This window comes from Hemiscyllium ocellatum, chromosome 36 (genome assembly GCF_020745735.1).
Source record: "Hemiscyllium ocellatum isolate sHemOce1 chromosome 36, sHemOce1.pat.X.cur, whole genome shotgun sequence".
Lineage (NCBI taxonomy): Eukaryota > Metazoa > Chordata > Chondrichthyes > Orectolobiformes > Hemiscylliidae > Hemiscyllium > Hemiscyllium ocellatum.
The window spans coordinates 44,505,314-44,629,988 of record NC_083436.1 but is presented as its reverse complement, the minus strand read 5'-3'; the positions used below and the strand labels follow the sequence as shown (position 1 = coordinate 44,629,988).

The window sequence follows — 124,675 nt, the reverse complement described above, 5'->3', positions numbered from 1 at the left end:
CTCTCCAGGGAAAACAGTCCCAACTTATTCAATCTATCCACAAAACTAAAGTTTCTCATTCCTGAATGTTAACTCAGTTTCTCTTTGTATGCTGCCAGACTTGCTGAGTATTTGTGGCATTTTCTGTTTTTCACTCAGGGTTCTGGTGTCTGCAGTTTTTTGCTTTTGTAGCTTGCTCAAGGACCTCAGAGAGAAAAGAGAGGCTGTGATCGTGAACAAGAGCAGAGAGGTTGAGGATCAACATTGATTCCTCACAGCCTCTCTTCAACCATTGATTCTCCCTGGCTTTTTGAGAGTGATGCACATTTTGACAACTTGACAGAGAAGAAGCAAATAGATTATTTCCCTTTGTGGGACCATCTAGGACCCAAGGATGTTTCATCTCAGAATTTAAGCCAGACAAACACAGGAACTTGAGTAAGCCATTCAGCCCTTTGAACCTGTTCCACCCTTTGAGTTTGATTCATTGTTGTCACATGTACTGAAATACAGTGAAAAGTGTTGTTTTGCATACTCTACAGGCAGATTGTACCATATGAAGTGCTTCAGGATATCAGAACAGTGTGCAAAATACAGCTGCAGAGACAGGAAGATCAAAATTAACATTTGAGTGGTTTATTGAAAAATCTAATGAGAGCAGAGAAGAAGCTGTTCTTGATTCTGTTAGTATGTGTTTTCAAACTTTTCTCTCTTCTACCCGACGGAAGAGGATGAAAGAGAGTATACCCGGGATGGGAGGGCTATTGATGATGTTGGTTGCTTTCCTGATGCAGTGGGGAGGGTAGGTGGAGTCAGTGGATGGGAGGCTGGTTTATGTGATGGACTGGGCTGTATTCACAGCTCTCTGTGGGTTCTTACAGTCTTGGGCAGAGTAGTTGCCAAACCAAGTTGTGACATATCCAGATAGCACGCTTTCTATGGTGTATCTATAAAAATTGATAAGAGACATTGAGGACATGTTGAATTTCCTTAGCCTCCAGAGGAAATAGAGATGTTGTTGTGCTTTCTTGACCGCCATGTTAATACAAATGGACCAGGACAGATTGATGGTGATCATCACTCCCAGGGAGTTGACGCTCTCAGTTATCGCCCCCTCAGCTCCATTGATCCAGACAGGGGTGTGTCCTCCACTCTGCTTCCGGGAGTCAATGAGCAGCTCCTTCCGTTTGCTGACATTGACACAGAGATTGCTGTCTTACACCACGCCACGAAGCACTCAGTCTCTTTCCTGTATTCTCTCTCGTCGTTGTTTGAGATCCGCCTGGATCAGTGGCCCTGTCAGCAAACATGTAAATGGAGCTGGAGTGGAGTTTGGTGACACAGTCGGGTGTGTATAAAGGGTACAGTCGGGGGCTGTGTGCACAGCCGAGCAGGGCACCAGTGTTGAGGATTATTGGGGAGGAGACATTGTTGCCTATTCTTACTGATTGTGGTCTATGGGTCAGGGAGTCGAGGATCCAGTCACAAAGGGGGGAGCAGGGAACTGGGTCATGGAGTTTAGAGATGCGTTTGTTTGGGATTATGGTGTTGAAGGTGGAGCTGTAGTCAATACGTAGGAGTCTGACCTAGGTATCCTTGTTATCCAGATGTTCCAGGGATGAGTGTAGGGCCCCCTTGTTCTGGACTCCCCCACTCTAGAGAAAATACCTTGTCTATTTACCCTATTCCTTTAGAGGGCTTGGGTTTAAGGTGAGAGGGGAAAGATTTAAAAGGGATCTAAGAGGCAATTATTTTCATGCAGAGAGTTTTGCACGTGTGGAATGAGCTGCCAGAGAAAGTGGTGGAGGCTGGTGCTCTGAAGTTGAAGGCGTGTACTGTACCTTTAAGAGAGAGTGAAAGCCCCTGTAATGATTAGACAGCAATCTCAGAGGTACTGGAAAATTCAAAATATGTAACATTTGGCTGTGAAGTGAATCCCTGAGTTTTGTTTGCTGTTTTGACAATTCAAATTTAACCAATCAATTTTAAATTATGCCCCAGGATACTAAAATGGAATCAACTTTGAACTTATTGTTTTGCCAACATTTAACCAATGAAACAATCCAATGTTGGGTATATAAGAAAGGCAGGTAATTTGAAAATCGGATAGAGCAATTGCCTTCAACACGGATCCAAGAAATTTGGAAAATTTCTCACTATCAAAAGTACCTTTTCACATGAAACATATTCGCAGGAAAAAGAGAGAAGACAACCCAGGGAGATCTTCAGCCAGAAGACAGACATCAAAGACAATAGCCACCTGTGAGGTTTTGAAATTCAGTTGATATAAGTTTAACAATTGTCTTATTGGAACAGCATATTGTTACAGAGTTGGAGGCAGGTAATACACTGTTAAGAGAAAGGGGGTCTTAGAGTTGTGAATAGTTGTTGTTTAATATTCACTTTTAGAGTTAAAGAATAAATTGATAATATTTTCTTTAAATAATGGAATTTTGGAGTTCTCTGTCACTCATACTTTAGCAGATTATGAGGCGAGGTGAGCTTTTCAGCATTTGACTTAATTAACAGAAGGGTTCACTGCCGTGTTGTAACACTGGTACAATTACAACATTTAAAAGGCATCTGGATAGGTGTATGATTAGAAAGAGTTTAGAAGGATATGTGCAAATCCCAGAACATCTTTCAGGTCACATTCCTGCCATAATTTTGGGAACATCTCAGCTCAGACAAAGGTGTGAGGTCAGAGTCTGTCTGGATCCCAATCTGGTTCTGTTTCCAAAGTAGGAGTTTATAAAAGGTTATATGGATTGACGGCCTACAGATTGTGTGCTTTTTGAACAAAATAGAATGTGTCTGCAAACGAATTCACACCATAGATCTATATGTTTGTGTGTGTGCGGGGAAGAGAGAGTGTGTGTGAGTGTGGAGGGTGTATGTGTCTGTGTCAGAGAGAGCATGTATATGAGAGAGGGGTCTGCGTGACTGTCTGTGCAAAATGCTGGCAAATGTGACTAAGTGAATTGAGGATATCTGGTTGGACGAGTTGGAGCAAAGGATCTGGAATTCTTTATCACTGGGTCATTAAGTATATTTGTGGTTGAGACAGACAGATTTTTAATCAGGAAAGTTATGGGGAAAAGCCAGAAAAGTGAATTTGAGGATTATTAGATCATGATCTCATTGAACGTAGGAGCAGGCCTGATGGGCTGACAGGCCTCTGTCAGCTCCTATAATTTTATTTGATGCAGAACTGCCTCTACCTTATAGGGTCAAACAGATTCTCCTGGCTCCAATTGAAACATTTTGTTCCCTCCCTACCTTAGACTAAAACTATCATAATCCTAAATGGTCTGCAGCTGGGAAATCTCTGGTTTAATCTTTTCCCAAAAAAACGCCCTGTCCAGACCCTGTCAACCACTGCAAGACCTGTCAGAGTTTTGACATTGATACCATCATTACATGTGGGAACACTACCCACCGGGTACGCGGCATGTACTCACATGACTTAGCCAACATTGTCTATCTCATACGCTGCAGGCAAGGATGCCCTGAGGCATGGTACATTGGCGAGACCAAACAGATGCTACCAAAATGGATGAATGGACACACAACAATCACCAGATCGGGGGTGTTCCCTCCCAATTGGGACATTTGGGTGACCATCCTCCAAGGCAAACTTCGGGATACACAACAACACAGAGTGGTTGTGCAGAGGCTGATAGCCAAGTTTGACACCAATGAGGATGGCCTCAACTGGGACCTTGGGTTCATTTCAGACTACAGGTGACCCCACTACACTGTACCCTCTCACAACATATACACCCCCAACAGGCACACATACAGAGACAGTCACGTAGACCCCTCTCTCATATACATGCTCTCTCTGACACAGACACATACACCCCCCACACTCACACACACTCTCTCTCCCCCGCACACACACACAAACATACAGATCTATGGTGTGAATTCGTTTGCAGATACATTCCATTTTGTTCAAAAAGCACACAATCTGTAGGCCGTCAATCCATATAACCTTTTATAAACTCCTACTTTGGAAACAGAACCAGATTGGGATCCAGACAGACTCTGACCTCACACCTTTGTCTGAGCTGAGATGTTCCCAAAATTATGGCAGGAATGTGACCTGAAAGATGTTCTGGGATTTGCATATTAATGAGGTGAAACCTGCAATCCCATTCTAAAAGATAAAAGATTTAGCAGCAATCCAGGTTTGTTCAATATATCACATTAGTTATAGATTCTGTGTTAGGATCGATCTCCCACAGCCACCTGGTGCAGGGGCAGCGCTCCGAGAGTTAGTGACTCCAGGGAAACCTGTTGGACTATAACCCGGTGTTGGAGATTTATAACTTTGTCCAACCCCGGCCCCTCCCCCACAGACACTTCCACACTGCCCTGACCCGGGAGGGGGACCGCATAGAGTGTGACACCCGGGAGGGACCGGATAGAGTGTGACACCCGGGAGGGACCGGATAGAGTGTGACACCCGGGAGGGGGACCGCATAGAGTGTGACACCCGGGAGGGACCGCACAGAGTGTGACACCCGGGAGGGGGACCGCATAGAGTGTGACACCCGGGAGGGGGACCGGATAGAGTGTGACACCCGGGAGGGGGACCGCATAGAGTGTGACACCCGGGAGGGACCGGATAGAGTGTGACACCCGGGAGGGGGACCGCATAGAGTGTGACACCCGGGAGGGACCGGATAGAGTGTGACACCCCGGAGGGACCGGATAGAGTGTGACACCCGGGAGGGACCGGATAGAGTGTGACACCCCGGAGGGACCGGATAGAGTGTGACACCCGGGAGGGGGACCGCACAGAGTGTGACACCCCGGAGGGACCGGATAGAGTGTGACACCCGGGAGGGGGACCGCATAGAGTGTGACACCCGGGAGGGGGACCGCATAGAGTGTGACACCCGGGAGGGGGACCGGATAGAGTGTGACACCCGGTGGGACGGGGGACCGGATAGAGTGTGACACCCGGTAGGACGGGGGACCGGATAGAGTGTGACACCCGGTGGGACGGGGGACCGGATAGAGTGTGACGCAGCGTGGCCGGACTCTTTCTCCTGACGCACACGCGGTAACGGCTGAGCTCGGAGCCGCCGCCTTTCTCCCGGAGCCAGAGCCGCAGGTACCGGAGGCCCGAGGGTGGGGGACCCGGCCCCTCCCCCCCCACCCCCCCGGGGCCCTTCCCCCTCCCCCGGGGCACGGCCGCCTTTGTCCCGGGGCCTCAGCGCGAATCCGGCCGCTCCGTGCATTTATGTAGCGCCCAGAGCCTGAGGGAAACTTTCCCCCAAACAATCCCTTCCCCAGAGGAGGCCCAGGTTAACCCCCACCCCCCCCCATCTCTTTACCCCACTCCCATCTCTCCCCCCCCCTCATCTCTCCCCTCCCCCCCCGCATCTCTCTCCCCCCCCCCGCATCTCTCTCTCCCCCCCCCGCATCTCTCCCCTCCTCCTCCCCGCATCTCTCCCCACCCCCCCCCGCATCTCTCCCCTCCCCCCCCCCCCCCGCATCTCTCCCCTCCCCCCCCCCCCCCCGCATCCGTCCCCTCCCCCTACATTATACACATTAGAAATTTGTAAAGTACTTACTCCTAGTGTCTTTTTGGGCTCGTGGTGAGGGGAGAATGTAGTGATGACTTATTTATGTCTGTTTGATGCTAGTGTTTGTCTGACATAGTAAGAAAATAACTAGTTAACATTTATGCCCATTCTCCTTCAGCAAGCAACATTGTGTACCAAAGAAATGGTGATGGAGAAGCCAAGCCCCCTGCTTGTAGGGCGGGAATTTGTGAGGCAGTACTACACTTTGCTGAACAAGGCGCCAGACTTCTTGCACAGGTAATTTTTGTACAGTTTTAGCCATTGTTCTTCAGTGGAATTCCTGCAAAATACTTCAATATCAAACTGTATTGAACTGGCTGCATCCTTAGTCTGACCTCAACCCTGACTGCAAACAACATTTCCCATTGGGTAGGGCAGAGACTTTAGTGCTCTTAGTGACTTCTCATTTATCACACTGGGGACTTTGATCGACATAGCCAGTGTTTGTTATTCCCCCCATCAACATATCTTTCTGTTTCCTCCTCTCCAATGTGGCTCCATAGCTTCCCTCTTGCGGTGTGCTGGTGCTGACATTTGAATTCAGTAAAATTAAAACCTAGAATTCAAAAAAAAATCCCGTCTGGTTCAGTCATTCCCTTAAGAAAGAAAGCTGCTGTCCCTATCCATTCTAACGTGGGCGGAACCAGGTTCAAATGCTCCATGCTGATTGGACAATATCTGTGCTTAGGCTGGTCACTCAGGCCTTGAGCTTCTCTTCCCAGTCACACACTGCCAGGTTTGCTCAGAGATCTCTGGGCTCCCAGATATCTTGAGGTTTCACGTGGCATGTAGCGTACAGATTCACCCTTAACCTCAGGTTTTGTTATGATTGTAGAGGACAGTCTCCAAGTTATAGGTCAAGAAAATGCCTTTAGAAAACAGTCAGTCCTCCACTGTCACAAAGCGACTGACCATCTTAAAAGTTCCACTCCATTCTAGCTTATGCGTTGCTGAAGATCACCATGTGCCCTGCACAGACTGAAACAAGAGTACGTTGACTCTGGAGTTGGCCCTTTCCAGGGAAGACCCCAGTTAACATTTATGTTCAATAGTATTGGTGTGATGGAGTCACCTTGCTTTATTGACCCTCTCTTTTTTTCAGGCTGGCCTTAGTTCTGTTCTCTTCCATCAGCATAGTGTTTTCTGAGAACAGACCTTTGACCAGTGCCATGAAGTTTATGGGGACTCACTCCGTGTAATGTTTTCCGAGGATGGTTTGTGTCCAGTGCAGGTCAAACTCTTGCAAGGTTGCCAAAGAGAATAGCAATGCCCGTTTGGTTGTGTTTTACTCCTTTTATGGTCTTTCAGTATGGTCAGACTTGCATTTCATCCGGGAATCGCTGCTGCTAGGAACCTTCTATCCTTGCGTTGCTCGTGATTGTCTTGCCTAGTTGTTGTGTTCTGAGATTTGTGAATAGACAGAGCAGGTGGGTGTGTAAGTGTCGGTGCCTCTCAGGCAGCTTGGGTCTTGGTGTTGATGATGAGGACAGTTAGACTCTGAGGGGCTCTGTGATGGTGTTCACTTCAGACAGAGACGTTGGGGAAGCTGCAGTGTCTCCATCGTGAATGTGCTAAACATCCTTGAGCCTGATTCCATATAGCCCTCATTTTGTTGATGCCCTTGACAGCTATACCTACCTCCCCTTCCTCTGTTGGCCTCATCAGCAGTGCATTGTCCCTTCAACCAAGTATTTTGGTGAATTTTCTGAGGTTCCCTTATCATTCAGAGCTGACAGTTTCATTTAAACACCTCCTCTAGTTCCTCTTTATTAAATGGGCATAAAGTTGTGGATGGCACCCCCTCAATCTCTCTGGCAAAATTGGTGCCTGTTGTTCTTAATAAGATAACTATGTTGCTCTGAACAGGACTTTCTGGGCTGCAGGTATTTTCCTTGCACTGTTGTTAGTCCTGCTTTTATCTTTCTGGGTGACTTTTTTTCCGCCCTCCTTGAAATTCTTTGGCAGTTTTGGGGGTCTTGCCTTGAATCCATGAGCCCTTCAGCCTGTGGGAGTTGGTTCTCAGTGTCTGAATGCTTTGGAGAGCTGTCTGAGGGGAGTGACTTCCCTGTTTGAACGAGGGGATCCTCCATTGGGGTTGCTGCAAAATTAATCCTGGAACTTCTTGTACAGGATTGTCCAATGTTTGGATGTTGCTGAGTATCTGTGCAACACTTTTCCCTTTGAGATTTGCTCTCTCAGATTGAAGGGCATCTGCTGTTTGTTTATCGTTGGTGAGGAATCTGCTAATTCTCAGTTCCAACTTTCAGAAGACTGTTTCTTCCTTGTTCCATTTGTACACTGTCTTCCCTGATATCGGTTTGGCTTTCTGGGGTGTCAGGCATTTCTCATTACACAATCATAGAGCCATCGACATGTACAGTCCAACTCGCCCAGGCCGACCAGATATCCTAACCCAATCTAGTCCTATTTGACAGCACTTGGCTCATATCCCTCTAAACCCTTCCTATTCATATACCCATCCAGATGTCAGTAAATGCTGTAATTGTACCAGCCTCCACCACTTCCTCTGGCAGCTCATTCCATAGACGCACCACCGTCTGCACCAAAACATTGCCCCTTAGGTCCCTTTTAAACCTTTCCCTTCTCAATGAAAATCTAAGGCCCCTAGTTTTGAACTCCCCTACAATGGGGAAAAGACCTTGACTATCCATGCCCCTCATGATTTTAGAGAGAAGATTACCTCAGAGTGCAATGGAATCTTGATCAGATGGATCAATGGACCGAGGAGTGGCAGATGGGGTGTAATTTAGATAAATGCGAGGTGCTGCATTTTGGAAAGGCAAATCAGGCCTGGACTTCTTCACTTAATAGTAAGGTCCTGGGGAATGTTCTCTAACAAAGAGACCTTGGAATGCAGATTCACAGTTTCTTGAAAGTGGAGTCGCAGGTAGACAGGATAGTGAAGAAGGCACTTGGTACACTTGCCTTTATTGGTCATTGCTTTGCGTATAGGAGTTGGGAAGTTACGTTGTGACTGTACCGGCATTGGCTCAGCCAGGCTTGGAATACTGCATTCAATTCTAGTCTCCCTGTTATAGTGTGGAAGGCTGGTGCTGTTGGACAGGGGTGGTCAAAGTCAGAAGTCAGAAGACAACAGGTTATAGTCCAACAGGTTTATTTGAAATCAGAAGCTTTTGAAGTGCTACTTCTTCATCAGATAAAGTAAAGGGAAGCACATAGGTACAGAATTTATTGGCTGAGAGATCAAAAAATAGCACAAGAGGCTGAATAACAAGTTTCTGCAGGTGATCAAAGGTGACAGATGGTGTGAGTAAAGTGTCAACAACTGAATAGCAAGTGAAGGGATGGCCTGTGAGCAAATTAATTGAGACAGAGAGATAATTACAAAAAAATTAAAAATAAGGTGGTGATGAGACAAAGCAATGGGTGGAATAACATAACAGCTATAAAGAGATACACGCCAAGGGTCTACTCAAAGTGACGACTACTCCAAAACTGTTCAAACTAATTAAGGTTGAAAGATTATAAGTTATCAATGTGACGGTGTTAAACCAGAACAGTAAGGAAGATTTTACAAATCCAAAACAGCATGGTGAGATATGAAACCAAGATTATGGGGTTCATGGGGAACTTGGCTATCAGTTCTGCTCAGCGATTCAGAGTTGTCGTGCACCTTGAACGACACCTTGGATTGGAAGCTGAATGTTCTTGACCACTGAAGTGTTTCCCGATGGGGAGGGAATATTCCTGTCTGGTGATTGATGCCCAGTGTTCGTTCATCCATTGCCATTACATCTGCATGGTCTTTCCAATATACCATGCCTTGGGGCATCCTTGTCTGCAAAGTACGAGGTAGACAGCACTAGCCTGTTGTGTATGTGATTGATGGATACTTCCGTTACATGTGGAAACACCATGTCAGTGATCTAGCACGGCTTGCAGAGATTACCATGGCAGGGTTGTGTGACGTTATTCTGAAGCCGGGGCAGTTTGCTCTGAATGATGGTCTGTTTAAGATTTGGCAGTTGTTTGAAGGGAAGAAGTGGAGACATAGTTGAACTTGCCGAGATTTCGTCATCATCATGTTAAAGGCTATGAAGAACATGATGTAGTTTCTCTGTTCCAGGGAAGTACTGGACGATGAAGGGTACTCTATAAGACCATAAGACGGTGGAGTGAAAGTAAGGCCATTTGGCCCATCGAGCCTATTCTGCCATTTAATCATGGCCGATGGGCATTTCAACTCCACTTACCCGCATCCTCTCCATAGCCCTTAATTCCTTGCGAGATCAAGAATTTATCAGTCTCTGCCTTGAAGATATTTAATGTCCCAGTCTCCACTGCACTCTGGCAATGAATTCCACAGGCCCACCACTCTCTGGCTGAAGGAATGTCTCCTGAATCATGTCCCGTGCCTGTCTTTTGTGGAGATCGGTGTGGTTTTTCACTGTGGCACGTCAGAACTGGAGATTGACGATTTGACCATCATACTCCGTTTTTAGGACGGCATTTCAGGATCTCTAGGTGTCCATTGCATTCCTCCTCTTCTGACCAGATTGTGTGGATACGCAGGACGTGTCTGTAAGAGATGGCTTCTTTAACATTTGTAGGGTGGAAGGTGGTGAAGTGCGGCATTGTGAAGTGATCTGTGGGCTCGTAGTAGAGTGAGGTGCTGAGGTGCCCATTCTTGATGGAGATGTTATCATTTAGCCTGACATTTAGTTTAGAATGTTATAGAATACAGTTCAGTATTACTGCCTGCCTATAGGCGAACAGCAAGTAATCAGAAATGCTGGGAGGATATTGAGTATTGCTGGAACAAACACATTTTGTCAATGCATTCCATTCTTGCACGTGACCATTCACACGAAATACCAATCCAGGCAAGAAACAATGACAAAATGTCATCGTTTTCCAGCAATGCTCAAGTTATTTACTGACAAACAACTATTCTTATTGGAATGTTCTTGTTTACTATGTGGGGAAATTTAATGCAAGGCTGACGAGGTTATGTTTTAGTTACACCTGACATTGGTGAGATCATATCTGCTGTACTATGCACTGTTGGTTTCTTGTTTTTAAAAAAATGGAAGTAGTTTGGAAGGAGTTCAGAAAATATTTACCAGATTAATCCTTGGAAAGGTTCAGCAGGATAGGCTTGTATCTGTTGGGAGTTAGGAGAAGCCACTTGACAAGGTGGATGTGGAGAGGATATTTCTTGCAGAGTGTAGAACTAGGGACCACTGTTTAAAAATCAGGGGTCACCCATTTAAGACAAATATTTTTCTCAGCACACCATGAGTCTTTGGAATGGGGGGGTGTTATTGAGGATAGGCTGAAACATGAAGTAATCACATCGGCTATGATGTTATTGAATGGCTAATTTGTTCATTTGATGAATGGCAAGTTTTACTGGTAGGAAAAGGTTCCATTTATCCAAGTATCCTATTTTCCACTGAAGGTGCTCTGTGGGGTGTATTGGCACTGATTGTAAATCAGTTTCTTTCTGATGTGCAGTACATGTGTAAAGTTCTGGTCCTACACACCAGTGAATTGCTCCTTTTGACCTTTCCTGCTTCCACACTGACCATTGTTTCAGTTTTGAGCATCTATCAGAACGCTGACATTTGGATAAGTTTGACTTGTAAAACTTCAGGAAGTGCCTGCAAGTTGATATGAGGTCATATATATCCTGTTCACGAGCTACCACTGTTCTGTTCATCCACTAGGATTTGTTCTGGAACTGGATTCTTGTGCAGAAATCAAGTAAAACAAGGCTGTGTCTGACAGGGCAAAAATTGAGGTTCAGGAAGAACTTGTTTGGATTTCCTGCCAAGAGTTTGTTAAGTTGGAGTTGAGCATTATAGATCAGCTATAATCTCATTAATGGCATAGCAGACTCAGTGGGCCAAATGGCTTACTCCTACTCCAATGGTTTAGTGACAATCGAATGGATATTGTATCTGCATTTTTTTAAAAGATACTTTTTCTGGAAGTTTCTCATCTTTCATTCATGAAACTTTGCAAGAATACAGCAAACAGTATAAGGTTAAGAGAACGACTTGCTAGACCCGAAGCATTAACTCTGATTTCTCTTCATGGATGCTGCCAGACGTGTTAAGCTTTTCCAGCAATTTCTGTTTTTGTTCCTGATTTACAGTATCTGCAGTTCTTTCAGTTTTTAAGCAGTATAACATGGTGTTATCCTGCATGCTGGTAACTCTTGTGAATATTCTGATAAGTGCAAGAAAAACGAACTTCAACAAAATGTTTGTTTTCGAGAAGACTTGGGTTCTGTGCTATCAATCAACAATGTATTCAATTAAAATCAAGCATGATAAGTTCGCTGTGTAAAGTTAAAAACTACACAACACCAGGTTATAGTCCGACAAGTTTATATGGAAGCACTAGCTTTCAGAGCAACAACCACCTGATGAAGGAGCGACGCTCTGAAAGCTAGTGCTTCCAAATAAACCTGTTGGATTATAACCTGGTGTTGTGTGATTTTTAACTTTGTACACCCCAGTCCAACACCGACATCTCTAAATCATCACTGGGTAAAGATTTGTTTTGGGAACTGAAATCCTGTCTTCTCTCCAAAATTCCTTAGACCTTTATGAAGTCCTGGAATTGGGCGTCTTTTTCTGTGCATCCTTTCTAGTGTGGCTGTCCTGTTGGAGACTGTTGATGGAACTTAATGGAACATTCAAAAAGTCATTCCTCCTTCGCAATTTAAAGTTGCACAACAATCCTCTTAAATCAAAAGTTAAATGAGTCAAGCATCTAAACCAGTATCTAGTTTTTATAAATCTGTAATATGTTTGAGTATGAGTGTGAATTTTAACTTTTCTGCTTGTTCTTAGTAGTTGCTGTCATGTAAATTGTTTATTCAGATTGACTTGAGAGGTTCTTCATTAAAGCAGGCTGTATCAAAACCTGGAGCTGCTCAGTTTCCAGTCTGTAATTGTTATGATCTCTTGGTAGACTGGTTACTGCTGAATAAAAATTTGAACTAACAGCTGAAAGAAAGACACATGACAAGTTTTTACTTCAAGCTTTTACCGTGACACATACAAACAGAACACTAACTAAACTGGTTAATTCCACCTTAAAGATTCAAACATAATTTGCCCCTTTCTTTAGTCCTGGGGTTGGGGAGGTGTGGCCACTGAACCTGAAACGCTAATTCTGTTTCTGTCCATAGGTGCTACTGGGCCTGTTGAGTTTCTCCAGCAATTTCTATTTTTGTTTCAGATTTTCAGCATCATCAGTTCTGTGTTATTTACCCATTTCTACTTTTATTGTCAACCAAAAACCGCAGTGTTATGTTAGACACTGAAACAGACAAGCCTTTTTCCTGGAAGCAATCCAAAATGTTTTGCAGCTCCTAAGAGTTTTACTTTTTGTTTCTCTTTCCCAATACTGGCTTTCACTCTGTTTTTCTGGGAGTGCTCCCTCGAGCTTCAGTCAGAGCTACCCTCCAATCTATCTTCAATTGTTTTATGAGCTCTGTCTTCAAACTGAGTGCAAACTCCCAACCTCATTCCACGTAGTGGGCAGTAGTGTCTGTAGTTTCTCTGTTTAATACGCAGGACTTCCTTCCCTTTATTGTGATACTGCTCCTGTTGGTCTGTTGCAGACCACCTGAGACTAAAACTGTAATTGCACTGTCTGTCATATTTCTTTGTTTTTAGAAAAACCTGCAACATAATCTCAGAACGGGCTCCTCTCACGTCTCCTTGCCAAGGGAAATCCTTTAGCTTCATTCCGGAGTAAAATTGCTAATCAGCTGATCTCAATAACTTTTCAACTAAGAAGTAAAGGGGCAGGTTCCTATACAGCGGTTTCAATCTCAACAACACCTTTCTACATCTCAGGAGATGAGGGTCGTCTTGTGAATCTAGAACCAGCAAGTGTGAACCCAGCACTTGCATCTATCTCAATGAAGCAGGCCGACCCAATCTTTGATACTTAATGACTAAACCACCCAAATCTATTGTCTGCAGATTCCACCATAGGATATATGACCCAATTCCATTTATCTGAAATTGAAATATATAATCCCAAACTACAGCACTATTAGAAACCAAAGTTCTAAAGCATAATAATTATTTAAACATTAAAATTGTAATCAAATTGATTGAACTGCTTTGGTTTCGCCCTCAGGGTAAATTGCTGTTTTGTCTTTGAGCCACATGAATGACTTTTTAGAGCGATTGTGGAGAAATGTTTCAATTTTTCACTTCTCATTTATTCAGCTCGGTATTTGGAGAGGCTTCTGTGTTTGTTTTTTAGGGAATGTCCAATGCTGGATCCCACAGTGTTCGAGTTATAATGGCACAGAAGGCACTACCCTTCAGCCTGTTGAGTCCACACCCACTCCATTGAGTCATAGAACATAGAAGGATACAGCGCAGTACAGGCCCTTCGGCCCTCGATGTTGCGCCGACCGAATCCTACCTAACCTATACTAGCCCAATAACTTCCAAATGCCCATCCAATGCCCGCTTAAATGACCATAAAGAAGGAGAGTTCACCACTGATACGGGCAGGGCATTCCATGAACTCACAACCCGCTGTGTGAAGAATCTACCCCTAACATCTGTCCTATACCTACCACCCCTTAATTTAAAGCTATGTCCCCTAGCTTTATCATCCTATCAGTCAAATCCCACTGCATTCATGTGGCCTCACAGCTTCATTTCCTTTAGCAGCCCATTCAATTTCCTTCTGAAGTCATTAATTGTCTCCATCCACCGCCATCAAAGGCAGTGAGTTCTAATGCATTCTATGTAACCGTTAGCATACATAGATTCTGTCACCAGAGCTTGGTCTGTTAGGCATATGCTAACTTCCCTTATAGAGGGTTATAAAATCATGAGGGGCATGGATAGGTTAAATAGACAAGGTCTTTTCCATGGGGTGGGGGAGTCCAGAAGTAGAGGGCATAGGTTTAGGGTGAGAGGGGAAAGTTATAAAAGAGATCTAAGGGGCAACTTTTTCACACAGAGAGTGGTATGGATATGGAATGAGCTGCCAGAGGATGTGGTGGAGGCTGGTGCAATTGCACATTTAAAAGACATCTGGATGGGTATATGAATAGGAAGGGTTTGGAGGGATATGGGCCGGGTGCTGGCAGGTGAGACTAGATTGGGTTAGGATATCTGGTCGGCATGGACGGGTTGGACCGAAGGGTGTATTTCCATGCTGTACATCTTCAAAGTTTGTGCGAAGATTTGTAGCTCAGGTGCTTGTTGTAGTGGTTCTGTTCGCCGAGCTGGAAGTTTTAGTTGCAAACGTTTCGTCCCCTGGCTAGGAGACATTATCAGTGCTGTGGAGCCTCCTGCGAAGCGCTTCTTTGATGTTTCTTCCGGTATTTATAGTGGTCTGTCCTTGCTGCTTCCGGGTGTCAGTTTCAGCTGTCCGCTGTAGTGGTTGGTATATTGGGTCCAGGTCGATGTGTTTGTTGATGGAGTTTGTGGATGAATGGACCCGGACCATAGAACAGGCTGTCACTATAGGACAGAACAGGACAACACATCGCAAAAAAACGGCACTAAAAGAAAAACTGGCCAAACTAACACACAAAAAAGAGGACACTACAACACACACCTGGGTTAAAAACCTCTCCCACAGACAGCTCACAGACACGGAAAGAACTATACTGACCAAGGGACTCAACTACAACCACAGGGACGCCAAGACAGCAGACTTCCTAGCAGCACTAGAATGCACACTCAGGAACAATGGACTGACTGAAGAGACACAACAAACAGTGAGACAAACGGTCGTATCTATGATGATAAGAAAAAGACAAACTCATAACCTCAACACCAAGGAGAGGGAAGCACTGAAAGCACTAAGAAATGATAAGAACATAATCATACTACCAGCAGATAAAGGCAGAATGACTGTCATCCTAGATAAATCAGATTACATCAAAAAAGCACAACACCTACTAGCAGACACCAACACCTACCAAATGAAGGATTCCGACCCCACACCACAACTCACCAATAGAATAAATAACACACTAAGGAATCTACAAAAAAACGGACAGATAACCAAAGCGGACCTACGAAGAATGAAACCGGAAAGCAACAACACCCCCAGATTCTATGGACTACCCAAAGTACACAAAACAGACATCCCACTCAGACCCATAGTATCACTTCCAGGGACACCATCATACAAACTGGCCAAAGAACTACAACAGAAACTGAAACATCTGGTCAGCGGATCCAAACACTCCATACAATCAACACAGGAATTCTTGGACGCCATCAAGAATACACACATAATCTCATTCGACGTGACGGCACTGTTCACTTCGATTGACAAAACCCTAGCCAGAGAAACAATAGCCAACCTACTGGACATACATAACAGAAAACAGGAGGCGGAACCTATCAACAAAGACGGCATACTTAAACTACTAGACTTGTGCCTCACTACACACTTTACATTCAACAATCAGATATACGAACAAATCAACGGAACACCCATGGGATCACCAATCTCGGGACTCATAGTAGAGGCAGTTATGCAAAGGTTAGAACAAACAGCCCTACCACAAATTCAACCCAAACTCTGGGTCAGATACGTCGATGACACGTTCGTAATCATCAAAAACACGGAAATAGAAAAAACACACCGGATCATCAACGCCACACTCACAGGAATCCGATTTACGAGAGAAGTAGAAAAGGATAGCCAACTCCCATTCCTAGACGTGATAGTACAGAGAACACTGAACGGAGAATTCACCACAAGGGTACACAGGAAAGCAGCACACACAGACCAAGTCCTAAACTATGAAAGTAACCACCCCAACACACACAAACGAAGCTGCATCAGGACACTATTCAAAAGAGCTACAACACACTGCAGTACACCAGAACTGCGACAAGAGGAGGAGGAACACCTATACAAGGTATTCGCCAAAAACGGATACCCACGCAACTTTATCAACAGATGCCTAAGAGATAGACCACGGAACGAGGACATGCCACAACCAAAAGGACTAGCCACACTACCATACATCAGGAGCGTTTCAGAACTGACAGCCAGACTACTGCGACCCTTAGCACTCATAACGGCACACAAACCAGCAGCCACGCTCAGACAACAACTTACTAGAACAAAGGAGCCAATACCCAACATGAGCAAAACTAATGTAGTTTATAAAATACCATGCAAGGACTGCACAAAACAGTATATAGGACAAACAGGAAGACAGCTAACAATCCACATACATGAACATCAACTAGCCACGAAACGACACGACCAGCTATCCCTAGTAGCCACACACTCAGACAACAAGCAACATGAATTTGACTGGGAAAACACCACTATCATAGGGCAAGCCAGACAGAGAACAGCCAGGGAATTCCTAGAAGCATGGCATTCATCCACAAACTCCATCAACAAACACATCGACCTGGACCCAATATACCAACCACTACAGCGGACAGCTGAAACTGACACCCGGAAGCGGCAAGGACAGACCACTATAAATACCGGAAGAAATATCAAAGAAGCGCTTCGCAGGAGGCTCCAGAGCACTGATGATGTCGCCTAGCCAGGGGACGAAACGTTTGCAACTAAAACTTCCAGCTCGGCGAACAGAACCACTACAATGCTGTACATCTCTGACTGTATGTTGTCTGAATATATTACATTACAAAGTGGACAGGATACATATTTCAAGTATGGCTTTTTTTTGGGTTTTTTTGATGTTGAAATGTCAAGTGCTGCTGGTAAACATTCAGAGAATGAGCCTTTCCAAGGTGGTTATTAATGGTTAGTTTTGCTTGTAACCCTTGTCTCCAGGTTTTATGGGAGGACCTCCTCTTATGTTCATGGTGGATTGGATGGCAATGGGAAGCCAGCAGAAGCAGTTTATGGCCAAGCTGTGAGTACCTCTGATTTTTGTCCAGCAAACAAGGTGGTTTAATATTAAAGCTAAACTTTTCACCACACACACTAACTCTGCCGTACATGTTCACTGTGTCCCTTCTAAGGGAAAACAGCTGGGTTCTGTGCTCGGTATGTCATTAGTTTAACTCCATCTCAGACTTTTGCTCCATTTCCCTCCAAGCATCCTTGGCCTTCCAGCAGCTGTTGCTGAACCATGATTAACACCTGGAACACAAGACCATTTCCATGCTCTTCCCCTAACCTGGGAATGCTCACGTCTACTGGATTTCTTCTTTCACCTTAAATTTATATCCTACTTCATTTCAAATAAAAGTTTTCAGCCCCATAATTTTTGCACAGTAGCAAGAGTTGGAATTTTCAGGTGCAGGATTACCTTGAATTGTCCATTCTCATAATCCATTGGGTCTTGGGATAGAGATGCCCAGTGTTCTAGATTAGAGTCACATTGAATTAGTACAGCTCAAAAGCTACTCACTAATAATCAACTGGAGGGAAATAGAGGTTGCACTCAGGAAGAAAGTTGATTGCTGTCTATGAATTTCCCCATTTCTGCCAAAATATGGTGACCTGGCCTTCCTGGATCCAGTTTATTTGAGCCACCACATTCTTGTCTGGTTTAGATGCTTTTGCTTTTCTGGGAGTAGGACCCTGATGGTCAGAAATCTCTTTGTCTAAAAATTACATCTCTTATCTGGACCGAATCTTAATGAAGATGGATGTTGTGGGCACACGACATCATCAAGGTGGGCTATGCATATTGTTTGTCCCAAAATCTCCACATTTACATTACTAATTCTCAATCTTCAAGACCTGCATTTTTAAAAACTTGTTTCAACATATTTGCTTTAGGCGACACATTAAATTCCTTTTAGATCGGAATTTATATCAAAGCAGTTATTAGATTTTTAAATGTTACAATATTTAAAGATATTGTCAATTCTAAATTGTGCTTGATGTGTAGGAGATCCACAAGAAGGTCATGTCCTTGCAGTTTAGTGATTGTCATACAAAGATTCGCCATGTCGATGCACATGCAACGCTAAGTGACGGGGTGGTTGTACAAGTGATGGGCGAGCTGTCGAACAATGGGCAGCCAATGAGGAAGTTCATGCAGACTTTTGTCCTGGCACCAGAGGTAGGTTTACAACTTTGCAAATGATTATATTTTTAGCGTTTGTTTCAGAGTGTAATGCAAATTGATTCAGTATCCTTTGCATTTGAATATGAAAGGAATTAGAGCTGCAATAAATCACATGGCCCTTTGAGCCTGCTGTTGATATTCAATGAGATTGGTTGATCTACCTCAGCCTCAATGTTCCCAACCCTAGCTCCACATCCTCTCGTTTTTGTCTTGTGCCATAAATCTAATGATTACACAGTCACAGCATCTTTGGTTTGAGAATTCCATGTTGTGAAACTTGAAAGGGTTCAGAAATGATTTACAAGGATGTTGCCAGGATCGGAGGGTTTGAGCTACAGGGAGAGGCTGAACAGGCTGGGGCTGTTTTCCTGAGCGTCAGAAGCTGAGGGGTGACCTTTCGGAGGTTTATAAAATCATGAGGGGCATGGATAGGGTAAATAAAGAAGGTCTTTTCCCTGGGGTGGGGGAGTCCAGAACTAGAGAGAATGGGTTTCATATGAGAGAGGAAAAATTTAAAAGGACCGAAGGGGCAACTTTTTCACACAGAGGGTGGTGCACGTATGGAATGAGCTGCCAGAGGAAGTGGTGGATGGTTGGTATTTTAAAGGCATCTGGATGGGTATATGAATAGGAAGAGTTTAGAGGGATATGGGCCGGGTGCTGGCAGATGGCACTAGATTAGGTTGGGATATCTGGTCAGCATGGATGGATGCATCAAGAGATGTGTTTCTGTGCTGTACATCTCTATGACTCTATAATAGGTACTAAGTATTCAAATGTTGTTTCCCTTGAGATCTGGTGTTTTATTATTATTGAATGTGGTTTCAATGTAAAATCAGAGTAGAGAAGTAACTTGCATTTAAGTAGCACCTTTCACATCATCAGAACATGCCATAGTGCTTGAAAGCCTGTAAAGAATTTTAATGATGCAGTGACTATTATAATGTAACACAGGCCCTACCACCTGCACAATGAACAGTCTTACGAGGCACTTGGATTTGATAGGTTGTTGGTTTCTAAGCTTTTATTAATTTTAATTGACACAAGCAAAGGTTTCTTTTCTCTCCCCAAGTGCAGGTAGGGGTATTTTAGGCAGAGTTTATGATTACAATTTTCAGTTTTTCTTGAAAAAATACATTGAGAAATTAAATAGGATGAAAATAAGAGAAGCTGAAGAGGCAGGAAATGGGAGTAGTAAAAGAGTAGGAAATCTTCTCCTAACCTTTGTTTGGCTTTACAATTATTATAATCCAGCACCTCCAAGCCCCAAGTTGGCAGTGTGTTGGGGAACTCCCTACTTGCATGGATGAGTGCAGGTCCGACAACACTCAAGATTCTCAATGCCCTCCAGCTCAAAGTAACCTCATTCAATTGACACTACATCTGCAAACATTCACACACTCCATTACCAACATGCTGTCGCAGCAGTGTGTACCATCCACAAGGTACACCCATGCTCCTCAGGCAGTACCTTCCAAACCTACTATCACTTTGATCTCAAAGGACAAGGGCAACAAATACAAGGGGACACCAAGTTCCTGTCCAAGCCACTCATCATTTTAACTTGGAAATATATCACTGTTCTGTCATTGTCACTGGGTCAAAATCCTGGAATTCCCCCCTAAATTTGGATCCTCCAAACCAGAGTGCCCAAAAACCCCACATTTTTTTAGATTAGATTGGATTACTTACAGTGGAAACAGGCCCTTCGGCCCAACAAGTCCACACCGACCCTCTGAAGAGCAACCTGCCCAGACCCATTCCCCTACATTTCCCTCTTCACCTAACGCTATGGAAAATTTAGCATAGCCAATTCACCTGACCCGCACATCTTTGGACTGTGGGAGGAAACCAGAGCACCTGGAGAAAACCCACGCAGTGAACTTTATCTGTCAATAATCAATGAGAAAAACTTACTGGAACAATTCAGCTTATTTTTGCATTGGCACAGTAATGTACTGGACTATTTAATCAGTTTTGAGGGCCAGTCATTCCGAACGCTGCAAATAGCTCTTGACTTCATCTGACTCAGCTTGACTTAATCCACTGAACAGTCATGGCTCATCAGCTTTAGTTTTTATTATTTCAAATTGTGTCAAACATTGCTTCTGACAAAGGGTCACTGGCCCCAGGTCATCTCTGCACAGAAACTCTTCAGCCACGTTCTCAAACAGACTCGTTACCACAGCCACATCTCCTTCCTCAGCACCTGCCTATGGAACCGACTGATCCCACACGGACTCCGGACTACATTCCAACCAACAAAATTTGGATCCAACCAGGACAACCTGTACCTACAACAAATCCGAAGCCTCCAGCAACAGATCTCTCTCCGGATCCTCCACTCCACCCTTGCAGCCATGCGTCGCTACCTACATTCCCTGCAATCAGCCCTACCCCAGCTCAGGGCAACACTCTCACAGACCTGCAAAGGACCTCTACTGTTCTTTATCTACAGAAGAATCCACACACTAAACAAACAGTTCTTCCTAGCCATATCAAAAATTAAAGACAGTAAGTACCGAAAACTTTCATGTACTTACCCCCACATTCGTGGTTCCTCAACTGTTCCAGAATCTTCTATCGGCCTGTCGGATGCCATTACACATGCGGCCGCTACAGCGCCCACGGCACCTACAGCCGACGACGACCGTGATGTCACTTCCACCCCCACCGACCTCGCAGCCTCCGCGATCGCCACGCAGACAACCGCTCCGACGATCACCGCACAGACAACCGCTTCCACGATCACCAGGAAGATCGCCGACGGACTCGCGACCCCCGCGGCTACTGGGAATGACAACGGCTCTTTCGTCGCCACAACCATTTCCGCCCCTTCGGTTGCTGTCGCCGCAGCCACTTCCGCCCCCACTGACATCACTAACCTGCACGACCACAACGCCTCAGGTGTCTCCGCCCCGACGCCGACTTTCGTCATCACGCGTAACCCCGCCCTCACGCCGAATTTCGTCACCACGCGTAACCCCGTCACCACGTCTAACCCCACCTCTACGTCGATCTCCATCCCCGCCCCTAACCCCGCCCCCACTCCCAGCTCCAGTCCCACACCAGGTCCTAGCTCCCAGCCTTGCCGGATCCTCACCATCCCTCCAAATCTCCCCCTCTCTGAGGATGAAAGATCAGTCCTCAGCAGAGGCCCCACCTTCATTCCCCTACGCCCTCGGATTAATGAGTTCAACACGCAGCGAGATATTGAAGAATTCTTCCGCCGCCTTCGCCTCCGTGACTACTTTCACAACCAAGACTCCCGCCCACCCTCTGACGACCCCTTCTCCCGCCTCCAACACACCCCATCCACCTGGACACCCCGTGCTGGCCTCTTACCCGCCCTCGATCTATTTATAGCCAACTGCCGCCACGACATTAACTGACTCGACCTCTCCACCCCTCTCACCCACTCCAACCTCTCACCCTCAGAATGTGCAGCCCTCCACTCCCTCCGCTCCAACCCCAACCTCACCATCAAACCGGCAGACAAGGGAGGCACGGTAGTAGTTTGGCGCACCGACCTTTATACCGCTGATGCCAAACGCCAGCTCGCGGACGCCTCCTCCTATTGCCCCCTTGACCATGACCCCACCTCCCACCACCAAACCATCATCTCCCGGACCATCCATAACCTCATCACCTCAGGGGATCTCCCATCCACCGCCTCCAACCTCATAGTCCCACAACCCCGCACCGCCCGTTTCTACCACCTGCCCAAAATCTACAAACCTGACTGCCCCGGCCGACCCATTGTCTCAGCCTGCTCCTGCCCCACCGAGCTCATCTCCGCGTACCTCGACACGGTTCTGTCCCCTTTAGTCCAAGAACTCCCCACCTACGTTCGGGACACCACCCATGCCCTCCACCTCCTCCATGATTTTCGCTTCCCCGGTCCCCAACGCCTTATCTTCACGATGGACATCCAGTCCCTGTACACCTCCATCCCCCATCACGAAGGACTCAAAGCCCTCCGCTTCTTCCTTTCCTGCCGCACCAACCAGTACCCTTCCACTGACACCCTCCTTCGACTGACTGAACTGGTCCTCACCCTGAATAACTTCTCTTTCCAATCCTCCCACTTCCTCCAAACTAAAGGAGTTGCCATTGGCACCCGCATGGGCCCCAGCTATGCCTGTCTCTTTGTAGGATATGTGGAACAGTCCATCTTCTGCAACTACACTGGCACCACCCCCACCTTTTCCTCCGCTACATCGATGACTGTATCGGTGCTGCCTCGTGCTCCCACGAGGAGGTTGAACAGTTCATCAACTTTACCAACACCTTCCATCCCGACCTCAAGTTCACCTGGACTGTCTCAGACTCCTCCCTCCCCTTCCTAGACCTTTCCATTTCTATCTTGGGCGACCGACTCAACACAGACATCTACTATAAACCGACTGACTCCCACAGCTACCTAGACTACACCTCCTCCCACCCTGCCCCCTGCAAAAACTCCATCCCATATTCCCAATTCCTTTGTCTCCACTGCATCTGCTCCCAGGAGGACCAGTTCCAACACCGCACAGCCCAGATGGCCTCCTTCTTCAAGGACCGCAGATTCCCCCCAGACGTGATCGACGATGCCCTCCACAGCATCTCCTCCACTTCCAGCTCCTCCGCCCTTGAGCCTTGCCCCCCAACCGCCACCAGGGCAGAACCCCACTGGTTCTCACCTACCACCCCACCAACCTGCATATACAGCGTATCATCTGCCGTCATTTCTGCCAACTCCAAACGGACCCCACCACCAGGGACATATTTCCCTCCCCTCCCCTATCAGCGTTCCACAAGGACCACTCCCTTCGTGACTCCCTCGTCAGGTCCACACCCCCCACCAACCCAACCTCCACTCCCGGCACCTTCCCCTGCAACCGCAGGAAATGCAAAACTTGTGCCCACACCTCCTCCCTCACTTCCCTCCAAGGCCCCAAGGGATCCTTCCATATCCGCCACAAATTCACCTGCACCTCCACACACATCATTTACTGCACTCGCTGCACCCGATGTGGCCTCCTCTATATTGGGGAGACAGGCCACCTACTTGCGGAACGTTTCAGAGAACACCTCTGGGACACCCGGACCAGCCAACCCAACCACCCCGTGGCTCAACACTTTAACTCCCTCCCACTCCACCGAAGACATGCAGGTCCTTGGACTCCTCCATCGCCAGAACATAACAACACAACGGTTGGAGGAAGAGCGCCTCATCTTCCCCCTGGGAACCCTCCAACCACAAGGGATGAACTCGGATTTCTCCAGTTTCCTCGTTTCCCCTCCCCCCACCTTGTCTCAGTTGATTCCCTTGAACTCAGCACCGCCCTCCTAACCTGCAATCCTCTTCCTGACCTCTCCGCCCCCACCCCACTCCGGCCTATCACCCTCCCCTTGACCTCCTTCCACCTATCACATCCCCATCGCCCCTCCCCCAAGTCCCTCCTCCCTACCTTTTATCTTAGCCTGCCTGGCACCCTCTCCTCATTCCTGATGAAGGGCTCTGGCCCGAAACGTCGAATTTCCTGTTCCTTGGATGCTGCCTGACCTGCTGCGCTTTAACCAGCAACACATTTTCAGGACTGGACTCTAAATGTTAACTCTGTTTTTCTCTCGACAGATGCTGCTAGACCAGTTGAGTTTCTCGGGCACTTTGTTTTGGTTTCATAGTTTCTTCACATGTGTGTATTTTTTATTCATGCTTATTCACCTGATCTCAGTCTCTGATTAACTCAATGAAGGTTCTATTTCTTTTTTATCTCTGAAACCTGGCAACAGCCAAATCTGGTGCAGAATTGTTTGTAGGATGGTGGTTTTGAAATGCTGTACCTGTTCATGACTTCTTCCTCAGTCCAGCAATGTCACTGACTCCTCTGTTCCAAATATTTTTAATCTTTGCATTGTTCATCAATAACTAGATTACGCCTGTGCAGATTTTTATTTGGTTGGAATAGATCTGCTGTGAATTTATTTGACCACTGAAGATCTTGAGTGTAATTTTCTTGCGTCATTTCAAGGTCTCTTTCATGCCAATAGGTAAAACCACATGTATTATTCCAGTTTGTGGGAAGAAATGCTTAATGAGAAAGTTAAGTTTGAATTCACCTAAGGATTGTTGTAATATGTGATGAGCTTTATGATTATTATTCAATACAAGATTATTATATTTGCTGAGATTAACATGTTCCCTTTTTTCCCCTAAAATTACCGCAGGGCTCTGTTCCAAACAAATTTTATGTCCATAATGATATATTCCGCTACCAGGATGAAGTCTTCGACTCAGATGCAGAATTGGAAGAAGGTAATGAGCCAGGAATGTGCGTTGCCCAATGGGGATTAAGTTGTAGGTTGAAAATGCATGGATTAATATCAAAAAAAAGGACAGTAATTCAATGTTATAGTGTTCCTGTGCGGAATATAAGTCAAGAAAATCCTGCAACTGATGTTTTAGAAGCATTTGAGATAGTTTAACTTGCCTGACACACACACGGTGGTTTGATCAAACATAAGTTACTGCCGTATTTACTTAGCTCCACCTTGACTTGAGAGTTACAGGCATTCTGTAAAAAAACAGATTGGAGTCCTATGTTATAGATAGTAGCTATCCCCCATAATGACACTGATATTCCCGACCCTCCGAGTATATGAGGAAGAGCATGCATTGCATACACATGGTATAGCGAACCCCACTGGTTCTCCCTGGGGTCCACTCCTAAGACAGCCAAGGAAACAGTAATTCCTTCTTATGAAAATGGATTCTCTGCATATAGCCCACACCTGGCAGGTAGCTGAGATCTTAGCCACTAACTGCCTCTGCACAATGCCATTCTCTCGCTCTCACTGGCTCTCACTGGCTCTCTCGCTCTCACTGGCACTCTCCTCCTCCTCCTGTCTCTCTCTCACACACACACACACCCCTGTCCCAAATTACAATCAGCACTGGTCCCTGAAGAATGAGGATATAAATTTTCCTGCTTCTGGCATTCATCAGTCAATGAAGAGAAGTAGAAGGGTGTGTGTCTGCTTTCTTGCCAATATATTTTGATTGCTGTGGCACATCATGTTTAACTTTCCAAGATTAACCTGATCCAGAGATCTGCTGAGTTCACTCCATCTTGCCAGTGGGACTTCTGGTATCTGGCTGTTGTGATGCTGGGGTGTCTCTAGCAACTTGTCCTAGACCCAAGCATGTTCCACCTATTCCTGTCTACTTTGTATCATTTCTGATATATTTCCTCCATATCCCTCCCATGTATAATTAAAACGTTCTTACTAGAATGTACTCGCTCCTCTCCTCTGACCTTCCTCGCCCTTCTCTTCCCTCTTGACGCAATGTTTTGGTTTGTTCTTGTTTTATTTTTAAAACAGTCGAACTTGAAGGCCCCCTATTTCTTGTCTCATGCTCATGGTCCTGTTCCTCTGCAGTGAGTAATTCAGCAGAACAGCAGTGGAACTGCAATGCATCTTGTGGTGCTGCACATGTGGGTCTTGGCAAGAAATCCAGGCTGTGGCAATTTTTTTTTAACGTAGGCAACCATGGAATGTCTGAAGGTTATTTGTGCTAAACCACTACTTAAGCTTTTGTGAAGTTTGAATGTATTCAAAGCGTAATTCAAAGCATTTAGATGTTTTACTACTATTGTCTGTGTTGAAATGAATGCCTCAATAAATTGATCTCCTCCTTAAGTTAGTTTGCATTTTTCAGAATCTGAAGAGGAGTTTGAGGAAGGAGCTGAGGAACGTCCGCTGTCTCCCGAGCCTGTGCAGGAAACTACCAACAATACGTATTATGAGTCTCACACTGTCAGGTAAACCCTAAATCAGTAAAAGGTAATGTCACCACAGTTCCATAGGGTTGCTCTGACATTAGAGAGAGGTTCAACCTGCAGATCACCATCCCTCAGTTCATTATAAGAATAGTGATTACAGTTGACAGCAACAGAAAATAGTAGATGCTGTGAACCTGACCTAAAAACAAAATGCTGCGGGAAAGCTGGTCCAGCAGTGAAGTGAAACTCTGTGTAACATTTCAGATCTGTGACCCTCTGTTACTTCTGCTGGAAATGTTATTTACCTGAAACAACCTCATGGAAACGAGATTGTTTGTTTTCTAAGCTTGCTGCTGGATTTGTGCACAGTCATTTTGGGTGTTTTAAAGCTCATCTCAACTGTGTGAGCCTTTTTGTATTAATTCGGGGAACAGGTCATGGGCACAACCTTATGGGTAAGGGGTCAATTGTTTACAGCGAAGGGTGTTTTTTTTTCACTGGGAGGCCAGTGAGTATCTGGATTTTTCGACCCCAGTTGGATGCTCAATCATTGAATATATTTAAGGCTGAAGGAGTTTTTCTGGTCCCTTAGGGAATTGATGATATGGGGAGTGGGCATGAAAGTGGAGTTGAGCAAGGTGTTTGGGCATGATAGAGTGACTATGTAGGGGTGAATGGTCTACTCTTAATTCTTAAACTTTTAGGATGATTTTTGCAGGAGTCTTTGAATTAATTGGCATCAATGGTCAGTGCCAACCATTTATATTCCAAATGGCAAATTGATCAGATGTTGAAAAGATTTCTTAAGTATTTGTGGCCCCCTGAATCATTCTAGTGTATAGCACTGCCACATTACACCATCCTATAGTTCCTCTATTATTTTATTCATTCAAACGATGTAGCTGAATATGACAAGGGCCAGCATTTCTCATCCACCTGCAATCTGTCAATCAGGCAGCATATGTTATTCTTAAATGTGATCTAACTAAAAGAAGTACCTTTGCATTATCATTCCATTTTGTTTGGATTGCAATTTGTTCGCAACTAGTACATTATATTTTCAATCTTCATGCTGACTTTGAATCACTTTCACAAAGTGAACTGATTTCTATTGAATGTTTCTGTGCATGGCGCCCCAATGAACAATATTTCAACATTTGATGTTAGATTAGATTAGATTATTTACAGTGTGGAAACAGGCCCTTCGGCCCAACAAGTCCACACCGACCCGCCGAAGCGCAACCCACCCATTCCCCTACATTTACCCCTTTGCCTGACACTACGGGCAATTTAGCATGGCCAATTCACCTAACCTGCACATCTTTGGACTGTGGGAGGAAACCGGAGCACCCGGAGGAAACCCACGTAGACACGGGAAGAATGTGCAAACTCCACACAGTCAATCGCCTGAGGCAGGAATTGAACCCGGGTCTCTGGCGCTGTGAGGCAGCAGTGCTAACCACTGTGCCACCGTGCCGCCCACCATTGCTCTGACTGAGGTGAGAGCACGCGTGCAGAACTATTTTGGGCTTTTTCTCTATAGAGTTTTGATATGCTACCTTGAGGTATGTCTGAATGTCACTGTTTTGTTTTTGTTTAAAGCAATGGTGTAGAGGAAACTGTGGAAGAGGCAGCTCCTGAACCTGAGCCTGAACCTGACTCAAACACTGAGGAGGTAAAACCAGATCCGGAGCTGCCCGAGAAGAATGTGGAACAGTTGGAAGAGAAGGCTCCCTCTCCAGCCCCAGTGGAACCAGTTTCTCAAGCACAAGAGACACCCAAGGTTAATGTCAATTATACTGGCTGTGTGGGTTACTCTTAGTGGCAGGTGTAACGTGTCCATTATTTTGTAAATCATTCCCTAATTTATAAACCAAAGTGTTTTTTGAGTAAAACGTAGACTTTGCGTACAGACAGGGCTTCAAAATGATGCAAGTTGTACGGAGTGGTTAGTTAACCGAGTATTTATATTAAATCATAGTTACTAAAGGTTAAAAGTGAATGGTAAGTTGTAGCAGTTTACGTTGACTGTAACACCATTGAAATAGATGTATTAAATGCAATTGCCCTATATAATTAGCACCAATAAGCTACCAGACTGCAATTGTACCCTATTTAAAGGCTCAGGAACTTTTTTATATTTGAGGGAATGCTTTATTTCTTGATAGTAGCATAGGTATGTGTTGCATTCTCTGCAGGCTTTCTCCTGGGCCTCAGTGACCAGTAAAAATCTGCCTCCTAGTGGTACAGTTTCTTCCTCTGGAATTCCTCCCCATGTTGTTAAAGCACCAACCTCACAGGTAATCTGTGAATGGACTTGCATATCTATATAAAAATAATTCAAATATGCTTTTCTTCAAAAGAAAAGCTTAGATATTCTGTCTGTTTTTCAATTTGGATTAGGTAACTATTAACTTTTTTAAAAACTGCAAGCATAGATATTTTTGTTAGCTAATGTTAGTACATACCCTTGATAAAGTAATGTCAGTCAATTACAAGGGGGAGACTGCTTTTGCTTTAGGCAGGAAGCTGCTAATACAAGGCGTTGTGAAAGAAGCATGTTGAATTAAGCCACTGTAGCAACTTCACTCCTCCTCTTTCCTGTCTCCCACTTTTAATTGCAGCCAAGAGCAGAAGCTAAAACCGAAGTGCAGGCTCAGCCCCCGCGGCCCCGTGACCAGCGTCCTCGTGAGAGGCTGGGCTTAGTGTCCAGAGGACCCAGAACAGGTCAGCAGTTATTGTACTCTTTGGATTTCCTTCAGAGCATTACAGCAGTAAAGGTTGGAAAGGCTTTCCACACCCAGCATGATGAGGTTTGCATGAATTACCAGGACAGGCAGGTACGTCCAATCAGGAAGTCAGAAGAATCTTCTTTCCCCAGAGAACAAGGAGAAGGGAGTGGTTGAAGTGAATAGTGCAGAGATATTTAATGGGAAACAGGATCAGCACAAGTGAGCAAAAGGAGCAGAAAACCATGATAGGGTTAGTAGAAAACATACGGTGGAAATTGTTTATAATGTGCAGAAGCAGCAGCATGGATCTTCAGTGCCAAATAGTCTGTTGGTGTTTGGTTCATTTGATGTTAGGGCAGGTACTGTAATGATTGGATCAGAAGCAACAGAAGCCGACACTTGATGGTGTCTGTGTGGCTGACTCCACTTTTTCATTTGGATTTGCTTTCGGCTCAGTCCATTGTTAGATAAGATAACTGGAAGTCCCATCTGTCTGCTGAGCTGCAGTGTAGTCTAAGCTTCACAATCTCAGGGCAGGGCATAGGACTCTGAGGCAATCCTGAGAATGCTTAGCGCTGAGACTAGGATGACCAAGAAATTGAAAATTAAGAATGGAATGTTCATGTAATCTGGCAAAAACATCAAAATGAAATGTGAAAGGTAGATACAGGTCAGATGATTTCCTTGATAGGGGAATTTAGCACAGTTTAAAACTAAGGGGATACCACTGAGGTCTGAGATGAGGAATATTTTTACGTAGATGGTTTTGAAACCCTTGGAATTCTGTCATAGAAGGCTGTGGAAACTCCATGTTTGAATATGTTGCAGTTAGAGATTTACAATCAGAATTCAGTGTTGTACAGGCTAATAGGGATAGTATGAGTTAAAAACTTTGGAGTCTTCGGTCAGCCATGATTGTAGCAAATAGCAGAGCAGGCTCGACAGGCCTGTTCCTGTGGTACATCAGCAAATGTCTGGAAGCTGAACCTGTGTTAGCGGTAGACTTGGGGAAAGGTGGGTCTCTGGCAGTATCAATACAGATTGAGAAGAGAAGATCCAGTTACAGTTAGATCAGAAAGACTGATACTCAGCTTTGAAATGTTATATAACCTTTTTAATTGTTCTTAAAGGAATCTGTTTGTAAGTTATGGATGATGATTGTTGTCAAATTTGAAATGGAAATATTGAGTTTTTAAGCTAATATGAAGCGGATTTAATTTGAGTTGCAGGTCGAGAAATGGAATCAAATGAGGTTGAGAGTCGTCGAATCATCCGATACCCAGATAGTCACCAGCTCTTTGTTGGCAACTTACCCCATGATATTGATGAAAACGAACTGAAAGACTTTTTTATGAGTGAGTAATTAGTGAAATAACTGAAGTCCAATTTGAAAAAAGCTAAAATCTTAACAGTGATTGATTCCTTACTGATTAGGGATAGGTTATCCTATTGTATTCTAACCTTGAAATCGATGTCTTCAATCTTTTACTGAGCAGTGGTTTACTGTAGCTTCATGTTTGTATATGTTTGATCTCCGGTGTTGTGTATGTAAAGTTCTTGAACTCTGCAGAAGTGTCATAGGTGACCTCTGTATCAGCTGGCCAAGGCAGATAGATGCAGTTGGTATATTGTTTATTCATTTTGGGTGAGGAGAGGAAAGAAGCCAATATTGCAACCACATTGATGAACCAAGTCATGTCGTATGGGTTCTGTGAAACCGGTTGATAGCAGGGTGATTAATAGGCTTGCTTGTAACTGGAGGAAAAAGAATATTCAACTTTAATAGCTTGTCTGAAGCCTGTTGGGTTCATACGCCATGTTACTCTAACTCCGGTTTTTCATAGTAATTAATGGCTGTTTCTTCAGCCTGCTGAAGTATTGACCAGCCATTGCGTTGTTGCTGTGTTTGCATTGTTCAAACCTGTTTCTTTGCATGCTGCGTAGGTTTTGGCAACGTGGTTGAACTCCGCATTAATACAAAAAGCAGTGGAGGAAAGCTGCCCAACTTTGGATTTGTGGTTTTTGATGATCCTGATCCTGTTCAGAGAATCTTGAGTGCCAAGGTAAGAAAAATGAAATAATTGTGCATTTCCGTAGTGCCTGTGATGGGGTCACCCAGCATGATTTAGAGCCACTGAAATACATTAGAAGTGCAGTTGCTGTTGAAATGTAGGAAATGTTGAAATGCAGCAAGTTACCACAAGCAGCAGTACTTGTAAACAGATGGGATTTCTTATCCTGTCATGCCTGCTAGAAAGAACAACGTGGAAGTGCACTTCTACTCAGGACAAGGCTTGCATTTCACTACAGAGCTGATAGTTCGATTAGAAGAAAGACATGCATTTCTATCACAGCTTCAGGACATCCCAAAAACTTAGGAGACAAGGCAGGCCCTTAGCACAGAGCCAGATCTCTCTCATAACAATGCAGTCGTAAATGCAAATTATTTGGCCAGTGCAGTGTTGGTTGAATGATGATTGTTCACCCCAGGAGACCTGGGGGCTGGAAGAGGTACTGCCCTTCCCTATCCCTCTCTCGTCAGGCAATCATGTGGGGAATTGAACCTGTCTGACTGAAATAGCTGCATCACTGCAAATATCAGGGTTTTTTTTGAAAACTTGAGTCGGATAAATGTTCAGCAAGCACGCTAACACTGACATCTGTGTTCACAGCCGGTCATGTTCCGAGGCGAGGTCCGCTTAAACGTGGAGGAGAAGAAAACCCGGGCTGTTCGTGAAGGAGAGCGTAGAGGCGGCGATGACCGTAGGGATAACCGCCGCAGCGACAGAGGCTCTGGTCTACGCGGCATGATCGGTGGTGGGATGATGCGAGACCGTGACTCCCGTGGACCTCCGCCCAGAGGTGGCATGGCACAGAAGCTGGGTCCTGGACCGGGCAGAGGGGGGCTCCCCAGTGAAGGTCGGTTTGCTGGACTCCGTCGCTAAGCACCACCACTCCCGATATCTCGCTGGTGACACCGCACTCTTCGTTTACTCTCTCTCTTTGTTTTTTGCGTTATTGTTAATTTTGGCTTTGGAATGTGACACAGCCTGTTTTTCATCTCTCTGTGAAAACAAGCCTTCTTTTTACCAGTTACATCAAAGTGATCATTTTCCCTATTTTTGGAACAGGATTTAAGCAAAAAAAAAACATTGTATAAGAACTTGGAAAAATAAACAAAAGGCTTTGATTTAATTGGAACCCATTTTAAAGGTCTGAAGATTCACCATTTAGAAACAAAAACCAATCTCAGGCCTTTGGTGCAACTTGGCTGCTTTATATCATAAATGTGTCAAGTTTCTGCCCAATAATATTGAGAAAAACAAATTGGTGCAATTGGAGAAGCTAGCCTTGATATTTTTCTTTTTAGAAAATACTTCGCTCAAGAGTTTGTGTTCATGCACTCATCAGAATGCACTAATGGGTACTCTTTAAAGCATCATTCGCCATGGCAACTGCAGGAGGAGACGGGTGAAAATCCAGCCACTGTCCTCTTCGGCAGGGAAGGAATGACTGACCAGATGTGGGCTTTGAATCTTATATACTTGCTGTGACCGACATGTTTTCCCACATCTGTAAACCTTAATGGACAACGTTTGAATCAGTTTCAGATGGAGGTGGATTTTTTTTTCTTCGAACTAAAAATTAAAATACAAAAGCAATTGTGAACAAGTTAACAGCCCTGAACTTGAGTTTGGTGGCATGTCCTCTAATTTTTCTATCTACCCCACTGCAATACAGGGATGCCTCGCTGCTCACTACCAATTTTCTTTCCCTCAATCTGTGCAGTTATGAATGTGCAGCGAAAATCATAGCTAAACTTTACTGTTTTAGTTCTTTCAATGTGTAAAGAGCATGATGGTGCCTTCTATTGATACGTCATTCCAGTCTCGCTGGCAACTCTTCTACGGATTGTACTCACCGCTGTTGTACAAAGCCAAACCGCTGTAGAACCTTACGGAATCACTAGTGTGTGACAAAATACAAAGATGCGGAAAGCTGCAGAATCCTGGCTTGTGGGTGGGGTAGGGCTGGGGGAGGCAAGAGCAAAACAAAGTATTGAAGAAAGAAGAAAATTGCACAATATCCATTCACCTGTTCCAAGCTGTTGTTTGTTTTATTTTTGTATCATTCCTGCAACTAAAGGTTGTTTCTGTTTGACTTCGGGAAATTAGGAATTTAAAATCAAAACCCATTGTTGCTACCGTTTTGAAAAATATGCAAAAAGTATGGTCGTGCACATGCATTCATCTGCACAAAGTGTTGTCTGACATGTGCTCATCTATAAGGTTTTGAACCAGTCTGTGTAAAGCAAAGCCCTGAGGGAGAGCTACATTATGCAAAGGTGAAAACTGCTGTGTTTTTGTTTCGAAACAAAGGAGAAACAGTTTGACCGACGTAAAGGATACTGCAGCTTTTAATCCAGACTCAGCAGCTGTCTGTGCTCCATCTACTAAACACCAGTTTAGGGGTGTGCGTTAAACTAACATTTGTGAGCTTGGTACAGGTGAAAGCTGCTGATCGGGATGAGGAATGTCATTAAGTCACAGCTTCTAGCAGCAATGCACATTTATCAGTAACGCAGTGATTTGTTTACATGCACAGCTTGAGGCTGTCACCTGTTGACTGTTCCACAAAACTGACAGATACACAGTAACGTCTACTTGTTCCAAATGTTGGTGGGAAGGATTATTGTGTCTGTTGGTTTTGACTTTTGTTTGAAAATTTCTGAGGTCTTCCTTGTTTTGATGGTAGTCTTGCACTATTTCTCAAATTCTGGGATACATTAGTAGTTTTTGTGTTTTCAATCTAATTGTTTAAACTTTTTGTTTTCCCCCTGACTGATTACTTCAGATCTATTAATGTGGCCTGGAAATATTGTACTTGAAGTTTCCATCGGGCAAGGAAGGGTTGCGTGTGTCTCTTTTTTTTCTCCCCCCTCCCTCACCTCAATCTTACTTGAAACCCTCGCCCTGGACACAGAACTTTGGTTTCAGTATGATTTGCACAAGTTCATTGCCAAGCAGTTTACCAGAGTTTGACAGATTTCTGCTGTGCTATTTGCTACACCTCACCAGCATTGAACTTCACTTTCTCTTCAAACCACTTCTGGGAATGAACACCGTCCACAGGAAGTGCTTGCGTATAAGTTTAGTTCACTTGAGAAAGATGAGCCATCCTTCAATCTGGCTTGCTTCTCACCATCTTTAAGTATTGATCAAACCAACAAAAAAGAAAATCAACAATCTGGAAACATCAGAATGTGGTGACTTCCTGGGGATTTGTTCACTGAATTTAATTGTGTGCTGTAGTCCTGTTTCCCCATTCCCTAGAGTCGTCAATAATACCCCTGAAGCAAAGTTAGGTGACTTCTTCCACTAAGAGTGTTATTACTGGGTGGCACTAGATGCTGGTTTATGTTACTGTAATGGAGCAATATCATTCCATTTTTGCCAATGGGTTGGGCTTTTACCACCTTGGCTTTTGTGGGTATTGTAGATAATGGTTTTCCATCTTAAAAAAGCTGATATGTTTGACCATCTTATGCTGTTAGAGCATAGTAATAGTTACACGTGTTGCAGGTGGCAAATCTTCGTTTTTGATTTTCATTTTGAATGTGTTGGACTAAACATACAATAAACTACTGATATCTGAAGCATTCAAATTAGTCTTCAGTTTCTGTAATTCTTGTGTCATGGTTTTAGAACTTGCACCTTTCATTCTTCAAGATATTCCACCAGCAAATGGAAAACTTTTCAAACTGTAAACACTTTGGCTCTATTGATGCAGATGACGTGTTCAATTTGATATTCAGCAAGATCCCACAGGCAGGTGGATGATGAATAGTGATAGTTGTTGAGAGATCTGTGTTCAACCATCAGAACATCAATAGCTCAAGAGCCTGCTCCACCGTTCAATACGTTCACAGCTGAGCTGATCTGATCTTCTCAACTCTACCTCCTTGTCTGTTCCCTGTGATCCTCAACCCCACCCCACCCCCAGTAGGTCAGCACAGGACAACTCCCTGTTCTTTGTGAAAGGCCACAAAGGCTTTTCTGTACAGCAGGACAGTCGAATGGAATCGTTTAGATGTAAACACTTTAAACTCCAATTATACTTGAGCTTCTGACTTGAATGCAAACATGACTAGTGAATTTGTGGCTTATGCTCATTTTAAGGACACCCAAATCTGTGTAGATATTGACAGGAAAATGCTGATATATGTTCCTTCCCAAACAATATTCATGAGTTGATGTATTTCCAAAAGGCCCATATCTTTGGAAGCTTAGTCTTTGTCCACTTTGGCAGTTACAGAATATGGATTGGTAATCTGGCTGTTAAATGCAGTGATTGGAGAAGAGGGTTTGTATTTCTGTGCATATATCATCTAAAAGCTTCCCCTTGTTAAATTTTCTGAAATATAGAACTGGCCTGGAAGATTAGAAGCATGTTTGTTTATACTTTGATCTAAATTTTAAACTCCAATTACAGAATTTAATCCAGATTTACCAAGTCAGTTTATCTTATGCATATTGTGGTTAAATGTTTGTTATAAATGTCTAGATTCATAAATTGTTGTATGCACACTTATTCTGGCTAAGAATTTGATCTTTTATCTTGAATATTTTTGCTCTGTCCTGCTCTTTCTCGTGTTTCCAATGGGTTAGTTTTCCTGACTTTTATATAAAAGGTTAAGCTTTAAATCTTTGTTTTAACTATTGTTTTTTGTTGGATTATGTTTTGATGGTAAAGTGTACCAATAATAAGGCACATACTGTAGATACTGGAAATGTGAAATATACCAGATCAGGCAGCATCTGTGGAAATAGAAACTGTTGACAGTTTGAATCCAATGTGACTCTGTCCCGCCCCATTATATCTAGAGGACAGAATGTCCTTTACCTTGTTCCAGTGTGTCCAGTCAATTCATTTCCAGATTAATGCTTAATATTCTCTTTACCCCTGCAGGTTAGTGGCTTTTTAAAAACATTTTTTAATCCAAGTACAAGAATAAGGTGGAAAATCTCTTGTTTACATTTTCTAGAGTATTTGCATTCTGCCTTGGATCCTGGGTGGACCAATTTGCATTTTGAGTACCATTCCATACTGTGGCCTTTGTCTCCTTCATGAGTAGAGATTAACCTGTTTACCTACTGGCAAACTCCCTGTAGAAAGCTGCTTCCTGCATTAGAACTAAGCCAAGCCACAGCTTAAACACCCTCTTCCTTTCTGTCTGTCTCTCTATCATTTTCTTGCACGCCCTCTCTATCTCACCAAGCTCCTCTTAATCTTCACAGCCACTTGGTTATGTCGCCTGGTGTTATATTCGATTAATCAGTCATTTGAATCTTTGTGAAGTTTTGCTACGCTACTGGTGCTACACAAATGCAAGTTGTTATGACAGGAGTTCTGTTCAAGTTTATTTAGCTACTCTCAAGTCCCCCAAACAGTGTTGTTGTCTAGCTGAGGACGTACTATTTTCACTGTAATTTTCCTCACTCCTTTCCAGGCATGATTTTATGGGGTCATGTTGACAGGAACAGATATGATTGCTGCACTTGACATTTCTCCAGCTTTGAGGTTTCAACTCAGTTTGATTTTCTTGATGCCAGTGTCCAGTTCCTGCAGCTGTTAAAAGTGGAACTTTGAATTGTTCTACAACTGAATTCTTCCTCTAGTCAAACTGGGTACATTACATGTACAACTCTGGATGTAGGTTTGCTCACTGAGCTGGAAGGTTCATTTCCAGGCATTTTGTTACCCTACTCGGTAACATCTTCAGTGGGCCTCGGGTGAAGCAATGCTGAAAATTCCTGCTTTCTGTTTATACGTTTGGGTTTATTTGGGTTGGTGATGTCATTTCCTGTGGTGAAGTCATTTCCGGTTCTTTTTCTCAGGGGGTGGTAGATGGGGTCTAACTCTCTGTTTGTTGATAGAGTTCCAGTTGGAATGCCAAGTCTCTAAGAATTCTCGTGCGTGATTTGTTTGGCTTGTCTGAGGATGGATGTGTTGTCCCAGTTTAAGTGGTGTCCTTCCTCATCCATATGTGAGGATACTAGTGAGAGAGGGTCATGTCTTTTTGTGGCTAGTTGGTGTTCATGTATCCTGGTGGCTAGCTTTCTGCCCACTGAAGATGTTACCTAGCAGGGTGATGAAATGTCTGGAAATGAACCTTCCAGCTCAGCCAGCAAACCTACATCCAGAACCTCAACCTGAGCTACAAATCTTCTCAAAACTAGCTATGTACAGCTCTACAGATAAGATGGAACATTGTAAAGATTTCAGTCCATTGATTCTTTACAACTTAGAATTCTGGTGTTCTAACGGTCCACATTTAAAATAATCCAAAGTCATCTTTTCGATATGCATCAGACTCAGGGACTTGTGGATTCAAGGGAAGTTTTGTGTTTTATAACAAGATAAAAATCTTGTCAGTATTATTGTAAAGGTTAATACTAGGATGACCATGTTTTGGGTATTCTTTGGGAAGGTTTTAATGGTCTCCTCCGGAGTGTTCCTCAGATAGTTGCCAAACATGGTTTATTTGGCCAAGGAAAGCAATTTTCGAAAAGCTATGAACCTCTTCAGTCAATTACATTCTGTGTTACTTTGGCCTCAATCCTGACTAAAGTCTAGCAACCTAAAGAGAGCGATTTGTTGTCTATAGTCATTTTAAATTCAGTGATAATTATCTTTGACACTTACTCCCTCTGAGTTCAGGCTGGTCCATGAAGTTTGTTGGGGGCCGTATAGAGATTTTGTTGAGTGGTTAGTTCAGCTTCAGAAGATGAAAGTGAGAGGCTGTTTAATGTAAACTGAACTATTTTTAAGGGGGTGCAGGAATAGGGAATCTGTGGTGCATATTTATAATTTTTTTAAAATGTTAGAACAGGTAGATGAGGTAATTCTGTCAGTGCATTTAGTTCTTGACTTTGAGAGTGGGGATGTTGAATAGAAAAGGAGTTATGACAATGGTGATGTGGAGCAGGGGGCAGGGGAAGGTTTGTGGGGGAGCCAGTGGCAACGTCACTGACCTCTGCAGTACATTAGGCTCTTTTTCTGATGACATGGGCTTTAATTCTACCATGGCAGATGGATTTATTTAGTGGCAGATTTCACTGTCTAAGGCCAGGCATTGTTGATTGTTTGCAAACCAGTCAGATCCATCAATGCCCTTTAGGGAAGGAAATCTGCCATCCTAACCTGGTCTGGCCTTCATGGAACTCTAGACCCACAGCAATGTGGTTGACATTTTACTGCCCTCTGAAATGACCTAGAGCTGATCAGTTCAAGGAAACTGGGTGTGAGCAACACACGGCAATCTTGCCAATGAAGCCCACGTCACGAGAGTAAAGAAAGAAATAAACGTTTTACAGGTTTTTGGTTCACTCTTAACTGAAGTATTGTGTCCAAATCTGGAGCAGCGTACCATAGGAAGGATGTCAAAGCCCTGCAGAGGTTTCTGGTGGAGATATACGGATAGTGCCAGAGCTAAGGGACCTCGCTGAGGTGGAGAGACTGGAGAAGCTGATGTTCTCTTCAAAGGCGTTAGTGCCCACACTAACATAATGGGTTTTGATGTTTACCTCTGATTAGAGCTGGCTAGAGACAGGCAGCTCATTGTCAAGCCCTTTATCTTAGCCTCAGCCGGAGTGTACACAATGCAGATGGGAAAGGGGTAGGTTCCAAAGTGTTTGGGAAGCCTACACCATGTTATGAATTCAACAACATTATCCATTTTTAAAAGTACAGAATTTCAAAATGCAAATACAAAGGATAATAATTTTCTTTGGGATTTACCTTCATTTATTCTGGCTTTGACATTATTTATTATTCCTCCTCAAAAATCGTTGCACTACTTTTAATTGTTTTCATCAAAACTTTACAAAATTTAATGAAAACCTGACAAAATATTGATGCCACTTTTGTTGCTGGCAAAATGTGTTGGAGAGAGGTTTGCTGAGCCTATCTCACAGCCTGAGTGTAGTTTGATGGTTACTTTTTCCAGTTGATGGTTGAACGATTACTGTTGACGGTTACTAGGAACTGTAACACAGCAACTCTGTAACTATGTCGTATTGTCCAAACTTCTAGAAAGCACTTACTGCTGTTTACAGGAATATGGAGTATGTCTGATTTCTTAGCAATGTGCAAAAAGTGTTTTCATGTTCTCATTCCAATTGCAGTGTATCCCTTGTTGAATTTGTTGGGCACTGCCATCCCTGCCTGGTTCAAGCATTACAAAGAGGTCACTCACAATTGGAACAGAAGTTGGCTATTCAACCCCTTAAGCCTGTCCTCCCATTCAACAAGAGCTTAGCTGATCTGTGGCCTATATCCCTTATACTTTTACTTAACAAAGATTTATCATCTCGGATTGAAAATTAACAACTGATCCAGCATCCACTGCTGTTTGTGGAAGAGAGTTCGAAACCTCTCCCACCCTTTGGGTGTAGACTCTTCTACAGAAAGAGGCCGTTCTGCTCATTATCCCACCCTATCAACACATGCAACTACTCCCCTTTCTCTCTCCTATATACTGCTTCCTCTCAAATGTATCCAGGTGAATCTCCATAGCCCACATCCTGTGGAGACATAAAGGTCCAAATTCTGATAGAAGGCCCTTGGCTTGAAAAAAATAATGTTGTCTTTCCGTCCACAAACCTTTCCAGATCTGCTGAATATTTCCAGCATCTTTCTGTTTTATTTCATGTGCTCTCCCCTCTGAATGAAGAGACGCCTCCTGGTGTCCATATGGGATTTGTTAGTGTCGGTTTTACAGTGATGGCCCCCTTCAACACAGACTCCCCAAAACAATGCCCTATCAGCTGCTTTCATCAATTTAAAGATCTCCATCAGGATACCACTCAGCCATCAGTCTGCTCGAGGAAAGAAATGTAGCCTCTACGTTTCTTTCTGACAATTAACATGTCTCAATCTTGGTATCGTTATAATGGTTTAGGTTATATCATTTACAATTAAGTCTTTGTTGGCTGTCATATGGCAGAACTAGCCAGACCCCTGGCCAAACTCTTCCAGTACAGTTACAACCTGGCATCTACCTGACAATGTGGAACATTTTCGAGGAGAAAGTGAGGTCTGCAGATGCTGGAGATCAGAGCTGAAAATGTGTTGCTGGATAAGCGCAGCAGGTCAGGCAGCATCCAAGGAACAGGAAATTTGACGTTTCGGGCATAAGCCCTTCATCAGGAATGATTCCTGATGAAGGGCTCATGCCTGAAATGTCAAATTTCCTGTTCCTTGGATGCTGCCTGACCTGCGCTTTTTCAGCAATGTGGAAAAATTCCCAGGCATGTCCTGCACACAAAAAGCAGGACAAATCCAACCTGGTCAATTACCGCCCATCATTCTCCATTACCAGTAAAGTGATCAAGCCATCAAGCAGCGCCTGCTCAGCAATAACCTGCTCAGTGACGCCCCATTTTGGTTCCAGTAGAAAGTGAGGACTGCAGATGCTGGGGATTAGAGTTGAGTGTGAGATGCTGGAAAGGCACAGCAGGTCAGGCAGCATCCGAGGAGCGGGAGAGTCAACATTTCGGGCAGGAAAACCCTGCTGAAGGGCTTGTGCCTGAAATGTCGATTCCCCTGCTCCTTAGGTGCTGCTCGACCTGCTGTGCTTCTCCAGCACCACACATTTTGGTTCTGCTAGGGCCACTCAGCTTGGTTCAAACATGGATAAAAGAGCTGAATTCCTGAGGAGAGGTGAGAGTAACATCAAGGATGCATTCAACCAAGTGTGGCATCAAGGAACCCTGGCAAAACTGCCCACATCCTGTGAAAGAACAAAATTGAGTAAATGAATACATAAAAGCAAAGTAAACCAGAAGTGAACTGAAGAAAGGTCATTCAAACCCAGCATTCTATTTTCATTGTTACAGGAATTGTTTATTGGAATTGTTCAATCTAACCAGAACAACCTGGAAGGACAAAGTTGGATTGAGAATCAGAGGGCATTTATCCCAAGTTCCAATGCCACCCCAAAAGTACAGAGTGTCTGTGGACTTGAAAATGCAGATGTGGAAGTTCCCAGCTGTTCTGTTGGATTGTACTTGTGCTTTAAGGTCAAACTGATTGGAGGATCACTTTTGATTGCTAGCTGCCTTGACTCAACATGAGTCAGAAGGTTTTTTTTAAATTAGATTACTTAGATTATTGGAAACAGGCCCTTTGGCCCAACAAGTCCACACCGACCCGCCGAAGCACAACTCACCCATACCTCTACATTTTACCCCTTACCTAATACTACGGGCAATTTAGCATGGCCAATTCACCTGACCCGCACATCTTTGGACTAGATACGTGCCCCACTTGAGGGATTTGAGGATGTGGTTTGAGGGAGTGCTACTCTGTTGAAGGTGCTGCCTTGTGGTTGAGATATTAAAGCAAAGTTCCAGGTGACTGTCCCCTCAGCTGGAACCCCGAACAGAGTTTTCCCGTCCGTCCTGGCTGATATACATCACAACATCGACAGATTATCATTTACATTACAACAGTGAGTTGTTCCGAAGGTTCTTTGCAATATTATGTGGCCACATAAGGAATATAGAAACACAGATTCAGTCACCCGCTTGTAACACTCTTTGGTGAACTTTACATTGGAGCTGGATGAGAAGGGGAATCTCTTAACCACAGCCAGTGATGGAGGTGAATGCTACAACAAGAAGCTGCAAACTTGAGATCCAATTCTGGATTTGTGTGTGCACACCTTGGGCTGAAATTTCACCGTAGCCATGAGAGGGGTGAATTGTCCAGTGATCGTGCCTTAAGGGTGTGTTGCTATGTGAATGAATTAGCTTTACTGTCACACGTATTCAAATGAATAGTGAGAGGTTTATATGTCACCACTTACAGCACCATCTTCGGTACAAAGGTACCCAGGTACAGCTTCATTTACAAGTTCTTAGAAAATAGAGAAGTACAAAGTCCAGAGTCACAGAAGTAAAGGAATATCAGCCTTCCAACCCAGACCACGCTGGCACCTACCCTCCAGTCTGCACCGGGCCCTGCCTCCAGCCTGCACCAAGATTCACCTTGAGGCCAGGTGATCACTATGATATTGCCCAAAGACCAAGAGACCACACTGTGCCCATGCCAAGCTGAAAGGACACCATGCCAGGTTGGGAGGACCCCTCATCGTGTCTGCGCTGAGGTCAAGATAGAAGAACAAAAATTGCTGAGGATAAAAAAGAACAAAAGGAGGAGTGGACAAGCTCTGGTTGAAGAGTCCTGTTCCACCAGCATCTTGGACTACGAACATGCCTGTTCAGATGGACATTATAGATCCCAAGGTGTAGGCCGGAGAGGAGCGGAACTTTTCTACAGCCGTCAATCCTCCATCTCGGACCGGACTGCCAAATGTACCTTAGCGTCTGGCTAGAGACCAGAACTCCAGAAATTTCTCAGCAGGTCAGACAGCCATTTGTGGGAGAGAGAAACAGAGTTAATGTTTTGGGTGCAGTGACCCTTCTTTCAGAACTGCAATTAGCTCGAGCTCCTGCGTCGCCGGACTCCAGCTCAGAATCGTTTTGGGATTTAGTGCCTCTTGTACATGACTGACAAACCCTGAAGGCAGTGATCTAACTAAACAGACTGTTCAGTAACCCGCTATAAACCTTGAACAAGCCCTGCCCTTGTTTCTGGACGGTATTGGATGTAAATAATATTTTGATACAGTCATATGTTAGCAATGCTTGTTCCCTGAATATTACAATGTTCAAAGATTGCTTGCTTGCACAGTATGAAATGAATCAAAAAGTGAATTTTATTAGGTCAGAAATTACAAATTAGGGCCTTATTCATCCCAGTTTCAGTTCAAGACATTTTCACATTTCCTATAGATCAGGAATCAGTGAAAGTTCCATGGCAAATGATGTGGAATTTAATAAACGTAAACTCTTTCCTTTCAATCCTATCAGAGAACTACAAGTGCTGTTATCACCAACTTGTGGGATCTGAAATTTCAGAGCAACTTGATTGATTTTGATTTATCATTGTGATTTTCTGTGCCCACCTGAATGGTCCCATGTCTGAAACTCACCTGGGTTGCCAGAGGTATCAGGCGATTGTCTAAATATTAGCGAGTTTTAAGAAGGTTTGTCGCTCCAGTTGAGGTTCTGGATGTCGGTTTGCTCACTGAGCTGGAAGGTTTGTTTTCAGACGTTTTGTCACCACACTAGGTAACATCATCAGTGAGCCTCCAGTGAAGCACTGGTGCCTTGGCCAGCTTTCTATTGATGTGTTTAGGTTTCCTTGTGTTGGTGATATAATTCCCTGTTCTTTTTCTCGGGGGTATTAACTGGGGTCGAAGTCGATGTGTTTGTTGATAGAGTTCCAATTGGAATGCCATGCTCCTAGGAATTCTCATGCGTGTCTTTGTTTGGCTTGTCCGAGGATGAATGTGTTGCCCCAGTCAAAGTGGTGTCCTTCCTCATCCATGTGTAAGCTTTGACTGGGACAACACATCCACTCTAGAACAAGCCAAACAGAGACATGCACGAGAATTCCTCGAAGCATGGCATTGCAACCAGAACTGTATCAACAAACACATTGACTTGGATCCCATTTACCACCCCCTGAGAAAAAGAACAGGAAATGACATCACAGGAAATGACATCGCCAACTCACAGAAACCTAAACACATAAATAGAAAGTGGGCTATACCACCAGTGCTTCATTTGAAGGCTCGTTGATGATGTGATCTAGTATGGTGACAAAACTTCTGAAAATGAATCTTTCAGCTCAGTGAGCCATCCTACATCCATTGTCTAAATGACCCTTATGTGCAGGACAAGCTCTGTATTCAATCTTTCTCAATGTGTGAAAGATCTAATTTTATTTACTAATGACAGCTTACATTTAGATAATGCCTTCCCATGTTCCCAGAGTATACTCAAGGGGCCATTATCAAACAGAGCCTCATGGGAGAACAGTAATGTTGTATGTTTATTGTAATCCAGGGACCCAAATATAAATCCCACAGGGCAGCTGGAAATTTATAGTGAGTTGTTAAATAAATTTGGAATAAAAGGTGTGTGTCAGACATAGTAACAGCTAGATTATTGTAAAAAAATCACCTCAGAATTTATGTCAGAAATCTGCTATCCTTAATTGGTCTGGTTTACATGTGACTCCAGACCCTAAGCAATATGACTGACTCTGAACTACCATATAAAACAGCTCAATGAAACACAACTTACATAATTAATAAGAATAAAATAGGCTAGATCATCCATTATTAATCTGGACATCTAATTTACAGACATGTTCAGGTGAATCCTCATCACCGACATGCAGGGTTTGATGTTGAAACTAGGAGAGTTCTCCCACACATAACTCAAACTAGACCCTGACAGAATCAGAACTCCCAGCTGTGAGAAACTAAGCTCGCTCACTTCAATAATTTCAATCCGAGACAAGATCTGAATCAGTCGTGTCATTTATTTGGCTCTTGCAAGAGGGGTGTGGTGTCCACTGTCCACAAGACAAGGATACACACACACTGAATTCAACTAGTACGTAACATTTATGTGATTTAGTTCCTATTCTTTCATCCCATTGCTCCTCCCCTGTTGACATCTCCCACCTCTCTAAGACCGGCACCCATTACTCCTGTTTACCTCTTGCCTTATCCGGCCTTGTCTGTGACAAAATGCTTATTTCTGGCCTCACAAGACCGTTTGACCTCATCCTGCTGTGGGTCATTGTTAGGTATATCCTCCCTCACTTGTCATGACCTTATGACCTCATGATTTCTTGATTGTGGTTTGTTCTTGTTTTTGTAGAAGTGAGAAACAGATGCTTATAACTACTGTTTGTACAGGCGTGCCTAGCTTAACCCCCTCCCGACACAATACCTTATCTATTTGTCTGTAACATCTACCCTTGTTTGCAGGCACATTTCAGCTAATACAAAAACAATCATGTATTTCCTCCACATAGTTTCCATTCTTGTTGACTCAGCTCTTGGCTGAACCAATTATACACTGCTGAGAGTTTGTTTACCTTGCATAAGTAATTATGATTGCAGAAGTAACACTACTTTACCTACATCCCACACAGCCAAATCTGTAGTCTCCTCAACCACTGTTTTTGGGTATGTTCCTACATCCCTCCCTATCTCTGTAACCTCCTCCAGCCCCTATACCCCCTCCTTATCTCTGTAACCTCCTACAGCTCCTATTCCCCACCCTACCTGTATAACCTCCTCTAGCCCCTTCACCTCTCCCTAATTCTGTAGCCTGCTTTAGCCCCGTATGCCTCTCTCTATCTCTGTAACATCCTCCAGCCCCCAACACCCCTCCCTATCTCTGTAACTTCCTCCAGTGGCTAAATCCCTGCCTATCTGCATTACAACCTCCAGCCTCTTCACCCCTCCCGATCTCTGTCACTCTCTCCAGCCTATTCCCCAACTGTATCTTGACTGGCTGAACCATGAACTCTAGAAATCCCTGTGAAACCTTTCTGCCCCTTTCTCTCTCTCTCTCACTTCTCCCCACCCTCTCTCCCTCCTAACTCCACCCCTTCTAAGCTGATCCGTACAATTTGTTTTTGATAACTTGTCCTAACACCACCTTATGTGGTTAAGTGTCCAGTGTAACGATCTTGTGAAACACTGGACTGTTTCAATGCATTACAGGCCCCGTGGATGGGACTGTGTAAACTGGGGGTGTTAATGAGTCAGGTGAGGAGAAAATTAAACGTGCACTCTGTGTTTTTTAAGATTCAGTTACTATGCAATGGAGGTACTAGATGGTGCTTACTGACCCTGTATATTTTAATAATTCTGATAATTATAACGACTAAAAGAATTTCCTCCTGAAGGAGGCTAGTGCGATGATTATGAGGGAACGGTTTGGGGAGTTTTTACCCTGGAAACCTCAAGATCAATGTCTCCAACACTGCAACAATTAGGAACCACAGAGAGAGAGAGAGAAGAGACCCACTGGGGCTTTCAAACAAAACTAAACATTCTCTGACTTTTTTTTTGTTGGTTGGCTACGATTTGAAATAGGCTGGAGCTGTTGGAATATAAGTCATGTGATGGAACTCCAGCTATAATTCCAATCAGAGTCGGTGGCCACTTGAGAAACATTGGTGTCAGGCAGTCAGTGGCGAGGGATAGTTAATCGCTGGGGAGAGGGGAATGTGACTGGGAAACCAGGGTTAATCGCTGGGGAGAGGGGAATGTGACTGGGAAAGCATGCAAACAAGGAACAAGATTAGGCCACTCGGCCACAAGATTGTGGTTTGATCTGTGTTTAACCTCAACTCTACACTCCTGTATATCCCCTTGGTCATCAGGAATCTATCTACCTTCACCTTCAAAATATTTACAGATTCTGCACCCACTGCCATTTGAGGAGTAGAATTCCAAAGACCCTCATCATTTCCCTATTTCCCTATCTCTGATCTAAATGGGCTGACCCCCCCCTCACCCCCTTACTTTTAAACTCAGACCCCAAGTTCTAGATTTTCTCATTCTCCCACATCCACCTGGTCAGGGTCCCTCAGGATCTGAAATGTTTCAATGAAATCTCCTCTGTCTCTTCTAAACTCCAGAGGATACTGGGCCCAGCCTTTCCTCATCAGGCGATCCCCACGTTCCAGGGATTAGTCTGGGAAACCTGCTCTGAGCTGTGTCCAACACGTGAACATCCGTCTGTAAGTACGGGAACGACACAGTACACAGGACTCCAGATCCGGCCTCACCAATACCCCGTTTAACTGAAGCATAACCTTCATACCCTTGTACTCAATACCCCTCACAATAAAACACAACATTCTATTTCATGAGGAAAACTTGAGAGCAGAATAAACTAAACTTTATTTGTGAGGCCACAAGCACCAAAGTCAGTGTTTCACTTCAACATCAGAGCAAAGCCTTTCTATTCTCAACTTTGCTATTTAGCTATTGTTGTTATTTACTAACTCCGATTGTGAGTTTGAGCAAAAACTTTTTTCTGAGTCAATTATTCACACGTTTAAACTTTTTTTAATCGAATGCTAGGGAGAGTTGCCAAACAAAGAGACCTTGCAGTGCAGGTTCACTGTTCCTTCAAGATGGAGTCACAGGTGGACAGGATAGCGACGAAGGCATTTGATACGCTTGTCTTTATTGGTCAGTGCACTGAGTATAGGAGTTGGGAGATCATGCTGAGACCGTACAGGACATTGGTTAGGTCACATTTGGAAAACTGTGTTCAATTCCGGTCTCCCTGCTATAAGAAGGGTGTTGCGAAACTTGAAAGGGTTCAGAAAAGATTTACAAAAAAGCTGGGGCTGTTTTCCCTGGAGTGTCAGAGGCTGAGGCGTGACCTTTCGGAGGTTTATAAAATCATGAGGGGTAAATAGACAAGGTCTTTTCCCTGCAGTGGGGGAGTCCAGAACTAGAGAGCTTTGGTTTAGGGTGAGAGGGGGAAAGATTTAAAAGGGACCTAAGGGGCAACTTTTTCACACAGAAGGTGGTACGTGTATGGAATGAGCTGCCAGAGGATGTGGTGGAGGCTGGTACAATTACAGTATTTAAAATGCATCTGGATGGGTATAGAGCCTTTATGAGCCAAAGAGGAAAGATTCTAAGATATTACTAAGCTGGAGAGGGTTCCAAAAGATTTACCAGGATATTGCCGGGAGTGGAGGGTTTGAGTTATAAGGAGAGGCTGGATAGGCTGGGACTTCTTTCCCCTGGAGTGTAGGACATTTATGAAATAATGGAGTATAGATAAAATGAATGGCTGGTGTCTTTTCCCTAACGTAGGGAATTTCAAGTCCAGCTGGCATATCTTTAAGGTGAGAGGAGAACGATTAAAAACGATGAAGGGTATTTTTTTTATTTTACACAGTAATTCATTGTGGAATGAGCTTCCTGAAGAAGTGGTGGATGCGGGTGCAGTTATAACCTTTAAAAGACATTTGGATAGGTATACAGATACAGGCGAGAGTGTGGTGCTGGAAAAGCGCAGCAGGTCAGGCAGCATCCGAAGAGCAGGAGAATCAACGTTTTGGGCATAAGACCTTCATCACCTTCCTGACGAAGGACTTATGCCAAAACATCAATTTTTCCTGCGCCACAATCTCAATTCTGATCTCCAGCATCTGCAGTCCTCACTTTCTCCTTGGTACACAAATAGGAAAGATTTGGAGGGATGTGGGCCAGGAGCAGGCAGGTGGGACTAATTTAGTTTGGGATTATGTTTGGCATGGACTGGTCAGACCAAAGGGTCTGTTTCCATGATGTATGACTCAGTGAGGTTAAAAAAAGGGACGAGATTAATTTAGGATATCTGGTTGGCATGGATGAGTCTCTCTGCTGTCCATCTCTATGATTAGTGTCTGTGCCTGAAGATACACAGAATAATTGAGCTATAAAATGATCAATTTTAACAGATTCTTTCTCTCCTGCTGTAAAGAGGGATCAGGGCTGCAGTGAGGGTCACATGTTCACAGGCAACTATAGACACAGTCTGCTTTGTCCCAACCAAGCCCAACCCCAAGACACCCCTCCTGGACACCTCCCCAAGACTCCCTCTCTCATGCAGACAGCCCTCCAAAACACCATCCCCAGACTACTCCCCTGCCTGCCAGACACCCCCATCCTCAGACAGCCCCACCCTCAGATACCCCTGGCCTCAGATACTCCCCACTGATATGGCACTTCTTCCCAACTCCTGCCCCAAAGTTCCTGCGGGGGCACACTGCGAGTTTGCAATCCCAAAATGGAGTCGCGGTGACAGCACTGTTTTGCAGCAATCTCTGAGCTTGGGAGAAAACCGATTTCCTTCAGAAAGCAACACAACCTTCTTTTTGGCAAATGGGTGGAACATTTCATTGGGCTACACTGGGGTGGGGGGGTGGGGTGCATGGTGGCTCAGTGGTCAGCACTGTGGTTACAACAGTAGTTAGCCCCTCATGGTGCCAGGGACCCTGGTTGGATTCCAGCCTTGGGTGACTGTCTGTATGGAGTTGCACATTCTGTGTCTGTGTGTGTTTCCTCTCATAATCTAAAGACGTGGTTAGGCGAATAGGGCGTGCTGACTTGCCCATAGTGTTCAGGGATGTGTAGGTTAGATGCATTAGTCAGGGGTAAATGTAAAGTAATAGGGTAGGGGAATGGGTCTGGGTGGGTTACTCTTTGGAGGGTTAGTGTGGACTTGTTGGGCCAAATGGCCTGTTTCCACACTGTAGGGATTCTAATTCTAACTAGGGATGGGCAAGAAATGTTGGTCTGCCCAGTGGTGCCCACATCCTGTGAATCAATAAGATGTGCTCAATTGGACCAACTTTGTAATTCAGTTTACTTTTTCTATTTATGTTCAACTCTTAACCATTCTTTTGTGGGATGTGGTGAGAAATGCCAGGCAAGGGTTGTTGTATTGCCTGTCCCCAGTTCACCTCGAACTGAGTGGCAACCACACCCGCTGTGGGTCAGACCGGGTAATGACGGCAGAGTTCCTTTCTTCAGGGACATTAGTGAACCTGATAGGCTTTTGACAACAACCCATCTTGTTGTCATGGTCTTCATTACTGAGAGTAGTTCTTTATTTTGTTCAGTTAGTTTAAATTTCCCAAGATGCTGGTCGGGGTTTGAACCAACCATCCCACAATATTCACCTGGGCCTGTCAATGATAAACCCAATCCCCTATGGCCCCATCTCCCAGAAAGTTTAATTTTTCAGCACTATCAGCAATACCTTGAGGGCACAGTGTCAAGAAATCTCGTTCCCTACACTGGTTTCTGGTGCCCGATGGGTAGTTCTAGTATTATAGCTGAAAATGTTTTGCTGGAAAAGCGCAACAGATCAGGCAGCATCTAAGGAACAGGAAATTCGACGTTTTGGGCATAAGCCCTTCATCAGTTCTAGTATTATCCACAGGAAGTTTTCAGCATCTCTTTCAGTTCAATTCTGTCCTCATCACTAACTCAGTGTCTGTTTGCAAAATAAATCCCACCTCTAAATGTTTACAAGGGAAGTGGGACAATTAGTCCTGGTGTATTAAAAAACATCTCATCCACTATGTGGAGCTGCAGGACAAAAGTCTTAAAATTACATCCTAAATCTGAACAAAATGATGCAACAAAAGTCACTGTTTGCTAATACAATGTGCAACAGCTGTCCAACGTGGGATGTTAAATCATTCAATCGAGTGAAAAGTACCTGGTGGGAATAAATAGCTCAGTTGTTATCAGCTTCGAGGTTAATGTCCCACTGCTGGCCTCACTGTTTAACAACTAAAAGGTTGAAGCAGATGGAACGAGCGGGGGGGGGGGTTGGTTGTGCAGATCTGAGCAACATGTCACCCACAGAGTCACTGGTTGCTGTTAGTAACCTCCAGGAACACAGACTACTTTCCCTTTGTGCCTGTGTATGTGTGAGATTGGGTTCTAGCCAAAGGGTCTGGCAGCTGTCTGCTATCCTTGTACTGCCCTCCCTCACACTGTCTGAGAGCTCATTCCCAGTTGTCAGACAGCTTCAGCTCCAGAGAGTCCCCACTGTACACACACTGCTGTCTCACTCTGCTGATTACAAGGAGCATTGAGCAGACACAGGGGTTCACACTGACAGAGAGAGACCAGGCTGAGCTGCACTGACAAGGAGTTGTGTTTCGAAGATTAACGTTGTGCACTAACCGTGGATGTGCTGGGCTGATGGGATTTGTGGAGGTACAGTAATAAACCTTAATGAAATTAATTAGTGAAGTAAAAAGTCTAAACTCGTAGGGAGGCAGATGAGGAAAATAGTGCTGCAGAATTCACCTGTAGAGATATATTAGGGCCAAGAGGTTAAACCCCTCATTCAAAAGGGATTTCTGAGACTCAGAAATGGTCCTGGGAATAATTTAATGTGCACTTTGTTCATTGGAAAATAAAACTGAGCAGATTAAATCCTGTCACCTGGAATTTACCAACATTACTTTTGTTGACGGACTTTGCTGTTAGAACAATGTGACATTGGGGTCAACACCATTGCCTGTACATTTTGTTTGAATTTCCCCATGTTTTAATAAAAAACTTGGGTTTGAAATATTGAATTTTCCAAATGTTACATTTTCCTGGAATCTCTGTTCTTTTACAAAGTCAACAATGAGCCATGTCTAGAAAGAAAGAAATCTGACTGAATATTGCTGGTGAAGCTCAGCAGGTCTAGCCACAGTGGGAGGAGAGAGACGTAACATTCTGACACTGCTGTGACCCTTGCTCAGAACTCTGGGAAGCTGTACATTTTGGGATGTCCCTGTCACAGCCTCAGAACATTTCCAAGATCTTGAATGATGATGAAATATTTTGCACGTGTAATATCGGAATAACAGGTGTGATTGATCATGGCCAGGTGAACTGCCCTTGGGATATTGATGCAGAGAGAAATATTGCCAGAACACCAAATCTTTCAAAATTGTGACTACCTGATGTTATACCACCATCTCAAAAGAAGGTGTCTCATTAATGTCTCACTCCATAGACTTCCCACTGACAATGCTGCCCTCAGTCAGTACAGCATTGGGAGTGACGTTCTGGATAAGGTACTTGGGTAAAAACAAGGACTGCAGATGCTGGAAACCAGAGTCTAGATTAGAGCGGTGCTGGAAAAGCACAGCAGGTCAGGCAGCATCTAAGGAGCAGAAAATCGATGTTTTGGGCAAAAGCCCTTCATCAGGAATAGAGGCAGAGTGTCTGAAGGGTGGAGAGATAAATGAGAGGAGGGTGGGGGTGGGGAGAAAGTAACATAGAGTGCAATAGGTGAATGGGGGTGGGGATGGAGGTGATAGCTCAGAGAGGAGGGTGGGGGAAGGTAGCAAAGAGTACAACGGATGAATGCGGTTGGGGATGAAGGTGATAGGCCAGAGACAAGGGTGGAGTGGATTGGTGGAAAGGAAGATAGGCAGGTAGGACAGGTCATGGGGACAGTGCTGAGCTGGAAGGTTGGAGCTGAGGTTAGGTGGGGGAAGGGGAAATGAGGAAACTGGTGAAGTCCACATACTTGGGTCCCGCTCTGGGGAAGTGCAGCCTGCCTGTCAGACACTGAGCTGTTAGTGTTGGTTGCCTGAGTTGGAAAATGCTGGACTGTAATCAGTTTCTCAGGAAAGAGTTTCTGCAGTTGGTTAGTTATTAATGTAGCAGCTCATTGTTGACTTCCACTGACATGTTCAACACAATTGCTGTGTTCTTCCTCGGGCCCAAACATCCTCCTGACAAACAGGATTGTCAGCCTCAGGCCAATGCTGGTGTCATTCTCACTGAGAAGTGTTTGAACTTTTCCTGCTTTCTTCCTGCAACCTTTAGCTGTAAGAACCAAATTGCGCTCTTTCTTGAAAATGTCCAATGTTTTCGTCCCACCTACCACCTGTGACAGAGAATTCCATGGGCTCCTCACTCGCTGAGTTTTTAAAAAATTTACTCATTGGACATGGGCATCACTGGCTGGGCCCAGCATTTATTACCTGTCCCTAGTTGCCCTTTGAAAAGGTGGGGGTGAGCTGCCTTCTTGAACTTACCTGCAGTCTGTGTGCTGCAGGTAGATCCACAATGAAGACATTTTATTTGACTTCTGTTGTAAGTGGCCTCCCTGTGTCCATAGAATGTGACTCCCCTCCCTCCCCCTCATCCCCCAACCCACCTAGTTCTGGATTCCCTGGTCATCAAGAACATCCCTCTTGTATTTATACTGTCTACTCCTGTTGGACTTTTAGAGGTTTCTATGAGAATCCTCTCTCATTCTTCTAAACTCCACTGAATATAGCTGGCACAATCGCTCAGTGGTTAGCACTGCTTCCTCACAGCACCAGGGACCTGGGTTCAATTCTAGCCTTGGGAGACTGGAGCTTGCACGTTCTGCCTGTGTCTGCCTGGGTTTCCTCTAGATGCTCTGGTTTCCTCCCACACCAAACGTGTGCAGGTTAGATGGGTTGGCCATGGGAAATGCAGAGATAGGGTGCTCTGAATGGGATGCTGTTTGGAGATTCAATGGGCTGAATAGCCTGTTTCCATACTGTAGGGATTCTAAAGCTGATTTGTCAGTTCTGCCATCCTAGGAATTGGTCTGGGAAACCTTCACTGCACTCCCTCTGTAATGTGGTGCTCCAAATGTTTAATATTTCTGTTTGATAATTCTAAACGTATAAAATGAACTGCAATGCTTAGGTAGTATAGGGGCAAAAGCCAGATTACATTTAAACCCTGAACCTTCACCTGACTGTTTTCTTGCTCACAGCTACCAGGCAAACAGGAACAACATGGAGAAATATGAATACCTTGGTGTGGTGGGGGAAGGCAGCTATGGAATCGTAATCAGATCCCGGAATAAAGAAAACGGGAGAATTGTTGCCATCAAGAAATTCTTGGAGGACAATGATGACAAAATGGTGAAAAAAATAGCCATGCGGGAGATTCGGTTATTAAAGGTAATCTACCTCACACGCTGTCAGATTATAACCAATAGTAACCTGACAGCAATACTGACTGACTTTCCTGAGATAGGCAAGGGCAGAATGAGTCTCTCTCTCTCTGTCTCTCTCCCTGAGGCAGGGTCTGAATCCACTGACAACATCCTCTGAGATAGCAGCAATATGAGAAAACCTTTTCACACAGCAAGAGTATAGGGTCTGGAATGCAAACATCTTCCAAACCCAAGGCCACTTCCATCTAGAAGGACAAGGGCAGCAGATACATTGGAACACCACCCCCTGCAAGTCCCCCTCCGAGCCACTCTCCATCCTGAATTGGAAATATATCGCCGTTCCTTCACTGTCACTGGATCAGACTCCTGGAATCCCCTCCCTAAGGGGACATTGTGGATCTACCCACAGCACATGGACTGCAGCGGTTCAAGATGGCAGCTCACCCCCACCTTCTCAAGGGGCAACTAGGGATGGGTAATAAATACTGGCCCAGCCAGCGGCACCCACATCAAATTAATGGTTAAAAAAACAGCAAATTTTGTTTGGGATACTCCTGAGAGTTAGTGAGTTTGCCCATGTTAAATGATCCACTATCAATCTCAATGAGGGGTCATTTGTTTTAGTCATGAGAATGCATTGTATAAGTGCAAGAATCTTATTAAAATACAAAGATCAACAATTACAGTGAAAAGGTGGTTACAAGACAGGCAATGTAATTGTGGTTGAGGTGAAGATTGAATTGGAACAAGGATGTCCCATTCAGTCACATTCTCCCGAAGCAGTCTGATATCTCTCCAAATATTACGCTCATATCAAGTTCAGATAATCCGGGCAAGCAAGGGTTTCGTTTCTAGGGAGAGAAAGGTGTTTTCTTACTGCTCCATCTGCTAAGCCTGTTTCCAACTGTACAAATGAGTTATCATCCAGTTATTTACCTGAATGTGGAGTAATTATTTTAATATGTAAACGATTCTCCAGAGTGGAGAACATTGGTACCCATAGTTACTGGAGCGCTGCAGCAAGCATTTGAGCAGCTCTTTCCTGAGTTGAGTAGTTTCTCTTTCTGAAAAGATTATACAGATTCATGACAGAGTAACTGTTAGACCTCTGCTACTGGGAAACAAAGTCTATTGTTGCCCAGTTACTGTAGGCAGTTCATCTGCCATAGTCACTGACAGATACAGGCAGGGATTGTAAAGATAGTCTGTAACAACAGACTTCCTGGTGTCCCTTCAAAATGTAAGTCTGAATTGCTAAGATTTTGCTCCGGCCTCCAGTCACACACAGTACATTTTGTAATCTTTGTTCATTTCCTGAAGGTCAATCTGGGAAAATGATCAGTTGATGAATCCATGTTTTTATTTCAAAGTTGATGACACATCAGCGCCTGAGACCACGTCACTGGATACAGTTTACATGTGGGAATAAAAACAGAAGTTGCTGGAAAAGCTCAGCAGGTCTGTGAAGAGAAAGCAGAGCTGCTGTTTCAGGTCCATTAAGCTTCCTCAGAACTGTTCTGAAACATTACCTCCAGCAATTTCTGTTTTTGTTTCTGACTTACAGTGTCTGCAGTTCTTTCAGGTTTTGTTTACATTGGGATTTTCTTTCGAAATGTTAACATAAGCAGTTAAATGTTGGCATCAAAGTGTGAGTCAGAGTTTTCATGGAATCTGTTACAGGGTTTTCTGCTAGTTCTTGCAAATCTGGACAATGTTGGAAATGTCACGTTTATTCCTCACCCCGTTCCCATGGAGATAGATGGCCTCCAGCAGCCTGTAAGCTGAGGGACTGATGGTTTGGCCAGGGGTTACAGGAGTTTCGCTTTGTAAGCAATGAGGGAAAGACAATTTGCTGAGATCAGACAGCCATGTGTCTAGCTGTTGTTGAGTGAGGCGGGAGAAGGCAGCACATTCAAACCTGAGCACTGCAGCCTGTGGGAATGCTCTCAGTACAGCAGATAAGGAGTGAATTCGAAGCCCTGTCTGTCCCCTCTGCTGGATGGGAAAGGTCACATTGACACGACTTTGAGGAAGAACAAGGAGTTGTCCCTGCAGTCCATGCAAACATTTATCAACGTCATAAGTGGCCATGATCACACTGATGTTTCTGAAGGTTTCTACAAATTAACCAGCTGCTATGTTGGAACGGATTGGTCTTTAAAAAGAACTTAGTTGGCTGTAGAGTGCATGAGATCTTCTGCGACTATAAAAGGTGCTAGCGAAATTCAGGATTCTCTTTTCTTGAGGAGAATTTGGCAGCGATGGTGTTTCCTGTGATGCTGTTGCTGTTGTCCTTCTTGTGAATAGATGTGACGGCAAGTTGGATCTTAAAATCCATCCGGAGACTCCACAGATCTGGCAGAGAGAGAGAGATAAAAACAGAGTTCATGGGTCAGACTGACAATCTTTCACAGAACTGACCGCTCACTGCTTTATAATCGATTATCATTGCTTTATGTCAGAGGTAAGGATCTATATCCATGGTGTTTTCAAGTGCAAAAACCACTCCAGTGTCAGTCCCTAATCCTGAGAGAGATCTGGGAGTTCAGGTCCATTGTACCCTGAAGGTTGCTGCACAGGTGGATGGAGTGGTCAAGAAGGCATATGGTATGCTTGCCTTCATTGGACGGGGTATTGAGTATAAGAGCTGACAGGTCATGTTAAAATTGTATAAGACATTGGTTCGGCTGCATTTAGAATACTGTGTACAGTTCTGGTCGCCACATTACCAAAAGGATGTGGATGCTTTGGAGAGGGTGCAGAGAAGGTTTACGAGAATGTTGCCTGGTATGGAAGGTGCTAGCTATGAAGAGAGGTTGAGTAGGTAAGGTTTGTTTTCATTAGAAAAAAGGAGATTGAGGGGGGACCTGATTGAGGTTTACAAAACCATGAAGGGTATAGACAGGGTGGATAGAGACAAGCTTTTTTCCGGGGTGAAGGATTCAATAACGAGAGGTCACGTTTTCAAGGTGAGAGGTGGAACTTTTAAGGAGGATACACACGGCATGTACTTCACACAGAGGGCGGTGGGCATTTGGAACGCGTTGCCAGCAGAGGTGGTAAAGGCAGGCACGGTAGGTTCATTTAAGATGCGTCTGGACAGATTCATGAGTAGGTGGGGAGCAGAGGGATACAGATGCTTAGGAATTGACCGACAGGTTTAGACAGTACATTTGGATCGGCTCAGGCTTGGAGGGGCCGAAGGGCCTGTTCCTGGGCTGTAAATGTTCTTTGCTCTTTATTCCAGAATATTCCAAAATCCTGAAGTGACTTGGTCCCATGTATTGCAATGGAAATTATCAAAGGGAAATTAGGAGACCAGACACTGAATAGCCAGATTTTGAGATATCTAACAAAATATGGAGATGGAATACACCAACATATGAATCAGGAGCTGGCCATTGTAGGCCATTCAGCCCATCCAGCCTGTTCTACCATTCAATGAGATCATGGCTGATCTGGCTGTGGTCTCAACTCCACTTTCCTCACTGAGCTGTCCCCTCCCCCTACCTCTCCCACCCCGTGATCCGGGAGTCGCCCAGAGTACTGTGGATGGTTTTGGTGTTTTTACTTGAGGAAGGATGTAATTGTATTGGAGGCAGTTCAGAGAAGGTGCATTAGATTAATCCCAGAGACAAAGCCTGACTTATGAGGAGAGAGTGAGCAGTTTAGCCTATATTGGGTGGAATGAGAGGAGATCTAATTGAGGGATATAAGATGCTAAAGGGGATTGACAAAATAGACATGGGGAGGGGTAATGTGGGGCAATCTAGATTGACAGGACATAGGTTTGGGATAAGGGGAACAGACTTAAACCAGAGATGAGGAGGAATTACTCCACAATCATGTACCTGCTCAGGGATTGTTTAATCACTGAGTATTGAGAGACCCTATCAGGAACTCAGCATTGCAGAGATAGTCTAACATTCCCCCTTCACTACTGTATTCCACTGGATAACTAAAATAATGCACCATTACATCAGGACACTCTTTTGAGACAAAGTTAGCCCAAAGTGAAGGTTAAATGGATGAAAATTGTTTGCACGGCTAAATTCCCCTTTTGGTCGCAGGATTGGATAACTCCTTCAAGGCGGCGTGGACTCTTTTTGTGCAGTTTGATTTTATGACATTTGTAAAGACGAAAATATTAACTGATGGATCGTTAAGTGGAGCAAACTTGTTACTTTTTGTACTGTTAATGATTCTGACAGTCTGGTTAAATATGTACCAGAGCTCTGCAGGAGTTTTAATGAACAGGCTGGTTAATGTGTGGTTGGAGTTATTTTAATTTCTTGGTTAAATGTGTTCATGTTCAGTTGGACAAGCCTGGACAGGCTTTGGAATGCGGATTGCTTGTTGTTTAGCTTTTTTCATTGACAACGGGGTTGGTTCCTTTGTTGGGATGGTGTTCACTCAGTATTGTGGGGTTTCTTTAAGATGATTCACTTTTCATTCTATTTATGGTGCAGAAGTAGGCCATTCAGCCCAGCACCATGCCAGTGTTTGTGCTGTACATAAATCTCCCCCTTCTCCCTCAGCCTGCAGTCACTGTATCCTTGGAGAGTTATCCTGGATTGGACTGGAGCTGTGGCCACGTTTTGCAGTTGGCTGGGAAATTGCCACAGGACAAACTGTTCTCTTTTCCCTCTCACCCTTTAACAGCAACTGCGACACGAGAACCTGGTCAATCTGCTCGAGGTGTGGAACAGGAGGAAGCGCTGGTACCTGGTTTTTGAATTTGTTGACCACACGTTGTTGGATGATCTGGAGCAGTGCCCAAATGGGTTGGAGTATGACAAAGTCAGAAGGCACCTGATTCAGATCCTGCGAGGGATAGCCTTCTGTCACAGTCACAATGTGAGTAAGCTGTCCGAGGCTCCTGGTCTCGCTCCTCTGGCTCCGTACGTCTCTGTTAGAGAACAGGCAAAGCTAATTGACATCTGGGCTTCTGATATTGTAAACAAATTACAAGTCACTCAGGGTCAATTTCAACATTGCACTCAAGATAGTTGGTCAATTAACTAGAATAATCTCTGTATCAATGTATAATGTAACTTCCCTCCTGACTCCCCAAAGCCTGTCCACCACCTACAAGGCACAAGTCAGGAACGAGATGATTTACTCCCCACTTGCCCTGGATGGGGGCAGCTCCAACAACACTCAAGAAGCTTGACACCATCCAGGACAAAGCAGCCCCCACCTGATGGGCACTGCATCCAAACATCCTCTCCCTCCCCCACCGACACTCAGTAGCAGCAGAGAGCACTGTCTACAAGATGCACTGCAGAAACTCACCAAAGATCCTCAGACAGCACCTTCCAAACCCATGACCATGACCTGGATGTTACTGTCGTTCTGATTAACATATTCGGCGACAACCATAAAATCTACAGCAGATGATATAGACACAGGGTAAAACTAGAAAGTGATTGAGTTTAAACATTAAGGGTATGATATGTGGTGATGCTGGTGGAAATGGATTTCAAATCCAGGGGCCCAGATTCATTTCCTGGGAACGTAGCTTCAAATCCGACCTTAGTAACTGGTGATACGTCAACTCAATGTACAAATCTGGAATAGAAAGCTAGTCTCAGTGACTGTGAAACTATAATCAAAGGTAATAACCCACCTAGTTCCATACTGTCCTGTAGGGAGGGAAACCAACCATCCACCCCCAGTCTACATGTGACTCCATACCCACAGAGATGGGGGTGACTCTGAAATAGCCCAGCAAACCATTCAGATCAAATACCTTATCAGCAATACTCACATACCATTAAAAACAATTACCTGTCTAAAGAGAGAAATGGTGTGCAGGAAAATAAAGGAAAATTGGACAGATGTCTGAAGGAGGGAATTGAATTTATTTCGTTTACTTAACTCTCACATCTGTTTCCTTTCAGATTATTCATCGTGACATTAAACCAGAAAACATACTGGTCTCTCAGTCTGGGGTTGTTAAATTGTGTGATTTTGGGTTTGCCCGGAGTCTGACAGCCCCTGGGGAGACGTACACTGATTACATAGCCACCCGCTGGTACCGTGCTCCTGAACTGTTAGTCGGAGACACCAAGTATGGCAAGTAGGTACTTCATGGTAAAGGAACCGTCCAGAAACCTAATCTCACAATACTGTCACTTTCGATAACAAACAAACTCAGAGAGAATGCTGGAGAAACTCAGCAGCTCTCGCAGCTTCTGTGGAGAGAGAAGCAGAGTTAACGTTTTGAGTCTGATATAATTTTTCCTCTATCTCTTGTTCAGTATTAAATTACAAAGAGTGAGCTTGGAGGCAGTGAGTGGTATATCAAGTGAACAAACAGATATGTGAAGAGGCCATTCAGCCCATCGGGACTATTGTGCCATCCAATGAGCCTTCCGTGCCTCAAAACCATTTAACTGCCCTTCCTTGAATTAACAGAAATCTGCCCAATCAGTTCTGGCTGCAAGGACTTCCTCAGCATCTGGAGAAAACCAGCTTAGCTCTCGTCTTTGTGAGGGAACATTCTTCATTCTTAAAACAGCCATAACAAACCTAACAACTTTCATATTTTCCACCAGCCCCCTCAGTTAGATTCCCCCTCCCCGCCCCACCCCAATAAATTAAACAATCTCTCTGCTTTTATACCACCATGATTCTTTTTTTGTAAATATTTTTATTGAGAAAGATTTTGAATTTTTTTACAAAATTAGAAAATTACTACAAAAAAGCTCAGCAATCTTATAACAACAATAACAGTAAGCAAACCACTACTCTACTCCACAAACTATTTAGAAGAAAATAAAAGAATAAAGAGAAAAAAAAACCTACGCAAACTATAATTCAATAAAAACTAAATCAAAAAAAAGAAGCTAAATGAAACCAAATTGAACCAAGGCAAATTAAATTAAATTAAGTTACAACACTCAGCGCGATCCCACCAGAGCTCCCCACCACCAGGTACATGAGTTGACATACCCGTATTTATTTGGGATTCTTCCCCCAGGGGCTCCCGGCACCACCAGGCACTGCCCTCATGCTCAAAGTTTGTGAGAAGATTTGTAGCTCGGGTGCTCGTTGTTGTGGTTCTGTTCGCCGAGCTGGGAGTTTTTGTTGCAAACGTTTCGTCCCCTGTCTAGGTGACATCCTCAGTGCTTGGGAGCCTCCTGTGAAACGCTTCTGTGCTGATTCCTTCGGAGGCTCCCAAGCACTGAGGATGTCACTAGAAAGGGGACGAAATGTTTGCAACACAAACTCCCAGTTCAGCGAACAGAACCACAACAGCCCTCATGGCTACACAAAGGCCCTGACCGATATAGCCAACAAGTCTGCATCTATATAGTTCAAAAAGGGCTGCCACCTCCTATAAAAACATTCCATTTTCTGTGCACCATACTCGTGAGGAAGTCCAGGGGGATGTGCTCCATATCTAATCTACGCCATCCCGAGAGTCTCGGGGGATTTTCTGACACCCAGCTCATCCGGATGTCCTTCCTTGCACAAAATGAAAGAATATTAACAGTTCCTTCCCATGTATGTCCAAAAAGGGGAGATTCAGCAAACCCAACAGGAGGGACACCGGATCTACCTTGACCTCGGTTCCCAAGAACCCTTCCAAGACACTCGCAATGGCGCCCCAACATCTACGAAGTTTGTGGCATGACCACAAGCAATGAGTAAGAGTCCCAACATCGGGTTTACATTTGGGGCACACTGGGGACGCTCCTGCCTTAAATTACACAACCCGCTCCGGTGCCAAATTAGCCTGATGGAGTATCTTCAGTTGCAGAGCCTGCATCCTATTACAAATCGAAATCTTCCTTACGTTCTCTCAAATATCCTCCCATGCCTCTGACAAGATCTCCGCCTCCAATTCCTGAGTCCAGATTCCGCACAGATGCTCATTGTCCTTTGAAACACTACCTCCTAATAAATGGTGGAGGGTGCTGACCGAGAGTGGACCTGTGGACCAAAGCATTCTCCTCTCTACACCTGACTTATAGGGACTAACCATTAATGTAGTCTTTTTCTGTATAACGTCCCGAATCTGAAAGTAACAAAAGAGGTCCCTCCGAGATAGTTTGTATTTCTGGCTCAACTGCTCGAAAGACGTCATGACCTCCCCGTCAAATAAATCTCCCAATCAGGAGACTCTTCTTAGACACTCAGACCCGATATTCAGAATCCATCGATCCCGGCCGGAATCCTAACATTCCTGCAGTGGGAGTAAAAGGGGATGATTTTGTAAGTTGCCCTCACCTTGCTGCCTTGTTCTGCATGCTTTAACCGTGTTAAGGACAATCGGATTTCTGCAATGCTCCATCACTGTCCTCAACTTGTCCATAAACAACTAATTAATGAGGGGGCTTTCTGCCTGGGAGGCCTCGATATCCAGCCAAAACTGACCGTGGGTCCTGGCAAGACCAATCAGCCACACAGGATAACAGTGAAGTTCTAGTAGGGATACTTCTTAAAGTCTGGAAAGTCCACACTCCCCAAACCCATACCCCGCGGAAGCTGCAATTTTAAAAACTTAATAAGAGGCCGTCTGTGACACCAGATGAAAGAGCGGAGCCAACTGTTCAGGCTCTGTCACACCCACCTGGGCAGCATCAAAGGGAGCATTGGCACGGGGAGTAATAAACAAGGAAGAACATTCATTTTCACCAGAGCTATTCTGCCCAACCAAGATATCGGAAGGTCACTCCAGCACCAAAGGTCCTGTCTTATTTTCTCTAGTAACTGCACAAAGTTAGCTTGATGTAATTGATGGAAGGAAGGCCGGGCTGATAAAAACGGCTAAATACAGGAAACCGGCCTGTGACCATCTGAAAGGGAACCAGGTTCCAGTCCCAGGATTGAGTTCTCTAATAAGGCCCCCTACAGCCATGGCCTCCGACTTCATAATATTGATTTTATACCCCGAGGAAGAATCAAATAGATTAATCACTAATATGAAACGGGGCACAGATACCGTCAGGTTAGTTAGAAAGAGAAGAATGTCATCTGTATAAGGGGTGATCTTATACCCTCCTGACCCCACCCCCAGGGCAGTTATATTGGGGTCCCTCTGGGTGGCCTCTGCCAATGGCTCAATCCCCAATGTAAGTAGTAACGGTGTCAGACCTTATACCATTAGTGAGAACCGCTGCCTAAGGGTCACTATATAACACTGCCACCCACCTGGCAAAAACCCCTCCAAGACCAAACCACTCCAGGATGTAAAAGAGGTACGGCCACTCCACCCAGTCAAACACTTTCTCCCCATCCAGGCAGAGTACCAAGCCCGGAATCGACCCTTGCTGGCACACCCATATTTAGTACTGTCCTAATATTATTACAGGACCTGTGACCCCCGAATAAAACCTGCCTGGTCCTCCTTTATGATGAAGGGCAAGACCTCATCCAATGTCAATGCCAGCATTTTCGACAAAATTTAAAAATCCATATTTGTTAATAATGTGGGCCTGTACGAAGTACAATCTTCTGGGGCTCTCCCTTTCTTGAGAATAAGCGAAATATTTGCTTCTCTCAGAGAGGATGGGAAGCAGTCCTGACTGTTCGAATAATTGTACATATCCAACATTGGCCCAGCCAGCGTGTTCATAAACTCCTTATAAAGCACGATCTGAAATCTGGGCTGAGCTGGGTGCTTTACCGCTCTGGAGCTGCCTCACCGTCTCCTGTATCTCTTGGATTGTCAGAGGGGTATTCAAAAGAAATGCTCTGAAATTACACCTGAGAGGTCCAAGGTCTTAAAAAAAGACTCCATCTTCACCAATCTGTCCTCACAGCCCTCTGGCCGGTACAGCTCAGAGTAGAACTTCCTGAATGCTGTGTTAATCTTTTTGGAATCGCAATAGAGAGTACCAGCACACTCTCTGATGGCTGTGATAGATTGTGGGGGGGGGGGGGGGGGGGGCGGCACTCTTCTTTCTGGCCAAGTACCCCACATAGCTACCCGGTTTATCACCATACTCACCATACTATGTTTCAGAAAGGAAATCTCCCTCTTTGCTGTCTAGGTGAGCGCAGCATTCAGAGCAGACCTGAGGGATATAATTCTCTGTAATGTGGTTCCAGACGGTCTGTCAAAGTATGCTGTCTCAGCTGCCTTCAGCCGGCCCTTGAGCGTACGCTGCTGCTCTCCCTTCTGCCCTTTCGGAGTCACCGAGGAAGAAATAATCAAACCCATTGCATAGGCCTTCACAGTCTCCCAGAGCACCGACGGATTACTGGCCGTACCCGAATTAATGTCCCAAAAAATTTTAAACTCCCACAAAAAATACTCAGTAAAGTTGTTCTCCTTCAGGGGGGAAAGGATCCATGTGCCAATGCCACAAGCCTGTCCCATCACCACCATCCTTAACCTTCGCGTACACTACCCCATGATCAGAAATGGCTGTGTTCCCAATTCTACAGGACAGCACCGCATTCAAAAAGATCGATGGGGCAGAAAACATGTCAATCCTAGAGTAGTACTTACATGGGTTACAGAAAAAGGTGTAATCCCTACCCTCAGGGTGAAGACATCTCCACACATCCACCAACCCCAGCTCCCTGTTCAAGTCCACCAGCTGCCTGGATTGTGGGGATATGCCTGTGAGACCCCTAAGCATCCTGTCCATTTCAGGGTCCATATGTCAGTTAAAGTCTCCCCCAATAATTGTATGACACACCCCAACGACCATCAACCTACAGAGTGCATCTGTTAAAAATTTAACGGTGTGTTACATTCAAAATCCCATACTCCTCTCCATGTATTAATGCTTTAAGGATCATAACCCGCCCAGATTCATCCTTAATTTGGTCTAACAGCTGAAGTGAGAGATTCTTCGGGATGAGTATAGCAACTCCTCTACTTTTCAAATTAAAGGATGAGGAAAACACCCAGCTGAACCCTCCCTGCTGTAACTCTAACGTGCTCCTTATCAGCTCGATGTGATCCTTACAGCACGGTACATCGGCCCTTTCTTTTCTAAGGCTTAAAAGGATCTTTTTTCTCTTAATCGGTGAATGACTCTCCTTAACATTCCAGGTGCACCATTTAAACAAATGGTTAACCATACCTTCCGAAACAGTCTATGACCCCCCCCCCAAAAGGGAGAACCCCCAGTCATAGTGCTCAGTGAAAACAGTAAACAGTTTGTATAAACTTGAAAATGCAACTGTAAAAACTACCAAATCAAAACTTCTAATAACTACTTCTACAATGAACCAACAAATGACGCAAATAAAAGGAGACTTCCCCCTTGCCCACAGGGGGTGCCCATACTGCCCACTAACCCCTCCATGGCTCCTTCTAGTGAAGCTGAGCCCCAAACCCAGGTAAACAAAGTATAAAAAGTTACACACATTTTACAGCAAGAAAATTAAAAGTGGGCACTCAACCCGTCCCATCCATACTTTGACCCTTGGCAATCCTGGTAAAATAAACATCCCTCACTACCCTCGGCCTTCCCAAACCTTCCACCACCCCACCACCACCCACCCAACCCGTACCAAGAGAGAGAACCAAAAAGGGAATGATAGAAAAACAAAGGATAATGGGAGGAGAGAAAGAAGGGAGCAGAGAGAGAAAGAGAAAAAAGGGAACTCCACGTGTTAAAAACAAAACCAGGAATACCAGGCAAACTACAGGGAAAACAAAGTGAACACTATTGTCCATATTATTTGAGCGAGCCAGTCTATTTTAAAGTGTCCAGGAAGCCCTTTGCCTTTTCCAACGAGTCAAAATTAAACATGGACCTTCCGTGACTGAAACATAATATTGCCGGATATCTTACAGAGTACGGAATATCCAAGTCTCTCAGTCTCCTTTTTACCTCATCAAAGGCCTTCCTCTTGTGGATCACAGCTGCAGAAAAGTCTTGGAAATATATAATTCTTGATCCTTTGTGAAGCAGAGCCTATGGATCCTCCCGCAGTGCACTCGAAGCTTCCAGCACTCTTTGTTTACCTCTGTAGATCCAAATTATGGGGCACAGAATGTTCCCATTATCAAACACCTCCAGTGTAATGTGCTCACTGGACAGGGCTCAGCTCAGTTCCTCTCTGGCAATAGATTACACTGGATCCCTGGGGAAGATCTGTTTCTGTCTCTCACTGAACTGGGAGGCACCAAGAGTAATGTCAATGAAAATGATACAATGAACTTCACTACAGATCACACTTTATATCATGTTCCAAACTAGCCTGGTTACCCTGAAAGAATCTGGGAATAACAGCTCAGGGTTTCCCACAATCCCTATTCCGTCTTGAACCAGCTCACATCTGGTTTCGACATACTTCTGTATTTGCGAACAGACCTGTCTTTTTCACTTACTCTATCCGACCCTTTTAATCTAACCTCCCTGAACCTTCCCTGTGCCTTGGAGATCACTCCCAGCTTCTCCAGTCTCTACACATGAACTGAACTGCCTGGACTAAGCGGGATATCTGATGGGGAAAGTTTTGGAGAGACTGGGCTGGTTTCCACTGGGGTTTTGAGAGCGAGGGGTGATTGGATTGAAGTGTATAAGGTCCTGAACAGTCTTGACAAGGTGAGTATGAAAAGGATGTTTCCTTTTGTGGGTGAGTCCAGAGCCAGGGACATGGTACACAAATCCTGGTTTGCTAAGACGCAGATGAGGAGAATTTTTTTCTGCCAGACTTTAAAACTCTCTGCCTTGGAAGGAGATGGAGTTATTAAATATTTTTCAGGTGGAGGTGGATATATTCTTGTTAGACTGGGGAATTGAGGGCTTTCAGGGCGTGGATGGGGAAGTGCAATTTAAAACACAGACACCGCATCCGCGACCTTACTGAATGTTAGAGCAGATGTGAGGGGCTGCTATCTCATGCTTGTATATTCCAAGTCCCTCATTCGTGGTGCTACCCTAATGAACATCTTCCACACACGCCCTAAGGTATGGGATCTGCAGAAATGATCTCAATGCTCCAGGTGGAGCAAGCAAATTATATTAAAGTTTAGCGTAACATCCTTGTCTTTGGACTTGCTGTCCCTTTAATAAAACCAAGGAGCCATACATTTATAAACAGCCTTAGGAACTCATCTGATAACCTTAGAACATATAAGCAGGGACAGTGGAACATGTTATCCACACTGGTCGGGAAAACAGAATGGCAGAGTACTTTTTAAATGGTAATAGACTGGGAAAGGTTGATGAAGGAAACTTGCTAAATATCTCTGTACACCAGTCACTGAACTCAAACAGGGAGGAGCGAGTGGATAGGAAGGTAAAGTTTATGTGTAAATGTCCTTGCCGTTCTCTCCTCCAGGCCTGTCGATGTGTGGGCTGTTGGTTGTCTGGTGATGGAGATGTTGACTGGAGAGCCACTGTTTCCCGGAGATTCCGAGATTGATCAATTGTTTCACATCATCAGGTGTGTCGGTGAGTCCACTCTCTGAGGAATGGAACCAGCTCTCTCATCCTGTCTCTTCATCCTGTTACAGAGTGTCATTAAAACAATCTGACAATTCATTTGCTAGAGCATCACTTTCAGAGAGTCATAGTGTCATTCAGTATAGAAACAGACCCTTCGGTGACATTTAATATACTTCTGGTCCATTCTTAGAAATCACTGGCTGGGCCCAGTATTTACTGTCTGTCCCTAGTTGCCCCTTGAGAAGGTGGGGGTGAGCTGCCATCTTGAACCGCTGCAGTCCATGTGCTGTGGGTAGACCCACAATGCCCTTAGGGAGGGAGTTCCGGGATTGTGACCCAGTGACAGTGAAGGAACAGTGAGATATTTCCAAGTCAGGATGGTGAGTGGCTCGGAGGGGAACTTGCAGGGGGTGGTGTTCCCATGTCTCTGCTTCTCTTATCCTTCAAGTTGGAAGTGGTCATTTGAAAAGTGCTGTCTGAGGATCTTTGGTGAATTTCTGCAGTGCATCTTGTAGATGGTACACACTGCTGTTACTGAGCATCAGTGGTGGAGGGAGGGGAGGTTTGTGGATGTGGTGCCAACCAAGCGGCTGCTTTGTCCTGGACGGTGTTGAGCTTCTTGAGTGTTGTTGGAGCTGCCTCCATCCAGGCAAGTGGGGAGTATTCTATCACACTCCTGACTTGTACCTTGTTGTTGGTGGACAGGCTTTGGGGATTCGGGAGGTGAATACTTGCTACAATATTCCTAGCCTCTGACCTGCTGTTGTAGCCACTATACTGGAGTGGTGAGTCCAGTTCAGCTTCTGGTCAATAGTAACCCTTCAGGAGGTTGATAATAGGGGATTCAGTGATGGTAATGTCATTAAATGTTAAGGTGCAGTGGTTAAATTGTCTCTTATTGGAGAAGGTCATTGTCTGACAGTTGTGAGGTGTGAATGTTATTACCACTTGTCAACCCAAGCCTGGATATTGTCTAGATCTTGTTGCATTTGAACACAGACTGCTTCAGTATCTGAGGAGCTGCAAATGGTGCTGAACATTGTGCAATCATCAGTGAGCATCCCCACCTCTGACCTTACAATGGAGGGAAGGTCGTTGATGAAGCAGCTGAAGATGGTTGGGCCTGGGACACTACCCTGAGGGACTCCTGCAGTGATGTCCTGGAGCTGAGATGACTGACCTCTAACAACCATCTTCCTGTGTGTCAGGTACTTCCTCCTGAGCTTTTCCTGATTTCTCATGGGGCAGTTTTGCCACACTCCGCTGTTTTAGTGTCAAGGACGCTCAATTTCAAATCAGATGACAGTAAGAGTTGGGCTGGAGGAGGGGTTTTGGTGGATGTGTGAGGCAGTCACCAGTCAGTGACCACAGGAAGTAGCTCGGAGATGTGAGATGGATGGAGCCCCTGGTTCCATCAGGAAGAGTGTGATAATGTGCTGGAGTACAGATTGGTTGGTAGTAAATCATTTCCATTGAGCTGTGATGGAGCTACACAGTTAAAGGAAGCATAGTCAGGAGCAGCACTCTGTATGTGGTCTTCATATTGAACTGTAGCTGGTACAGGAACAGCCTTGAAGCTGCTCATATTCTTCACTCACTCACTCACACAGCCAAAACCAAATTTCAGTTCCCGTCTCTACACACTATCCATCCCATCCAGAAGATACTCAGCGCAGTGTGGACAGGAATGTTCACCCTCAGCTGCTATTCACAATTTGGTAGCTGTAAGTGAACAATGGGGTAATGTTAGAGATTGGGTCGTTAGACTGTATTAAAGTTGCATTAGCCTTTATCACCGTCTGTTGCCATGGAGACAGAAACACAGAATTTTAAGAAATCCATTTCAGGCCAACATTTGGCAGGAGCGGTGGATTCCAGGGCCTGTGTTATCATCATTTGGAGCCATTTGAAATGTATCCAGTTCTTTAGAAGAAAGATTTCCATTTGTTTCGGATTAGACCCAGTGATCCAGTCAGTGTCTTAGTGGAGAGCTGGGAATATTGACACTCCAAATACAATTGTGCTCTTTTAATTTACTTCCTGAACCGTGACTCAGCTTCCATCAGGGTGAATTGGAGGCTTGTGACTTTCCATCCATTATTTACTCACTTTGCTGTTTGTTATTCCAAGAGTGAATGATGATCTTCATGTTTTAGTGTTAACCATGCGTCCCAGTATATTACCACCTCACTGATTCCAGGATGCAGAGTTAAAGACAGCTGTACTCTCAAATGTTCAGTCTTAGGCTCCTCAGATCTTCAGTAATCATGTCCATTGTTCACCTCATTCAAACCATTTCTGCATTTCTATAGCACCTATTAAATCCTCAGGTCATCCCAAAGTAGCATACAGCCAATGAAATACATTCAATGTGGCCCTGCTGATATAATGGCGAGATAATGGTCTTCTGGTATTAGTTCTTGGACCTAGGTAACATTCCAGGGACCTGAGTTCAAATCCTGCCATGGGAGATGGTGGAATTTGAATTCAATAAATGTTTGGAATGATGAGTTTCATGATGATCAGAAACTGTCTGGTTCACTATGTCCTTCAGGGATGGAAACTGCCCTCCTTACCTGGTCTGGCCTACATGTGACTCCAGACCCACCGCAATGGGGTTGACTCTTAACTGCCCTCTGGACAATTAGGGATGGTGAAATAAATGCTGACCTGGCCAGTTATGCCCTCATCCTGTGAATGAATAAAAGAAAAACAAAATGTAAGAAAATCATTCGCAATTAAATAACAAGCAGATGATCTGCTCTTGGATTGAGCTGACAAGAGTCCCTGATCACACACTCTGGTGAGATCACACAGTCACCAATCTCGTGAGAGTTTCACTTTAACTCAGCCACACACCTCCTGGAGGATTCTTTTCTGAAAACTGAATTTTAAAAAGCACCTGTTGAGAGACGTTCAAGCACCCCCTCCCCCCACCAGTGGAGCAGGCAGCCTTGAAACCCTGGTCTCCTGTATCAAAATCACTGCCACTTCCGAGATCAGACAAAATCAGGTGAGAGATGTGGCTGTAGGTGAGAGCCCCATTTACACACGAGATACGATTACTGAATTACTTCACTAATAGTTTATTCCCCCAGGTATTTAACATCCTGTAAGAGCTAAAAACCAACAGCAGGGAGTTCTCCCCAGAATCTGTCAATTGTTGCTTCCAAAGGGAATCCAGAGCCCAGGTGATTGGTTATTCATTCACTGTTGTTTGGGGGACCATTCTGTGCATAGATTTGTTGTCTTGGTGCTCTAGATTGCAGCAATAAGTAACTAATGTGAATTAAAAATTGGCCACAACGCACATTAGAGTGCCCAGGGGCTGTAAAAGATGGTGATGAAATTCTAGCTCTTCCTTCAATGGACCAATCACCTTGAGGTCATGGAGACATTGCTCACACCTACCCCTCCCCCTCAGCCAGCTCCCTCTTCACAAACACTGGGGTGGGGGGGAAGTTGATATTTTCAGGGGAATTCCCTGTCATTTCCCGAAGAAGGGTTACATCTGAAATGTTGACTCCTTCACATCCTGACGCTGCCTGGCTTGCTGTGTTCTTCCAGCCTCCTGCCTGTCTACGCTGGATTCCAGCATCTGCAGTCTTTTTGTCACTTCCCGACAGAAAGCTCATCAGGAAATCAGGGTTATCATGTAGTTAAGCTTCCTGCCTGGGATTGCAGTTGAATGTCCACGTGGAGACTGCTGCAGTCAGAACTCAGTCGACAGAGTGAGCTGCTGTCTGTCTGTCTGTCTGTCCATCCTCACACATTGCTGCAGACAACAAAACATTCCCCAAAAAAGGGGACAATCCTTAGAAACACCTGCTCTGAGACAGCTTGGAAAATCAGGGATGGGCAGATTTTATTGCAGTAAGTAAATCCCACGAACCTCTTAATGGGAAGCTCAGGGTAATTGTCACCATTTTACTCTCTGCTTCCTCTCGATTTTCAGCATGCATTGTCATGAATGAGCTTCTCTTAGATCGTTACCATCCATTTTTTCTGCCTTAGGTAATTTAATCCCGAGACATAAGGAACTTTTCCACAAGAACCCTCTCTTCACTGGACTGCAGCTGCCTGTCGTCAAAGGGATTGAACTGCTTCCAAGCCACTATCCCCACGTTCCCTGCCTGGTTTTTGATTTGGTGAAGGTGGGTGTGATTGTGTTCGAATGAGCACAACAGAGCAATGTCTCATCGTTAACAGCACAAGTCACATTTTAACCTTTCCGACAGTGGATGATAAGGTGGGCAAATAGAATTTTGCCATTTTATTGCTCAAGGAATAGAGTATGAAGAGAGAGAACTGGTGCTGCCAAACTGTATAAGACATTAAAACATAGAACAGTACAGGCCCTTCGGCCCTCAATGTTGTGCCAACCCTTTATCCTACTCTAAGATCAAGCTAACCTACATATCCTTCTCTGTACTATCCTCCATCTGCCTATCCAAGAGTCGCTTTAGTCAGACTGCATCTGAAATATTGTATACAATTGTGGTCATCTTACCTGAGGAGGCATGTTCTGAAATATACTCCTGAGGAAGGGTCACTGGACCTGAACCTCTGTCTCTGCTTTCTCTCCACAGATGCTGCCAGACCTGTTGAGTTTCTCCAGCAATTCCTGATTTTGTTTCTAATTTCTAGCATTGGATTAGACTGGATTCCATACAGTGTGGGAACAGGCCCTTCACCCCAACAAGTCCACACCGTTCCTCTGAAGAGCAACCCACCCAGAACCATTCCCCTACATTTACCCCTGACTAATGCCCTTAGCACTACAGTACTACAGACAATTTAGCATGGCCAGTTCACCTAACTTGCACATCTTTGGACTGTGGGAGGAAACCGGAGCACCCGGAGGAAACCCATGCAGACACGGGGAGAATGTGCAAACTCCACACAGACAGTTGCCCGAGACGGGAATTGAACCCAGGTTCCTGGTGCTGTGAGGCAGCAGGGCTAACCACTGAGCCACCGTGCTGCGACAAGTTTGTTGGTTTTTTTTTGTGTATTTGTATTGGAGGAAGCTCAGAGGAGGTTCACTAGCTGGTTGCAATAAAACCATTCTAGATTTCCTCCACTGAGATGAGGGGAATGTCTTCTAAAGATAGATTGAGCAGGTCAGGCCTATACTAAGAATGAGAGGAGATCTATTGAGGGATATAAGATGCAAGAAGGGGTTGACAGAGTAGATGTAGAGAGGATGTTCCCCCTTGTGGGGTAATCTAAAACAAGAAGCCACAGTCTGAGGATTAGGGGTATAGTAGATTTAAACCAGAGATGAGGAGAAATTACTCCTCTCATGAATCTGTGGAATTCACTCCCCCAGAATGGAATGGATGCTGGGACATGGAGTAAATTAATGGAGGACTTCGACAGATTTTTAATTAGTAATGGGTTGGACTGTGGGCAATAAAGTGGAGTTGAGGCTAAGATGAGATCAACCGTTAACTGGCAGGACAGGCTTAAGGAGCTGATGGCCTACTCCTGCTCCTAGCTCTTATGTTATTGGGATGTGTCTGACTGAGGTGTGAGGAGTGTATTCTCTCCAGTGCCATCCCTCTGTTGTGGAGCTGCTGGTGTTGGGACTGGTGTCAGAAATCCCATGACACCAGGTTATAGTCCAACAGGTTTATTTGAAAGCACAAGCTTCAGAGCCCACCCCTCCATCAGGTGAAGTACATAACAGCCAGAGTTTAGAGTTCCACCTGATGAAGGGCCAGCGCTCCGAAAGCTTACAGTTTCAAATGAACCTGTTGGACTATAACCTGATGGTGTGTGATTTCTGACTTTGTCCCTCTGCCGGCCACAGCAGGAAATGCAGAGATTTTCCTCCGTTTCTGATAAGTCCAACTTTACATGAGGTTGAGAAGAAAAAGAAAGAGGTCCATAAACCCGGTTTCTTCCATATGTGAAAGAACACGATTGTTTATTATTAAAGCTCGGCAAAGCTGATTAGACACAGCACTTTTCTGCATCTTTATCATTTTTCTCTCCCATTCCAAACTTTTCTCCTTTACTGTTTGTCTCTCTCTATCCCTGACCTGACTCTTATTCAGGTAAAAAATGAGGTCTGCAGATGCTGGAGATCACAGTTGAAAATGTGTTGCTGGTTAAAGCACAGCAGGTCAGGCAGCATCCAAGGATGAAGGGCTTATGCCCGAAACGTCGAATTTCCTATTCCTTGGATGCTGCCTGACCTGCTGTGCTTTAACCAGCAACACATTTTCAACTGACTCTTATTCACCCAATTTTCTCCTCTGTCTTACCTCAGTTTATTTCTCAATCTTTTCAATCTCATCGGTTGTGGTGATTGTTAGTCCCATCACTCACTGAGATGCTGGATACTCTGCTACGTCCCTCCCGGGGAGCTCCAAGCTGTTAACAGCTCACACACCCACGCACTTAACACCAGCAACAAAACCAGCCTTTAACCTGAAGGGGGAGAGGTCAGTGTGTCTGGAATGAGGGGTCACTGCTTAAACATTAAAGGTGACCCATTTAAAACAGAGATGAGATGAAATGCCTTCTCTCATGGAGGATGATGAGCCTTTGGTAACTCTCTTTCTGAAAGCTATTGGAAAGCAAAGTCTTGGAGTATTTTTTTAATCAATTTGACAGGGAGTTAGGGAATTGGTGTGGAACGGGAATGAGGAGTGATCAGATTTTCCAAAATGGTGGGATAGATTTGAGGGGCTGAATGGCCTATTTCCACTGTACTGTTCCTGGGCTGTACTGTCTGTATCTCAATACGATCAGGTCTGTGTGCCAATCCCCTGGCCAGAGCAACCAGCATCAAGGAAATATTTTGGTTTTCAATTGACTTGAAGAATTATTTGCTTCATCTCAGGTGGATAGAGCTTGTCAGAAGGCCTATGGTGTATTAGCGTTCATTAGCAGAGGGATTGAATTCAAGAGTCGTGAGGTGATGTTGCAGCTGTACAGGACCTTGGTAAGGCCACATTTGGAGTACTGTGTGCAGTTCTGGTCGCCTCATTTTAGGAAAGATGTGGAAGCTTTGGAGAGGGTGCAGAGGAGATTTACCAGGATGTTGCCTGGAATGGAGAATAGGTCGTACGAGGATAGGTTGAGAGTGCTAGGCCTTTTCTCATTGGAACGGTGAAGGATGAGGGGTGACTTGATAGAGATTTATAAGATGATCAGGGGAATAGATAGAGTAGACAGTCAGAGACTTTTTCCCCAGGTACAACAGAGTGTTACAAGGGGACATAAATTTAAGGTGAAGGGTGGAAGGTATAGGGGTGATGTCAGGGGTAGGTTCTTTACCCAGAGAGTGGTGGGGGCATGGAATGCGCTGCCTGTGGGAGTGGCAGAGTCAGAATCATTGGTGACCTTTAAGCGGCAATTGGATAGGTACATGGATGGGTGCTTAAGCTAGGACAAATGTTCGGCACAACATCGTGGGCCGAAGGGCCTGTTCTGTGCTGTATTGTTCTATGTTCTATGTTCTATCTGGTGGTGGATGTGGTTTCACCCAAGCGATTTTAAAAAGACAAATGAGTTTACTGTTTGAGGTAAAACTGAATCTTCACAATGTATGGATTGTGCAGTTCATATAATTCCTAACGGTGGTTGTATTTTCCAGAAATGTTTGCAGATAGACCCTGAGAAACGGCCCTCCTGTGCAGAGTTGCTGCAACACAATTATTTCATGGCCGATGGTTTCTCTGAAAGGTGAAGTAATACAAAATAAAGATGATTTTATGTTGATTGAGGGGGAGGCATGGCCTAGTGGTATTATTGTTAGACTATTAATCCAGAGAGTAAAAAGATTATCTGGGGGGTGCAGTGAGAGAGAGACTCACTGAAATCCTTGTAGAGGGAGGAAGAGAGCTTCTTCAAGGACTGCAGATTCCCCCCAGACGTGATCGACGATGCCCTCCACCGTATCTCCTCCACTTCCCGATCCTCCGCCCTTGAGCCCCGCCCCCCCCAACTACCACCAGGACAGAACCCCACTGGTTCTCACCTACCACCCCACCAACCTCCGTATACAGCGTACCATCCGCCGTCATTTCCGCCAACTCCAAACGGACCCCACCACCAAGGATATATTTCCCTCCCCTCCCCATCAGCGTTCCGCAAAGACCACTCCCTTCGTGACTCCCTCATCAGGTCCACACCCCCCACCAATCCAACCTCCACTCCCGGCACCTTCCCCTGCAACCGCAGGAAATGCAAAACTTGCGCCCACACCTCCCCCCTTACTTCTCTCCAAGGCCCCAAGGGATCCTTCCATATCCGCCACAAATTCACCTGCACCTCCACACACATCATCTATTGCATCCGCTGCACCCGATGTGGCCTCCTCTATATTGGGGAGACGGGTCGCCTACTTGCAGAACGCTTCAGGGAACACCTCTGGGCCGCCCGGACCAACCAACCCAACCACCCCATGGCTGAACACTAACTCTCCCTCCCACTCCACCGAAGACATGCAGGTCCTTGGACTCCTCCACCAGCAGAACATAACAACACGACGGCTGGAGGAAGAGCGCCTCATCTTCCGCCTGGGAACCCTCCAACCACAAGGGATGAACTCGGATTTCTCCTGTTTCCTCATTTCCCCTCCCCCCACCTTGTCTCAGTCGATTCCCTTGAACTCAGCACCGCCCTCCTAACCTGCAATCCTCTTCCTGACCTCTCCGCCCCCACCCCACTCCGGCCTATCACCCTCACATTGACCTCCTTCCACCTATCACATCTCCATCGCCCCTCCCCCAAGTCCCTCCTCCCTACCTTTTATCTTAGCCTGCCTGGCACACTCTCCTCATTCCTGATGAAGGGCTCTGGCCCGAAACGTCGAATTTCCTGTTCCTTGGATGCTGCCTGACCTGCTGCGCTTTAACCAGCAACACATTTTCAGCTATTAATTCAGAGAGCCGGGTAATGTTCTGGGGACTCAGGTGTGAATCCTGCCATGACCTTTGGTGGAATTTGACTTCAAAAGCTAGCTGGAATTAAGAGTCTAATAATGACCATGAATCCATTGTTGATTGTTGGAAAAACACACCAAACAACCCCACTGCCCTGTGGCTGAACACTTTAACTCCCCTCCCACTCCGCCAAGGACATACAAGTCCTGGGCCTCCTCTATCGCCAATCCCTTACCACCCGATACCTGAAGGAAGAACGCCTCATTTTCTGCCTTGGGCCTCTCCAACCACACAGAATCAATGTTGGTTTCACAAGTTTCCTCATTTTCCCTCCCCCACCTTACCCCAGATCCAACCCTCCAACTTGGCATCATCCTCTTGAACTGACCTATCTGTCTATCTTCCTTCCCATCTATCCGCTTCACCCTCCGCTCCGACCTATCACTATCATACCCACCTCCACCTGCCTAACACCTTCCCAGGTGCCTTTGCCCCAACCCCAACCCCCCTCCCATTTATCGCGCAGCCCCCTTGGGCCACCCCATCATTCCTGATGAAGGGTTTATGTCTGAAACATCGATTCTCCTGCTCCTTGGATGCTGCCTGACCTGCTGTGCTTTTCCAGCACCACACTCTCGACTCTGATCCCCAGCATTTCCAGGCCTCACTTTCTCCCTGTTGGAAAAGCCCATCTGGTTCACTAATGTCCCTTGGGGAAGGAATCTGCCATCCTTGCCTGTTCTGACCTACATGTGACTCCAGACCCACAGCAACTTGCTGCCTCTCAAATGCCCTGTGGGCAATTAGGGATGGGCAATAAATACTGGCCTGGCCAGTGACACCCTCACCCTGTGAATGAATTTTTAAAAATTTCAAGGGGCCTAGGTTCAAAACTTGCCGCAGCAGAAGGTGGAGTTTAAATTAAATTTCAAAAATAAAAATCTGGCAATAAGAATCTAGTAATGACGCTGAAACCATTGTCAGTTGTTGGGAAAACCCCAAGTTATTCACTAATGTCCTTCAGGTCATTTTCACCTGGTCTGGCCTACATGTGACTCCAGACCCACAAGCAATGGGGTTGATTCTCAGCTGCCCTCTGACCTAGCCAAACAAGTCACTCGGTTGTATCAATCATGACAAATATTTTGTGCTTATATTCCAGACACTCCAGGAAGTTTCAGGAAATTTTAACATGTCTGGCAGAAAAGCAGGAATGGGGGAACCACAAAAGATGTTGTGTTCATTTCATCTCATTTAAACAGCTCTGTTTTAATCTCCACCAAACCAATGCTGGAGGTGGAGTGAAAATCCTCCAATCAGATGATGAGAAACTTGCTTTGTTTTCCTGATTGGTTGTAGGAAAGGATGATAGGAGAAAGTGAGGGCTGCAGGAATTTCCCACCTGCCTTGGGCCCTGGAGCCAGAATCACAATGTCTGATCATTGTGAGCAGCCTCAGTGTTTTCACGCAGCTGTGTTCAGGGTGTGAGCTTGAAGCGAAACAAAAGGAGAGGAGCAGCCATTCAGCCCGTTGTCCCTGTTACACCCTTCAGTTAGATTGTAACTGAACTCCACCTCCCTCCCCAGGGCCCCAACAAACTCATAATCCCCTCTCTCAATAAAGCTCTGTCCATTTTCAGGTGCACTCCCAGTCTAAGCAGCACTTATGGATAGTGTGAGTCACAGATTCACACTCCCCTTTGTCTGAGAAAGGGACAGCACCCCAGAGTGGCCTGGCTCCCCACCCCGCTCAGATAAAACAGTTTCTCTCTGTTGATCTTATTAAATCATTTAATCACCATAACCATCTTGACTAGCTTGTGGGCTCTTGTGGTACAGTGGTAGTGTCCCTACCCCTGTGTCAGGGGATCCAGGCACTCACCTCACCTGTCCTAGAGGTGTGCTATTACAGCGCTGAACAGATATTTTCCTAACCAACCTGTTCAGTGGGAACATTACACTACCACTGCTCCATCAGAAACCTAACATCTCTGAACAAAGAATGCTGTAAATCAGAAACAAAATCAGAAGTTGCTGGAAAAGCTCAGCAGGTCTGGCAGCATCAAGGCAGAGAAATCAAAGTTAACATTTCACGTTCTGAGGAAGGGTCCACACAACCAGAAACATTCACTCTGATTTCTCTGCACAGATGCTGCCAGACCTGCTGAGCTTTTCCAGCAATTCCTGATTTTGTCACATCTCTGAACATGTTGGTTAGAAAATATTGAAACACCTTGACTCAATCATCCCTTAATCTTCCATAACTGAGGGAATACAAAGCTATCCACCATCATATTCCTGAGTGATTTGACCTGGTTATATCTGGTGTTGGTCTCGGTAAGATGGGCAGTCCACTTTAACTCCCTCTGTTCAGTCTCCCATTAACCTTATACATTCACTGGAGAAGTGAGTGACCAAGTTGCTGTTAGCTTCAGTCCACAGTCAGGATTGTTTGTGACTGAACTGCCTTGCTAATGCATATTACCTGCACTACAACTCTAACTTGCATTTATGTTGCACCTTTTGGCGTGAAAAAATGACACCCCCTGCACCACAGGAGCTTTACTGTGTGGAAGGCACTATATAATAAAAAACAAGTTGTTGTATCATTCTCAATACTTCAAACGTAAGAACATAATGATGTTTTGTTTGATGATAACTAAGGGATAAGTATTGCTCAGGACATCAGAGAAAATTGCCCCGCTGTATCTTGAAGTTGTGCCATGACAGTGTTTCAACACATTAGCCAGGCCCTTTGGTTTAGTGTCTGATCAAAATGGGTGAGGGAGGGAAACCATTCTGAAGGATATGTCGATGGGGTCAGGCTGGAAGATGGTTGGAGATGGCTTGTATAGCACCAGCACATAGGGGGTTGGGCTGAATGGCCTGTTTCTCTGCTGCAAAATCTCTGTAATTTGTGAAGAAGAGTTTGAACTAACTTGGTTTGAACTTGTATCTGTAACTAGGTTTACCAAGGAGCTCCGTACTCACTGTTTGAAGGACATGATAGATAATCGCCCACGATACAAGAGGTCAAAAATGACCCAGAACCACCTGCAAGAACTACTGGACGACCAGAAAAGGTCAATGACAAAGGTGGGTCAGTAACCAGCAAAGGAACTGTGTCAGCATCAACCTTAAATCTTCAATTAAACCAATCTGAGCCATCGGAAAAGATCACCATCAACCCAGCAGATTCTCAAGGCATGGGGAGGGTGGGGCTATTGTAATACTACAGCCCTCCCCCTCACAACACACCAGTGTTAGTCAGCACAGGGTGGAGACAATGTACAGGAAATTGCCGGGCAGCCAATCCAAAACCCGCCCTCAGACACTCCCTCACTCCTCCCACACCCCCACCGCAGACACACACTGATCCACAGATCTCTGGCAGTGAGGAAGCTGACCATTCAGCCCATCATTACTGCCCCAGTTCCATTCCCTTGGGCCAACCTCCAGCATTTCCCCACACCCCTGTGCGGCATAACTCTCCAAATCACATCCAATAATCAGTGTCCCACCAACCTTCCAGCACAGAAATATAATGACTTCATATATAAACCCTCATCAATAATCCTGTAATAACCTCATATATAAACCCACATTAATAACTCTATAATAACCTCATATATAAACCCTCATCAATAATCCTATAATAACATAGAACATAGATGTTGTGCCCACATTGATCCTCATCTATGCACCCTCAAATTTCTGTGACCATGTGCATGTCTAGGAGTCTCTTAAACGTCCCCAATGACCTTATTTCCACAACTGCTGCTGGCAACGCATTCCATGTTCTCACAACTCTCTGTGTAAAGAACCCGCCTCTGACATCCCCTCTATACTTTCCTCCAACCAGCTTAAAACTATGACCCCTCGTGTTGGTCACTTCTGCCCTGGGAAATAGTCTCTGGCTATCGACTCTATCTATGCCTCTCATCATCTTGTATACCTCAATTCGGTCCCCTCTCCTCCTCCTTTTCTCCAATGAAAAAAGTCCAAGCTCAGTCAACCTCTCCTCATAAGATAAGCCCTCCAGTCCAGGCAGCAACCTCCTCTGAACCGTCTCCAAAGCATCCACATCTTTCCTATAATAGGGCGACCAGAACTGGACGCAGTATTCCAAGTGCGGTCTAACCAAAGTTTTATACAGCTGCAACAAGATCTCACGACTCTAAAACTCAATCCCCCTGTTAATGAAAGCCATAACACCATATACTTTATTAACAACCCTGTCTACTTGGGTGGCCATTTTAAGGGATCTATGTACCTGCACACCAAGATCCCTCTGTTCCTCCACACTGCCAAGAATCCTATCCTTAATCCTGTACTCAGCTTTCAAATTCGACCTTCCAAAATGCATCATTTCGCATTTATCCAGGTTGAACTCCATCTGCCACCTCTCAGCCCATCTCTGCATCCTGTCAATGTCCCGCTGCAGCCTACAACAGCCCTCTATACTGTCAACGACACCTCCAACCTTTGTGATGTCTGCAAACTTGCTGACCCATCCTTCAATCCCCTCATCCAAGTCATTAATAAAAATTACAAACAATAGGGCCCAAGGACAGAGCCCTGTGGAACACCACTCACCACAGACTTCCAGGCAGAATATTTTCCTTCTACTGCCACTTGCTGTCTTCTGTTGGCCAGCCAATTCTGTATCCAGACAGCTAAGTTCCCCTGTATCCCATTCCTCCTGACCTTCTGAAGGAGCCTACCATGGGGAACCTTATCAAATGCCTTACTGAAGTCATATATAAACCCACATCGATAATCCTATAATAATCTCATATATAACCTGCATCGGTAATCCAATAATAACCTTATATGAACACTAATCAGTAATGCTGTTATAGCCTGTTGTAGATATACACAAATATATGAGCTGTAGTCAGTAAGTTGATTATCGAATACTTGTCAGGTCAAGTTGAACAGTATCAATAACGTTAGGGAGATAAACACATCAGGGAGAGGGACATAATGGAATATGCTGATTGGCTGAGATGGGGCTGGTGTGATTGGAATCAAATATCTCAAAACCAATTTAAATGGATCATTCGAAAGGGTAATATTAATGGGGTGGCGTTTGCATACAGGGTGACTATGAGCCTACCAGCTCTTGCGGATATTAAAGAGGATATTGGACCATAGAGAAATGTGGATTCGGATTATTTTCTGAATTTCCAAAGGAGTCACTATCATCAAAAGGTCTCTATATTAGTGAGTTTTGAGAAGATTTGTAGCTCAGGTTGATGTAGGTTTGCTCGCTGAGCTGGAAGGTTCATTTTCAGACATTTTGTCACCCTGCTAGGTAACATCTTCAGTGAGCTTCCAGGTGAAGCACTGGTGGTATAGCTGCTTTCTATTTCTGTGTTCGGGTTTCTTTGGGTTGACGATATCATTTCCTATGGCGATGTCATTTCCTCTGGTGGCATCATTTCCTGTTCTTTTTCTCAGGTGAGTGGTAAATGGGATCCAAGTCAATGTATTTGTTGATAGAGTTCCGGTTGGAATGCCAAGCTTATAGGAATTCTCGTGGGTGTCTCTGGTTTGTCCCAGTAAGCAAACCTAGATCCAGGTCTTCACCTGTATTCATACATGTGAACGACTGTATTCACAGAGTAATGAGACCAGAATACATAGGAGTGAAGTGAGACCATTCGGCCCATTGAATATGCTCCACCATTCGATCATTATTGTGACTGATCTGATCATCCCCAACTCCACTTTAGTATCTTTTCCCAATAACCCTTGATTCCCTTCTGCAGTAAGGAATCTCATAGATTTATGACCGTCTGAGAGGAAATTCTGACAAATCCCTGTCTGAAATTACATCAAATGGTTAGAATACAGAAGGAGCTATTTAGCTCATTGAGTTCATCTACCCCCTCTGAAAGAACATTGTCTCTCATCTCACTCCCACCCTCAGTACTGCACCTTCTTCCTTTTCATACAATGATCCGATTCCTCTTCGGATGCTCCAAATGAGCCTGCCTGCCCCACACTCTCAGATAGTCCATTCCGGACCCTAACCACTGCCTGCCCCACATTCTCAGATAGTCCATTCCGGACCCTAACCACTGCCTGCCCCACATTCTCAGATAGTCCATTCCGGACCCTAACCACTGCCTGCCCCACATTCTCAGATAGTCCATTCCGGACCCTAACCACTGCCTGCCCCACACTCTCAGATAGTCCATCCCAGACCCTAACCACTGCCTGCCCCACATTCTCAGATAGTCCATTCCGGACCCTAACCACTGCCTGCCCCACACTCTCAGATAGTCCATCCCAGACCCTAACCACTGCCTGCCCCACATTCTCAGATAGTCCATTCCGGACCCTAACCACTGCCTGCCCCATACTCTCAGACAGTCCATCCCAGACCCTAACCACTGCCTGTCCCACACTCTCAGACAGTCCATCCCAGACCCTAACCACTGCCTGCCCCACACTCTCAGATAGTCCATTCCAGACCCTAACCACTGCCTGCCCCACACTCTCAGACAGTCCATCCCAGACCCTAACCACTGCCTGCCCCACACTCTCAAACAGTCCATCCCAGACCCTAACCACTGCCTGCCCCACACTCTCAGACAGTCCATCCCAGACCCTAACCACTGCCTCCCCCACACTCTCAGATAGTCCATTTCAGACCCTAACCACCGCCTCCCCCACACTCTCAGATGGTCCATTCCAGACCCTAACCACTGCCTGCCCCACACTCTCAGATGGTCCATTCCAGAGTGAAATCTGTTTCTCTTCAGGCCACTGTTCTGTCTTTTGCCAATTTCCTGGAACATATTCCCTTTTAGTTCTTGATCCTTCCACCAAGAACAGTTTTTTCTTCCATTTCTGGGATCCTTGAAAACCTCAATCACACCTTCTCACACCCCCCTCCTGTTGCCACGGTGAACATTCTGGGCCTGTCCCATCGATCCAGGTGAGTGAAGATGCTGATCCTTGGAGCCACCTTGGTGACAGTGTCCTTGTGCTGGGTTTGTTTGTCTATGTCTGATAGAGGGAGACGGATGGATAGATGGAATAACTGAAGGATGTTTTTACAGCTTCTTGGAAAACAGGAGAAACATGTTGACCCAAGGAGCAGGGAGGAAAAATCTGATGGTAAACTACCCAAAGCAAGAATCTCACACATGGTATTGGAGAAAGCTGACCGGTCGGAGAGAGTGCTGAGTGACTCCTGTGAGAACCTAGTTAATATTGGCAGCTCCCAGGGCTTCTCGTCAAGTAAGGTCGTGTCTCAAGACCCAGGCCAAGAGCACAAGTCCAGCTCTGATCGTCCACAGTCACCAGCCAGGACCAATATTCCTCCAATCACTCCGGCCACTTCCATCCTCACCTGCAGCACCCTCCTGAGCTCTGGGATCAGCCTGTCTGACCAACACCGCTTCGTGTGAGTCCAATCGCACACACACAACCCTCCGAGATTGTTCACAAGTTTCATTTGCAGCTGAAATAGGGAAACAGAGAGAGGTTTCCCTCTCAGACGCTCAGTCAGAACTTTCTGAGGTGCTCCACTGAGATTGGTGTTGTCCAACCCAGCTCCGCCCTCCATTAGGAACACGCACTGGGGCTCGCTCTCAATGTGAGGAATGATGTTGAGGAGCCAGTGTTGGGCTGGGGTGGGCACAGGGAAAAATCACACAGCAACAGGTTGATAGTCCAACAGATTTCTTTGGAAGCACTAGCTTTCGGAGCACTTCATCAGGTTGTTGAAGGAGCAGCGCTCCGAAAGCTAGTGCTTCCAAATAAACCTGCTGGACTATAACCTGGTGTGGTGTGGTTTTTAAGTTAAATGTGAGAGACAGTGCAGGGCAGGTGCAAGTGATTTAATGGCCTGTTGTCTGTGACTGCCCCTTGCTGTATTGGAACCAAGCAGGAGAAAGATGGAAATAAGCGGGAATTCTGTAGCTTCCCAGGATCGGAAGTGAAGACAGAGAATCCTGGCAGGTCGCTGTGGAGAGGCCTGGTGCAGGAGATAAGAAGCTGCAATTTTACTGAGAATTCAGACTGAACCCCATTGAGAACCCACCCTGGAGTTCAGGTCACAGTCTGATAGGTCACTATGACAGGGGTTACTGATGGGCAATGCTGTATCATTCAAATACAAATTGGGATCTTCCCTTCCCCTCCCCCAGGGTTCACAACAAGATGAAGAAACAAGTGAACTCTGTGAGAAAGCTGTCCCAGCCTCCAGCACCCAGTCTCTTCAGCCTCTGTTTAAGCACCAAGGTAGGTTCAACTCAATCCAGGCACTCAGTCAGTCCCTGGGGGGGGGAGGGGGGAGGCAGTGGTGGGGGGAGGGTGGGGGGTGGGGAATGTCTTCAAATCCCCAGAACTGTCCCGATCCTACAAGTGCCAGACTCTCCCCGATTCCCAGAACATTGGTCTCATTGACCGCCCTCCAACTGACTGGCCATTTCAGCTGTACCCACATTGCTGTGGGTCTGGAGTAACGTGTAGGCCAGACTGGATAAGGAGGCAGATTTCCTGCCCCAAAGGGCATTGGTGAAGCAGCTGGATTTGAAGAGCAATCGATAATTGTCTCATCACAAGGACAAGATTTTAATTCATTGCGTATCCCTCCCTTGGGTGGCTCTGATTGGATTTGAACCCATTTCCTGAGAGCATTATCTCAGAACCACTGACCCAATTGCCCGCGGCATCATCATCACAGCATTGTCCCACCAGCCGCCACCATTTTCCCAAGCACCAGCCCCCGTTATCCTCCTCAGCCACTTTCCTGGATACTACACTCTGCACTCCCCTCCCGAAAGCCCCCTCCTTCCCCCTCTCTCTCCCTGCCCTAAAACCATTCCTGAAAATCTTACTACTTTCATTCAGCAATTGACTGTCAACCCCAATATCTATGTTACTGGCTCTGTGTCAAGCTCAGACTCCCAGGAAGTTGCTATGTGAAGGAAGGTTGTTGTTGTCAGCAGTATACCTGTGCACTGAAATCCCTGCCTCCCGTTCACCGTCTTGTGTCAATAAGAGAGTAAACAGCTCAGTGTTTCTGCTGCACAGACAGAGTCCCTTTCTGGGATTGTTCACAGATAAATCTGTGTACAGGCTGAACTTTCATTGGCTCACTCTGCCTGTTCCAGACACTAACAGGCAGCGTCTTACAGTCACACACATGGCCGAGGTATGAAATGAATATTTTGCTTCAGTCTCTACCCAATGAGAAGATGATGATAAGGGCCCAGTTGAATATGAGGGCGCTGAGCAATTGAGCAGGAGAGTGATAAAGAATGGGAGGGTATAAAGGCGGGCAGCACACCAGGTGGAGACATCTCCAGGCTCAGATGGGATATATCCAAGATTGCTGAGAGAGGCAAGCGAGCAAATCACATTGACATCAATTTTCCAGGCCTTACTGATCATAGGATTAACCCCAGGGAACTGGAGGATTGCAAATGGGACAACTTTGTTAAAGAAAAAGGACAAAAGGTAACCCAGGAAACTGTCAGCTTGATGTCAATACAGCAGCTGGAAAACTGATGCAGGCCATCATACGGGATCATGTATATAAGTACACTCAGAGAAAAACAAATTAACACTAGACAGTCCACATGGCTTTGTGAAGGACAGGTCATGCTTGACAAATTTAATTGAGTTCTTTGACAAGGTGACACAGATAGTGGATGAGGGTGGTGCTGTGGGTGTTGTATATTGGAACATTCAGAAAGCATTTGATACAATACCACATTGCAGGCTGTTTGGCAAATTTGCAATGTTTGGGAGTGATGGGTCTTTGACAGCATGGATCAGAAGTTAGGAGATGGGGCGGGTGGTGGTGGGGTGAGTACAGTTGGACATTTCTCAGACTGGGAACAAGCTGAAAGTGGTATTCCCCAGGGATTGGTGCTTTTTCTGATTCACATGAATAATTTGGAGATGGGGGTTGAGGGAAAAGTCTCTAAATGAGACTAAGCTGGGGAGAATAGTAAGTTGTGAGGATGACACGGAGAGATTTTAGAGGGACACTGACAATCTAGCCAAATGGATAAACGCCTGACAGTTGAGTTTCAATGGAGAGAAATGGAAGGTAATGCACTCTGTTAGAAGAAACACAGACAGACAATACACACTCAATGGTATAACCTGTGAGGCAACAATAATACAACCTGTGAGGGGAGTTCAGGAGCAGAGGGACCTTGGGGTTCATGGACATAACTCTCTGCAGGTAGCCAGGCAAGTTGAATCAGTTGTTAGGAAGATTTATAGGATCCTTAGGTTTATAAACAGAGGCCTGGAGTAAAAAAGTAAGAAAATGGTGCTACATCTCTCCAAATCATTGGTCAGGCCACATTTGGAGTATTGTGTTTGGTTCCAGGCATCTTAGTTAAGGAAGGATGTTAAAGCCCTGAGAAAGTATAAAAGAGATTTACTCGAATCATATCAGGAATGGAGTATTTTAGATACAAAAAAAATGGCAGAAATTTGGGTTTATTCTCCTTGGAGCTGAAAATGTTATGCTGGTAAAGCGCAGCAGGTCAGGCAGCATCCAAGGAGCAGGAGAATCGACGTTTCGGGCATGAGCCCTTCTTCAGGAATGAGGAACGTTATTCAGTTATCCAGTTATTCTCCAATTTTAACAGGGGAAGGAAGGATATTTGTTCCCACTAGTGTGTATGTCAGTAACTAGGAAATCACCATTTCAAGATTGTCAACAATGAGAGCTAGGAGTGAGCTGAGGAGAAATTTCTTTCCTCGGAGAGTTGTTGGTATTGGAATGCGCTGCCTGGAAGTGTAGTGGTGGCAGATTCCATAGGGGATTTCAAAAGACAGCTGAATAAAGATTGTAAAATGATGAAGCTACAGGGCTACAGAGATAGGGCTCAAGAATGGGACTGGCTTGGTAGCTCAATTTGTAGCTGGTACAGACACAATGGGTTGAATGGCCTCTTTCTGTGCTATAAAATGCTGTTTAATTCTGTAGCACCGCAGGCCAGTTTACAATGTGGACTCTGCTGACACTTGCTGGTAAGATCCAGTATTGCACGTGTGGCTCTGAACCAGCATGTGCTGATGCTTTGTGACACTGTTCAGATTTGTTGTGGTTCTGTTCGCCGAGCTGGGAGTTTTCCTTGCAAACGTTTCGTCCCCTTTCTAGGTGACATCTTCAGTGCTTGGGAGCCTCCTGTGAAGCGCTTCTGTGCTGATTCCTCCGGCATTTATAGTGGTTTGAATCTGCCGCTTCCGGTTGTCAGTTGCTGTCCGATGCAGTGGCCGGTGTATAGGGTCTAGGTCGATGTGTCTGTTGATCGAATTCGTGGATGAGTGCCGTGCCTCTAGGAATTCCCTGGCTGTTCTCTGTTTGGCCTGTCCTATAATAGTGGTGTTGTCCCAATCGAATTCATGTTGTTTGTCATCTGTGTGTATGGCTACTAGGGATAGCTGGTCGTGTCGTTTCGTGGCCAGTTGGTGTTCATGGATGCGGATTGTTAGCTGTCTTCCTGTTTGTCCTATGTAGTGTTTTGTGCAGTCCTTGCATGGGATTTTGTACACTACGTTGGTTTTGCTCATGCTGGGTATCGGGTCCTTTGTCCTGGTGAGTTGTTGTCTGAGAGTGGCTGTTGGTTTGTGTGCTGTTATGAGTCCTAGTGGTCGCAGTAGTCTGGCTGTCAGTTCAGAAATGCTCTTGATGTATGGGAGTGTGGCCAGTCCTTTGGGTTGTGGCATGTCCTCATTTTGTTGTCTTTCCCTTAGGCATCTGTTGATGAAATTGCGGGGGTATCCGTTTTTGTTGAATACCTTGTATAGGTGTTCTTCCTCTTTTTGTAGTTCAGGTGTGCTGCAGTGTGTTGTGGCTCTTTTGAATAATGTCCTGATGCAACTTCGTTTGTGTGTGTTGGGGGGTTGCTTTCATAGTTCAGGACTTGGTCTGTGTGTGTGGCTTTCCTGTATACCTTCGTGGTGAATTCTCCGTTCGGTGTTCTCTGTCCCATCACGTCCAGGAATGGGAGCTGGTTGTCCTTTTCTTCCTCTCTCGTGAATCGGATTCCTGTGATTGTGGCGTTAGCGGATCCAGACACTCTATACAGTCAACACAAGAATTTTTGGACGTCATTAGAAATATACACATAGACAAGGAAGAAACTATGGTCTCATTCGATGTAACGGCACTGTTCACCTCTATTGACAAAACCCTAGCCAGAGAAACAATATCCAACCTGCTGGACATACAGAACAGACAACAGGATGCTGAACCTATTAACAAAGATGGCATACTTAAACTACTGGACCTGTGCCTCACAACACACTTCACATTCAACAACCAGATGTACGAACAAATCAACGGGACACCCACGGGCTCACCAATCTCCGGACTCATAGCAGAAGCAGTAATGCAAAGGTTAGAACAAACAGTTTTAACACAATTACAACCCAAACTCTGGGTCAGATACGTGGATGACACCTTTGTAATCATTACAAACCCAGAAATAGAGAACACACACCGGATCATCAATGCCACACTCACAGAAATCCGATTCACGAGAGAGGAAGAAACGGACAATCAGCTCCCATTCCTGGACGTGATGGTACAGAGAACACTGAACGGAGAATTCACCACGAAGGTATACAGAAAAGCCACACACACAGACCAAGTCCTGAACTATGAAAGCAACCACCTCAACACACACAAACGAAGTTGCATCAGGACATTATTCTAAAGGGCCACAACACACTGCAGTACACCAGAACTGCAAAAAGAGAAAGAAGAACACCTATACAAGGTATTCACCAAAAACGGATACCCCCGCCATTTCATCAACAGATGCCTAAGGGAAAGACAACGGAATGAGGACATGCCACAACCCAAAGGACTAGCCACACTACCATACATCAGGAGCATTTCTGAACTGACAGCCAGACTACTGCGACCACTGGGACTCATAACGGCACACAAACCAACAGCCACACTCAGACAACAACTCACCAGGACAAAGGACCCGATACCCAGCATGAGCAAAACCAACGTAGTGTACAAAATCCCATGCAAGGACTGCACAAAACACTACATAGGACAAACAGGAAGACAGCTAACAACCCGCATCCACGAACATCAACTAGCCACGAAACGACACGACCAGCTATCCCTAGTAGCCATACACACAGACGACAAACAACTTGAATTCGACTGGGACAACACCACTATTATAGGACAGCCAGGGAATTCCTAGAAGCATGGCATTCATCCACGAATTCGATCAACAGACCCTATATACCGGCCACTGCAGCGGACAGCAACTGACAACCGGAAGCGGCAGATTCAAACCAGTATAAATGCCGGAGGAATCAGCACAGAAGCGCTTCACAGGAGGCTCCCAAGCACTGAGGGTGTCACCTAGACAGGGGACGAAACGTTTGCAACAAAGACTCCCAGCTCGACGAACAGAACCACAACAACGAGCACCCAAGCTACAAATCTTCTCACAAACTTTGAACTCTTCAGATTTGACTACCTCAACAACTTGCATTTATATATCACCTTTAACATTGCAGCAAAGCTTGACATCCTGCTGGGAGGTTCTTTCACAATGTGAGTCACATAAGGAGAGGTTGGAGCAGGTGTTCACAATCTGGGGTTAAAGAAGGAGATTTTATTCAGTATTGTGCACGAGAAAAAAGAGAGGAGACAGATGAGGAAAAGTGGGGGGGGGGAGAGTAAGAGACAGAGCGAGAGGGGGAGAGTGAGGCAGAGAGGTTTCAGGAGGGAATTGCAAAGCTTAGTTCAAGATAGCTGAGGGCATGTCCATCTTGATTGAAATACAGGGTTAAAAGGTGTACAAGAATTAGAGGAGGGAAGGGAGGGGGTGTAGGGGCTGGAGGGGGTTATAGAGATAGGGAGGGGGTGTAGGGTCTGGAGAGGGTGACAGAGATAGGGAGGGGGTGTAGGGGCTGGAGGGGGTTATAGAGATAGGGAGGGGCTGGAGGGGGTTATAGAGATAGGGAGGGGGTGTAGGGGCTGAAGGGGGTTATAGAGATAGGGAGGGGTGTAGGGGCTGAAGGGGTTTATAGAGATAGGGAGGGGGTGTAGGGGCTGAAGGGGGGTTATAGAGATAGGGAGGGGGTGTAGGGGCTGGATGGGGGTTATAGAGATAGGGAGGGGTGTAGGGGCTGGATGGGGGTTATAGAGATAGGGAGGGGTGTAGGGGCTGGAGGAGGTTACAGAGATAGGGAGGGGGTGTAGGGGCTGGATGGGGGTTATAGAGATAGGGAGGGGGTGTAGGGGCTGAAGGGGGTTATAGAGATAGGGAGGGGGTGTAGGGGCAGGATGGGGGTTATAGAGATAGGGAGGGGGTGTAGGGGCTGGATGGGGGTTATAGAGATAGGGAGGGGGTGTAGGGGCTGGATGGGGGTTATAGAGATAGGGAGGGGGTGTAGGGGCTGGATGGAGGTTATAGAGATAGGGAGGGGGTGTAGGGTCTGGAGGGGGTTATAGAGATAGGGAGGGGGTGTAGGGGCTGGAGGGGGTTATAGAGATAGGGAGGGGGTGTAGGGGCTGGATGGTCGTTATAGAGATAGGGAGGGGGTGTAGGGTCTGGAGGGGGTTATAGAGATTGGGAGGGGGTGTAGGGTCTGGATGGGGTTACAGAGATAGGGAGGGGGTGTAGGGGCTGGATGGGGGTTATAGAGATAGGGAGGGGGTGTAGGGTCTGGAGGGGGTTATAGAGATAGGGAGGGGGTGTAGGGGCTGGATGGGGGTTATAGAGATAGGGAGGGGGTGTAGGGGCTGGAGGGGGTTATAGAGATAGGGAGAGGGTGTAGGGGCTGGATGGGGGTTATAGAGATAGGGAGGGGGTGTAGGGGCTGGAGGGGGTTATAGAGATAGGGAGGGGGTGTAGGGTCTGGAGGGGGTTATAGAGATAGGGAGGGGGTGTAGGGGCTGGAGGGGGTTATAGAGATAGGGAGGGGGTGTAGGGTCTGGAGGGGGTTATAGAGATAGGGAGGGGGTGTAGGGGCTGGATGGGGGTTATAGAGATAGGGAGGGGGTGTAGGGGTTGGATGAAGGTTATAGAGATAGGGAGGGGTGTAGGTCTGGAGGGGGTTATAGAGATAGGGAGGGGTGTAGGGGCTGGAGGGGGTGACAGTGATATGGAGGGGTGTAGGGACTGGAGGGGGTGACAGAGATAGGGAGAGGAGCTGGAGAGTGTCGGGTTGTTAGATTTTTGAGTTCTGAGGATCTGGTGAGTTAATTTCCCACAACATTGTAGGAAACCTTACTGTGAACTGCCTCAGCCTTGAAGCTGCCAAATCCACTCTAAATGAGCAGAACATCACAGCATTCTGTGGATCTTTTTTTCATATGAAATTTTTGTTCTGTTTTCAAAGCGATTGTTAGTTTGATAAATTACTGCTGTGGTCAGTCATTCTGATGAGAACATTTCATGTTTGCTCAGGATGGGGCTACATGTGCAGTACCTCATTCTGCCAGCAAGTGGCGCCGAAACCACAAATTATTGGGGATCAGGGAGACATGGTTGAGCAGATAAAGAGGCCCTTCAGCCCATCGTATGGACACTGCTCGCAAACACCTGTCTATTCTCATCCCTTTTTCCAACATTTGGCCTTTTGTGTTATAACATAACGACTGCACATCTAAATCCTTCTTCAATGTAATGAGGGTTTCTGTCTCTCCCACCCTCACAGGCAGTGGGTTCCAGACTACCCCACCCCAACCACTCTCCCACCCCCCGGTGAGAAAGGGTTTCCTCACATCCCCTTGAAACCTCCTGCCTCTTCCCTTATATCTGTATCCCTAGTCATTTAACCCTCACCTATCTCTGACCCCCAGAATTCTGTCCCCCTCATCCTTCTGTGCTCTAAGGAAAATAACCCCGGCCTCTCTCGTCTCTCTCCATCGCTGAATCGCTCCATCCCAGACAACATCCTCCACACACCCTCCAGTGCAGCCACATCCTTCCTATAGTGCGGATGTAGAATTGCATAGTGTTCCAGCTGTGTCCTAACGAGTGTTATATACAGCTCCGTTATAACCTCCCTGCTCTTATATTCAATGTTTTGTCTAAGTGTCTTATAAACTTAACCACCTTATCTACCTGTCCTGTAGTCTTCATGGATTTATGGACATGTACATCTAGGGTCCTCTTATCCTTCCTACTTCCCAGGGTCCTCCCATTCAGTGTGTACTCCCTTGTCTTGTTAATGCTCCCAAGCGTTACCCGACAGTTTACAAGGGTCCCCATTCCCCTCATAAGTGCCTGTACCTGGTCCTGTGGGCTGTAGCACTCTGTAGTTAGAGCAGTGAAGCGTCTCCCAGTAGCACAGCCGGCAGTCCAGATCACCTGGCCAATCCCAGCTGAGGCCTCGAAGCGACCTCTCTGTTCTCCGGCTGGTGAATGGCCAAGGGGTAGTCGGTGTGGGTGGAGAACTCTCTCGCTCCATTTCCCCTCCTTCACCCAGGGGGGATCCTCTTCAAGCACTGTGCCTCCACCCCTGACCCTCCTGTTGATGGAAACAGCTTCTCCCTGATACCCCGCAGGATTTTCAATGCTCAATTAAATCCCCAGTTAGCCTCTGCTTTAAGAAAAATTGCAGCGACTTCAGTTCCTCTTTGTACCTAACCCACAGCCGGAAAACTGTGAACTGTTCTGGACCCCGAATCTTGAGAAGTCATTAGAGCCAGCCCAGAGGAAGGGTCACTCAGCTGGTCCAGGGACAGAGAGTCTGTTTTATGAGGAGAGAGTGAGCAGGCCAGGCCTGTACTCATTGGGAGTTTAGAAGACTGAGAGGTGACCTGACTAAAACAGACAGGATTCAGAGAGGAACGTGACAGGGAGATGTAGAGAGGCTGTTTCTCCTTGTGGCGGAGTCTAGGACCCGAGGGACATCAGCTCAGAGTAGGGGGTCACCCATTTCAGACAGAAATAAGGAGGAATTGCTTCCCTCCAAGGGTAGTGGGGGGCTTGAGTCATGAACGATATCCAAGGCTGAGAGAGACAGAACGATATTTGGGAAGGGAATGAAGGTTTGGGGGGGAGAGAGGAGGAAAGTAGAGTTAAGGATTACCAGAGCAGCTGTGATCTCATTGAAGGGCAGAGTAGAATTGATGGGCTGAATGGCCTATTTTGTGCTACTACTTCCCATGGTCTAACCCTGAAATAATTCACATAAACGGCTTGGGTCCCTGACCTCTGTGTAAAGCTATGCTTCCTTTCACAGTTTTACCCCTTTACAGGGGTTAGCTGACATCACATCCCTCACAGGGATTGTGTCTGAGTGATTAGATTAGATTCCCTACAGTGTGGGAACAGGCCCTGCCCAACAATTCCACACTGACCCTCTGAAGAACAACCCACCCAAACCCATTCCCCTACATTCATCCCTGACTACTGCAACTAACACTATGGGAATTTAGCTTGGACATCTTTGGACTGTGGGAGGAAACCCACACAGACACGGAGGGAATGTGCAAACTCCACACAGACAGTCACCCAAGGCGGGAATCGAACCTGGGACCCTGGTGCTGTGAGGCAGCAGTGCTAACCACTGAGCCACAGCACCACCCCAAATGAATCGGGTGGTTTCTGCACAAGTTAAGAATTATAGGCGTGTCCAAGATTTGAACCCAGGATCTCTCGCAAATCTGCTCAGTAGAAGACCCAAAGCGAGAATCATACCCCTAGACCAATGACCCACATCCCTCATGGGAATTGTGTGTGTGTGTGTGTGTGTGTGTGTGTGTGTGTGTGTGTGTGTGTGTGTGTGTGTGTGTGTGTGTGTGAGAGAGAGTGTGAGTGTGTACGTGTGTGTGTGAGTTTATGCGTATGTGAGTGTGTTTGTGTCTGCGTGTGTGTGTGTGAGTGTTTGTGTGTGTGTGAGGGTGAGTGTGTGTTTGTGAGAGAGTGTGTGTGCGTCTGAGAGAGTGTGTGTGTGAGAGAAAGTGTGAGAGTGTGTGTGAGTGAGTGAGAGAGTGTGTCTGAGAGTAAGAGCGTGTGTGTGTGAGTGTGAGAGAATGTGTATGTCTGTGAGTGTATGTGTGAGTGTGTGTGTGTGAGTCTGAGTGTGAGAGAGTGTGTGTGTGAGTATTTGTTTGAGTGTGAGTGTAAGTGTGTGTGAGTGTGAGTGTGTGTGTGTGTGTATGTGTGAGTGTGGGTGAATGTGTGTTTGTGAGAGAGTGTGTTTGTTTGTGTGCATCTGTGAGTGAGTGTGTGTATGTGAGAGAGAGTGTGTGTGTTTGTGTGTGTGAGAGTGTATGTGTGTGAGTGAGAGTGAATGTGTGTGTGTGAGTATGTGTAAGTGTGAATGTATATGTGTGTGTGAGAGGGAGTGTGTGTGTGAGTTTGTGTGAGTGTGTCAGTGAGTGTGTGTGTGTATATATGTGAGTGTGTGTGTGAGTGTGTGTGTGTGTGAGTGTGAGAGTGTGCGTGAGTGTGCATGTGAGACAGAGTGAGTGTGTGTGCGTGTGTGAGTGAGAGTGTATATGTGAGTGTGTAAGTGTGAGTGTGATTGTGTGTGAGTGTGTGTGTTTGAGTGTATATGTGAGTGTGTGTGTGTGAGTGAGTGTGTGTGCGTGAGTATGCATGTGAGACAGAGTGAGTGTGTGTGCGTGTGTGTGAGTGTGAGAGTGTATATGTGAGTGTGAGTGTTTGAGTGTGAGTGTGTTTGTGTGTGAGTGTGTGTGTTTGAGTGTATATGTGAGTGTGAGTGTGAGTGTGTGTGAGGTGTGTGAGTGTGTATGTGAGTGTATATGTGAGTGTGTGAGTGTGTGTGTGTGAGAGAGTGTGTGAGTGTGTGAGAGACGGTGTGTGTGTGTGAGTGTGTGTGTGAGTGTGTTTGTGTGAGTGTGTGTTTGAGTGTGTGTGTGAGTGTATGTGAGTGTGTTTGTGTGAGTGTGTTTGAGTGTGTGTGTGAGTGTGAACATGTGTGTGTGTGTGAGAGAGAGAGTGTGTTTGTGTGAGTGAGTGTGTGAGAGTGTGTGTGTGTGAGTTTGTGTGTGTGTGTGAGAGAGAGTTTGTGAGAGTGTGTGTGTGAGAGAGAGTGTGAGTGTGTGTGAGTTTGTGTGTGTGAGAGTGTGTGTGAGTGAGTGTGTGAGTGTTGGTGACGTGAGAGTGTATATGTGAGTGTGTGTGAGTGTATGTGTGTGAGTGATTGTGTGTGTGTGTATGTGAGTGTGAGTGTGTGTGTGTGAGAGTGTGTGACTGTGTGTGAGTGTATATGTGAGTGAGTGTTTGAGTGTGAGTGTGTTTGTGTGTGTGTGTGTGTGAGAGTGTATGTGTGAGTGTATATGTTAGTGTGAGAGTGTGAGTGTGTGTATGTGTGAGTGTGAGTGTGACTGTGTGTGTTTATGAGAGTGTGTGTGTGTGAGTGTCTGTGAGAGTGTGTGTGTGAGTGTATATGTGAGTGTGAGAGTGTGTGTAAGTGCATATGTGAGTGTGTATGTGTTTGTGTGAGTGTGTGTGTGAGTGTTTGTGTGAGTGCATGTGTGTGTGATAGTGTGTGAGTGTGTGAGTTTGTTTGTGTGAGTGTGTGTTTGAGTGTGTGTGTGTGTATGTGTGTGCGAGTGTGTGTGTGTGCGAGTGTGTGTGTGTGAGTGAGTGTGTGTGTGAGCGTGTGTATGTGAGAGTGAGTGTGTGTGAGAGGGTGTGTATGAGTGTTTGTATGAGAGAGTGTGTGTGTGACTGTGTGTGAGAGAGTCTGTATGTTTGAGTGTGTGTGTGTGTGTGTGTGAATGTGTGTGTGAATGTGCAAGTGTGTGAGAGAGAGTGTGTGAGTGTGTGTATGAGAGAGTGTGTGGGTGACTGTGTGTGAAAGAGTGTGTATGTTTGAGTGTGTGTGTGTGAGTGTAAGAGTGTGTGAGAGAGAGTGTGTGACTGTGTGTGAGAGTGTGTGTGAGTGTGTGTGAGTGTGAGTGTGTGAGAGTGTGTGTGAGTGTGAGAGTGTGTGAGTGTGAGTGTGAGTGTGTGTGAGTGCATATGAGGGCACTTTGTTGTGTTTAATGAAGCTGTTGTGCAGTTTGAAGCTGAAACCACTCCCTGGCAGCAACTTTATTCTATCGGTTCTGGGGCCCTCGTGTAGTGCAGTGGTAGTGTCCCTATCTCTGGACCTGGGGGTCTGTGTTCAAGTCCCACCTGCTCCAGGGCTGTGTAATAATGTCTTTGAACAGATTATATCAGAAAAATAGGTTAAACAATAATTAAAAGTTATTCTGTCAGTTTGTGCTGGTCCAGGCGCAGTGTATCATGTGTGAGTGTGTGGTTCCTTGTGTGGTTTCTGATGAATACTGATTTGAAATGGAGTCTGTTTTTGTTCTCTTCAGCATGAAACAGAGAAATCCGAACCTTCTGTTAATCAGGAGAGATCCTCAGTAATTTACAAGAAGAAGCCAGAAGTATTTAAACCTGAGAGGGTGAATCTGCATCTCCCAGAGATAAAAGCTGCAGCAGGTAAGAGACGGGAGCACACAGGGAGAATCCCCTCCTTTTCCATCCTCACTCTCAGCATCATTAGAACCTCACACATGGCAACAGACCCTTCACTCCAAAGAGTCTTGGGTCTCTGTTGCAGATTGGCCACCTCCCATTCTCCCTGTACACACCACATCCACCAGCCTTCCATTCCTTTGTCCCTCAATGGGTTTATCCAACTTGCCCTGATCCATCCCAGCCCAGTCCCTGTGGGAGCGAGTCTCACATTCTCCCCACTCTCTGAGGAAAGACATTTCTCCTGATCGGATTTATTAGGATCCCTTTTATGGTGACGGCCCCTGGATTGGATCTCGCCCACCAGTGGAATTCATTATTTTGAAGTCCTCTCTCAGGTTCTCCCTAGAGTCTCTCTTTCCCTATCTGGTCATTTCCAACAGTCCCTCTGTTCTGGTCCACCTTGTACATTATTACATGGGCCAGTCTGCCCTTTATAAATGAGTGTAGCTTTGAATCTGATGGGCCACTTTGTTGTTGTGTTTAATGAAGCTGAAACCACTCCCTGGCAGCAACTTTATTCTATCGGTTCAGGGGCCCTCTTGTGGTGCAGTGGTAATGTCCCTATCTCTGGACCTGGGGGTCTGTGTTCAAGTCCCATGTGCTCCAGGGCTGTGCAATAATGTCTTTGAACAGATTATTATCAGAAAAATAGGTTAAGCAATAATTAAAAGTTATTCTATCAGTTTGTGCTGGTCCGGGTGCAGTGTATCGAGTCAGTTGGAGAGAGCTGGTCAGGGTTACCCTCAGCTAAAGGAGAAACCAGGAGGAAGATATTCAGTTCCTTGAGTGAATAGAGAGAGGCTGGTTCCTGCTTGTGGGAGATTGGCAGTTTGACAGTACCGACTCAATGGGCTGAAGGGCCATGCTAGTGCTGTACAATACTATGACATGTGATTGTCCATAATAAGTCCACAGGGAATCCACGAGAAACATTTTCACAGAAACAGTTTGGATAAACTGGACCCGAAACATCAGCTCTGTTTCTCTCTCCGCAGACCTGCTGAGTTCCTCCAACAACTTCTGTTTTTATTTCTGATTTCCAGCATCTTTATTCTCTTGATGTGGATTTTGGGTTTTGTTCTGTCTCTGTGCTGTAAATCCCCTTTGAATCAAGATCCTAAACTGTGAGCAAACTGACCGGCCGGTTTCAGGTCCAGAGCAGATGGTTACAATAATTGCTGATTTGAGTTTATCCCGACATTCCGGCCACGGGTGACTCCGTGATTTGATCTTTCACAGGCAGGCATTGCAAAATTGGGAAGGAGGGCAGGAAAATCTCCGAATCCAAAATTCCCACCCTCGCAACTTTGGATCTAACACAGCAGCCTGGCCTGACCTCACAGGTAAATATTAACGCACAAACTCACAGCACCCTGTCCCCACAGGGTAACAGACCTCCTCTACTGCGCTCCCCCCCCATACATACACACACACACACAGATACACATACAGACACAAACGTGCACACAGACACACACATACACACAGACACACACACACAGACACACACATAGACGCATATATGCACACAAACTCTCTCTCTCACACACATACTCCCCCCACACACACAGGTGTACACACGCGCATGCGCTCACATACACATGCATACACGTGCACTCACACATACACATAAATGCGTGCGCGCACACTCACACACTGTCATGTACATACACTCACACATACAGGCACACATACACACACACACACGTATGCACACGCACTCACACACTCATCACCCCCAACATTCACACCCACAGCCCTGTGTACACACATCTGTGTTGTTGTTGTTCTTTGTTCTGTGCATTTGTTAGTTGAATATTATTGCGTGTTGACAATTATTAAACCCATGAGATAGAGAAGCAGAATTAGGCAATTCAGCCCAACTAGAATATTCCCCATTTAGTCTCGGCTGATATGTTTCTCAACCCCATGCTCTTGCCTTCTCCCTGTAACCCTTGACCCCCTTACTAATTGAGAACCTGTCTAGCTCTGTCTTAAAGACACTCAGTGACTTGGCCTCCACAGCCCCCTGCGCAATGAGTTTGTTGGGCCTAAGGACCTGTTTCCATACTGTAGGAAATCTAATCTAATAAAATTCCTCCTGTAACTATATGTTAGCGGAGTGCTCAGTTGGATAGATAATACCTCAGGATGTCCTGAGATTGTGAAAGGTGTTATGCAAATGAAACGTTTATGCAGTGTGGAATTGTAATCAGCTGATTGGGTACAGTCTGTCCCCGTGAGGGCTCCCGAATTTCTCTTTATCGTCTCGTGTCTGGACCATGAACTGAATTAGTGTTACCCTCAGGGTTAACGAGAGGGCAGTCAGCCCTCTCGCTGCGGGTCTGGAGTCACGTGTAGGGCCAGACCGAGTAAGGATGGCAGACTTCCCTCCCTGAAGGCCATTAGTGAAGCTGATGGGTTTGGTACTGACCCTCAGACTGGCTTTACATTCTGGTTTATGGATTGAATATGAATTTCCCCAGCTGCTGCTGGTGCTGCTGGTGTTGGTGGGAGCTGGCCTGGTCTCTCTACAGCTCCATGAGGCCTGGGTGTATGGGCCTCACAAACCCCATCATCTGCTGGTTTCTTCCCTCCCGGATTGAGAGCTGAAGGCCCTGGTCTCTGCACAGACAGATAGACTCAGCTGGTGGCTGTAGTTAACCTGTTGAGTGTTTTATTATTGCTGGGGGAGAGGACAGAGTCTGGGTTTGAGATGACCAATCACCAGCCCCTGTGTATTCACAAGAACTGAACACCTCTCTCTCTCTTTATTCCTCTCTAGAGTTTGGTAAGTTCCTCACAGGAGGCTGCTGAGACTAACCTCCCTCCAGTTAAACCGGTTCTGTAGGAACCAAGGTGTCAGTTTGGGATACGTCCCCATGGTAACCCATAATGGGGGCATTTAACAACGTTGAATCTCACACCCACTGACCTTGCGACAGGAATCACACACTGGGCCAGGAGCTGAGCATTAAGCAGACCGAATCATGGAGGGCGGACAACCCCATCCGCCTCCCTGCAGAGACTGCAGCCATCTTGGGCCTACACTCGAACCACTCAGCCTGTTGCGTGACTGATGATAGACACGAAGGTACTGAGAATGATCGCGAAGAGACAGTGTGGAAAAAGACAAGATTTCATTTCTCTATCACCTTTCATGACATTGTCCTAAAGCACTTCACATCCATCAAATGCATAGTCACCATTGTCAGAAATACAGCAGCCAAATTCTGCACAGGAAGATCCCACAAGCACCAGCACTGTCATGAGGAGATCAGCTGCTTTCTGTGATGATGGTTGAAGGATTGGTTAGGACACGAGGGAGGACTCCCCCTGAGTTTCTTCAAGAGAACAAACCTGGGTTTTGATTCGATCAGAAGGTGGATCCTCTGACAGTGCAGCACTCCTTCAGCACTTCCCCCAAGTCTTAACCTGGAATTGTGTGCTCTGATCCTAGCTCAGGGACAAGAGCAAACAGTGACCCAGATCAGAGTCGAAGGGTGTGGTGCTGGAGACACACAGCAGGTCAGGCAGCATCTGAGGAGCAGGAGAATCGACGTTTCAGGCATGAGCTCTTCATCCGGAATGAGGAACAGCCCTTCGGCCCTTCGTGTCTGTGCTGACACATTTTGCCCTTCCATTCTAAAACTGTGTACACTTACAGGATCCATATCCCTCTATTCCCTTCCTATTCATGTGTTCATTCAGGTGCTTCTTGAATGCTGCTGTTGTGTCTGCTTCCCCCACCTCCTCTGGCAGTGTGTTCCAGGCACTCACCGCGCTGTGTGTGTGAAAAACATGCCTCATACATCTCTTTTATACTTCTCCCCCCCCACCCAACCCCACCTTGAACCTGTGTCCCCTAGTAATTGACCCCTCCACTCTGGGAAAACGCCTCAGACTTCCCACTCTATCCATGCATTCATAACCTTATAAACTTCTATCAAGTTGTCCCTCAACCTCCTGTGTTCCAATGATTTAACAGCAAACCAGCATCTCTTTATGACAGGAGGATTGCTAAGTCATTACAATGGCCAAAGTCAGAAGTCACATGACACCAGGTTATAGTCCAGAGTTCATTTGATATGACGAGCTTTCAGAACGCTGCTCCTTCATGAGGTTACAGAGACTTCACCTGATGAAGGGGCAGTGATTTCAAATAAACCTGTTGGACTATAACCTGGTGTCAGGTGACTTCTGATTTTGTCCCGATCCAGCACTGGCACCTCTACATCTTTACAGAGGTCAACATCCACGCCTCTGAGGCGAGTACAGGCTGTAAGATCGAGGGCTGATGGAGACCTGCTTCTATAATCATTGTGAAAAGAAGCTGTCAATTTCAACACCCATCGTATGATTTTTAATACCTGAGACTGTTCATGGACTGAAATGATTTCAAAAAAGACATTTCTGCCCTAAAATGGCTGCTTTTATCACCTGAGGCAGGAAATGAACAAACATGACAGAACGGGATTTACTGATTTAATGGAGAGATTCACATCTCTCACTTCACTCACACTCACACTCACACTCACACGACAATTACTAAGGGATAAAGGGACACCACAGTTTGAGTTAGACTTGGAAAATTCAATGAACTATATTTTAGTCACTTGCTTTGCACTGAAAAGGAGAGAAAGTGACATTAACTGAAGGATCAATCTTTCAAGATTAGATTACTTACAGTGTAAGTAAACAGGCCCTTCGGCCCAACAAGTCCACACCGACACCCATTCCCCTACAGGCAATTTAGAATGGCCAAGTCACCTAACCTGCATCATTTTGTTTTGGATTGTGCGAGGAAACCCACGCAGACACAGGGAGAATGTGTAAACTCCACACAGTCAGGTACCTGAGGCAGGAATTGAACTCAGGTCTCTGGCACTGTGAGGCAGCAGTGCTAACCACTGTGCCACCGTGTTCTCAGTCTCTTCTCTCTCCAGCTCAGGAACAAATTGATGAAAAGCACTTCCTGAGAACTCAAAGATGTAGGCAGCTCTGCCAGCTCAGAGCAGAGACACCAGAGAAACATTCGGATTTGGGACTTTTCTCTTTCACAACCCAACAGACTCTTACAATCTGCAACTCGGGGGGTGGTTTGCTGTAATTCTCTGTGTCTGTACTAGACAGTGTTGTCCTCATCCCCTTCCTTTTAGAGCCTTATAACTTGGTGTGTGTGTGTGTGTGTGTGTGTGTGTGTGTGTGTGTGTGTGTGTGTGTGTGTGTGTGTGTGTGTGTGTGTGTGTGTGTGAAGGAGACTGTGTGTGTGAGGGAGATTTTGTGTGTGTATGTGTGCGAGTGTGTGTGTGTGTGTGCGTGAGTGTGTGTGTGTGATTGTGTGTGAGTGTGAGTGTGTGTGTGTGTGTGTATGTGTTGGTTTTCTCCAAGTTTAATGAATAATAAAATTCCACTCCCTTTCACTTGAAAATATGTTGGAATTGTCTTCTTTATTTTTGATCTGGTGAACAGATTGTAATCAAACTCTGAGAGCTCCCATCTAGACCTGGAGTGTAACCCTCCCTTGTGACTGATTGAGAAGGTTAAGAGAGGAGCCAATGACTGGGCTGGAACTGTGGTGTCAGATCACAATATTGTCACTGTGGCACAGTCCCACCTCCACCCCTCACCCTTCACCTCCCCTCCCCCCCTTGGGCCCTCCCTCATCTGAAATTCTCTTGCCTCCCAGTTTTCCACTCTGTTCAGGAAAGCGGGACTTAAAGTTGACCCCACCCCATTATTGCTGTAGCGCTGGTAATAAACAGAGAGCTCAAAGTCATTCCAGCAGCAATCATCACTATTTGTGGTGAAGAAATGTCAAAGCAGATAGTTAAGTTAATGGCCAGGCTGCTGCAAGTTGATGATCCTTGTGTTAATGATTGTATTCCTGCCAGAAAAGAGATGAATAAATCTTATTACAGTAATTCACCTGAATGTACAGTATCTCCTCACAGTGAATTACTCTTTAGGTGACGGTATATTTACAGGTAGACCAGGCTGTGATTGACTTCACTTGAGTTTGAGTTCTGTTTCCCTTGAGGGTTTTATTTGTGTTAACTGTTGTCTCTAACAAAGTCAGTGGCTTGTTTTCGAACATTCCAGATTTGTCTCAGGCTCCTCCAGCAAGGCCTGTCATTAGGAGACTGCTAAACCTTAGATTTAGTTGCCATAATAAATCCCTCGAAGGGCTAGAACGCCTTCAAAGAAAATGTAATTTTGCAGCAAGTAATCAGGCAGAGTGTCAAACACATTGAATTCTGGAGAAACTCAGCAGGTTTGCAGAGAGAGAAGATTAATGTTTGGAGCCTGGTGTTGTTCTGATCCAGAACTGAAAAGGGCTGGAAAATGTTTTTATGTAACTTTGACAGAAGCAGAGGCCCAGGGCACAAGCCGAAGGGATTATTAATGGCGGTGAAAGACGAAAACAGTATTAAGATAAGTATAAATTAGATTGTGAGAGAGAGAGAGGGAGAGGGAGAGAGAGCGAATGGGTCCTCTTCACTCAGACACTGACAGGACACACAGGCTGTGCCGGGCTGGCGGTGGAATATTCTGGGAACTCCGGGCAGGTTTGTACTTGACCTGCAAGGCTGACCATGGCCTGATTTGTGCACACAGACACAGATCCCTAGACTCTGGAAGGAACAAGCACATGACCGACTGTAGCTAACACCGTGTCGCATAATTAAAGAAGCCCCTCACCGAGTGTGTCCGCACACATCCCCCCCCAGCCCCGACTGACTGTGTTCCCTTTTCCACCCAATAAGGAATAATCCCCAAGGACTTTCTGCCATGGCACTTTGTTTGATGTCCCATGTTGTGTGTGTGACGTCCCGTGTTGTGTGTGTGACGTCCCGTGTTGTGTGTGTGATGCCCCGTGTTGTGTGTGTGACACCCCGTGCTGTGTGTGTGATGCCCCGTGTTGTGTGTGTGATGCCCCGTGCCGTGTGTGTGATGCCCTATGCCGTGTGTGTGTGATGCCCCGTGCCGTGTGTGTGATGCCCCGTGTTGTGTGTGTGATGCCCCGTGCCGTGTGTGTGATGCCCCGTGTTGTGTGTGTGATACCCCGTGTTGTGTGTGATGCCCCGTGCTGTGTGTGTGATGCCCCATGTTGTGTGTGTGTGATGCCCCATGTTGTGTGTGTGTGTGATGCCCCGTGTTGTGTGTGTGTGATGCCCCATGCTGTGTGTGTGATGCCCCGTGTTGTGTGTGTGATGCCCCATATTGTGTGTGTGATGCCCCGTGCTGTGTGTGCGATGCCCCGTGTTGTGTGTGTGATACCCCGTGTTGTGTGTGATGCCCTGTGCCGTGTGTGTGTGATGCCCCATGCCGTGTGTGTGATGCCCTGTGTTGTGTGTGTGATGCCCCGTGCCGTGTGTGTGATGCCCCATGTTGTGTGTGATGCCCCGTGCCGTGTGTGTGATGCCCCGTGCTGTGTGTGTGATGCCCCGTGTTGTGTGTGATGCCCCGTGCCGTGTGTGTGTGATGCCCCGTGCCGTGTGTGTGTGATGCCCCGTGCCGTGTGTACGATGCCCCGTGTTGTGTGTGTGATGCCCCGTGCCGTGTGTGTGTGATGCCCCATGTTGTGTGTGTGATGCCCTATGCCGTGTGTGTGTGATGCCCCGTGCCGTGTGTACGATGCCCCGTGTTGTGTGTGTGTGATGCCCCGTGTTGTGTGTGTGATGCCCCGTGTTGTGTGTGTGTGAGATGCCCCATGTTGTGTGTGTGATGTCCCGTGCCGGGTGTGTGATGCCCCGTGTTGTGTGTGTGATTCCCCATGCCGTGTGTGTGATTCCCCGTGCTGCGTGTGTGACGCCCCGTGCCGTGTGTGTGATGCCCCGTGTTGTGTGTGTGATGCCCCGTGCTGTGTGTGTGACACCCCGTGCCATGTGTGTGTGATGCCCCGTGCCGTGTTGTGTGTGTGATGCCCCGTGCCGTGTGTGTGTGATGCCCCGTGCCGTGTTGTGTGTGTGATGCCCCGTGCCGTGTGTGTGTGATGCCCCGTGCCGTGTGTGTGATGCCCCGTGCCGTATGTGTGATGCCCCGTGTTGTGTGTGTGATGCCCCGTGCCGTGTGTGTGATGCCCTGTGTTGTGTGTGTGATGCCCCATGCCGTGTGTGTGATGCCCCGTGTTGTGTGTGTGATGCCCCGTGCCGTGTGTGTGATGCCCCGTGTTGTGTGTGTGATTCCCCGTGCTGCGTGTGTGACGCCCCGTGCCGTGTGTGTGACGCCCCGTGCCGTGTGTGTGATGCCCCGTGTTGTGTGTGTGATGCCCCGTGCTGTGTGTGTGATGCCCCGTGCTGTGTGTGTGATGCCCCGTGCTGTGTGTGTGATACCCCGTGCCGTGTGTGTGTGATGCCCCGTGCCGTATGTGTGTGTGATGCCCCGTGCCGTGTGTGTAATGCCCCGTGCCATGTGTGTGTGATGCCCCGTGCCGTGTGTGTAATGCCCCGTGCCATGTGTGTGTGATGCCCCGTGCTGTGTGTGTGATTCCCCTTGCCGGCTGTTTGCTGTGTGAGGGTCTGGGACATGCTGCAGAGGTGATGTTGACCTGGCCCAATGTCACATGGCCACATGCCCCCCCCAACTCCTCTGACAGATTGTTGGTGTGCTCAGTGCTGCCCACTCTCACAGGCTCTCTGCCTGTCCCTCTGCCCTTCGTAAGCAACCTGAACCACCCCTGTGTTGGCAGCTTGTCACGGAGCATGGACGATCCCTGACCAGACCAACGCAGAATTTATTGTCTATTTCTAACTGCCCAGAGGGCAGCTAGGTACCATCCCCATTGCTGTGGGTCTGGAGTCACGTGTAGGCCAGACCAGGTAAGGATGGCAGATTTCTAACCCTAAAGAACTTTGGTGACCCAAATAAGTTTTCTTTTAAATGATCAGGAAAGTAGGTTTGCTGGCTGAGGTTCATTTTCAGACGTTTCATCACCATACTAGGTAACATTTTCAGTGAGCCCCCGGACAAAGCACTGCTGATGATTCCTGCTTTCTATTTACAGAGGAATCTCAATTATCTGAGTACCAATTATCTGAAAATTATCCGAAAGAGATTTCGAGGTCCCAATAGAAACATTACATCAAAGACATGTTTCTAACAGTGATCGCGTCTTTTGTTAACAGTCTCCAAATGACTGACCTTCCGCGCCCTCTCTCCCCACACTTTCCCTGGAGTTCTACACAGGGGTGTGTCCTAAACCCCACCACCCCCCAAGAAAATCTCTCCAACATTGTCCTGTACAGGGCAAACATGGAACCAGTCAAAAAGTTACAGTAAAAAGTTCTGTGTGTGTGTGTGTGTGTGTCTGTGTGTTTGTGTGGGGGGGGTGGGGATGGGTGTGTGTGTGTGTGTGTGTGTGTGTATGAGTGTGTGTGTGCGTGTGTCTGTGTGTGTGTGTCTGTGTGTGTGTGTGTGTGTGTATGAGTGTGTGTGTGCGTGTGTCTGTGTGTGTGTGTGTGTGTGTTTGGGGAGGGGGGGAGTGCAGGGGGTGGGTGTGTGTGTGCGCGCACTAGTTTGGGACTTACCCTACTGTTGGTGTACAGTCTGGCTGCCCCGGAGAGAGGCATAGGGTGTCTGGGGGGGGGGGGGTGCGCACGGAGGGAGGAGGGTTGTTGGACAGTTGGGAGGTGGGGGGGAGGTGTTGCACGGTGTTGGGGGTGGGTCTCACGCACTGTGTGCTGCTGCGTCTCCTGAATGGAGAGCAGACTTTAAAAACTCCGAGCCCTAGAGGAAAGGCATTTAATCCATTCACCAAATAATCGATTATCCGAACGAAATAGTGCCGTCCATCACATTCAGATAATTGAGGTTCCCCTGTATATGTCTGGATTTCTTTGGGTTGGTGATGTTGTTTCCTGTGGTGATGTCATTTCTGGTTCTTTTTCTCAGGGGGTGGTAAATGGGATCCAAGTCGATGTGTTTGTTGATAGAGTTCCAGTTGGAATGCCATGCTTCTAGGAATTCTCGTGCGTGTCTCTATTTGGCTTCTCCAAGGGTGGATGCTCATGAACTTGAATGACTCTATACAGGCAACAAGCAAAACTAGTGTCATTTACAAAATACCTTGCAAGAAACTATAACAAACACTACATTGGACAAACAGGCAAACTACCCACCATGATACATGAACACCAACTCGCCACAAAACGACATACCCAATATCACTAGTATCCTTACATACAGATGAGGAAGGACACCACTTTACCTGGGACAACACATCCATCCTAGGCACGGGGGTGGGGGTGAGGTTTGGGACATGTGAGGGGAAGCTGCTCTGTACCTTTACTGTTCCTGCTAACTCGCTTCCCACCCCCACTCTACCCCAGAAACTCTCTCCCTGAAACACCCTCTCTGCGGTCAGTCCGCTATTTCCACCTCCTCTTGCCCCACCTCTTCACTGTCTTACTTGGTTCCATTACCTTCATCCCTTTTTGTCTCCTACTCTCCACCTACCACACACCTTCCCGTTCCCTCTGTTCTTTCCCCCTTGTTGTGTTCTTCTTTAATAACTGCCCACTTGCCAGGGTGCTGTGATCCTGCAGGATTATGGGGAGAGCAGGGGGAGAGGGGGACTAATTGAAAAGCTCTTTCAAAGGGCTAGCCCAGTTATGATGGGCTGAATCATCCCCTTCTGCTCTGTTCCATTCTAAAATTCCATCAACTTTCAGTTCTGAAGATAGATCAACAACTTGAAATGTTAATTTTTCTTCTCTCCCTGCAGATGTTGTCTGATCACTGAATATTTTCTGTTTTTTGTTGCTTTCCAATTCCTGTTTATTTCTCTCAGAAACATCCTTCATCATCATGAGGAACATTCTTAGAGAACTCAGTATCTCCTCCTGCGGGCACCTGATCATGCATGACCTACCACTTCCATCGCTACAGCATAGCACCTGAGAAAGGTGTGGATCGAAATAAGTCCTTCAGCCTGTCCTCTCTCAGACATTGAGTCAACATTCCCAGCAACAGGAATCCTTGGATCACATTGTCTCCTCAGGAATCCCTAATCCTTTCACAAACAACGGATCATTTTCCAAACCGCAGTCAGTGCACTTGTTTCGGTGATATAGAAAGGAAGAGAATTCTATACGCAACAAAATGAGATGGACCATCAGTGAACAAAGAAACCGAAAGCACTGCGGATGCTGGAAATCAGAATCAAAAACAGAAATTGCTGGAAAAGCACAGGTCTGGCAGCACCTGTGGAGAGAAATCAGAGACAATGATTCAGGTCCTATGAGCCTTCCTCAGAACTGACTGTAACTAGGAAAAGGTTGGTAGATGTTGGAGTGGGGGAAGGAGTAACCAATAGGTGGAAAAGGAGCCCAGAGAGAATGACAGCTGGGCTGACAAACCAATGGGTAGAGGTCAGCCTGGGAGGATCATAGCTGCTAATTTGGGGGAAGGGGACATTAGGTGTGTTGAGCTTGTGTTGTCCAACTTGTGTTGAGCTTCACTGGAGCACTGCAGCACACCTGAGACAGATGGTGGCCTGGGAACAGGGTGGGGTCTTAATCTAGCAGGCAACTGGAAGCTCAGGGTCTTTTTTATGGGCAGAATGTAGATGTCCTACAAAGCAGCCGTTCAGTCTGCGCATTGTCTCCCTAATCTTTGTGAGCTTTCACTTAAACCTGGCTTTGAGGATAAGGATGATGAAGGGCTTATGCCCGAAACGTCAAATTTCCTGTTCCTTGGATGCTCCTTGACCTGCTGCGCTTTTCCAGCAACACATTTTCAGCTTTGAGGATAAGGATTAAAAGAGTCATCATCTAAAATGGTGAAGGGAGCTATTGTCTGGAACAGGACTATTTGAGATTCAAAGGCAGCTCCCTCTGATAGGGCAGCATCCATGGTGTTTACCTTGATCACTGTGAAGGTATCTTCAACTAAAGTGTCAATCATTTGTAGATTAGAAAAGAGGATGCAATATTACAGAAAGCTGCAGAAGCAGCTAACTCTGTGGGCTTGGTAAACCCTGATTGCTTTAGTATCATGCAATTAAACACATAAGCAAAAAGATAATGAGTGTGTGTGTTTGTAAGTGATGAGTGGGCAACTGGTTAAAGACTATGTCGGGTAAAAGCAATGACTTTAATTATAACATCCAGTGCAATCATTGCCGTCTACAGGAGGAAAATTTCCTGATGTCAAACTAATTTCTATCATTCCATAATGAGCACTGTTGAGTGAGTTTCGAAACGAGGGGAGTTTTTAGGACAACAAAGGCACAGAACTACATCAAAACAAGAGTGTAATCTTTGTTTTCAGGCTGTGTTACCTGTGTTTGTGATGGACAGCCCAGGCAGTGGTACTTCTACTTTCATTTTCAGGTTGAACATAACCAATCAGATTGAACGTGGAATTCACTCAAAAGCAAGAAAAAACAATCTGGAAGTTTAAAACAAGAAAATGCTGGGAGTTCAAACCATCCCAGATTCCAAACTTCCTTCCCAACAATTGATCTGAATTCATTGTCTCGATAACGCTGCAAAAGATAGTGGGTTAAGTTTTTTAGAAACTTGCACTAGTGCAGCACCTTTCACCATCTCAGGACACCCCACACCTATCCAGCTGATGGAAGTTGTAGGGAATGCTGTAGTCAGATTGCTGACTGTGAGACCCCCCCCCCACACACGCACACACACAAAGGGGGATGGGTGGGGGGGAGCTGAGAAGTATGAAGGAGTCCAGAATGAGGGGGAGAAAAGCTCAAACCAGGGCATTCAGGGACCATGTCAGAAATCACTTCCTTACAGGAAAGCAAGTGAAAATCAGAAACACTGACCCTCTCCCCTCACAAAGCCCCTGAGGTTGGGGGTCTGTTGAAAGTTCTAACACAGCAGATGATAAATTAGGTAAAGGGATTAAAAGTTGTGGAGTTGTGATATAAATTGGCCATGATCGAATTGAATGCTGGGACATGCTGGATGGGCTGAATGGTCTTTTATGAGGTGTCCACAGAATAGCAAGCTTGGATCCATGTGCTAGCACTAAACATCTGAGAACAAAACCCAACTGGAGAGGTTTTAGAGAAACACACTGGAAAATCAAGTGCAGAATCAAAAACAGAACATTCTCAAACAGCCAGTACATGAAGACTGACCAGAGAAGGGTCTGGTCAAGAAGGTTTCTTTGCTATTGAAGTCCCAAGCCCAGAAGCAACATCAGATCCACTGAGGTCTAACATACAGAGGACATGTTAGTGATGCTGCTGAATCAGAATGAGTTGTGAACCATAAAAAAAGTTTATATATTCCCAGAATATTATAAAGCAGAACAAAAAACCATCAATAAAAATTCACCAAGTAAATAGTACAAAAGTTGGTTTGGGAGGAAGAATAAACACGAGGTCTCAATCAAAAATAAAGATACAGCACTGTGTGGGCAGTAGGGGATAGGACACAGAGTCAAGAATTAGCCTGCCCCATATCAAACCACACAAATGGCCTAGGGACCTTCCTTCAGCTCTTCTGTTCCTGAGCAACACTGCAAATGTTACTCTGGTGAACACACTTAGATGCCAGTGTGCAAAAAACACTGCAAGTTGAAGATGCGTTTCCAACATCAAAGAGCATAAGAGCAAGATACCGCAGCTGCCAGAGCTCTGAAATAAAAACAAAGTGTGGAGAGAATTGACAGTGTCTCTGGAGAGAGGAACAGAACAAGGGAGGTTTGTGTATCTCAGGCAGGGATAAGCAGTGATCCGCTGGGACCTGTACCAATCCAGTGTCTCTGCTCTGTCAAAGGGCAGGGGAAATGGTACAGCTGTGGGTGAGAAAGGCAGAGGGTAGAACAAGGTAAATTTATCCCATTCCCATCAACGCATCATGGATAGAAGGAGGCCACTCTCAACAAAACTCACCTAACTCCAGTTTCCAAACCCGTGACCACTTCTCTCTCTAGGACAAGGGTGACAGATACATGGAACACCACACCCCCTCCAAGTTCCCCTCCAAACCACTCACCATCCTGAATTGGAAATATATTGCTGTTCCTTCACTGTCACTGGGTCAGAATCCTGGAATCCCCTCCCTAAGGGCATTGTGGGTCTACCTACAGCACATGGACTGCAGCGGGTCAAGAAGGCAGCTCAACCCCACCTTCTCAAGGAGCAACTAGGGACAGGCAAAAAACACTGGCCCAGCCAGTGATACCCATTTCCCATAAATGAATATGAAAATAAATCAGATTACCCTGGTGTATTTGAAAGATCGCTTCTATTAAATCCTCATCCTGCTCTTTTTTCCCAACCCTGCATTTTTTCTTTCTGAATATAAATCAAACTGCATTTTGAAGATTATTATTAAATCTATCTCTACTGGCCTATTCAGATCACAAAAACTTCTCAGTGAAAGAATCTCCTCATCTCCTGTCTGATTCTTTTACTGAGTACTGTATATCTGTTCTTGGGGATAGCTGAGCTTGGGACTGATGGTATACTGTAATAACGTAAAAGCACAGCTACAAACTGCACAGTAACATGTGATTTTGTAAAATAAGCTCCTACATCTTAATTATAAACAAAGCCATCAACACCACTATCAAATATGTCAGGGGTTTAAGCCTTATGGCTGAAGGAGTTAAGTATTTAGATGATTTAACAGAAAGCAAAATACCGCAGATGCTGTAAATCTGAAACAAAGACAGAGAATGTTGGAGAAACTCAGCAGGTCTGGTAGCAACTGTGGAGAGAGAGAGATTGAATGTTTTGAGTCTAAAATGAGTTCTGAAGAAGAGTCCTACTGAGTTTCTGCAACATCCTCTCTTTGTCACAAAACATTTTTATTAAGTCATTTGTTCAGCCCAGAATCAATTCAAAATTAAAGAATTTGTTTAACCCGCTGTTCTTCTTAAGTTTGAGCATTAAGAATTCTTCTGTTAAGATTACTTACAGTGTGGAAACAGGCCCTTTGGCCCAACAAGTCCACACCAACCTACCAAAGTGCACCGCCCCAGACCCCTACACCTAACCTACACATTTTTGGACTGTGGGAGGAAACCACACAGTCAGTCACCTGAGGTGGGAATTGAACCTTGGTCCCTAGCACTGTGAGGCAGCAGTGCTAACCACTGTGCTACCGTACCACGCTGGATCTGTAGGTCTGTAATCACTTTGTTTTCGAAGGGTAAGGAGGTAACTGTATACTGAAGCTGTCAGTCAGGTTGGAGTGTTGCTTTCACCTTGTTAAAGGTACGTTTCTGTGATGCTGTCACCCACCCATAGGGATGATGGTTGTCTGGGTCTCACAGATGACTCACACCTTCTTGTATTAATTATATTTACTCTATTGCCTCCCTTTAGACTCTCCCCTGTCAGTGGCCAGGTTGTCTTGTTTACCCTGGGACATTTAGCTGCAGCTCACTGTAAACCTTGTCCTCTGTTCACCCTCCCTCATAATCTCCAGCCTAATTCTGATCCAAAAATCACAGCTGTTCCTGCCCTTTCGCCCTGAATTCAAAAACCTCTGATTGGTCATCACTCTGTACTTTACCCTGGAACTCCTTGCTCGTACCCCTTCTCTTTATACTTTCTTCCACATCTTGTCCTCTGAGTTTATCAGATTAATTTCCTCTGTGGTGATCATTAGTTCTCTCTGGGACCCCTTTCCAAGCCAATTCCCGATCAATCTTCCTGTTGACCATGTGGATCGGTATTGTCCACCCACCACTATTCTGTGATATGGCCTCATCTTTAGCAATGACCCGTCAAATTTTTCTGACAACTTTCCTCTGCATTTCCTTTCCTTTCAGGGTCTGTATACATATCAGTTACTTTGGAATCTGCCTCTACTTCACTTGGCCTGAATCCATTCAATTGCCTTTCCAACTCTCCCATGGTGTCCAAACTGTCCAAAAGGCAATGATCATAACAGTTGGGGCAGAGTTCATGGTGTCTTATCTTTCTTGATCTTTCTCTCATAATGGGGAGCAGTCCGTTGAACTTACTTACACTGTTCATCTTAATGATAAAATTATGAATCACACAACGCCAAGTTACAGTCCAACAGGTTTATTTGGAAGCACTAGCTTTCGGAGCGCTGCTCCTTCATCAGGTGGTTGTGGAGCAGAATCATAAGACACAGAATTTATAGCAAAAGATTACAATGTCATGCAACTGAAATGATATACTGAACAAACCTAGATTGCTCTTAAGTCTTTCATCTTTTAGAATGGGTTGCAGGTTTCCGTTCACTACTAAATAAATCCTAGAACTGCTTTTAAGTCACATTCTTGAGATAACTTAGGGTTTTATGAAAGATGTTTTATGACGTCTCAGCTCAGACAGTGAATGAAAGCAACATCAGCTCCTCCACATCATCTTAATAACATCACTCTCTCCTGTTTCCCTTCTTATTTGAAGAGACAGAGCTGCTGGATTTCCTAGGATCGACGAACCATATAACATAGAAGGAAGCCATTCAGCCCACAGTGCCTGTGTCAGCTCTTTATCCAATCAGTGCCAATCCACCCTTTGTCTCCTGGAGCAATGTAGGTGTTCCTCTTCCAAGTAATCATCTAATTTCCTTTTGAAAGTTCCTACTGAATTCCACTGTCTTTTCAGGCAGCATGTTCCATATCACTGCAGCAATTTGGTTTTGCTAATGAATGATGTGGTGCCCCATATCAGCTTCAGTTCATTGTTACAGCAAGGAAGAATTAAAGATTGGTATTTCTTTGACAGCTTCAACCTTCCTCAAAGTGCATCCAATACAGAGGTGAGGTGGTGAGGATAGTGTCAGGGTGGCACAGGGATAAGGGCTGGAATCACAATTCTTTACAATCTATATCAATGACTTGGATGAGGTCAGTGAATGGACTATCATCAGATTTGCAGAGGACACAAATATAAGTGGGAAGGCAAGTGGTGAAGGTGCAGAGGGATAGAGACAGGCCAAGTCAGGGAGCAAATACTTGGCAGATGGAATATGATGTGGAGAAATGTGAAGAAGAATTGAAGAGCTGAATATTATTTAAATGTGGAAATACTGCAGAAAATTATAAAACAGAGGTATTTGAAAGTCGTCATCCAAGATATTTTTAAAAATCTAGCATCTAAGTTCAGAGGGTATTAGGGAAGGCAAATAGAATGTTTGCCTTTGTTTCAAAGATCATAGAGAATAACAGTAGGGAGGTTTTCCTAAAATGATATCTGTCAGTAGTCAGACTACAGCTGAAATGTGGTTAGGATGAACAGTTTTGAGCCCCTTATCTAAGTATTTTAGATTGGGATTGGAGGTGGTCCAGAGAAGATTCACTTGGCTGATCCTGGTTATGGAAGGACTATCTTATGGGGAGACATTGAGTAGGTTGGGATGATACTCATTGGAGTTTAGAAGAAAGAGAGTTGACCTTATTGGAACATTGAGGATTATTTAGGGACTTGACAGGGTAGATGTAGAGGCTGTTTCCCCTTGTGAAAGAATCTAGCACCAGAGGGCATCATCCTTGAGTAAGAGTGGGCGGCACGGTGGCACAGTGGTTAGCACTGCTGCCTCACAGCGCCTGTAAGACCCGGGTTCAATTCCCGACTCAGGCGACTGACTGTGTGGAGTTTGTACATTCTCCCCGTGTCTGCGTGGGTTTCCTCCGGGTGCTCCGGTTTCCTCCCACAGTCACAAAGATGTGCGGGTCAGGTGAATTGGCCAAGCTAAATTGCCCGTAGTGTTAGGTAAGGGGTAAATGTGGGGGTATGGGTGGGTTGCGCTTCGGCGGGTCGGTGTGGACTTGTTGGGCCGAAGGGCCTGTTTCCACACTGTAAGTCTAATCTAAAAAAAAAGCCTCCCATTGAAGACAGAGATGAGAAGGAATTTCTTCTCTCAGAGGGGAGTGAATCTGTGAATTTCTTTACCACAAAGGGCTGTCGAGGGTGGGTCATTGAGTATATTCAAGGTTGAGAGAGAGAGATGAGAGTTTTAATCAGTAAAGGAATGAAGGGTTATGGGGAAAATGCAGAAAAGTTGACTTGAGGAAGATCAGATCAGCCACGACCTCCTTGAATCAGGGAGCAGAAACGCTGGGCCAAATGGCCTACATCTGATCCTATGTCTTACACTCTTCTGTAGTCTGCGAAATATTCACAAATTACAGCCAATATAGAAAACATATTTGTCAATTTATACACAGCAAGCTCTAATAACCAACTGTGTGATAATCACCAGTTAACCTTTTGTAGGGAACAATATCGGCCCCATCACACAGAGGCAAGGTGCTGTTCTTTTCTTTCAAAGAGCTGAACAGCCTCCATTTAATGCCCCTATGAAAGACAGAGCTTACGATAGTGCAACACACACTCAGTTGTGCCTTCAGTGACCATCTAGTTTTGTACTGGAATCTTTGATATGGCAGTGAAGTTCTCAGTTAGGGTTCTCCTCAAAGCCCATGTCTATGACCCTCTCCCAATGTCTGTTTTTGCGACTTAGTGTCGAACCTGATAGTTAGTCCCCAGAAGAACATCAGGCTGCCTACTGTGTTAAAGAGGCGATGTAAATGCAAGTTGTTGGAAGGTGTACTGCTACCCAACCCACATACTTTTAGATAATTCCTCTGAAGAATGGCATATGCACTTCTGTTTTGATAAATAGAGTAAGTGCAGGGGTGTGTGAGGGTTGGTTAGAAGACTACAGTGAGGGATGAACCTCTACAGATTTAAGCTGAGCCTAACAATTACTGCGTACAACAGTCTAGACTCAGTTGCCACACCATTAGGTTTCGGAGAAATGCACAATGGATGTTAAATATTGGAGTCAATTTGGGAACAGTTAACAATAGTGTACAATGTATTTTAGATTTTTGTGGTATGCTCCAGGTATTTTGCCTTCAGGTAAAAATTTTGCTCAGTAGTTCACTAAGAAAAGTTACAACTCAACAGTTTGAGTTGTAGTGAGTGTTCAGTTTCTGCTGAAGGTCCCCTTTACCATGGGGAATTTAGAGGGGAGGGATTATTACTGGTTATCAGTTTTCACTGTGTAAAGAGTACAGTGAAATTTTAACTCAAACTGAGTCAAAACCAAGTTAACCAAGCCAACGCTGAATTTTGGCTTAAACTGGCTAATACCAGAAGGGAACTCGAGGGAATTAGAGTTGCAGAGGTTAGGGGAAAGGGACTGTCCATTAGTCCGTATTGATTGGACTACCCGTTACAAGTCTCTCCCAACACTTTCACTCTGGGAGAATGTTCGATTGGAGCAACATCCCTCCCCAGAAATTGTCATCCCACTTGAAAAATCTCTGAAATGCTTACATGTGCATTGATATAGAGTCCCAGGACTAACATTTATTCAGCTTGTACAAATCAAGAGAACTTTAGAAGCTTACAGTTACCGTGTGCAATCTTTCCACGTATGTCCTCCATCTGAACCTGGAGGTTTGTCATCCTTTAGTACCATTCGTTTCTTCAGTGCATTTTTAAAAATCTTAATTTTGTTGAGTTCTTTAATGAAATTCTAGTCTCCAACATGCTGGCCTCTTCCCCTGCTGTAAGTTTCTACTCAGAGTAATTATTTCACATGTCTGTCATGTTTTAATGTTTATGACGATATCACCATTAAAGAGTTGACATTGTCACCCTGTTTCCCTAAATGGATGTGTAGAAATGTTGCTCTCCTTATTTTATCTGTTACAGATACAAAACGGAATACTCTCAGATTGATACCTGTTTTATTATCCTTTTCTGCAACTTGTATCATCCCCAATTGCTAAGATCTGAAACAGACAGAGAATGCTGGAGAAACTCAGCAGATCTAACACCATTGTGAACAGAGAAACAGAGTTAACATTTTGCGTCCAGTGACCCTCCTACAGAACCCTGAACTCGAAATTGGACTTAAGACATTAACTTCATTTCACTTTCCGCAGATATTGCTGAATTCCTCCATCATTCTGCGAGTTTGTTTCAGATTTCCAGTGTTTGAGTACTGAGATCTGCACTGGGTTTCATGTCTTCAATGATTTTTATTTAGCTTTATTTTTCTTCTAACTCTTCAGCCATCATAGCTAATTTTTATTTTGGCAAGTAGAGATCTATCCCTTATGAGTACCAATTAGGTTCTGGATCATTTTAAACTTTTGATCACAGGTTTCAATGAGTGCCTTCCAGAAGGAGAGAGTGAGTGAGAGAGAAAAAGAGAGAGAGAGAGATAGGCAGAGAGCGATAGAGAGACAAAGAGGGAGACAGAGAGATAGAGAGAGAGTTAGGAAGGGAATTCCAGAGTTTAGGGGCCAGACAGCTGAAGGTCTGGTCACCAGCAATAGGATGATAGAAATCAGGGAATGCACCAGATGTCAGATTTACAGGAGTACAGAAATCTGGGAGGTTTCTAAGTTTGAAGGAGGTTAGAGAGATTGAGATGGGCAATGGATTTGATAAGAAGTAAAATAGTTTTAAAATTGAAGTACTGGTGGATGGAGAGGCAGTGGAAGAAGGTGAATAAAATCGAGCCTACAGCCTGACAGTGGTTATATACAGCTGGGTACTAAGTTGCTGTAATTATTCCAATACAAACATACAAACTGGAAGTGGGAGTATGGTTCGCCATCCTTACTTTTGTGTTCAGTTCCTCTGGTAACAAGGGATAGCATTCCATTAGCTTCCTTTATTACAGTGTGGCTGTGTACTAACTCTCTGTGTTTTCATGCATTCCAACACCCAGCTCCCTCTGCACCTGCAATTCTGCTTTTACATTCTTCCTGCCAAAGTCAGCATCTTCACATTCTCTTACTTTTCATTCCATTTGCCAAATTTTTGCCTGCGCCCTCAACTGTCCACATCTGTCAGCAACTTCTTTACACCTTCCTCACAACAACACTTTCCGAAGTATTTAGATTAGATTAGACTTACAGTGTGGAAACAGGCCCTTCGGCCCAACAAGTCCACACCGACCCGCCGAAGCGAAACCCACCCATACCCCTACATTACCCCTTACCTAACACTATGGGCAATTTAGCATGGCCAATTCACCTGACCCGCACATCTTTGGACTGTGGGAGGAAACCGGAGCACCCGGAGGAAACCCACGCAGACACGGGGAGAACGTGCAAACTCCACACAGTCAGTCGCCTGAGTCGGGAATTGAACCCGGGTCTTCAGGCGCTGTGAGGCAGCAGTGCTAACCACTGTGTTATCTGTAGATTTTGATCCCAGGCCTTCGCTCCTCCATCTTGTATATACCTTGTAAAAAGCTGAGACCCTCTACAGACCCTAACAAGCCAACCACATCCTGCCAATCAGAAAAAGACTCATTTCTGTGTGCGATGGGCTGGACGTGGCCAGAAATCAGCGAAGTATCAATTTTAGTGAAGTTTCATGGAGGGGGTTCTCTCCTCAAGCCCAACCAGGATTTTTTGCACTGTCTTCCTGAGCTTGCATCGTGCCCATTGGACCAGGCCCAGAGGGAGGGTCTGCTTGTTGTGATCTCCCACACTGCACTGGTCGCTGCCAGGACTGCCTGAGATTTTGAGAAGCTCCTTGTTGGAACTCTCACGTGATTCTCCCAAATTTCTCACCATTAACCACATTGTTCAGGGGCTAGGAAGATTCTATCTTTGCATTTTATACCAATCTCTTATCCATTCATCGAATGAGAATCATGAACCAAATCACTGACAATTATTGTAAAAACCCATCCAGCTCACTAATGTCCTTCATGGAATTAAATCCCAGGTCTGGCCTATACGTGACTCTAGATCCATAGCTGTGTGGTTGACTCTTAAACATCCCCAAAATGGCCAAGAAAGATACTCAGTTGTATGAAACATTGAAATTTCTCAAAAAAGAAATGAAACTGGATGGAACACTGGCTTCGACCTAGACACTGGGACAGATAATGGCAGAAACAACCCTGCCAACCCTGCAGAGTCCCCTGGAGCTAGTGCCAACACTGGGAGAGCTGTCTCACAGATTAGTCAATATCGTCATATTGAATCATACCTCATAGACAATGTCCCAGACACCACCATCACCTGTCCCACCAGCAGGACAGACCCAGCAGAAGTGGTGCCACAGTGACATACAGTTGGGAGGGAGATCCCCTGGGAGTCCTCAATGTTGATTTTGGACTCCAAGAAGTCTCATGGCTTCAGGTTAAATAAGAGCAAATAAACTGCCTGCTGATTGTCTCATACATACCTCCCTCAGCTGATGAATCAGTATTTCTCCATGATGAACAATACTTAGACAAAAACACTGAGGGTGACAAGGGCACAGAATGAACTCTGGGTGGGCTACACTGGCTCACTGACGCTCTGTTTGGGTTCTGCCAGGGCCAGTCAGCTCCTGACATCATGACAACCTTGGTGGGACATGGACAAAGGAGCTGAATTCCAAAGGGGAGGTGAGAGTGACAGCCCTTGTCATCATAGTTGTTCTTTCAGTGTCATTGGGTTAAAATTCTGGAACTCCCTCCCTAATGACTTTGTAGTCCCACCTACAATATGTAACTGCAAGTCACCAATATCATTTCAAGGATAATTAGGGGCCTACCCAGCAACCACCACATCCGAATGAATACAGAAACATTATGAGACCTTAAATACAAATCAATCCCTGATAAATCCATCAGTGAATTCAACAAGAATTTCCTCACCCAGAGAGTTTTTGATATGTTATTGTCGCACGTACTGAGATACAGTGAAAAATATTGTGTTGTGTGCTAACTAGACATCATACCTTACATAAATACATCAGGGTAATGGAACAGAATGCAGTGTACAGTGTTGCAGCTACAGAGAAGGTGCAGACAAAGATCAACTCTAATATACAAGAGATCTGTTCACAAGGCTGATAACAGTGAGGAAGACACTGTTCTTGAATCTGTTGGTGTGTATTTTCAAACATTTGGGGTACCTTCTGCCTGAAGGAAGAGGGTGGAAGAGAGTATACCCAGGGTGAGGTGGATGCTTGATTCTGTTGGGGCTTTCCCAAGGCAGCGGTAAGTGTAGACGGAGTCAATGGATGGAAGGCTGGTTTGTGTTCACGGCTCTCTGTAACTTCTTGGGGTCTTAAGCAGAGTAGTTGCCACACCAAGCTGTGTTACATACAGATAGGGTGCTTTCTATAGTGCATCTATAAAAATTGTAAGAGCCATTGTAGGCATGCTGAATTTCTTTAGCCTCCTGAGGAAGTAGAGGCATTGTGTGCTTTCTTGATTGTAGCATTGACCTGGATGGATCAGGACAGATTGTTGGTGACCATCACTCCCAGGGAATTGACGCTCTCAGTTATCACCCCCTCAGCTCCATTGATCCAGACAGGGGTGTGTCCTCCACTCTGCTTCCGGAAGTCAATGAGCAGCTCCTTCTGTTTGCTGACGTTGATGGAGAGATTGCTGTCTTTATACCATGTATCTAAGATACAGAACTTCGAGAGAGAACTAAGCTATCTCTTTCCTATATTCTGACCCTTCATTGTTTAAGATTCAACCCACTATGGTGGTGTCATCAGCAAATTTATAACTGGAGTTAGAGTGGAATTTGGCCACATAGTGGTGGGTGTATAAGGAGTAGAGTAAGGGACTGAGTACAAAGGAGCAGGGGCACTGGTGTTGAGGTGTTATTGGAGTTTCGAGGTGGGTTTTGATGGAATTATGGTGTTGAAGACAGAGCTAAAGTCAATAAATAGGAGTCTGAAGTAGGTGTCCTTGCTATCCAGATGTTCCAGGGATAAATGTCAAATCCTGGGGATGGTGTCTGCTATGGACCTGTTGTAACAGTAGGGAATTGTGGTGGATCAAGGCGATCTGGGAGGCTGGAGTTGATGTGTGCCATGACTAACTCTTGAAGCATTTCAGAATGATGGATGTCAGAGCCAATGGGTGGGAGTCATTGAGACACATTGCCTGACCTTTCTTTGGCACCTGGATGACAGTGGCCTTCATAAAGCAAGTGGGAACCACCCATCGGAGTAAGGAGAGGTTAATGCTGCCTATGTATACCCTCTCCAGCTGGTCCACACAGGATCTGAGTGCACAGCCTGCCACTTTCTATAATTCACGCTCAGGAAGACCGATCTTACCCCTGCAGTGGTGACTGTGGGGACAGGTGTACCTGAGACTGTAGGGGCTGGTGACGTCATTTCACTGACCTTCTGTTCAAAACGAGCACAGAATGGGTTGAACTCATCGGGGAGGGATACGCTGTTGTCAGTGATTCTACTCAACTTTGCTTTGTATCCATTATCTCGTGTAAGCCCTGCTACATTCGAAATGTGTTTGTGTGGTCAGCCTGGGACTTGAGTTTATTGGTGTCGCTGATGGCTTTGTGAAGAGGAGAACATTGAACACACATGGGGCCGAATGGCCTGTTTGTGCTGTAATTTCAATTTATGCAATAAAAGAGTTCCAAATTCAGGAGCGTTTTCAGTGTGGTGACAGGGAGCAACTTTAGCGAATGGTGTAAGTGAAGATAACAGAAACAAAGACAAGGGAGGAAGTGGAATCAATGTTCAGGCTAGAAGCCAAAGTCACCTTCATCCTTCAGATAATTACACTCTTTGGAGCAGGTGGGATGTCAACCAGGGCTTCCTGCCTTAGAGATAGGGACATTACCACTGCACCACAAGGGTTCCCATCGTCCAGACCAATCTGAGGAACATTCCTACAAGACGATACCAAGCTGTTAATGCTGTCATGTGAATAATTACTCATTCGAGCACAGTACATTGATGAAAGTGTCTGCCTATCACAACCTGTAGCACCAGGTGGGTGTGAGTCACCAGGAGAGATTACCCAATTGGGACAGGTTAGACCCATGAACTGTGTGGTTACTATGTTCACGGTGTCTCCTCAGTGATGTTTTATTCTGGGTGTGTTCTGATTGAGGCTTTAGCTCAGCATTTGTCTGCGTTTACAGTCACACCCAGACAGTGAAAAACATCCTCGTATGGTGTATCAGAGTGAAATTAGACTGAAAATGGTGTATCAGAGTGAAATTAGACTGAAAATGGGAACGGTGCCAATGGAGAAGCTTGGGACAAAGAGTTGGATTTTATGGAAGATAGTAGAGGAGTGGGGATAGGTGGAGGACTTAACAGGGGAGTTCCAGACGTTCAGAGTCAGGCACCAGGAGCCAGGTAGCTGAAGCCATGGCCCCCAGTGGTGAAACAAAAGGATGGGAACTCACAAGGAGCTGGGATGTTCCAGAATCATTTGATGGTCTTTTAATGAACAATAGAATGAACTGTGTCTCCTGGTTGTAGAGTGCACCCAGGCAGTCCAGGGATAGTCTCAAAGAAACAGTGAGAGAACTCATGTGGTAATAGATGTTTGTAGCTCTCTCCCACACATAGCAGTTTATAGTCCAGTAGTAGTATCCATATAGAGTCATAGAGATAGGGTCATAGAGATAGAGTCATAGAGTCAGAGTCATAGAGATAGGGTCATAGAGATAGAGTCATAGAGATAGGGTCATAGAGATAGGGTCATAGAGAGGTACAGTACAGAAAGAGACCTTTTGGTCCAACTAGTCCAGGCCGACTAGATATCCCAACCCAATCTAATCCCATCTAGCCTAGTCCCGACTAGATATCCCAACCCAATCTAGTCCCATCTAGTCTAGTCCCAACTAGATATCCCAACCCAATCTAATCCCATCTAGTCTAGTCTTGACTAGATATCCCAACCCAATCTAATCCCATCTAGTCTAGTCCCAACTAGATATCCCAACCCAATCTAATCCCATCTAGTCTAGTCTCGACTAGATATCCCAACCCAATCTAATCCCATCTAGTCTAGTCCCGACTAGATATCCCAACCCAATCTAATCCCATCTAGTCTAGTCCCGACTAGATATCCCAACCTAATCTAGTCCCATCTAGTCTAGTCTCGACTAGATATCCCAACCCAATCTAGTCCCATCTAGTCTAGTCCCGACTAGATATCCCAACCTAATCTAGTCCCATCTAGTCTAGTCCCGACTAGATATCCCAACCCAATCTAGTCCCATCTAGTCTAGTCCCGACTAGATATCCCAACCTAATCTGGTCCCATTTGCCAGCACTTGGCCCCTATCCCTCTGAATCCTTCCTATTCATATCCCCATCCGGATGCTTTTTAAATGCTGTAATTGTACCAGCCTCCACCACTTCCTCTGGCAGCTCATTCCATACACGCACCACTCTCTGTGTGAACGGTTGCCCCTTAGGTCCCTTTTAAATCTTTCCCCTCTCACCTTAAACCTATGCCCTCTAGTTCTGGATTCCCCACCCTAGGGAAAAGAGCTTGTTTACTTACTCTATCCATGCCCCCCATGATTTTGTAAACCTCTTTAAGATCACCCCTCAGCCTTCGATGTTCCAGGGAAAATAACCCATCCTATTCAGCCTCTTCCTTTAGCTCAAACCCTCCAACCCTGGCAACATCCTTGTAAATCTTTTCCGAACCATTTCAAGTTTCACAACATCCTTCCTATTCAGGGAGACCTGAATACACAGAGTATTCCAAAGTGACCTAACCAATGTCCTGTACAGCCGCAAAATGACCTCCCAACTGCCATACCACTGCTCTGACCGATAAAGGAAAGCATACCAAACGCCTTCTTCACTATTCTATCTACCTGTGATTCCCCTTTCAAGGAAATATGAACCAGCACTCCAAGGTCTATTTGTTCAGCAACACTCCCTAGGACCTTACCATTAAGTGTATAAGTCCTGTCTTGATTTGCCTTTCCAAAATACAGCACCTCACATTTATCTGAATTAAACTCCACCTCCCACTCATCGGCCCATTGGCCCATCTGATTAATATCCCATTGTACTCTGAGGTAACCTTCTTCACTGTCCACTACACCTCCAATTTTAGTGACACCTGCAAACTTACTAACTATACCTCCTATATTCACATCCAAATCATTTATAAATAATGAAAAGCAATGGACCCAGCACCGATCCTTGTGGCACTTCACTGGTCACGGCCTCCAGTCTGAAAAACAACCCTCCACCACCACCCTCTGTCTTCTACCTTTGAGCCAGTTCTGTATCCAAATGGCTAGTTCTCCCGGTATTCCATGAAATCTAACCTTGCTAATCAGTCTTCCATGGGGAACCTTGTCGAATGCCTTACTGAAGTCCATATAGATCACATCTACCGCTCTGCCCTCATCAATCCTCTTGGCTACTTCTTCAAAAAACTCAATCAAGTTCAGGAGACATGATTTCCCATGCACAAAGCCATGTTGACTATCCTTAATCAGTCCTTGCCTTTCCAAATACGTGTACAACCTGTCCCTCAGGATTCCCTCCAACAACTTGCCCACCACCGAGGTCAGGCTCACTGGTCTATAGTTCCCTGGCTTTTTCTTAAAACCTTTCTTAAACAGTGGCACCACATAAGCCAACATTCAGACTTCCAGCACCTCACCTGAAATTATCAATGACACAAATATCTCAGCAAGGGGCCCAGCAATCACTTCCCTCGTTTCCCACAGAGTTCTAGAGTACACCTGATCAGGTCCTGGGGATTTATCCACCTTTATGCTTTTTAAGCACTTTCTCATCTGTAATAAGGACAATTTTCAAGATGTCACCATCTATTTCCTTACATTCTATATCTTCTATGTCCTTCTCCACAGTAAACACTGATGCAAAATACTCATTTATTATGTCTCCCATCTCCTGTGGTTCCCCACAAAGGCTGCCTTGCTGATCTTTGAGGGGCCCTATTCTCTCCCTAGTTACCTTTTTGTCTTTAATATATTTATAAAATCCCTTTGGACTTTCCATCACCCTATTTGCCAAAGCTATCTCATGTCCCCTTTTTGCCCTCCTGATTTCCCCCTTAGGTAGATTCCTCCTGCCTTTATACTCTGCTCAGGACTTACTTGATCTATCCTGTCTGTACCTGATATATGCTTCCTTCTTTTGCTTAACCAAAACCTCAATTTCTTTAGTCATCCAGCATTCCCTATACCTACCAGCGTTTCCTTTCATCCTGACAGGAATATACTGGCTCTGGACTCTCCTGATTTCATTTCTGAAGGTTTCCCATTTTCCAGCCACCCCTTTACCTGCAAACATCTCTCCCCAATCAGCTTTTGAAAGTTCTTGCCTAATACTATCAAAATTGGCCTTTCTCCAATTTAGAACTTTAATCTTTAGATCCAGTCTACCCTTTTTCATCACTATTTTAAATCTAATAGTATTATGGTCACTGGCCCCACTGACACCACAGTCACCTGCTCTGCCTTATTTCCCAAGAGTAGGTCACGTTTTGCACCTTCTTTAGTAGTTACATCCACACACTGAATCAGAAAATTCTCTTGTACACACATAAGTTCCTCTCCATTGAAACCCTTAACACTATGGCAGTCCCAGTCCCAGGGGTTTATCGCACCTAATAAGGTGATCATCCCTTTCTTATTTCCATGTTCCTCCCAAA

At 45.5% G+C, this 124,675-nt stretch overlaps 2 protein-coding genes across 5 annotated transcripts; both read left to right on the top strand.

Annotated features, from left to right (window-relative positions):
* Positions 1 to 4,927: 4,927 nt before the first annotated feature.
* g3bp2a (G3BP stress granule assembly factor 2a) lies at positions 4,928 to 34,819 on the top strand. 2 transcript variants are annotated; one of them, XM_060851359.1, is made up of 12 exons: positions 4,928 to 5,104; positions 5,698 to 5,816; positions 17,394 to 17,475; positions 18,463 to 18,636; positions 24,856 to 24,943; positions 26,348 to 26,450; positions 28,014 to 28,194; positions 28,610 to 28,711; positions 29,036 to 29,138; positions 30,373 to 30,498; positions 31,088 to 31,206; positions 31,816 to 34,819. In XM_060851359.1, exons 2-12 carry the CDS (start codon positions 5,722 to 5,724, stop codon positions 32,086 to 32,088), a joined length of 1,446 nt encoding a protein of 481 aa, XP_060707342.1. In that variant the 5' UTR covers positions 4,928 to 5,104; positions 5,698 to 5,721; the 3' UTR covers positions 32,089 to 34,819. The 2 variants fall into 2 exon arrangements, with proteins under 2 accessions (XP_060707342.1, XP_060707343.1); XM_060851360.1 differs by lacking the exon at positions 28,610 to 28,711 and having other exon boundaries at positions 4,929 to 5,104.
* A 1,253-nt stretch (positions 34,820 to 36,072) lies between these two features.
* Positions 36,073 to 107,975, top strand: LOC132833250 (cyclin-dependent kinase-like 2). 3 transcript variants are annotated; one of them, XM_060851373.1, is made up of 13 exons: positions 36,073 to 36,112; positions 53,371 to 53,560; positions 58,219 to 58,413; positions 59,460 to 59,638; positions 66,817 to 66,929; positions 70,938 to 71,077; positions 74,533 to 74,621; positions 78,789 to 78,918; positions 82,896 to 83,242; positions 83,988 to 84,081; positions 96,140 to 96,266; positions 97,545 to 97,648; positions 107,098 to 107,189. In XM_060851373.1, exons 2-13 carry the CDS (start codon positions 53,393 to 53,395, stop codon positions 107,116 to 107,118), a joined length of 1,707 nt encoding a protein of 568 aa, XP_060707356.1. In that variant the 5' UTR covers positions 36,073 to 36,112; positions 53,371 to 53,392; the 3' UTR covers positions 107,119 to 107,189. The 3 variants fall into 3 exon arrangements, with proteins under 3 accessions (XP_060707356.1, XP_060707357.1, XP_060707358.1); XM_060851374.1 differs by lacking the exon at positions 97,545 to 97,648 and having other exon boundaries at positions 107,098 to 107,975; XM_060851375.1 differs by lacking the exons at positions 82,896 to 83,242; positions 97,545 to 97,648; positions 107,098 to 107,189 and having other exon boundaries at positions 96,140 to 96,221.
* The last annotated feature ends 16,700 nt before the right edge of the window (positions 107,976 to 124,675 follow it).

Coding starts and splice junctions, on each gene's coding strand:
- g3bp2a (XM_060851359.1), top strand. CDS start 5,722: ATGGTGATGGAGAAGCCAAGCCCCCTGCTTGTAGGGCGGGAATTTGTG. Junction 28,195..28,609: donor AAGCACAAGAGACACCCAAG/GTTAATGTCAAT, acceptor CATTCTCTGCAG/GCTTTCTCCTGGGCCTCAGT. Junction 30,499..31,087: donor ACTGAAAGACTTTTTTATGA/GTGAGTAATTAG, acceptor CATGCTGCGTAG/GTTTTGGCAACGTGGTTGAA.
- LOC132833250 (XM_060851373.1), top strand. CDS start 53,393: ATGGAGAAATATGAATACCTTGGTGTGGTGGGGGAAGGCAGCTATGGA. Junction 74,622..78,788: donor GCCGATGGTTTCTCTGAAAG/GTGAAGTAATAC, acceptor ATCTGTAACTAG/GTTTACCAAGGAGCTCCGTA. Junction 78,919..82,895: donor AGAAAAGGTCAATGACAAAG/GTGGGTCAGTAA, acceptor ATGTTTTTACAG/CTTCTTGGAAAACAGGAGAA.